The sequence below is a fragment of the Hippopotamus amphibius genome, chromosome 5 (genome assembly GCF_030028045.1).
Source record: "Hippopotamus amphibius kiboko isolate mHipAmp2 chromosome 5, mHipAmp2.hap2, whole genome shotgun sequence".
NCBI lineage: Eukaryota > Metazoa > Chordata > Mammalia > Artiodactyla > Hippopotamidae > Hippopotamus > Hippopotamus amphibius.
Genome location: NC_080190.1, coordinates 66896314 through 67032102, shown reverse-complemented (window position 1 = coordinate 67032102; position 135789 = coordinate 66896314). Strand labels below are relative to the sequence as shown.

General features: G+C 40.3%; 3 protein-coding genes across 8 annotated transcripts in view; all 3 read left to right on the top strand.

The window, feature by feature from the left end:
* The first annotated feature begins 52840 nt into the window (after positions 1-52840).
* On the top strand, positions 52841-68603 carry SRGN (serglycin). Its single transcript, XM_057737612.1, has 3 exons — positions 52841-52975; positions 62402-62549; positions 67711-68603. Exons 1-3 carry the CDS (start codon positions 52900-52902, stop codon positions 67940-67942), a joined length of 456 nt encoding a protein of 151 aa, XP_057593595.1. The 5' UTR covers positions 52841-52899; the 3' UTR covers positions 67943-68603.
* Positions 68604-85349: 16746 nt separating this feature from the next.
* VPS26A (VPS26 retromer complex component A) lies at positions 85350-110610 on the top strand. Of its 5 annotated transcripts, none has more exons than XM_057735673.1 (9): positions 85350-85501; positions 89882-90031; positions 96458-96533; positions 97641-97797; positions 98440-98604; positions 100261-100367; positions 103460-103528; positions 106334-106476; positions 108907-110610. In XM_057735673.1, exons 1-9 carry the CDS (start codon positions 85499-85501, stop codon positions 109018-109020), a joined length of 984 nt encoding a protein of 327 aa, XP_057591656.1. In that variant the 5' UTR covers positions 85350-85498; the 3' UTR covers positions 109021-110610. The 5 variants fall into 5 exon arrangements, with proteins under 5 accessions (XP_057591656.1, XP_057591655.1, XP_057591658.1 ...); XM_057735672.1 differs by having other exon boundaries at positions 103454-103528; XM_057735671.1 differs by lacking the exon at positions 85350-85501 and adding an exon at positions 85630-85851 and having other exon boundaries at positions 103454-103528.
* Positions 110611-114181: 3571 nt separating this feature from the next.
* Positions 114182-135789, top strand: part of SUPV3L1 (Suv3 like RNA helicase) — a 22303-nt gene continuing 695 nt past the window's right edge. The window contains exons 1-15 of one of the 2 annotated variants that reach the window (XM_057736604.1): positions 114182-114506; positions 118223-118300; positions 118690-118797; positions 119929-120043; positions 121205-121373; positions 123198-123309; positions 125483-125560; positions 127225-127316; positions 128638-128818; positions 129352-129445; positions 130205-130424; positions 131682-131762; positions 132116-132292; positions 134791-134939; positions 135592-135789. The exon at positions 135592-135789 is cut by the window's right edge and continues 695 nt beyond it. In XM_057736604.1, coding sequence (XP_057592587.1) covers positions 114233-114506; positions 118223-118300; positions 118690-118797; positions 119929-120043; positions 121205-121373; positions 123198-123309; positions 125483-125560; positions 127225-127316; positions 128638-128818; positions 129352-129445; positions 130205-130424; positions 131682-131762; positions 132116-132292; positions 134791-134939; positions 135592-135789 — 2126 coding nt within the window. In that variant the 5' untranslated portion in view covers positions 114182-114232. Of the gene's footprint in view, positions 114507-118222; positions 118301-118689; positions 118798-119928; positions 120044-121204; positions 121374-123197; positions 123310-125482; positions 125561-127224; positions 127317-128637; positions 128819-129351; positions 129446-130204; positions 130425-131681; positions 131763-132115; positions 132293-134790; positions 134940-135591 lie in introns of those variants that run through there. The other variant, XM_057736605.1, reaches the window with a different exon arrangement.

Genomic DNA, 135789 nt, shown 5'->3' with positions numbered 1-135789 from the left:
GACTTGATATATGATTACACATTAGAGAGGAAGTCACTTTGAGACTGCTTGGTGTGTTTACAGAACTTGGCAGACACCCTCCAGAGCAGCTGATATTAGAGGCTTGGGTGACCTCTGTTCAGCAGAGGTGGCACCAAGCTACCGGAGACAGAATACAAATAGCTTTCAAATATGAGCTCCAAATTCAAGTATTGATGCTAATTAAGCTGCTTCTCATGTGGGGCAACTCTTGTAACAGGATCAGCAGCAGGAATTTGTTTATGTAATTATTTAATGATAGTCAATGATGAATAATTTGGATAATTATACTTAAGGTCATATTTTTAATAGGTTGTGTTAGCATAAGCTGTAGGGCATTGTTTCCTAGGGCCGAGTCCCAGTATCTACCTGCATCAGAGTCATTTCAAGGCACTTAAAATGAGGATTCCCAGGCTCCACCCCAGAACTAATGAGAAACTCAGGGTAGGGACCAGGGATCTACATTTTAGTAGACGCCCATGCGATTATTATGTACATTAAGTGCAAGCAGCTCTGCTGTTAGAATTCAGAGAAGGAAGCTAGAGCATTAGAGCAGCTTCTGTAGGGAAAAGTGTCCTGAACCACAAAGCTACTCTGTGCCTTTGGTTCCCAAGGAGACCCAAGCCTGGGGACAGAGCATTCCCAGCAGCTTTACGCAGCCAAGGAGCTGCAACATTCTCCTAGTTCTTCAAGCACCTCCTCCTGTATGAGGAGAATTCTGCTAGGTGCATGCAAGTAGGGGCCTGAGACTGGTAACCACAACACTAGGTCTTTCAGGGCCCAAGGGAAAGCCTACTAGATGAAAACTAAGGATTCCCTAGTGACCCTGAAGAATGTTCTAGAATGCCTCATGGGAGGAGAGGAAAAAGAGGTTATTCTGCAAGGAACAGACTAGGCAAGCAGCAATTCTTGGGGGATTATGAATGGAAATACTCAAAATTTTGTCCTAGCAGTGTGGTATTAACTACTCTGCATGGAGAGCCAGGACCATCTCTCAGAAACTGAACAGGTTTGGGGTGGAGCAAACACTCAGATTCCCCCACTTTCACATTCCAAGAAAGGCTGTGTTCTGGTGACATCTGGTTAAAATAAAAATTGAGTGCCTGCTTGAGGGAACACAATCGTTTCTCCTATAGCAGAGCGTCTCTTCCCTAGGGAAATCCCCAAATTGCAGAACGGAGACATGTTTGTAACTTGGACCTGCCATTAATATTCTTCCTTTGGAGGGGATGAGAGTCACGTGCCAGGTGGATGAGAGCTTGGAACTTTGCATGAGAAAAACACAACCCTCCCCTCATAGATCTGCAGCTAGGCAGTCCAAGACACCAACAGTGTGCATACAGCCCAATATATCGATGTATGTGCACACGGCATTTGCTGGACTTAGCCATTGGCCACAAGGCCAGGGACTTCTAGGCTGCTCAGCCCAGTGGAAATTTTTCGGTCCTCATTCACTCTTTCCCGACCTCTTGATAGCATGGCATTTGACAGATCGAGGCTCTCTCCACGAAACATCTCTTCCGTCATCCTTCCACAGCACTGTCTTCTCCCACTCTACCTTGCCAGCAACTTTGTGTTTCATTTAAGAGCCTTTAAAAATCACTTAAAATGTGATGATCCTTAGCATTCTGACCCAGTGTCTTAGTCTCTCCAGGATCCCTGGGGCAATGTCATCCATTCTTAAGATATTACCACTGATATGTAGTTCTTGATCTTTTTAGTTCACTTATCCACAAATTAATAGAATTTGTGGACTGTTACACTCACACACACAATTATTGCATTCATTTCCTTTAAAAAAGTTTTTATTGTAAATATTTAAAAAAATTTAAGAAATACCCTTGATTAAAAAACATAGCTTCAAGGATTTTAAAATGAAAAGTAGCAGTCTCTAGTACTGTCTTTCCCTACACCTCCCTGCCCTGCTCCACTGCAGCCACTCCCAGGAGGGAACCCGTTCAACTGTGTTTTGCTGGTTACCTGGTTATGTGGTGATAACATGCTCATGTCACCACTTCTTGATTTATCAGTTTAAAACATTCCTATCACTGGAAAAAGTCAATAGATAAACGATAAAGCTCACTTACAACACCCTACTCCCCTCATCTCTTTCAATATAGCTCAACAATTGAAATTGTTTTTGGTTAAACTATGTGTTATATATAAAATTATCAATTTATATATAAATATTTAGGTATACTTATGTAAGTAACATATTTTATACATGTGTATACTGTTTCATTTCTTTTTCTATTGTTCCATTTCTTGACCATCCACCAAGGATATTGGTGTCCAAACTCTTGCCTTTAACTTTCCTCAACCTTACAAATCACCTACACTTTCATTTATACTTTGGCAGCATGGCTAAATACATATTGTACTATGTATAACTTTACTGTGATAATCAAACCTCTGTATCTTTGTAGAGGGATTCTAAAAACCGATAAGGAATAAGCTGCATTCATATTACGGTGATTATATAAATATCACCCACTGCAGGACTGAGAATATACAATGATTATATTCCTTTCTTGTACACATTTATGTTCTTAGAGTTTCCAACTGCTCCCGCCTCAGTATTTGCCATTATATTCTGGCTGTGAAATTCACCAAAGTCATCTATTTGTCCTGTTCCCCCTCAAAGGCCTCCCTCCCGGAGCCCTCCTCCCTCCTCCGATCTGCACCGATTGCTCTCCAGATCAGATTGTCCACTGCCACCCTGGGACTCCCCTTCCCTGCTCTCTCAGTGTGTAGCCACTCTTTCCTGGAGCCCGTATCTTCCTTTTTCTTGGTTTATTAAGATGGCTAATTTAAGAAGTATAACATGCTTGTCATAACAAGTATATAGATATAAAAATCTCTCCTCATTCTCCTCTTTGCATCCCTGCGGGAATCGAAGTTAACAGCATGGTGGGTGTCCTTCTACACCTTCATCTATGCTCAAATACACATGAACATGTAAACACATACATGGGTTCCTTCTGTTCTTTTTAAAAAAATAGAATTATACTATACATCTTACTCTGCAACTTCTTCCCCCACCCCGATTTAATGATTTATCATAAACCCTTCTCCAGCTCAATACAGATGGATATAACTTTTAAGTAATCTGCTTCTAGTTCCACAGCATGGATATACCTTATTTATTCATCTATTTCCTATGACGAACAGTCAGTTTCTTTTCCGTTTTTACGTCACTGCAAATCAATAAACAGTGTTTGTCAACTACTAAGCCCATGTGCCGCAACTATTGAAGCTCATGTGCCTAGGGCCCGTGCTCCACAACAAGAGAAGCCACGGCAATGAGGAGCCTGCGCACTGCAGTGAAGAGTAGCCCCCCCCTCGCAGCAACTAGAGAAAGCCCGTGTGCAGCAACGAAGACCCAATGCAGCCAATAAATAAATAAAATAAATATATTTATATTAAAAAAGTGTGAGTGAACCCTTACATATTGATACATATTGGTGCTTTTATTTTTGTAAGATGTCTAATACTAGAATTACTGGGTCAAAGGACAAGCATATAATATTTTAATTATCAGAATATAACATACGTAACAAAAAGTGCACCAAAAATGTACAGTTGTCCATAAATGAATTATCACAGACACAACCGTGAGATCAGTACCCAGATCAAGAAATAAAATATTGCCAGCACCTGAGGAACCCACCCCACACACCCTTTGAGTCAACACTCCACTCCCAAGGGTACCCTCTCTCCTGACTGCCTGCGCATTTTTCATTTGAAGATATTACCACACTCTTCTCCCCAAGGGCTGTAGGAATTCCCATTCCCACAAGTAATGCACAAAGGTATCAGTTTCCCCTGTAACATTAGATGTCACTTTTCACAACTTTTTGCTTACCTGATGGGTGAAAATGTTGTCTTGCTGTTGCTGTAACTTGCATTTTTCCTGACTTGACCAGTGAGGATGAGCACTGTGGCACACATTCCTTCATTTACAGATGAGAAAACCGAGGCTCAGAGCAGAGCACTGACATCACCCAAGTTGGTGTAACACCTGCTTCGTTTCCGTGGTTAGCACTGTGTTGTGGGGCTCAGCAAGGAATCACAGATCCCTGCCCCGTTAGTAAAGTTCCCTAAGCGCACCTCATTCAAACTCTAAAGGAAAGCGGGAAAAGCATTTTACTCTGCTGGGCTGGGAGACGAGCATTGTTCTGCTCATACAAACCTTCTGTAGTTCCGTAGACTGGTTTTGATAGGGACAGAGTAAAGTGACAAAGTGGGTGGTTAGTTAATCCCACTAGGGGATTGTAAGTAAAGAAAAAGGTATGTGAGACCCCTGTAAATTAATGATGACTCAAGAAAGCAGGTTTGCTTAACCACGAAACCATGCAACAGAAGCATGAGACATGCCCCAAAACAGTAAGACAATGGTGGAATGAGACCCACATCCTGCTTACTCAGTGGGCTCAGTATGTTAATGATTCCTAGGATATGCTCCTCTGTGAACACTAAAAACAAAAATATAATGAAAAGGTGACATTATACTGAAACTTGAGATGATTTACCATTTACCATTTTTAGTATGTTACCACCTTTTTGCTCATTTCCATTGAGCCATGACAGTCCTGGCTTGACCACGTAGGGACAAGAATACTCCCCCGCCCAACATAGAGCAGGAACTGATGATGAAAGTGTGACATCTACCCAAAAATAGGAAGGTGGTCTTCTCCCCCTCCCCACTTTTCCTTTGATTATAAAATTGCCACCCACTAAGTCCTCAGGGTGTGGTGCTCCCTTGCAAGCCCGCTTGTAAGCCTCATAAGTGTCCTATTCTAATAAATCACTTCTTATCTATCACTTTGCCTCTCGCTGAATTCTTTCTATGCTGAGACAGAACTGGAGTTCCCCAGAACACCCCGCCCCACAAGACGCATTTCTGAGGTTTCATCTTGGGGGCACTGAGGGAGGGAGCCCTGCTAAACGCTCAGGGATGGCTGGCCTGTGGAGGTAGGCGAGTCATGCAACTGGGTTGAGAAAACAATCACACGTGCAACACATCTCTACTGAGGGCCTGAAGGCCACAGGGCAAAGTGGAAAGATCTGTGGACCGAAAGTCAGGAGGCTTTGGGGGGCATTGCTTGCCCTCTCAGAGCCCATTTTCTCCTAAGAAGAAGGGCTTAGAGATGCTAAGTGTACCAGATATCCAGCCTGGAAAGGGGGCAGCCCTCTAGGACCAACAATGCAGGACCAATGGGACAAACCATCGTCCTTGCACATCTGAAACTTCACAGCTTTAGACAGGAGTGTCCACACCCAAGTGAGGGTGTGTGCTGAGGATGAAGGTCACCTAGAGGAAGTGGGATGAGAGCTGATCCCTGAAGGAGGGGATGGGGTGGGGGGCTGCAATGGCAGAAGGGAGGGTGTGGCACCACTTGTGGGGGGAGAGCTGGGAAGGAGGGGTGGGTCAGGAGAGGAAAGGGAGAGGAGTAACCCCAGCTGAAGAAGCTGCTGAAAGAAGGACCCATGGAGACATGAAGCTGGAAAGATAGGCTGAGGCTGGCTGGGCAGCCCACGGAGGTCCTGAATTCCCGGTGAGGAGTGTGGGCTTGGCCTGCGGGCATGTGGATCCAATGGCTGTGCTTTCACAGGGCAGTGTTAGGAGGTAACGGGTAGAACACAGGGTTTTTCGTTTTCTAAACTAAACTGTAACAAATTACCACACTTGGTGGCTGCTGTAAGGAACTACCAAAAACTTGGTGGTTTAAAGTGACACAAATCTTTCATCTTACAGTTCTATAGATTAAAAGTCTGACGTGGGTCTCACAGGGCTAAAACTAAGGTGCTGGCAGGGCTGCCTTCCTTCCTGGAGACTCGAGAGGAGAACCTGCTTCCTTACCTTTCCCATCTTCTGTATTCCTTGGCTTGTGGCCCCTCAGTCCATCTTCAAAGCCAGCAAAGGCGAACCGAGTGCTTCTCACACCACATCACTCTAACCTTTCCTTCTGCCGCTGGCTTCCATTTTTAAAGATGCTTGTGATTACATGGGTCCCACCTGGATAACCCAGGCCCCTCCCTATTCTAAGATCATTTGATTAGCAACATTCATTCCATCTGCAACCTTAATGTCCCTTTGCCATGTAAGGTAACAGGTTCCAGGGATTAGGATGATTAGGACAGGGACATATTTGGGGGGCCTTTATTCTGCCTACCACATGGGGGGTGGGGGGGTTAGTTAGTTGGAACTCCTCGCAAGCAAACAACAAGAACAAAAAACAAAAAACAAAAAAAAAAAAAAAAAAAAAAAGGAGAAGGAGAGGGAGAGGGAGGAGAAGAAGGAGAAGAAAAGAACTACATTGGCTTAAATAACTGAGGCCTCAGTATTTTTCTTCACTTCTTGGATCTACTTTCCTCTCTGTTGGTTTTCAGGCATCTCCTCCTATGAATGGCCCCCTGAATCACCAGGCTTACATCCTACCGCCTTAGCAACATTAAAGACGAGTCCCCTCTCCCAGTGCTTCAGCATAACCCAGGATGATGAGTATTGACTCTGATTCACCCAACTTCCCTCCAAGGCTGTCCCTGGACCAACTACGCTGGCCTGGGACACAACTGTCATTGGCCAGACATGAGTTTCAGATGCACCCTTGAAGCTGAAACAGGGGAAGCCCCGCCAAACCACATGGACAGAGACTTGGGGATGGGTGGTTCCTTCGAGGAAAAGTGGAAGACTTCTACCCAAAAAGCGTAGTAGTGGTCATCATTGCACAACAATATGAACTGCACTTCATGCCACAAAACTGTACACTTAAAAATGATTTACAGGGTACTTAGCCATGAAAAAGGACAAAATAATGCCATTTGTAGCAACATGGATGGACCTAGAGATTGTCATAATGAGTGAGGTAACTCAGAGAAAGACAAATATATGACATCACTTATATGTGGAATCTAAAAAAAGGCTACAAATGAACTTATCTACAAAACAGGAATAGAGATACAGATGTAGAAAATAAATTTATGGTTACTGGGGGTAAGGGGAGGAGGGATAAGTTGAAAGATTTGGATTGACATATACATACTACTATGTATAAAATAGATAACTAATAAGAACCTACCATTATAGCACAGGGAACTCTACTCAATACTCTGTAATGGCCTATATGGGAAAAGAATCCAAAAAAGAGTGGGTACACATATACGCATGAGGGTGAGTTAAAAATTAACCACACTGTGGTTATATTGAAACTTCTATAAATTCTATAGCCAGAGTGTGGATTATTTTTGACTCACCCCTGTATAACTGATCCACTTTGCTGTACACCTGAAACTAACACAATATTGTAAATCAACTATACCCCAATAAAAATGATAAAAAAACCAAAAAGATTTACAGGGAATCCCCTGGCGGTGAGTGATTAGGACTCAGTACTCTCACTGTTGAGGGCCCGGGTTAGAGCCCTGGTCAGGGAACTAAGCTTCGACAAGCCGTGTGGCCAGCCAAAAGTTTAAAAAAAAAGATTTACAATGGTAAATTTTATATCATGTATATTTTACCACACACACACAAAATCAATCTAGGCTACAGATTTTGGACTTTTGTTGGACATGTTAGAAAAGACGATCTTTGTTTTTCCACAGAGATCTCTAGGTGGCTGTGAGCCTAGCTTGGAACTGCTAGGGCCATCGTGTCATTATGTGGGGACAGAACCTTGGCTGCGAGCAGAGCCTGAAGGTGCAGTCAGATTCCTGATGATGATGGTGGCACCGGGACCCAGGTGTGCCTGAAGCCCTGCCCTGCCCTGTAAATTACCTCTTATGCTTAGATCAATCCAATCTGAGTCTCTGTCACTGGTAGTTAAGAGTACGGACTTAAAAAAACACAACACAACAAAATTCCTCATGCCCTGCTGGTGGAAGAAGATAGCAACTGTCAAAAATCACCCACCTTATTGGGGTTTTACCTGCGTGTTCCCTCCAAGCTTGTCTGTTCACAGGGCCCATTTTGAGTGAAAAGATGTGATATTGTTACATAATGAAGCTCACGTGAAGCAAACTCCCTGAATAGTGATTCACTTTAATAGAAAATGTAAATTGGGAGTTATTTCCTTAAAAACAGTGGTCCTCAAACATATGGACACCAAGTGGGGAAAGCGGGGGGTGGGGTGGGGGCGTGGGGGGTGTTGGGATGGGATGAATTGGGAAGTTGGGATTGCCATATGTACATTACTAATAGGAAAAAAAAATCAAATTGTACACTTTAAACATATGCCGTTTATTGTATGCCAGCTGTGTCTCAATAGAAGTTCTTAAAAAAAAACAAAAACCGGGCTTCCTAGGTGGCGCAGTGGTTAAGAATCCGCCTGCCAATGCAGAGGTCACGGGTTCGATCCCAGCTCCAGGAAGATCCCACATGCCGCGGAGCAACTAAGCCCGTGTGCCAAAAAAAAACAAAACCAAAAAGCAGTCGTTCTCAAAGTGTGGTCACTGCAGCGGCAGCAGCAACTGGAAACTTGTTGGAAATTTGAACTCCCAGGCCGCACCCGCCCCAGATCTGCTGAATCAGGAACTCTGGGGTGGGGCTGGCTAGGAGTTCATTAGCCCTCCAGGTGACTCTGCTGCAAGCTCAGGTTTGAGAACCACTGTCTCCAAGTGTTCATTGTTTTGTTGCTCTCCTAAGCATTTTAAACATGATTCACTTCAAACAAATAGACTTAACTGTGGATTTTCAGGGGATACCAATTACTGCGTAAAGTGATATGCAATACACATGGGAACACATTGTCAAAGTATTTACCTTAAATTGTTTAAGTAAAAGATATAACTAAAATATATAACTATAATTTAAAAATAAAAAGAAGAAGAACAGGGAACCTGGGTAGTAAACACAAGGGAAATCTATAAACAGCAGCTGCCAGAGAAGGTGGCTCAAGGGCAGGCAGCCTGGAGGCCAGAAAACATCTGAAGGTTCTTTAAAAATTCAGATGTAACCTGTTGAGGAAGTGGAAAGGAAGACAGTAAGAAAAGCTTTAAATCAACGGTTCTCAAACTTTGTGGTCTTAGGACCACTTTACATTTTTAAAAATGATTGGCTTTTGTTACTGTGGGTTATATCCATTGATGATTACCATAATAGAAATTAAAACCAAGAAAAATCTAAATAACAATAATAAACCCATTTTGTGTTAACTTAGTTAACATTTTATGACTGATAGTTATATATTCCAATAACTGAATCACTTTGCTGTGAAACACACAATATTGTAAATCAACTATACTTCAAAACAAAAATTATTATATATTCCAACATGAAAAAAACTAGTGAGAATGGAGCCATTGTTTTACATGTTTTCAGACCTCTTTGATGTCCAGCTTATGAGAAAGACAGCTTGCTGGATTCTCATATCTGTCTCTGCATTCAATCTATTGTGATACCATGTATCACATCTTCTGAAACTCTGCTATACCTTTATAAGTGAATGAGAGTAAAAAAGGTACAATGGAGTTTCAGAAGATGTGATACCTTTGTAAGCGAATGGGACACCCACCTTTTAAGTTGGGACCATTGAACTAGGCTCCAGATCTGGACAAACAAGAGTCAGTGAGAGGTCTTGGCTGTGCTCTGGACCTCTTGGTGTCCCTCCACACTTAGCCGCTCATTTACATAGGTTACTTTGCCCCTGAGCTGTCTTACTTCATATTGTAGGAAGGAGGGAAGTTGTGTTTTCATGTGATTCTTGAAGTTGGGATTTATAGTAGAAGATCGTTGACACTCTAGTCTTTCTGTGAGTCCTCCAGAAGAATAAAGAGGAAGGGCCGGATACACTCCCACATCTCTCCTCCATCTGCGTCTGCCCCTGATGTAAGTGTGCAGGGGGTGCAGGCATGGGGGCCCTCCATCTCCACCCTCACCTTGGCTTGGTGCTCTCCTCTCCAGGATACGCATGCAGGCCACCGTCTTGGAGGCAGCAGATGTGCATCCCCATAATTTTTCCATCAAGCCTGGAATGGACATTTTTAAGGTCTGTACAATTTTTAAAAAGTCATTCTTTCTTCATTTTAAATTTTATTTCAGGCGTCTTAGGGCAGTGTCAATGGCTGAAAACGACTGGATAATGGAAATCTGAGAACCTATCTAGATTTTAGATTTTAATTCTTAGGAAAATATCTCTCTTTTACACATGCGTTTGCTATAAGCTGTGTGTTTTCAGGCTTAACTTTGTCATGCAAGATGAACTCTTTGCTGAGGGCCTCCTGGAGATCCTTTCTTGGATGGATGTATCTGATGGTGTGATCCCTCCTCTAAGGTGACAAGGGACTCAGAGACAGGTCACTGGAGCTTGCCCTCCTGGGGATGAAACCTGGTCTTTCTTCAGCTAGTGCATTGGCATCACTGCCCTCAGGATGGAGCTCAAAAGTGACCCTGAATGGACTAAATACCTTCCCAAGACATCTAGACTGGTGTTTGACCAAACAACTGGGCACTGTAGCCTAGCCAAGCCCAGCCAAGTCTGTTCAGGGTCAGGCCATCTAGAGATATGCAGCTGACACCTGTGGCTTCTGTGTTCCCAGAAGGAATGGGTCATGAAAATGTGTCCCTGCTCCAAGATGCTCTCTGACCTGGCAGAATGCATGTATCTGGTTGGAAAGGTGGCTTGGCAGCCACTGCCACTCACATCAAAGGCCTGGACACCCCCCCCCCCCCCCCGCCACCCGCCCCACCATACTCCACTCCCAGGGGTTCCACCCAGACCTGACTACACTCACCACGTGCCACACACTATGCAAAGCGCTCATGTGTGCAACTTGTCTGACCCTCGCAACACTTTTATGAAGGAGATGTCATCACTGAGGCGCAAGTCACAATCCAGTAAGTGCCTGAGATGGTTCATTTTATCCGTCAGCTTGGCTAGGCTACGCTGCCCAGTTGTTTGGTCAAACACCAGTCTAGATGTGTTCGGAAAGGTATGTTTTAGATGCTATCTTAGTCTGTTCAGCATGCTGTAACAGTACCATAGATATGGCTGCTTATAAGCAACAGAAATTTATTTTTCACCCTTCTGGAGGCTGGGAGCCGGATATCAGGGTGTCAGCATGGTTGAGTTCTGCTGAGAATCCTCTTCCAGGTTGCAGATGGCTATCTTCTTCCTGTGTTCTCACAGGATGGAAGGAGAGTGAGCTAGCTCTCTGGCCTCCTTTTCTTTCTTTCTTTCTTTTTTTCCATTTGCAATTTTTTTATTGAATAAGTCTGCATATAATTTTCTATATTAAAACATTACTTATATTTATTTTCCTATAGACTCTCTGTTCATACCTTTTGTCACTTTTTCTATTTGGCTGTTAATCTTTTACTTATTTACATATTCTTTCATTATTAATTCATTTATTATTAGTATCCTGAATTATTAAATAAAAAAGCCTACATCATATCTATTATTATATCTGTTTTTCCCACCTTTTTAAAAATTTATTTATCTGTTATTTTTTTTAGGGTATACCAAGTTCAATCATCTGTTTTTGTTTTTGTTTTTTTACCCCCCAGGTATGATTTATTTTTACTATTTTTTTTTTTTTGAGGTACACCAAGTTCAATCATCTCCCACTTTTTTTTTTAACTTTGTATGTGCTATTTTTTTTCCTGCAGTATTTTTTTTTAATTAAGTCAAATTTGTTGGTTCTGTCTTTTTAGCATCTCAATTTTCTGCCTTGCTTAGCAGAGTTCCCCCTTGAAGAAGGCCTTCCTGAGATTATCAGAAATCATCCAGTATTTCCTTCTAGTACTTTCATGTTTCCATGTTCTGTGGTTAAGTCTTGACTGCTTGGAATCTATGTTAGTGTTCACCCAGCTGTCCTGGCATTGTTTACCAAATTCAGCAAAGGTCAGCGGGAACACATGGGGGATCCTGGAAGGAGGAGGGCCGAGCCAGGCTGGGAGAGAAGAGCAGGGCGGCCACTGGGCTGGGCAGGGCTAGCGGGCCAGAGGTCCCCATGGGCTGCTCACTCATTCCCTTCATGCTCATTGCGGGCCTGCTATGTGCTCAGCACTGTCACAGACACTGGGGAGATAGCAGCCAGAAAGCAAACAAAAAAGCATGTCGTATACAGCTTAAAGTTGGGTCATGATAAATAAAAAGACAGGTCAGGGATGTGGTGACAGGGATGCTGTGGCCGGGCAGCCAGGGAGGGCAGCGTCTGAGCAGAGTCTGGAAGGAAGAGCGAGCTGGGGGAGACCAGGCACGGATGGGGATGGCACACACCAAGGCCCTGCGGTGCGCCTGCACCAGGGCTGCTGGGGGAGAAGGGAAGCTGGTTCCAGAGCCCAGAGACAGATGTGAGTGAGCTGGGGGCTGTGTGTGTAAGGCTGCCAAGAGGTTTGTCAGGGCCCATCCATGGCCCCCGCAGACACCCACCAAGGAGAGGAAAGGACCCCCAAGGTAGGGCTTTGTCTCTTCAGACCCCCAGGGCAGGGGTGTTCCCCACAGACCCCCAGGGTTGGTTGTGACCACCTCATGTCCCCAGGGTAGGCTGTGACCCCCTCAGGCCCCCAGGGTTGGCTGTGACCCCTCAGACCCCCAGGGCACAGCCCCTTGGCCTGCCTCTTCTTTTAAGGGCACTAATCCCATTCATGAGGCCTCCACCGTCATGATCTAATTACCTCCCCAAGGCCTACTTCCTAATACTATCACACTGGGATTAGGGTTCAACATATGCATTTGGGTCGGGGGTGGGGGGTGGGAGTGGGGGGATGGGGCGGTCGGACACGATCAGTCCATTTCAGATGAGATTAACATTTAAGTCAAAAGACTCTGAACAGAGCAGACTGCCTCCCAACAAGAGAAGCCACTGCAATAAGAAGCCTGTGCACCACAATGAAGAGTAGCCCCTGCTCTCTGCAACTAGAGAAAGCCCGCACACAGCAATGAAGACCTAATGTAGCCAAAAATTAAATAAATAAATCTTTAAAAACAAAACAAAACATTAACTCCTGTGAGAATTTCCAGCCCACCTGCCTTTCCTGCAGATTTTGGACTCACCCCTGCAAATCAATCAATCAATCAATCAATCAATCTCTCTCTCTCTCTCTCTCTCTCTCTGTATACATCCCTTGGGAGAATCCTGACTAACACAGAGCCTGAGATGGGATCTGAACCTGGTTTGGACTCCAAAGCCCTGGAGTTTAATCACTACCCCATTCTGCCTGTCAACTATTTTTTTTTTTTTTTTGGCAGTACCGTGGCATGTGGGTTGTTAGCTCCCCGACCAGGGATCAAACCGGGGTCTTTGGCAGTGAGAGTGTGGAGTCCTAACCATGGGACTGCCAGGGAATTCCCCTTCAACTATTGACAGCTCTTACTGACTGGCTGGAAGAGTAATCCAGGGCCCCACTGGCTAGGAATATAAAGCGCTAGGAATATAAAGTCCAGAGACTCTCATGGCTTTGCCTGGTGAAGGGGACCCTGAGGGGTGAACCCCATGCCTTACCAATTCCACGTTAGCACCGGCTTTCCCTGCTAGCAGAAATTATTGTCCCAGCCATTCAAGCATGAACTGCCTGCTTAGGCCCCTTGATGCTTCTTCTTTACTTTGGATGCAGACTTGTTTGTTTGTTTATTTGTTTGTTTGTTTTTGGCTGTGCTGTGAGGCTTGCAGGATCTTAGTTCCTTGACCAGGGATCGAACCCATGCCCCCTGCAGTGGAAGTGTGGCATCCTAACCACTGATTCACCAGGGAAGTCCCCCAGACCTGTTCCCTGCAACAGGCACATGAAAAGATGCTCATTGTCACTAATTATTAGAGAAATGCAAATCAAAACCACAATGATGTACTACCACCTCACACCAGTCAGAATGGCCATCATCAAAAAGTCTACAAATAATACTGGGGTGAGTCAAAAATTATCCGCACTCTGGCTGTAGAATTTATGTTAATTAACTTTCAGAAAAGACAAATACATCATTTTTCAACATAAGCTCCTTGCTTTTCAATACACTTTGTCCATCTGTCAACAAGCTTTCATATTCCCTCATTAAATTTAGGCTGAGCTACGAGCTATGAATGCACTGCTGTTTTCACTTCTTCATCAGAAGTGAAACTTCATCCTTGTAGGGCTGCTTTTAGGAGACCAAGCAGGTAAAAGTCTGATGGAACAAGATCAGGACTATAGGGAGGATACTTTAACACCTCAAAATAAAGTTTTTGCAGTGTTGACAGTGTGGGCAGAAGTGTGTGGACGTGCACACCCTTAGACCACAGAAAATGAATCACTGCACGCTGCTCTTCTTTTGTGCAAATCACAAGTGGGGCATCCATTTTTGCTCGCACCGCAGTTACAAATGAACTGATGTATCATGTTCACACCTGCACAGCAGTGACTAGGGAGACAGTAGTCCTGAACAGAAAGCGCTGATAAGACAGTGCTTTACAGGCCAACAGAAATTATAATATAACTGGAGTGTGGATAATTTTTGACTCACCCTTGTAAATGCTGGAGAGGGTGTGGAGAAAAGGGAACCCTCCTATACTGTTGGTGGGGATGTAAATTGTGGGAGCCACTACGGAAAACAGTATGAAGATTCCTTAAAAAACTAAAAATAGAGCTACCATATGATCCAGCAATCCCATTCCTGGGCATATATCCAGAAAAGATGAAAACTCTAATTTGAAAAGATACATGCACCCCAATGTTCACAGCAGCACTATTTACAATAGCCAAGACATGGAAACAACCCAGGTGCCCATCAACAGACTATTGGTTTAAGAAGATGTGGTAGGGACTTCCTAGGTGGTGCAGTGGTTGGGAATCTGCCTGCCAATGCAGGGGGCATGGGTTCAAGCTCTGCTCTGGGAAGATTCCACATGCTGTGGAGCAACTAAGCCCATGTGCCACAACTACTGAGCCTGCGCTCTAGAGCCCATGAGCCACAACTATTGAGCCTGTGTGCCACAACTATTGAAGCCCATGTGTCTAGAGCCCATGCTCTTCAAGAAGAAAAGCCACTGCAATGAGGAACCCACACACCACAGTGCAGAGTAACCCCCATTCTCAGCAACTAGAGAAAGCCCATGTGCAGCTACAAAGACCCAATGCAGCCAATAAATAAATTAAATAAATTTATTTTTAAAAAAAGATGTGCTATGTTTATATAATGGAATATTACTAAGCCATAAAAATGAAATATTGCCATTTGCAACAACATGTTTGGACCTAGAGAATATCATACTAAATGAAGCAAGTCAGACAGAGAAAGACAAATATTATATGGTATCACTTATATATGGAATCTAAAAAGTAATACAAATGAATCTGTGTATAAAACAGAAACAAAGCTTTTGAGAAAATTCAACACCCACTTATGACAAAAACTCTCCAGAAGGTGGGCATAGAGGGAAACTACCTCAACATAATAAAGGCCATATATGACAAACCCACAGCAAACATTATTCTCAATGGTGAAAAACTGAAAGCAGTCCCTCTAAGATCAGGAACAAGACAAGGATGTCCATTCTCGCCACTACTATTCATCATAGTTTTAGAATCCTTGCCACAGTGATCAGGGAAGAAAAAGAAATAAAATGAATCCAAATTGGAAAAGAAGTAAAACTGTCACTTTTCGCAGATGACATGATACTATATGTAGAAAATCCTAAAGATGCCACCAGAAAACTATTTGAGCTAATCAATGAATTTGGTAAAGTTGCAGGATACAAAATTAACACACAGAAATCTCTTGCATTTCTATACACTAACAATGAAAGATCAGAAAGAGAAATTAAGGAAACAATCCCATTCACCATTGCAACAAAAAGAATAAAATACCTAGGAATAAACCTAACTAAGGAGGTAAAAGACCTATACTCAGAAAACTATAAGACACTGATGAAAGAAATCAAAGACGACACAAACAGATGGAGGGACATACCATGTTCTTGGATTGGAAGAATCAACATTGTGAAAATGACTATACTACCCAAAGCAATTTACAGATTCAACACAATCCCTATCAAATTACCAATGGCATTTTTCACAGAACTAGAACAAGAAATTTTACGATTTGTACGGAAACGCAAAAGACCCTGAGTTGCCAAAGCAATCTTGAGAAGGAAAGACGGAGTTGGTGGAATCAGGCTTCCTGACTTCAGGCTATACTACAAGGCCACAGTGATCAAGACAGTATGGTACTGGCACAAAAACAGAAATATAGATCAATGGAAGAGGTTAGAAAGCCCAGAGATAAACTACAGTCAACTAATCTATGACAAAGGAGGCAAGGATATACAATGGAGAAAAGGCAGCCTCTTCAATAAGTGATGCTGGGAAAACTGGACAGCTATATGTAAAAGAGTGAAATTAGAACACTCCCTAACACCATACACAAAAAAAGACTCCAAATGGATTAAAGACCTAAATGTAAGGCCAGACACTACAAAACTCCTAGAGGAAAACATAGGAAGAACACTCTTTGACATAAATAACAGCGAGATCTTTTTTGATCCACCCCCTAGAGTAATGGAAATAAAAACAAAAATAAATAAGTGGGACCTAATGAAACTTCAAAGCTTCTGCACAGCAAAGGAAACTATAAGCAAGATGAAAAGACATCTCTCAGAATGGGAGAAAATATTTGCAAACAAATCAACAGACAAAGGATTAATCTCCAAAATATATAAAGTTTATCCAGTTCAATATCAAAAAAACAAACAACCCAATCAAAAAATGGGCAGAAGACCTAAATAGGCATTTCTCCAAAGAAGACATACAGATGGCCAAGAGGCACAGGAAAACCTGCTCAACATCACTAATTATTAGAGAAATGCAAATCAAAACTACAATGAGGTATCACCTCACACCGGTGAGAATGGACATCATCAGAAAATCTACAAACAGTAAATGCTGGAGAGGGTGTGGAGAAGAGGGAATGCTCTTGCACTGTTGGTGGGAATGTAAATTGATACAGCCACTATGGAGAACAGTATGGAGGTTCCTTGAAAAACTAAAAATAGAACTACCATATGACCCAGCAATCCCACTCCTGGGCATATACCCAGAGAACACCATAATTCAAAAAGACGCTTGCACTCAAGTGTTCGTTGCAGCACTATTTACAATAGCCAGGTCATGGAAGCAACCTAAATGTCCATCAACAGATGAATGGATAAAAAAGATATGGTACATATATACAATGGAATATTACTTAGCTGTAAAAAGCAATGAAACTGGGACATTTGTAGAGACATGGATGGACCTAGAGACTGTCATACAGAGTGAAGTGTGTCAGAAAGAGGAAAACAAATATCGTATATTAACACATAAATGCGGAATATAGAAAAATGGTACAGATCAACCGGTTTGCAAGGCAGAAATGGAGACACAGATGTAGAGAACAAATGTATGGACATTAAACGGGGAAAGCGGGGAGGGTTGGTGGGGAATGAATTGGGAGATTGGGATACCAAATTGTACACTCTAAATAAATGCAGTTTATTGTATGTTAACTGTATGTCAATAAAAGTTCTTAAAAAACAAAACAAAACAAAAAACCCAAAAAAACAGAAACAGACTCACAGACATAGAAAACAAACTTATGGTTACCAAAGGGGATAGGGAGGGAGGGGGACGGATAAATTAGGAGTTTGGAATTAGCAGATACAAAATACTATACATAAAATAGATATGCAACAGGACTTACTGTATAACACAGGGAACTATATTCAATATCTTGTAATAACCTATAGTGGAAAATAATCTGAAAAAAAATATTTAACCAAATCACTTTGCTGTACACCAGAAGCTAACATGACATTGTAAATCAACTATACTTCAATGAAATAAAAAGATATTGGCATTTTTTAGAGCAGGCTGGCTAAAAGTGATGTCTTTAACCATTAACTCTACAGACTCTATATGAAGACTCACTATGGTACCTTCACTTTCTGGTCCTCATGTGTGATTTTATAGATGTGGTGCCTATGAGTCCACGTGTTGGCATCATGCAGACCCGGGTTTGGGTCCCAGTCATACCATTTGCCAGCTGTGTAATCTTGGCTTCAAGACCTAATATCTCTCAGCTTCCCTTTCTTCATCCATAATACTGAGGAAAATAACAGTTCTGTACTTACCTGGTGGGCCTGTTGGGGAATTTAGGGAGATGATAGATACTATAGTGCCTTGCATAAGTGCAAAATTTTTTAAATAAATATTTTATTTAATATTTATTTAATAAATAAAAGCTTCCATAATATTATTTTCATCATTGTTACTCATCTCCTTATATACGTACATATATTCTTTTTTCTCAAATTACATCATTTGCTAACTTTTAATTATTTCAGACAGATTTCATTTTTATGAAAAAATGGCAAATTCTATTGAATAATGCAATCAATAAACAATTGAATAGCTTTATAAAAAGCTTTAGATCTTTTTTTTTAATTGGAGTATTGTTGTTTTACGATGTTGTGTTAGCTTCTACTGTACAGTGAAGTGAAGTTCCCTGTGCTATACAGCAGGTTCTCATTAGTTATCTATTTTATAAATATTAGTGTATATATGTCAATCCCAATCTCCCAATTCATCCCACTGCCCCGCTTTCCCCTCTCGGTGTCCATATGTTTGTTCTCTATATCTGTGTCTCTATTTCTGCCTTGCAAACCATTTCACCTGTACCATTTTTCTAGATTCCACATATACGCATTAATACATATTTGTTTTTCTCTTTCTGACTTACTTCACTCTGTATTTATATATATATTCTCGATTCTTCAAGAACCATTTTTCCCCCTTCTTTTCCCTTCTCTTACCCTCCATGTTATTCTAAATAGGACTTTAGGCAAATTTTAACAGGTTGATGAGAAAAATAGGTGGAAAAATGAATATGTGAACATAAAATGGAACCAGTCAAGAGACTACAGAAATGGACATCCTCACTTTTGTGGTTCACAGGATTGACTCTGAGTTTCCTAGCAACCAATGAGAAAAGGGAAAATAGATCAATTAAATAGTTCAACACTGTGTCCATGAAATAAGCTAATGACTCAGGAAAAATCACTCTGGGCAGGATTTTTTCCTTCTCAATATACTTCCTCCTTGACTTGGTGGTTCATTTTGCTTAAGGGAAGCCCATTTATGGAAAAGTGTCTGAATATGACACAGGTTCTAACCCTTAGTAGAGGCCCACCCCTGACTGTGTTCAGCTGATCTGATACAGAAGACCTACTTCCTGGCCCAGAGAACTAATCTTGCAATAGGCCTGTGTTTCTGAAACCAAAAGCATCACATGCAGATAATAAACAAGATGTGTGCACATTGCGGTTAGGTTGTTTTGTAGCAAACCCTGTTTCCTCTCTTTTGCAACTTCAGGTTCAATGAAACTCAACCTAAACATGAGTTATGGAGACCCTGTTCTCAGACTGATATAATTTATGTCTGGGCCCTAAGTTAATTTGAATTTCCTCTCCCACCCTTGGAGGGCTTATCTAACTCAACAATCGGTAAAGATTTATTGAGTACTTCTTTTGTGCAAGGCCTCTGCACTGGGAATGCAGGCTTCCCGTAAAGAGGTCTAGGAGGAAGTACAGGTAATCAAGGCTTTGGGAGCTCAGAAGAGGCAGTCTGCAAACTCAGGGAACTGGAGAGGCCTGGAAACTTCTCCGAGAAGGTGGGGCTAGAGGGATGAGAAGGGGCATGGAGGAAAAGAGGGCACAGGTGATGATGACGACTCAGGCTAGGCTGGTCCAGTGGTGTTTGGCCACCAGGAGGAGCCTCCCCTATATGGAGTAGAGGTCCATGAAGGTGGAAAGGGGAAGAGAGTGTGGATGTCAGGCTGTTCTGTGAGACCAAGCCTGCTGGAACTACTCTCTGGCCCCCTCCCCCATCATCCACCCGCAGAGGGGAGAGGGAAATACATACTTGTTCCTCATGGCACACCCCCACCCCCCACAGGGGATCTTTGGGAGTAATCTAATATGGGACTTTCTGAAACAATTTGTTACTTGGGGGTTTATGGACTTTTAAAAGTACATGGTCTCACAGCCACATGTAAATCAGTGAAGTTAGAACACACCATCTCACCAGATACAAAAATGGACTCAAAACGGCTTAAAGACTTAAACATAAGATATGACATCATAAAACTCCTAGAAGAGAGCATAGGCAAAACACTCTCTGACATAAATCATTACAATGTTTTCTTAGGTCAATCTCCCAAAGCAATAGAAATAAAACCAAAAATAAACAAATGGGATCTAATTAAACTTACAAGCTTTTGCACAGCAAAGGAAACTATAAACAAAACAAAAAGACAACCTACAGAATGGGAGAAAATATTTGCAAAGAATAATTTCCAAAATATATAAACAGCTCCTACAATTCAACAACAAAAAACAACCCAATTGAAAAATGGACAGAAGACCTAAATAGACATTTCTCCAAAGAAGAAATACAAATGGCCAACAGGCACATGAAAAGATGCTCAACATCACTAATCATTAGAGAAATGCAAATCAAAACTATAATAAGGTACTACCTCACACTGGTCAGAATGGCCATCATTAAAAAGTCTACAAATAATAAATGCTGGAGAGGATGCAGAGAAAAGGGAACCCTCCTACACTGTTGGTGGGAATATAAATTGGTGCAGCCACTATAGAGAACATCATGGAGGTCCCTCAGAAAACTAAAAATAGAATTACCATGTGATCCAGCAATCCCACTCCTGGGCATATAATCTGACAAATCTATAATTCAGAAAGATACATGCACCCCTATGTTCATAGCAGCACTATCCACAATAGCCAAGACATGGAAACAACCTAAATGCCCATTGACAGATGAATGGATAAAGAAGCTATGATACATACATGCAGTAGAATACTACTCAGGCATAAAAAAGAATGAAATAAGGCCATTTGCAGCAACATGGATGCAATTAGAGATTGTCATACTAAGTGAAGTAAGTCAGAAAGAGGAAATCAAATACCATATGATATCACTAATATGTGGAATCTAAAATATGACACAAATGAACCTATCTACAAAACAGAAACAGAATCAGGGACATAGAGAACAGACTGGTTCTCTATGGTTGCTAAGGGGGAGGTGGTTGGGGGAGGCGTGGAGTGGGAGGTTGGGGTTAGCGGATGTAAGCTTTTATATATAGAATGGATAAACAACAAAGTCCTACTGTATAGCACAGAGAACTATATGATAAACCATAATGGAAAAGAGTATTTTTAAAAAGAATGTATATATGTGTATAACTGAATCACTTTTCTCTACAGCAGAAATTAGCACAACATTGTAAATCAACTATACTTCAATTTAAAAAAAAAGTACATGGTCTCAAAGGGAAAAAAAAACCTTGTCTCTGAGTGTGGCTGAGGGTCAACATTAACATTTCTATTGATGGAACCTGCGGGATCCTAGCCACTGGCTTTGTGGGAAATCTGTAGTGTTGCTTGGGATCATGTCAAGACTGTGAAATTGGCCACAGGAGTATGGTTTTTCCATTAGGGGAGGGGATGGAAATAACTATGATTATCTTTATTTTGGCATCTTGGGAGGACATCAAGGAAGTATCTTGACCCTCAATGTGCCGGTGTCTGAAACGTGGTTCTTATCCAAGACACTAGACCACATTTTTGAAAAAAGGTTCCCAGTTAGATGGGGTGGCCGGGGAGTGCTGGGCTCAGGAGGCTACATCTGTAGAGCTCTTACAGTGGCTTATGATTTAATCTCATATTATCTCTACTCTGCACGTAAGGAAATGGAGACTCAGAGATATTAAAACAAAACTTGCCCAAAGAAAGTAGCAGAAGTTCAGCTTCAAAATTCAGGCCACTGCAAAGCCCAGCTCTCGCTCTGCTACCTTTTTTAGGAAAAAGAAACAAATCCGAAAGCAAGCACAAGTGGAATCACTGGGAGAACTCTAACAGTGGAGAATTCCTGGGCCCTTTGCCGAGAGATTCAGGTGTGATGAGTTTGGGGCCCAGGCATCTACATTTTCAACACCCCCCCCAGGTGATTCTGATGACCAGAGCGATTTTACCCTCACTGTAGGGTCTACCCTGGGTGGAGGGTGAAGGGTCTCTACTGGGAGCCTCCCTCCAAGCGGCAGGGTGGAGACTCACGGATGATGGGCTCATGGTGAGGAAGATGGGGCAAGAGCAAAAAAAGAGGAAGCTGTTCTTTCCGTGCAAACTTGTGTGAGAAGGAAGATGAGTGCAGAAGAATGTGTCACACTTGCAGCTGTGGAAACGGCTGCTCACCGACTTCAGCTCCCACCTTCAACCCCTCCCCACTGCCGGTGTCACACCAAGAATCTGAGTTACCCTCCAGGGCTGGGGGCAGAGACGGAGAGGGGAGGGGAAAGAACACAGTCCCCATGCGTGGCTTCTAGACCACACTGTGTTCCCTGAGTAAGGCCCCCCCTCTACTCTGTCCACAGACTCCTGTGCTGCAAAATGAAGGTGCTCAACTTGGTCCTCAGCCTATAAATCTGTAACCACTAAGGGGTTCTTAACCTTTTGGGGGAGCCAGGCTCCTTTGAAAATCTAACAAAACTATCTCCTGAGAAAAAAGCACATGTACTCAAATTTTGGCTAGCAATTTCAGGGAAATTAACGGACTTCCCAAAGGTCATTCATGAAGCCCTGCGAGTCCATGGGCCCCCTGTTAAGCCCTGCCAGTCTGTATGGAAGCCTCTATAACTGTGTTGTATGGTGCAGCAACCTCAAGGCACACACGGCCACTGAGCGCTTGAAATGTGGCTGGTATGAATTGAGCAGGGCTGTGAGTGCAAAGTGCACACTGGATTTTGAAGACTTTGTATGAAAAAAGAATGAAAATGTCTCAATAATTTTTATATTGAGTATATATTAAGTGAGAAGTTGGATATTAGGGGTTAAATAAAGAATGTTATTAACATTAATTTTGCCTGTTTCTTTTTATGTTTTAAAAATGTGGCTAGAACATTTGAAATGACATCCGTGACTCACATGTGTCTATAGGCCAGTGCTGCCCTGTGATGCCATCGTGTTGGCAGGGACTCCCCACCCTTTTTGCTCAGTCAGCATGAGCCCTTCACATCACATGCTTGCTCCACTGCAACCCATCACTTCCTCCTTCTGGAAAATGCAGTTACGAGAATGGGCAGGGAAATCTTTACAAGCACAAGCTGTAAGTCATGTCTTCCCAACTAGATAGAAAGGTACTTGAGGGCAGAGGCATGCCTAATCCTTCTGGGTTCCTCCAGGGAGGGGAACCTAGCAGATGGAGTGATCTATCTTTGGCCACTGAAGAGACCAGAGTTCCAGGTAACATTGATGTTACTTCCTAGGGCTGCCCTGAAAAAGCACCGCAAACCAACTGGCTTAAAATAGAAATGTATTCTTCCACAGTCTTAGAGACCAGAAGTCAGATATCAGAGGTCGGCAGGGTCATGTTCTCTTTGAAGGCTCTAGGGGAGGATCCTTCTTTCCCTTTTAGCTTCTGGTGGTGGCCAGCAACCCTTGGCTTGTAGATCTGTCACTTCAGTCTCTTCCACTGTGGTCCTGTGGCCTTCTCTCTCTGTCTTACATCTTCTTCTTCCATGTCCAAATTGTCCTTTTCTCATAAGGACAATTGGATTCTCCAGTATGACCTCATCTTAATTAATTACATCTGCAAAGACCCGATTTTCAAGCAAGGTCACTTTCTGAGGTTCTGGTGGACATAAATTTTGGGGAGACACTATTCAACCCAGTACAATTGGTGAGTATCTTTTGTGGGAAAGGTATTTCCAAAGAATCTGGTTAGTGATCAGATATTTTTCTCCAGCATCTTCTAATCTTAAGAAAGGGCAGATCACAGACAAAACTATAATTCAAAAAGATACATGCACCCCTATGCTCGTAGCAGCATGATTTACAATAGCCAAGACATGGAAACAACCTAAATGTTCATTGACAGATGGATGGATAAAGATGTAATATATATACAGTGGAATATTACTCAGACATCAAAAAGAATGAAATAATGCCATTTGCAGTAATATGAATGGACCTAGAGATTATCATACTAAGTGAAGTAAAACAGAGAAAGACAAATAGCATATAATATCATATATTAAAAATCTAAACTATAGGACTTCCTGGTGGCACAGTGGTTAAGAATCCACCTGCCAATGCAGGTGACAAGTGTTTGATCCCTGCTCTGGGAAGATCCCACATGCCTCAGAGCAACTAAGCCTGTACACCACAACTACTAAGCCTGTGCTCTAGAGCCCACGAGCCACAACTATTGAGCCCAAGTGCCACAGCTACTGAAAATTGTACACCTAGAGCCAGTGCTCCACAACAAGAGAAGCCACCACAATCAGAAGCCTACACATTGCAATGAAGAGTAGCCCCTCTAGCCACAACTAGAGAAAGCCCGCATGCAGCAACTAAGACCCAATACAGCCAACAAGTAAATAAATAAAATAAAAAAAAAAATAAATAAAATCTAAAATATGACACAAATCAATATATCTATAAAACAAAAACAAACTCACAAATATTAACAGGCTTGTGGTTGTCAAGAAGGAGTAGGGGTAGGGGAGGGAAAGATTGGGAGTTTGGGATTAGCAGAGGCAAACTATTATATACAGGGTGAATAAACAACAAGGTCCTACTGTATAGCACTGGCAACTATATTCAATACCCTGTGACAAACCACAATGGAAAAGAATATACATATATATGTAAAACGGGGTCACTTTGCTGTACAGAAGAAATTAACACAACATTGTAAATCAACTATACTTCAATAAAATTAAAAAAATTTTTTTTTAAAAAGGGCAGAACAGAGTTCTTAGCATGTGGCAGGCACTGGTCTAGACTCTAGGGACACAGTGATGAATATGACACAGTCTTTGCCCCATGGAACCCACTTTCTAGTGATGGACACAAACAATGAATACATTGGTACACAACATCATGTCAGGTTGTGGTAAGCAGGGTAGGGGGACAGAGAACAGGGTGGTAGAAGTGCTGGGCTTTTTCTGATAGGATGGGCTGGGCAGGGAAGAGCACTCTGAGGGGACATTTGAGAGAAGAACTGAAGTGACAGTTAGTCACAGAAGTACCTAGGGGTAGAGGTTCAGGGCAGAACAAGTGCAAAGCCCCTGAAACAGGACTATGCTTGATGAGTTCAAGGAACACAGGGAGAGCACAGGTGATGTGGGTTGCCCACGAAGGTGCCAGGGCCAGGGTGGAGCAGTGAGAAGGCCTGGGCTGGGGGCTGGGCATCTGGACCCTCTGTCCAGAGCTGCTAGACTTGGGTGGGGCTGACAGTGGGGAGGGGCCTTCCAAGACCTCTGGCTTCAGGGTTTCACTTCCTCCAGCCCCACTTCCCCTATTGTTTGGCTGGGGTGGAGACTGGTTATCCGTGGCTTTCACTGAATCAGTGCAATGCCTTTGTCATATTGTTTTTTCCAGACAATAAGAACGGAATTGGGTCTTTTCTTTGCTACTTGCTCTTGAAGCTCAAGGTCCTAAAACTCCTTCTTCTATTTCTTCCTTTCTTTCCCCAGGGACTGGCCTGAGACTTTTCATTCTGGGTCTCCATGGTTTGAGGCTGGCTTCTGCTTTTCTCTGGAAGGAGGCAAGTAGTCCCCAGGCTCCTGCACAGGCGGGCTTTCCCCTGCCTCACTCCTCCACCTCCTCTGAATCTTCCCTCAGGTGCCATCTTCTCAGGTGAGCCCCTTGAATTATTTAAGAAGAGTGGGGCTTCCTAGGTGGCACAGTGGTTAAGAATCCGCCTGCCAATGCAGGGGACACGGGTTCGATCCCTGCTCCAGGAAGATCCCACATGCCACAGAGCAACTAAGCCCATGCGCCACAACTATTGAGCCTGCGCTTTAGAGCTCATGAGCCACAACTATTGAGCCCATGTGCTGCAACTACTGAAGCCCACGTGCTTAGAGCTCGTGCTCCCCAACAAGAGAAGCCACGGCAATGAGGAGCCCACCCACCACCACGAAGAGCAGTCCCCGTTCACTGCAACTAGAGATAGCCCCTGTGCAGCAACGAAGACCCAACATAGCCAATAAATAAATAAATAAATTTATATTAAAAAAAAAAGAATAAGGCCTACTTCAAGAGATACCAAGTGAAATTTAGAAGACAGTGAGAGGGCAAAACTGACTACTATGCTTGGAAATGATTGGTAATCCAAGATAAAAAAAAGTACAACACATCCAAATACAGAATGATAGTTCAGGTAACCAGCAGAGACATCATTTGTCAGATTGCTTGTGCCCGCATAGAAGGAGATATGATAGTTCATGCAGCTGAGGCTGTCGTTTCTGCCACATCAGCCTGCTGGGGGTGGGGGGGGGCAACCCGGGCAGCGAGGAAATGAGACGAGCTTGGACTGGAGGAGAGCAATTGTTCCCTGAGCCTCCGATAGTGCACATTGACCACTGGCTCCTTGCTGCTTCTCACCACTCCTTCTTGCTCCTATTACTAGTGTAATAATCAGCCAGAGGGAGGAGAGGGGACACCCATCGATTTAGAGCCCTTCTTCAATCCAGCAGACACAGGGCATCCAAGCCTGAGCCAGACATAGTCCCTGCCCCCGGGAACTCACAGTCTGGCGAGGGAGTCAGAGAAAAGAACTCAGAGTAGGAAGAGATTAAAACCTTATAACCAACAAGGACCTACTGTATAGCACAAGGGACTCTAGTCAATATTCTGTAATAACCTATATGGGAAAAGAATCTGAAAAAGAATGAATAAATGTCTATGTATAACTGATTCACTATACTGTACACCTGAAACTAACACAACTTTGTTAATCAACTATACTCCAATAAAAACAACAACAACAACAGAACCATACAAAGGTTTGGAGGCAAGGCTGGTATAGCTGTGTAGAACAAATCAGAAACAATTAAGTGGTGCTTCCTGGACTGTTGGTGGGTTGCTCAAGTGGGGCCAAGGCTGTTTAGTGGAAATGAAAAGCAGAGGTGCAAGCAAGAGCTGGAAAGAGGGGTCTGGGCCCACTTCCTGGGCAGCTCCGTTCATGCTGAGAAGACACCATGTCCAGGCAGCCTGGATGCAAAAGCCTTTGGCCTACTTTCCATTCAGATTTTGGTGAGGGTGAACACTGGGTCACCATGGTTTGATTCTTGTTAAAACCCTGGACCTTCCCTCTGCTTGAGGAGGAAGGACATGGATGAGAAGAAGCTAGACTGTTGGACTGCCCAGCTCACAGTAGTGTCCCTGGGACCCACCCCCCACCCTGTGGACATGCACACTGTGGACAGTACGCACACCGGTGACCCGCCGGTGGGAGGTTGCAGTTTCACCATGGGGGAACTTGGCTTCTTGGCTCTGCAGTCAACAAGGCTTTGTTAAACAAAAAGAATAGTTGTGGGTGGCAGGCAGCCTGGAGGGGGATCAGAGAGCTCTGGGCAGATGTCTGAGCTGGGAGTGGGTCACTGAGATAAGAGCCTGTATAAAATCTTGCCAAATGGCAAGGCCAGGAAATGGCCCCCAGGGGGCCCAGAGTCAGAGAACAGGGCCCTCAGACATGACTTTCATCCTCACAGGGTCAGGGAATTATTTCAGCCCCTGGTGAAAGTTAAGCACCCTTCTCCGTAGGAGAATGCAGGTGCACCATGTAAATCTGCATCGCACTCAAAGTTCTCAACCAAAGAGTGCAAACCCCATGTTCGCAGGAGGAAGACATAAAGCCAGAGGTGTGGAATGAATTCCCCATGGCCCATCACACAGCTGGTGGCAGAGCCAGGACCCCAGGTCTGATGCCCTTTCCCCATTCTACACTGTCTCCGTTGGAGGGGAACTAGGATGGAGGGCAGGCCACACTTCCAGTTCCACACCATACTCAGGAAACTGCTTGGTAGGAATACACACAGGATACCATGGACACCAAAGGTAGCAGAGGACTTTAGTTCTCCCAGTTCTCACCCTCCCTCCGAATTCTTGATTTCACTGTGAAAGACCAATAGGTCTTCTCCCTGAGGCATAATATGGAGATGTCATGAAAAGTCCTCTAGCCTCTTCTGTATTCAACACCTTCCTCCTCAAGCAGAGAAAGTTTTCAGAATTTTAACAAGAACCAAACCACGGTGACCCCACAGTGTCTTCTTTGCTGAAACCTGGAAGGGAAGTGGGCCAAAGGCTTCTTGCCTGCGCTGCCTGGAAGTGGTGCCTTCTCAACATGAGCTGAGCAGCGCAGGACAGACCCCCCCTCTCCCACACACCCTTGGCAATGGTGGAGGGGCTGCTTGTGACAAAAGGAACCTGCTGGAAATAAGTAGAGGATCACTCTCACCCTCTCAACTCCTTCTACCTACAGACAAGGAGGAAAGGGTTGGGAATGTGCTTCTAGCGAGCTAATCCCTCCCAGAGTGGGGGCTGATCCCCAAAGGGCTCAAGAGTGGGCTACAGGTATCTGGGGTTCAAGAGAGCTATGCCCAGAGGCCCTGGATTTTCTGAGTCAGTGTTCATTTCAGATTTGCTGTTTCCTTTCAGCTGTGTGTCCTGGTTATTGATTCAGAAAACACGTCATTGTGAAGGGGCCTGGGCAAAGCCCCGGCCTGTCTGCCATGGGCAGGACTCAGTGGTATCTGTAGGAGTGGGTGGATTTGGGAGTTCTGTCCCCAGTGTTCACTCTCTGGGTCTGATTGGTTTCTGTTTAATATCGGTTCAGCGTGGACCAGTTCATTCCTCTTCTCTGTTTTCTCTCTTCCTTCTCTCTCTTTTCTTCTGTATTGCCTAATTTTAGCCACCACCAAAGGGAAGTCAACTCTCTCTTCCTGCCTCCAAACAATCAATTTTTTATTTCATGGTCAAATTTGACCAATTTGGGGCAAAATATAGACTGATTAGTGAAGAATCTATCTTAGAGAATACTTGAAAAGGGGAATTTAGATAAGAATGGTTTATAATTGCCATGTCTCTTGACTAATCTGGAGTCTTAGGAGAGTTTATTCTCTTTAAGTTTTCTCAAATCATTAAAAACCCCACCCTGACCACCCCCAACTCTGTATCTCATTTGCACAATTTATTTGCTCTATCTCAGGAGTTTACTAAGCGAAGGTAAATTTCAGGTCCACCCCTGCCAAAACAAGTAAGATTTCTCTGAATCCAGAATTCTATTTGGGGGCTCCTTCTGTGCAAAATTCTCCTGGTCTGTAAGTGTCTTTGAATGCAGGACAGACATGAAGCAGAAGCTGCCGCGGCCTCTTTTCAGCACCCCAGGAAGCTCAGGTGCCGTAATGAGACTTGAAGGGACGATAATCCTCCCCCACGTAGCTGCTGCTTCTCGGAATTGCCACAGAAGAAAACTGGAAAGCCACTTTAAAAAAATATATATGTATACACACACACACACACACACACACACACACACACACACATGCGACTTTTATTTTTGGATTCTTGCTCAGTGCAACAGAAAAATCCTGTGACCACTTTTGATACAAATAAGTAGCTCATCCTTAGCAAAGCCCACGTGAAGGGAAGATACTTTCCAAAGGCAAACATGATATTATTCCTCCCATGCTTCTGAAAATTAAATATGGGACATGCACAGTCAACGTGTGGTCACCTTTGCAAGACACCATTGAGCTGGAGGACTTTTTAATGTCCTCTGTCATAACTCTTAAGTAATGCTTTAAAGTCAATCCAGGAAACATCCTGGGAACAGAGTACAATTTAGGAGTTTTTGTATTTCTTGGACTGGTGGCTTGATGATGAGGCATGGCAGTTTGGGAATTACACATTTTCTTCTCACATGCATTTCTTAATAATTCACTGGATACAGTTAAATGAATACTTTTTGTTCCTGTTAGCACATCAAAAAAATAGTAAAAGAAGCATCTCTGACGTTAGGAGAGGAAGAAGGCCCAAACAGCAAATTCTGTTCCATTCAACCCAAAGTACGCGATAGTGATCAGAGGACATCTCTGAGAGCTCATTTTCCTTTTGACCCTGTGTACTTCCTGTGTTCAGCTGCCTCCGCTGGGCGTGCTGCCCCTGCTAGGCTCCAGCTCCTTTGCAGCACTGCTGTGATGAGATTGGTGGCAAGCATGGGCTACCAGTGTCTTCCTGGCACAAGCAAGGCACTTCTGTAGCTCACTACAGATCCACCATGGCTCTGGGAGGCTGCTGCCCCATCTGCATTTCACAGATGAGAAGAGGAGGCTCAGCCACCCGCCTAGGGCAGGCGGCTCTTGGTGGAGGATCAGAGCTTAGGATTCAGGTCTGTCTGACTCTAGAGCCTGTGATTCTGCAGCCCTACCACCCACACTATGACTTGGCCTCCATTTCTCACACAAATTTTTTTTTAGCAGTACAGAGGTGAGAAAGTCTGGCTTCAAGATGCCCACAATCTGGTTAAGGAGAAAAGATAAATAGGTAAAAAGCATTTCTTTCTCTGTACTACAAGGAACCTGGCATTCAGGGATTCTAATTGGGGCACCAAACCAGTTGAGTTGAGCTGAGCTGACTGCGAGACCCTGGAACAGAGCCCTGTGGGAATTCTGCTTAATTCTGGCCAGAGCTCTGTGTCTGGGGGCAATGGTAGGGAAATGCAGTGGGAAACAGAGCAAGATGGAGGGACTAGAATTTGTACTCCTGAATGATGAGCAAAGTGTAGACAGTATAATAGCAACCTCAAAAGCTAGTATTTACTTGAGGTTTACTAGGGCCAGGTTTTAAATGCTTTATAAGTTTCAATGCATTCAATCCACCGTACACCCTTCAGAGCAGGTACTATTATGCTGTCCATTTTCCATATGAGAAGGGGAGACGTGGGGATAGGAAACTTGCCCAATCCCCCCCGCCCCGCGCCCCCCAGCTAGTATGTACGGAGCAGGGATTTGAACCTGGGATGGCTGGCTCCAAGTCCAAGCTCTTCCTCACTACACAAAGAACAGGATAAGGACTTCCCTGGTGGTGCAGTGGTTAAGGATCCGCCGACCAATCTAGGGGACACGGATTCGATCCCTGGTCCCAGAAGATCCCACATGCCGTGGAACAACTAAGCCCGTGTGCCACAACTACCGAGCCTGTACTCTAGAGCCTGAGAGCCACAACTACTGAGCCCATGTGCTGCCACTACTGAAGGCTGCTCGTCTAGAGCCCGTGGTCTGCAACAAGAGAAGCCACCGCAATGTGAAGCTTGTGCACCGCAACAGAGTCACCCCTGCTTGCCGCAACTAGAGACAGCCCGTGCACAGCAACGAAGACCCAACACAGCCAAAAAGATAAATAAATTAAAAAAAAAAAAAAAGAACAGGATAAGTTAAGGCATACCCTCTCATAGACTTCACTATTACGCTTGCCAAAGCTGTAATTACTTGCTGTTTTCCCCACTAGACTATGTCTCTGAGAAAGCAGGGATTATGTCTGTCTTGCTCTCAGAGGTAATTTCAGCGCCTAGACTCGTGACTGGCACATAGAAGGAACTCAAAAGTTTTAAAGAATGAATGAAATGCATCGGAGAGAGGATTCCTTTTCATGAGCAGCCTCTATCCCCTGGGTCTGCCATTCAACAGCTGAGGCATATGAGCGAATCACCTCGCTCCCTCCTCACCTGTTTCCTCAACAGCAAAGTGAGGATGACGACAAAGGTGAAACTTCAGACCACAGTCTGGCAGCTCCTCGAAAAGTTCAGCACAGAGTTACCATGTGACATAGCAATCCTAGTCCTGGGTATATGCCCAAGAGAACTGAAAGTACAGCTATGTCCACACAAAAATGTGTTCGTGAATATTCATAGCAGCATTACCATAATAGCCAAAAAGCAGGAACAACTCAGATGTCCAACATCAGATGGATAAATGAGGTATATCCCTGCAATGGAATATCATTCTGCCTCAAAAGAGAAAGAAGTACTGATAACATGCTGCAACATGGGTAAATTTCAAAAAAATGATTCTAAGAAGCCAGTCACAGAAAGCCACGTATTGTATGATTCCACTTACATGAATGTCTAGAATAGACAAATCCATAGAGGCAGAAAGTAGATTAGTGGTTGACAGGGGCTGGGTGGAAGGAGGACTGGGGAGTAACTGCTAATGGGTACAGGGTTTCTTTTTGGACGGATGCAAATGTTCTGGAATCAGATAGTGGTAAAGATACTAAAAAACTACTGAATTTTAAAGGGTGACTCTTACGGTATATGAATTGTATCTCAAAAAATAATGGAAGTGAGGGCTTCCTAGGTGGCGCAGTGGTTAAGAATCCGCCTGCCAATGCAGGGGACATGGGTTCCATCCCTGCTCCAGGAAGATCCCATATGCTGAGGAGCAACTAAGCCCATGAGCCACAACTATTGAGCCTGCGCTTTAGAGCCTGTGAGCCACAACTATTGAGCCCATGTGCTGCAACTACTGAAGCCCACGTACCTAGAGCCCGTGCTCTGCAACAAGAGAAGCCACGGCAATGAGGAGCCCATGAACCACAATGAAGAGCAGGTCCCACTCACCGCAACTAAAGAAAGCCAGTGCACAGCAAAAAAAGACCCAACACAGCCAATAAAATAAATAAATAAATTTATTTAAAAAAAGAAAGAAAATCTTAAAAAAAAATAATGGAAGTGAAAACAATATACTAAGTTCTGCATAAATTTAGGTGGACTACTTATATACGTTTTGTAGGAACTTGGAGGTCTGAGCATAAATCTCAAAAATTAATTTTTGTTGGCTTTTTTGTTTTTGCCTTTGATCTAGTTCAGGTGTTGATATTAAACAGGAAGGCAAGAAGGAGAGAGGAAAGGTGCAGGTTTTAGACTGGGTTCCGTAGGCCTAATATATGGGGGATGATGAGAAGGGCACTTGGGGGCTTCCTTGGTGGCACAGTGGTTAAGAATCCGCCTGCCAATTCAGGGCACATGGGTTCAATCCCTGCTCCAGGAATATCCCACATGCCGAGGAGCAACTAAGCCCGTGCACCCACAACTACTAAGCCTGAGCTCTAGAGCCTGTGTGCCACAGCTACTGAAGTCTGTGCGTCTAGAGCCCGTGCTCCGCAACAAGAGAAGCCACCATGATGAGAACCCCTTGCACCACAATGAAGAGTAGCCCCTGCTCGCCACAACTAGAGAAAGCCCGTGTGCAGCAAAGACCCAACACAGCCAAATAAATAAAAAAAAAAAAAAAAAAAAAAAAAGCAGTTGGGCTGGGGACCAGTCAGTTCTAGACTTGCTCAGCCTAAGATTTCAGAATTCTTGCTCCCCTTTGCCTCCACCTTCTCTACCACCATCCTTTTACAGGACACTGTAATCTTGTGTTTGAACTACTGCAATTGCCTCTTAATTGCTTCACTTACTCCAGAAATATTTACTGAACACTTACTAGGTTTGTTGTTTTTTGGGTTTTGTTTTTGTTTTTTTTTGCCACACTGAGCAGCTGTGCGGCCTTAGGATCTTAGTTCCCTGACCAGGAATTGAACCCAGGTCCTTGGCAGTGAAAGCGCGAGTCCTAACCACTGCTCCACCAAGGAATTCCCCTGAATATCTACTAGTGTCAGCACTGTTCAGGTACTGGGGATTAGCAGTGAACAAAACATACAAAAATCCCTGCCCTAAAGTAGCCGACATTCAAATGAATATGCAAATTGTTTGACGTGTTAGAAAGTGGTAAATACTCTGGAGATAAATAAAGCAAAGGATGGAGATGGGGAGTGGTGGGTTGAGGAGTTACAACTTTAAATTTGGAGGTGGAGAAAGCCTCATTGAGAGGACATCATTTGAGCCAAGATTGACAAAGAGGGAGTGAGCCATGTGGCTACCTGGGGGAAAAGTGACTAGGCAGAGGGAAGAGCCAGTGTGAAGGACTCGGGTAGGAGTACCCCGGAGTGGTCCTGTTTCTAGAAAAGCAAGGAGGGCAGCAGTGTGGCTGGGGAAGGGAAGGAAGCAATGAGGTCAAAGAGATAAGGGGAGGCGGAGCCACTAGGGTCTGAAAGGCCTCCATTCTTTCCTCTCTGCAAAATTTTCCAGTGGCTTCTAGCTCCTAGTCTATAAGCCTCTCATACCCCGGTGCCTCCCACTCTCCCTCTCACTGCTTTGCCAAGTTCTTTCCCACCTCAGGATCTTTTCCCTTGCTGTTCCCTCTGCCTGGAAAGCCCTTCCCCCCATCTTCTCCTGGCAGGCTTGTTCTTATCATTCAGGTCTAGTCTCAAATGTCACTTTTTCTGTGGACCCCATGCAAAGTACTCCCGCCTCCTTTATCCCATTACTGGTTTTATTCTCTTTTTGCTTTCTGACAACCTAAAATGATCTGGCTTGTTTTACACATGGGTGGTCTGGCTGCTTCTCCAGAAAGGACACGCATGAGGTCAGGGACCTCTTCTAACCCCTGAACAATACCTTGGTATCCCTGGAGCCTTCCTCAGTAGCTATTTATTGAATGGGTGAGAGATTTGATAACCTCATCCTCCTGGGAATTCCTCTGATTAAAGGGGTGGTTTCTGGGGTCACCATAGCCCCTAAGCTTTGCTGAGGGGCTTGTTACTGTCCTATCCAGACAGGCGTTCTCCTAGGGGAAGACCGATTGTACCTTGGGCTGGGGCCAGCATTCTTTCCCCGTATCTCTCCTAAGAACAGGGCTTTCCGTCTTCTATTCATTCTCAAGTACTTCCAAAGTCGCTCATGCTTTCCTCCTCTCAATCTCATTTTAGCTGGCCTGCTCTCTAAGAACTCAGGAGGCTTCTGAAATCACTGATCTCTGAGATTTGGGAGGGCCTCAGAGACCATCTGGCCAAGGGAGTCTAGAGAATTCATGTTACAGATGGGGAAGCTGAGGCCTATGGTAGGGAAAGAATATGTCCAGGAGAACTGGTGGGAGAGCTCAGGTAGAAAACATCAGACTAGGAGGTCTAAGTCTATGGATTCATTAAAACCCCTAAATTGCATGAATAATTTCATGGTTACAGTCATTTTTCTGCAAAGAGTGTTCATTGTCTTGAGGGGTTGCTGTAGTGGCCTTAGGAGTTAAGAACACTTTGAAGACCACAGACTCCTTTGAGAAAATTATAACTGGACTCCTTGGGCTGTCATGTTACCTTTCCCCTAAGTACATAGCAGTGCCAGCTCAGAGTTGATGCCCCCGAACCATCTATTGAATGAGTGAGTAAGTGAGTGAATTGATAGGAGTGAATAGATTAATGGATTGATACGTGAGACCACATTCTCCATTTAATTCCAGTGCTCATTTTACCGAGTCACAAATGCAAGAAGTTAATCTGAGCCCAAAAAGGACTGAGGAACTTGGATGCCTGTCCCTCCAGGATTCTCTCTGGGCTGGCTGCATGTCTATGCTTTCAGGGCTGGGCAGACCTTGAGAAGCATTCTCTGACCCTCTGTTGGACCGAACTGTCAGCTGACCTGAAGATGGTCCTCTTGTATGCAAAAGACTCAAGTTCTCCGTATCTGACTTTGCCAGACATCTAGAAACACAACCTCTTGCTAAGTAAGCTTCAGCCCTTGGTGGTGCAGCTTGGGCAGGTACAAAGACAGGGACAGGAGCCAGAGAGAGGTGAGTGGCTCCAGGTCCACACTTTTCTGCCTTTTCTGGGCATGAACTAGTGATTCTCCTGGGGATGGTTTGGTTTGGGACATAATAAGGTTCAGTAAAAAAAAAAAATCACCAGGCAGATCTTTGTATGTTAGACTTCAGTCACATTGGCCCAGATATACCCAGACCAAGGGTCTGGGATCATCTGAGAAAGGAAGAATTGGACCCCAGGCTGGGAAGGCTGAGAGGTGTAGAGTGGGGGTGGGGGTGGGGGGTGGGGGGCAGGGGGCCGCTGACTTGGAGATTTTACTGTCACTGCCCTGATTCTGAGGACAGCTTGACAATGACTTTCATTGGGATCTCTGAAAGCTTTGTGCAGCTGCTGTTCTGGGACTAACAGCAGCTATTGGGAAAGAGCACCAGCCTTGGAGTCTGGAGGCTTGGATCTCAACTTGGCTGCTTAGAAGCTGAAAAAGTCTGGTCTTTGAAGATAGATCTGGGTTTAAACCCTGGCTCTCTCTTTGCCTGGCGTATGACGGGCAAGTTGCTTCATTTTCTGAGCCTCAGTTTCCTCATCTGTAAGAGGAGGACCCTGGTGCATTTTGACCCCCACCCCCTTGTAAGCTCCTTCCCCAGTGCTTGGGGACATGCTTAGGAAGAGGGAATGTCGCACGGTCCATCGAATTGCCCTAGGGCAGCGGGTGCCCTCGACTGCTCCTGGATCAGGCAGGGTCCTTTCCCTTTGTTTAATCTTGAGGCTCCTGCCTTGCAAGGGGCCAAGGGAAGTGACAAGCTTACTTCGAGGAACCTCCATTCCCCTCCTTCCTCATTTTCTTCCCCTTTCCCAATTGTCCTCCACAGTATTATAATAATTATTATTATTTTTTGGCTGCATCACACAGCTTGTGGGATCTTAGTTCCCCCATGAGGGACTGAACCCGTGCCCCATGAGGTGCAAGGGTGGTGTCCTGACCACTGTACCACCAGGGAATTCCCCCCACAGCACTATTTGAGGACACTTCTTTTACCAAATCTTTCTAGACATGGAAAGTGAGAAGGAGTTCTGTGCCAGTCACTCCTTTTAATAACTTCTCCAGACTCTTTGGTGACCCCAGGGAACAAACGTAACAATTTGGGGGTACAGAGCAAGCTGGTGGCAGAGCAGGAAGCAGCTCCACTTCTCATGCTTGGATTCCATAAATGCAGTTGGGGATTGATGATTGAGCAAATTAGCGATTACCAGGCAGCCACAGAACTCCCTTCTCACCTACACTCCTGAGGCTGGGTGCAGGCCTGGAGTGAGGGGGGTTGCAGTAGAGGTGGAATGATATACCAGAGGACGTTTCTCATACCCCACTTACTTCAGAGAAAGCTTTTGGGGTATTTTAAAACTCCCAGATGATCTCAATGTAAGGCAAAATTTGAGAACAAGAGGCTAGAGTAAAGGAGCTAACAAACCCACTTAATCGACATAAACAATGGGTAATATACAGAGGCGGTGAGCGGGGACAACAGTGGATCAAGGAGCCAAGGAACCTGGCCCAAATCCCACTTCTCCTCTGGGACACTGCAGCCTTGGCCAAGGCACATGCCCCCTCCTGGAGAGGCTCAGCTCCCAACTGGCACGAGGAGGGGCCTGGGCACAAACCTTGGCTGATATCAGAATCACTGGGGAGCTTATGAAAAAAAACAATACAGGCTCCTAGGGCCTAATTTAGAAGGTCTGAGCCTGGCTCTGGAATTCTGTTTATTTCCCCCCCAAATTCCTTAGGTAATTCCAATGTGCAGCCAAGTTTGGGAACCACTAGCTTTAACTAGCGTGCACCAGAATTACTGGAAGGCACTACTTAAATACCAGTTTTGGGGTCTACCCACCCAAGTTTCTGATTCTGTAGATTTGGATTAGGTCCCCAGAATTCACAGGTTTTCCGTGAAATTTTAACAGGTTCCCAATTTATGCTGAATTTGCTAGTCTGAACTACACTTGGCCTGTACCAGACAAGGAGAGTCAACCTTGGTAGAATCACCTTGGAGCTCTTACAACTCTCAATGCAGAGGCTGCACCAATTAAATCCATCTCTGGGCTGGGACCAGACATCAGGATTTTCCTTCCCACAATGCATTATGAAAATGTTCAAATATACTGTAAAATTGAAAGAATTTACAGTGAACAGCCATATACTCACCACCTAGACTCCGCCTGGCCACCTGACTGCTTCCTTAATCACGCATCTACTCGTCTACCCATTCTCCAAACCCGAGGGTTTCCTAAATCTCCAGTTAGCCAATTTCAGCTGAGTTTGAGAACCAAGTGCTAGTTATTTCTGGGCTCTTCTTCTGTAAGTCTCTTTCCAGCTATTGTCTGCAGAATCTCTGCCAAGAAAATAGACATGCATTATTTAGCACCCACTAGGTACCTTTGGGGACCCCAGACTCTCGAACTGAGTCTGGTGGGAGATTTCGTATTCAGAAATGTTTTAAAGCCAGAGAAATCCAGGCCAAGGAACCTAGTGTACTTAGTATGTGGCCCTCTACTGGTGGAGAGGGTCCCTCTGTTGTCCCATCACCAGGACCTGACTGGATCTGGATATAACTTGCCTTGGATCCCCTATCTAGTAAAGACTGGGAGGGGATGAAGCTTCCAGAGAGGGCTCCTTAGTCACTGATTCCAGGGTACTGACCAAGCTGTCATTGTGAGATCTATGCCTGCCCCCAAGCTCAAGGCTTTGTGGGGTCAAGTAAACTCCCTTCACATGTGTGATAAGTGCTCTGCCAAATCCCCCGAGGTTTACTAAATACTGGAGATAGCCTTTCCGGCCAGCCCTGGAGGGGAAAATGATAAAGAGTTTCTGCTGTGCGGAAGCTTCTAGAAGGGCAGTAGCTGACCCGTAACCATTCCTCCTCCCACACCACTGGCCACACAACTGATCTTGTGGGGCTTCAGAGTCTAGAGGAAGAGGGCAAACCCGCAAGTACATAAACTTGCACCAGGCTGCCTGAGGCCTGGAGTTTCCAGCCTGTTGACTGTGTACCTTTGGTTTTTCTTCTACATCAGTTTCTGGCAGTTGGGTTAGGGTGGGGAACAGAGCCTGGGGTCTTATGGGAGAGACAGTCTTGGTGGGGTAGAGTAAGTGAATGTGTATTCTTTTATTTATAAAAAAATAGTGGAGGGATTCCCTGGCAGTCCCAGTGGTTAGGACTCCATACTTCCACTGCAGGGGGCCTGGGTTCGATCTCTGGTCAGGGAACTAACTAAGATCCAGCAAGCCGCACAGCATGGCCGGAAACAAAACAAAACAAAACAGTGGAAAAGTCAATTAACGAGGAAATCCAAGCCATGGTTCTTCTAGGGCTCCTTTCCCTGCCTCTGTTTGGAGTGAGAAGTAGAGAGGAGACAGAAAGGTCCAGAGAGAGGCCAGCCCATGCAGTAGCTCCATTATGCCAGATACAAGCCTAAACTCTTTCTTCCCCTGGGTGGGTGAGGAGTCTGGGATTTCCTAGCTGGCTAATAGCATTAGGGAATTCCTTCTGAAATAAAGGTGGGTTTTCCCTCAGTTGCCAATGAAGTCAGGAGGCTTACTATTTAGAAATACAACTTTATGTGGAGGTAGTTTCAGCTCTGCTGGTGACTGAAACTTGGGAGCTGGGACTTCCTCAAACATTTACTTCAGTCATTTTGAAAATGTAGAATTCTTTTGGGCCCTTTAGACCTGAATCCCTTTTGCTGGGAGTTTTTAGAATGATTCACCTGGTATGTCTTCCAAGTCTTTACATTTTGCTGAAATGGTTTGCTGGTGTTCCTTGGGACTTTATGGGCCAATGGGACCTTGAGCTCTGGGAGGACTGTAGCTGGTGGCCCATGGGCCCCAATACTCTCATCAGAGAACCTGGGTGGAGGACGTGCTCCACAGGCAGTGCTGAGTCCTTGAACACTGCACTGTTTTCCACAGTTCCAAGAGGAAAAAAAAAAATGAAGTCCAACAACAGGGGAATAGTTTGTAATTCTGGCACAGGAACCAGGGTAGAACAGCATGTAGATTTTTGAAAGGGCTAATTATGAAGACTAGGCAGGAATATATAAAAATATAAATGGTGGAAAAATATTATCCGGTAATTATGTTGTGATTGCTTCTGCTCTAAAACATGATGTGTATGTCATAGGAACTGAAAGGAAAGACAAATGGAAATAGTTGTGCTAAGACAGTGAGATTACGGGCATTGACTTTTCAAGGTTTTCCTTAAATTTTAAATGTTGCACCATCATTATAACATAAGAACCACACCTCTGTGGGAGTGTTCCATGGTAGGCGTAAGTAGGAGGTGGGGGGCCAAAGTCTTTTGCTTGTCCTGGCTAGATGGACCTCCTCCAGGCAGGGTGCTTGTTGTTCATGCCTCACCCTCATAGCCCCACACCTCACGTACGCGAAGCAGGTGCTTAATAAATACTTGCGGAACTAACGGCTCAGTGGGCAGCTGATTCCAAAGGTTTGGGTCTTTTTTGAAGGTACCCAGAGGTATTTTGATTGGAGGAGGAAAAGACCTGGGGAGAGAATCACATTTGATTCACATACCACCAATCAAAGGAAGTACTGTGACCTCTTGTCTCGATTGCATGTAAGTTGGTTCTTTTCAGTTAAAGTGGTTTAGTAAATGTATAACCAAATAATTTAATTTTTTTTAACTTTAAGCTTTTTTGTGTATGAAGAAAATCACAAAAAGGAGGGAAAAACCCTTTGCGCACATGGGAGCTCAATCCGGGTTCAGAGAACAGCAAGGTGAAAAAGGCCAGCCCTCAGGGAAGAGCAGCTGACTGACTGACTTCTCCTTTTGGCCCAGAACTGCGGGTCGACCTCCCCCTTGCTCCAAGTGTGGGCCTCTGTGAAGCTGGGAGGCGGGCATTTGCTGCCATCTTTCCCTTCCTGAGGTCCTGGTGTGTAGGTCCATGACTCTGCCAGCCTCGTGGGGGCCTTCGTGTCAGCACATGGAGGAGGACTTGGCTTGGGGACAAGGAATAAGTAAGGTGTTTTTGGTTTGGCTTGGCATTTGCTAACTGGTAAAGGTCCTGCCTCTGAATAATCCCTCACTAACCACCCCTTGACTGAAATACCACCATTAATTCATCCTTGAGGGTAGGGTTTTAAAGGCTCCTGCTCAGGCACAGGTCTGGAAATGGAGCCTCCCTCAGCCATTTCTCCAATGGAAAAAGTACCACTAGGTGACTCAACACTGGGGGAAATTAACCAGTGAATCAAGTTGGTGGATATTGTATCTGTGAGCTATTCTTGATGTGCCCGCAGCAAGGGAGGCCCAGAGCAAGTCTATCTTTTGCAGAGTCTACCTGGACTACTAATATTAATTAATATATCCAACTAGTTGGTCACTCAACTAGCAAGACCCTGTAAGAGTGGCATACAACACAGTAAAATGACTGACTTCTTACGCATTGCTTTCTAAGCAGTGCACTAAACCCTCTGCACACGATATTCTCAATCTTCCCAACAACCCTATGAGGTAGTTAATATCACTACTTTATAGGAACAAAAACCAAGGCTCAGAGAGGCGAGGTGCCCAGTATCACGCAGCTGAATACAGTAATGCTAATTAGTAGCTAACAGCAATCAAGCACTTGCTACTAGACAGCTTCCTGCTTCAACTCAATTCCCATGACATCCTTGAGAGGAGGTAGTATTGCCTCATTTTTAACAAGTATGGAAACAGGAGTTCAGAAAGGTTAAAGGCTCCCAAAGGCATTCAGCTAGCAGATGTCAGAGCATGGATGGGAACCCAGGGAGCTCGGTGCAGCTGTGTTCTTAACTCCCTTGCTGTGTACTGTAAGTGTTGGATCCAGCTGTGTCTGGTCCACAAAAATATCCTGAGAGCCTGCTCTGTGCCAGGCACAGATGGCTACCCATATCAGACCCAGTCCCTGCCCTCACCAGCTTCCATGCTGGTGTCATTGCATCTGGACGGTGTGGAGACAGGCCAGGGTGGGGAAAGTGTTGGGACAGCCAGGAGTGGGACATCCAGAGGACACTGGGCCCAAGCAGAGAGGGGCCCTGCCTCCCATCTCCCCCTGCCTGCAGAAGCCAATCAGGTGTGACCTTAATCTCATGCTTTGTAGCTGCCCTGAGATAATAATTATCCTCTTTGGGGGGCTGAAGCAAGAGATTGGGGGGTCTCTAGGGCCTGCTTATCTCCGGGACTTGGACCTCTGTGGGGTCTTGCCTCACACGCCCATCGTTAGATCCTCACTTTCTCTGCTCACATACACACTGCAGAATAGATGCTGCAGATGGATCTATCAGAGAACCTCCTTCTAAGGAGATTTTGAGGCCAGGATTAAGAAGCCTTAAATCAAAATTTCTGCTAGGGAGAAATTGTGCTTGACTAGGTGGCTCTGCCTTGGTAAGGACTGGAGGGGTGTGACATGATCTGATTTGTGTTGTAACAAGCTGGCTCTGGCCGCTGGGTGGTAATAGGATAGTGGGGCTTGTCTGGACTCTCTCCCCTCTGGGGTCAGCCCTCTGGGAGCCACCTCAGCCTGGGCTCTGGAAGCCTGCCCTGTACTGGAGACGTCCCCTCTGTTCTATACCTCTGGACCTCAGCAGATCAAATTCTGTCCTCAGCTTCCTCACCAGTACAATCCTCAGTGGACTGCGACAGGATTAGATGTGTCAATATGTGAAAAGTGCTTAGAGCAATGCCTGCTCACCTTTTACATGTAGTGATGATTACTGTAATGACATGTGGCCTCAGGAACAGAGAGGGACAGGAGCCTCAGTCCATGCCGGCCCCTTTCCTTTATCAGCCAGCCTTGAGCTAGTCAGGCCAACTTGGCAGAGTTGTGTAAAGATCAGATCTCACACCCACACCCTGCCTGGCACATAGGAGGCACCTCCTCACCCAAGATTTAAAAAAAATGGGTTTAAGATTTCTCAGGAAGGTTTTGCACCTGCTGTTTTTCCTTCTGGAGTTCCCAATTGTACCCCCTCTCGCTGCCACCAATCCCCAAGCTTCCCACGCTCCAGTTCCCAGACCTAGTGTGTCTCCTTGTAGCTTCTGTCTCCATTAAGACTTCCTGCTGGTCCCTATTGCCGTTCTCCACCTCTATTTTTAAGGATTACTAACTTCACCACACCCATGCGGTATCTTTGGAGGTTGGTGAAATTATCACCCCATTTAAAAGGCAGAAAAACTGAGGCACAAGTGGTTAAACAACTTGCCTGGCATCACAGCTAGGATGTGTCAGGTTTAAACCCAAGCAGTCTCAGTCTAAGCCTCAACCACTCCATTTTCTTGCCACTGTATGACCCTAATGTTTAGAATCCAGAAGAATTGGGAAAAGGAGCATCATCTTTGTCCTATGAATGTTTATTTGCTTTTTTTTAATCAAAAAATTTTTTTATTCTAGAGTTGGATGTCTCAAATTTCCCCTGGTTATATTCTGTTGGTGTTTCATCACCTTCTAAGGAAGGTATTCTCTAAATCTCATTGAACACTCTTGTACTCAGAAATTGGCACATTTTCTCTTGTTCTGTCACCTGTAGAGATGGAAAACTGCCTATCAGCATGTTTCTTCTCATGCTTGAAAACAGTCTTATGATGTTTCAAAATCTCTCTGAGCAAGAGCGACGTGGCCCCTTTCCACTGGGCTGGTTTCCTGTCCCTGGCCCCGAGAAAAGTGTGTGGAGTTTACAGGCTCTCTCCTTCCACTAGTTACGTGCTGGACTATCTGGGTCACACCTACAGTGCACACGGGGTCCTCAGAGTTTTGTTTTAGCTTAATTTGTTATTTTCATATTCCAGAACATTCAGACAGGAAATAAAAGTGGAAAGAAGTAGTGAAAAAAAAGTTATCCTTAAGACTTCCTCTCCTGACATTTTTATACAGATTAGAATTTACTTTGAACTCAAGGGCCTGCCTATGTGCTGGGCACTGCTCAAGAGGACCTGTGGCAGGGACACAGTCCTCACCCTGAGCTGGAGCAGCTTTGAGCAATTTCCCTTTCACCCAGTATTTACTGAGCATCTGCCGTGACCAGGGGTTCCTCTGCACACTTGGGGTACGTCAGCGAACCAAGATCCCTGTCCCCACGGAGCTTACATTCTAGTGGCGAAGGCAGACAATTAGTTGATAAATGCTATAGAAAAAAGAAAAGGGAAGGGGTTTGGGAGCAGGGTGTGGGTGAAGAGGCTGCAGTACAGTATTAGATGGGAGTCAGGGCCTCCTAAGAAGGTCAGATTTTGAGTCAAGACTTGAAAAAGGGAGTATGAGGGTATATGGGAATCCAGCATTTCAAGGGAGTGGAAATAGCTAAAGCCTCAAAGAAAAAATCCAACACAAACATCAGGAAGGGGCCGACCGAAAGATAAGGAATCTGAGAACAGGCCAAGGGAAGGGAAGAAGGAGGCCCTGCATGCCTATGCTAATTGAGCTGTGGCTGCCCTGCTGCGTGGAATGATTTACCTGACCCAGGGGACCAGGCTCTGCCCAAACCTCTGGGCCAAGGGAAATTAGCCCCGTGATCCAGGCTCTTTCACAACTGGGCCATGGTCTTGAGTAAATCTCATACTCCCTGGGCCTCAGAGACCACGTATGTCAAAGAAGACAGGCAACATCTGGCCAATCCCTGGTCTCCTGCCCGCCAGTCCCCTGAGTGCATGTATAATAATGAGTAATAACAATAATAGTTGTTGTAATAACAATGAAAATAATAATAATAAAGTTACAAATAAGATGGCAATTGCACCATCTTTCCGGGGTGAATAAGAGAATTATTCTTATTTTTGAGATTCTTAAAATCAAAAGCAAAACCATCTAACTTTTGTGGTTTCCGAGGAAAAGAAGGGCAAGAGTATGGCCTTCAGTCAGGAAAAAAAATGAGGTGAAAGAGGCAAAAGGTTTCCTCTTACCAGTATTTAACCGTCATCCCTTTGTGGGAACTGGGCCCTGAGGCCCTCTGGGCGGCTTCCTAAGAATATTTCCTTAGTTGAGCTTCAGAACATCCGCAAGCAGCCAACTGTCAGTTTGGGAAGGTTTGGAAAGTATTATGTAAGGTGAAAAAACGGTTTTTGACAAATTGAAAAAAGATAAAACCTGGCAAAGTTTCCTAGCCTTTAGGCTGCAGGGTCCAGAAATGCAAGACTGCGTTCTCACAATCTACTGAATTGCTTAGAGGGGTTTCAGATCACCATATTACCAGACACTTGGTTTTACCCAAACTCCAGGATTCAGGGCCCTGTGGGTAGGGATTTTCCCTACCGATGACAGACAGAAGTGTTTGGTTTTTTAGTGCCAGGACAGAGTTGGGGTGGGCCCGCTGGGGAAACAGGACTAACAAAGAAAAGTGCCCCCAGAAAGTAAAACTGGAAAGGAGAGCTTATGTGAGGAGTCACAGAACAGGTACAATTCAGGGTCTGATGTCCAGTTGCCACCTGTGTGTATATCTCTCTGTGCCTCAGTTTCCTCATCTATATAATAGGTGTAAAAATTATGCCTGGTGCACAAGGCAGTTATGATGATCAAGTGAATTAACACAATGAAGTCTTTAGAACTGTACATATGTCCTAATGAAAAAGCCAACAGTGGATGCTTTTTCTTTGGGTCACTTGGGTTCTTCCTAACTAACGTCTGAGTATTTTTCATTGAGAGCTCCTATTTAGGGACACTTTTGGTGCAAGCACACTTGCAGGCCATGCATCTCTCTCTCTCTTTTTTTAAATTTTTTGTTACAGAAATATTTTATTTTTTTATTGAAGCATAATTGATTTACAGTGTTGTGTTAATTACTGCTATACAGCAGTGATTCAGTTTTATATGTATATAAATATGTTTATATATATATATATATATATATATATATATATATATATACGTTCTTTTGTTTTAAATATTCCTTTCCATTATGGTTTATCATAGTATATTGAATGTAGTTCTCTGTGCCTCTCTTCTCTCTCACCAATGTTTTTCTTTTTTTAAAAAATTTTGTTTATTTATTTATTGGCTGCATTGGGTCTTCACTGTTACACGGGCTTTCTCTAGTTGCAGCTAGTGGGGGCTACTCTTTGTTGTGGTGCCCGGGCTTGTCTTTGCAGTGGCTTCTCTTGTTGCAGAGCACAGGCTCTAGGCACCCTGGCTTCAGTAGTTGCAGCATGTGGGCTCAATAGTTGTGGCTCTCGGGCTCTAGAGAGAGCAGGCTCAGTAGTTGTTGCGCACGGGCTTAGCTGCTCTGCGGCATGTGGGATCTTCCTAGAGCAGGGATCAAACCAGTGTCCCCTGCATTGGCAGGCAGATTCTTAACCACTGTGCTGCCAGGGAAGTCCCCTAACCAATATTTTTCTTAATCTTAAAGGAGGCTCTAAAAAAAAAACAAAGCCTCTATTTTCTAAGCCAACACTGTCCAATAGAAATATAATACAAGCCACATGCACTGGTTGAGAATCCACCTGCTAATGCAGGGGACACAGGTTTGATCCCTGCCCCAGGAAGATACCACATGCCATGGAGCAACTAAGCCCATGGCCACAACTATTGAGCCTGTGCTCTAGAGCCTGTGAGCCACAATTATTGAGCTCATGTGCTGCAACTACTGAAGCCCACGCATGGGCTGCACCTAGAGCCTGTGCTTTGCAACAAGAGAAGCCACGCAATGAGGAGCCCGTGCACCACAATGAAGAGTAGCGCCCGCTCGCCGCAACGAGAGAAAGCCTGTGTGCAGCAACGAAGACCCAACACAGCCAATAAATGAATAAATAAGTAAATAAATTAATTAATTAATTAAAAAAAAAAAAGCAAGCCACAAATACAGGCCATCATATATGATTTCAAATTTTCTGGTAGCCCCATTTAAAAAAGTAAAATGAATCAGGTGAAATTAATTTTAATAATACACTTTAACCTACTATATCTAAAATATTATTTCAATATATAATAAATATAGAAATTATTAATGAAATTTTATATATTTTTTCTTGCTATATCTTTGGAATCCAATGTATATTTTACAAATACAGCACATCTCAATTTAGACTAGTCACATTTCAAACACTTAATAGCCACATGTGGCTACCATCATGGACAGTACAGTTCTAAATGACAGGAGGATGGTTCTTGGTAGTGAGCTTGGGTGGGCTAGCCATTCTGGGCCCTGACTCTCTCCCAATCACTACTATGATAGCCAGAAAGGCTTCTGGGAAGGGGGTCTTCTGGTCATATGGAACAAGGAGGTTCTTGATGCAAATCCTACAAGTCCAGCAGTGTGGTTTTGAACTGAGATCTATTGAGCAAGCTCTTGCTTGCCCTTAACAGTCTTTTCCTCCCTCCCCACTAACACCATCCTCCACCTCCACTTGTCTTGAGGATTAAAATAAAAAATAAGTTTATTAATGGTTGGTTATCATCCTCTATTGAAATGTAAATATTGGCATAATACCTTCATTGAGTATCACCTAAGACTAAGGTAGTTGAGATAGAGATGAGGATGGAAAGTAGAATGTCTTTTTGGGTTCTGTTTGGAAGCTCTGGGAAGTAGCATCACAGGAAAGCCAGCAGTGATAGGAAAGCCTTGCAAAGCTAATTCTGCAGGGTCTTGGCCTTTAATGAGTCCTTCCAGCATGAGTCACTTAGCTCTAATGGGAACCTCATTAACCAAAGGCAGCAGCTATGAGAGTGAGAGAAGACACTAACATTCTGAGCACCTTGGGTTCATATTTTTCTAGGTGAATGAATCAATATAAAAACTATATCAGGAGTCCCTTAAAGTAGGAATTTTGCTAACTTGTTCTCCTCATTCATTCTTAGCAGCCCAGAAGAAGGAGGAACCACCTCTTCTCCCCCCTGGGGAAGTGCTCTTTGATTCCAATCAAGGAGATTTCAATTTGGTCTTTAAAGTAATATGTGCCTTGGGAAAGGCCGGCTTGATTTCCCTCTTCATTTCTGCCTCTTCCCATTCTTTTGTATTACGGTGAGTTTGCACATCTTTCCTCCAATCCATTACTGTAAGTTTGTTTGAAGGGTGTCTCATTTTGCTATTTCCAAGTTCTTAGAAAGAGTGAAAGCAACGTCACTTCCACCCCCGTGAGCTACTAGTATTATCTCTGTGGATATTCCAAAATCCAAAAAGAAACTCTATTCTTGTGTCACCTGTGATGAGATTGGACTACCTACCTAACCCACAAATGTTCTTTCCCTTCAGCCTTCCTGACTGCTACTTTTCCCCAGTCTATAGTATTCCCAGATACATTGCCTTGAGGAAAATTACTTTTATCAGGCGGTTCCTGAGCTCTCCATTAAAAGTTTTTTTTTTAACTTTTGTCAACAATCAAAATATTTTAATTTTTTCCTTGATTACTAATATGATACATAATTTTATGCTACAAAATTTGGCATAGTTCAGAAAGAATAAAGAAGAAACATTTGTCATCCTACTGTCTAGAAAACACCACTCACTGTTAACTTTTTGATAAACAACAATTATTTGAGCCCATTATATTCTATACCAGTCAAAACTATATCCCTGGAATACTCTAGGTGTGAAGACAAGACTAGCACATACAACAAAATAAAAGTATTCAATTCAGATTTCACTCATTTATCCATTTATTCATTGCCTTTTGGGAATGTACAAAAACATGATAACCTCATTTAGAAATTTAGTACGTTTAGGGATGTCATCAAATAAAAGTCATCAAATGTAGAATATATCATTGAGGTCAGAAGAGCAACTGATTCCAGCAGTGGATTCTGTCTCTTTGGATGGAGAGTAGGCAGTATCTTTTCATTCTTTAGTGGGGGTTAAAAGTTAAGATTTCCCATGAGAAAAATTTTTACTACCTCAATGTAATAACTGTGACCAAATAGTGAAGCTTCTAAAAAACATTTACCTAAGAGATTTTGTTCATTTTTCATGTCTGTTACCAAGGTGCCCCCACCCAGAAAATAAAGAGCCTAGAGTCTGGCAAAAAATAAGAACCAAGTACAGTTTAGTAATTTAACTGGTAAATGTGGTCAGCCTCAGAGGATTGAAATCAACAGGCCGTTGAAGATCTGGTTGATGTTCTGTGGTTACAAATTAAAGGACAAGAACTTTTCTCTTCGTTAGTAACCAATAACCTTAAATATAATTGCAGGTAAGTGAGTGGAATTTCAGTATGTGTGTGTTTTAGGGAGTAGCAGTGAGGTTGGGTTGTGAAGCCTAGGAAATACTGTCACTGAGTATGGGAACTTGGATAGTTTGCTAGTCTGCAGATGGAGCTCAGAGCCTTCAGGTGGTGAATTGATGGGTGGGTTATGGAATTGACTGGAATCAACAACCTAGTTAGTTTTGGGGACACTCGTGGGGCCAGGTAGTGCCACAGGGTAAGGTGTAAAATAAAAGCCATAAGAGGAGATGAGCGGGATCCCAGTGTGCAATCAAGAGGTGTGTGCTACTTTGAATTACCAAAGGCAGGACATGGCAGTGGTAATCTCTGGATGGAAGGTGATAGGGATTTGTACTTTCCTTTAAGTCCCCTTTTGCCATTCCTCAACTGCCTACTTTTCCATAGTAAGCATTTATTAACTTTTAATAAGAAAATATAATTTAATAAAGATATAAAAAATAATTTAGAATAGTTTTGATAGATAGTATGTCTTGGGAAAAAGAAAAGACTTAAGAAGTCAAATAAGAACCTCTTTTCTTGACTCATTTTCGGAGGGTCTTATTCCCCCTAACCATGTGTCCACTCCCAGTCCCTCATATCCAAAATATTTCCAAAGAGATTTGTTTCCAGTGTTTTTGATCCCTGTGAAAATATTTCCAAGAAAAGTAACACATCCCTCTGTTCCCAGTTATTTATATCAATAATATTCAGCAAGTTCCATTGCAACTTTTGGTTCTTCAAAGCCCTATAAGTTTGGAATCAGAATATCACATTCTACTAGGCTCTCGTTAGTATTTGAGAAGTCCTTTATGCCTCTTTTAAAAAATAGAATTTATTTTTTAGAGCAGCTTTAGGGTCACAGCAAAGTTTGAGCAGAAGGTACAGATATTTCCTACATACCCCTCCCCCTTGTTTTCCTTCTTATCAAATTGTAGACCCAAACTATGGGGGCGCCCCTTCCCTCCCCCATCCCCAGTCTAAGATTAAAACACTCAAGTTCCCAAACTTTTACATACTTGGCAACACCTGGGGCAGCTTCTGGAGTAGGACTGTGGAAACCTTCAACAAAGGGGCACCTTCTCCTGGGAAATTGGATATGTGGCTACAGTGACAAGAAGGGTGGATCAAGGAAAAGAGCTGCTAGGGATGCCTGTAAGCCTGTGCCCTCTCCCAGGGCACTCATCCTGTGGGTACCTATCCACTGATACTTAGCAAGAGGTCTAAGAACACAATGGTAGCTGCTCCTGTTGTACCAGAAGCATCAAGGTACTTTTCTGTCTTAGACACAGTCTCCCTGTGCACTAAAGAGAGGGAGAGTAGGAATGAGAGTAAAACCAAAAGAATGGGAAACTCAAAGGATGCCTGAGATCTGAGAATGAAGAAGTGGCTTTTTAAAGAAAAGAATTTTTTTTTCCCGAAAAGTCCTCTTTTTAGTCAGGCGATGTTTTCTTATTTACACGGACCCCAAATAAGATAAAGACACCTTTTTAAAAGGTTGATTTTTTAAAGAAGTGTTTTATTATGGAAATTCCAAAAAATATATTAACAGGGAGACTAGCATAATGACCCCCTGGTTTTCCCATCGCTCAGCTTCAGCAGTTATCCACTCACTGCTATACTTCTCTCAACCCCCACCCCTCCTCAAACTGGATTATTTAGAAGCAAATCATTCTATCATTTTATCATTCTAAGCAGGAATATTTCAGCATGTACCTCTAAAAACCAAAAAAGACTAAAAGGAAGACTTCTGATGATTACAAATCTTAATCTTGTTTATTCCTCTTTCTTTCTCTGTCACTGGACTCTGAAGTAGGAAACCTGAGTTCTAGACTTGGTTTTGCTACTCACCAGCTCTGTGACCAGCTGCAAGTCCTGTAACCTTTCTGGGCTTGTTCTTTTTCCACCTGAGTGGGTGAGGTAGATGATTTCTAAGATCTCTTCCAATTCTAGAAATCAAAAATTATTGGAAAAGTCATTCTTTTAGGCTCTAGAGACATACTATAGATTTAGTACAGGATCTATTTCCTGGGTTGTGTGTGTGTGCAGTGCCCAGTTCAGAGTCAAGACCTTCTCAGTGAAGAGCCAAGAAAGTCCCAGAGGCTGCTGAGTGGCAGAATCTTTAACTTGGAGCTTTAAAAAAGAACTGAGCCCTGGAGCCATCCCTTGGAGCAGTTTTGTGTTGCCCTCAGTGTCTCCTTTGACAACCTCAACTTTTCTTAACAAGTGCTCTGCTGAGTCGTGATGCTGGGAAGATTCAAGTGCTCCAAACAGATCCCCCTTTTCCAAGGACCACCCTGATACCAATAGCTAGTAAAAGTCAGTGTTTACATTGCTTTGGGGGTGGGGGTGGGGGTGTAGTTACACTTTTAGACAACAAGGAACTGATTTCTGTCCTGTTCCAGGATGACTGTTAAGGCTTAAGTATACCCATTTTACAGGCAAATCAACTGAGTGTGAAGTAAAGTGGGTGCATTTAAGGTTGCCTGGTGAATGAAAGATTAAGTCTGGAATGGAATTTGTCTTTTAAAATTACAGAAAACTTATTGTAGAGGTTGAGGTTTAGGGATACGTCTTGCCCCTCCACAGCTTGAAGAGGACTAGGGAAATGAAGCTGGAGGAAGACTATTCAGAAAAAGAAACTTGGTTGTCAGTGCAGCGGAAGCAGAGCAAATGCTTATGAATGCTGCAAGTGTGTTTTAAAAAATCACCACGACCCAGAGAATTAAAAAAATAAAGTACTCAAATGGAAAAAGCCTCCAAAATTACCATTTTAAAGCACAAGCTCCAATCAGATCTGATGTGTTGCAGGGGACTTGTTGAAGCTATTGACAGGGATTATTGTTTTGGTGCCAGGGTTTTAAACTGGCAGATAGGATTAAGAGGGACCAAAGATGAGGGTTGTTATTTCAAGCTGAAACCAGTATTCCATGGTGGGGAACTCACTGGGTTTGTGAGTTTGGGGGTTGGTTACTGCACTCAGAGGAGTCCCTGAACACACTTCCAGCTGGTTCTGAGGAGGGTCAAAATGTGCATTCTTTGCAGCCTTTGTAGACTTACACCACAGCTACTCAGCGATTAGATCCCGAGGCCTGTCCTTAGCAGGAAATGGTAAAGGAATCAGCAGGAAGCCGAGAACAAGGGAAGGGAAACTCCTCCCTCCTGTCAAAGGACAGGCCAGAGTGAGGATGAAAATGGAAAGTGGGCATTGCAGGGTTAGACATGTTGAAATGGAGAGAGGTTGAATCTTGACTGGAAGTAAGGGAAAAGTACATGCCCTAAGGGCAAGGGCGTGTGATAAACTGTTGTGTTTATTATGTGACTTTAATAAGGATCCTGTACCTTGTGTTCCTCAGTCAGCACACAATCCCCAGGACATGGGGAAAATGCTATTCCTTTATTTTGTTTTTTTTGTGTTTTCTGAGGTCCAGCAGTCCAGTGACAGGACAACCTCCCCTTGTTTCTGATTTCTGGCTTATTCAAGGCCAGAGGACCCTAAAGTCAAGTTGAAAAGTTTTACCAGGAGAAAAAAATGAAAATATTTCTTAGGAAGTGATAAGAAGTACTTGGTGTGAAGGAGCAGAGGACTGCAAACTCACTTTTCTGTTTTACCCAGTTCTTTGTAACCAAAAATCCTCACTAGATTCTTGAGGCAGAGGGAGAGCCAGTGATCCAATGGGAGAAACTGAGTCCAATAAGAAGAAATCGGTTACCTGAACTCCGACAACACTTTCTTGTAGAACTCAGCTTTGAAGCTCACTTCTTGAGCTTGGCTCAGTGAGTTACGCTACTCCTGATGAAAAAGAAAACTAAGAATACTTTATGTTGAAGGGTGTCAGTGATGAAAAGGCAGCATCTATCTCCCTTATCTCATCAACTGTGCAGTGAGCTCTTAATGTTTGCAATCTTGTATTTAGATTGTTACCCGAAGAAAGAAAAAAAAAAGTGTCCTGAATGCTGATTCTACTGTTTCAGTTGGAAAATTTTTTTAACAGGCAAGTGGCAAAAAACAAAACTTTTGAAAAAGCAGACCTGGGGAGAGTCCACTGCAGTTTCATAATGGGTATGAATAGTTATTTTTCTGCCTTTTTTTTTTTTCTTCTAAATCTTTCTGGGGTTAGATGTGGATCTCTATTTGTTCAGGAAACTGTGACGTGTGTTCTGGGCAGGGTCTGAGGTTTTGGAACCTTTTCTAAAAGGGACAGAGAGCACCCTGCTATACTTCCCTGTCGTGCGGTTGGCGTGCAGGCGGTGCAGCTGAAGCGAGCTAGTCACCATGCAGGTGCTTCTCCAGTGCAGTAGGCTCGTCCTGGCTCTCGCCTTCATCCTGATTTTGGGTTCTTCAGTTCAAGGTAAGACCCAGGAATCTTGTTCCCCTGTAATCTCCCTTATAAGCCCCAGGGTCCACACAAGTGATTATATTTGCTGTAAGATACAGAATGTATTATACTGTGGGAAAGTAGGCCAAAAAAAATAAAAAAATAAAAAATAAAGGACTTGGAGTAGCTGAACTTCTTAGTGTGATGTTTGTTAAGTTTTGTACGAAAAAAAAGTCAAACTCTGAGGCAGGCACAGCCTTATAAGTTTCCGAAAATGATTGAAATGTACTATCTTGTTGTCAGATGAAAATGGTTTGTAAATTTTTAAAAGCTTAAGAAAGGAATTAGGAAATGACCTACCCCTAAGTGTTTTACATCAATCCAAAGTTTTAACATAATATGGTGGTGTCATAATTATTGTGACACTTGGAAATACTATTTTTAAAATCAGAGTAAATTTGCGTGTATTTTTCTCCTTTTTCAAACTTGGTTCTTAGTGAAAATTCAATTATGTTTAGGCCATAGTTAATGAAAACACTCCCAGATTTTAAAGAGAGGCCAAAGAATTTTAGTAATTGTGTTGCTGCTCAGAGAAACATCACATTTGGAAATTTCTTGTTAGGTCTATCATTCAGGGTAGTTTAGTCAGAATGAAACAAAACCTTTAATGACTAAGAAAATGAAAATGATCAGTTTGTAAGAAAAATACAATTTTTTCTCCTTTGGTAAATAAGGGATCATGTCTGAATAAGGCAGAAAGTCATGGACTGATAAGTAGATGGGAGAATTTATAGTAGAAAACCACTAAGTTCCTCCAGATCGTAAAGGAAATATTGAGTCATAGTGATGCACATATTCTGGATTTGTTTCTTCGAAATTACTTCTAGTTGTCTTTGTTTTTACTTCTGGTGGAAATGAAATTGTACACATGATCTCAGATACATTCATTATGTATTGGAAATTTATAAAATAACTTTCTTCTTGTTATGCAATTATTGAAGAAAAAACAGCAAATAATGTTGCGGAAACTTTTCCATTAATCTATTTACTTTTTAAAGTATAAAACATTGTTGATTGTAAGGAACAGGGTTTACTTGGGTCTTTTAGGGAAAACCTGCAGCTTGATAAAATGATTCTCTAATGTGTTCTGACAAGATCCAGGCAGTCAGGTCCATGTTTGTAGCACAGACTTGAGTTACCTGTTGGTGCTGGGTCAACCCTGACCAGAGCTCTGTAAGTCTTTACATCTTCAAAATTTCCCAGAAATGTCACATTCCCCACTAAGATTCAATAGGGAAAACTAAAATTAAAACAAAAGCATTCTTTATATAATAGGTATTCTTCAGAAAGTAGTGAAGAAATCATTATAAAATTTTATAAAGTACTAGTATTTATGTCATCATTGGGTAAGTTGGGAAAAGAACCAAAAAAGAGAGAATGAATGGACTGAAAAACTAGGGAGTTTCCAAAGGAGAAGTGCAGTTGGTACTGGAATCAAGGGTTAGTGTTCACATCTGAATAAGGGAAATAGATGTCCACCCACGACTCGTGTATTAGTGACATCAGCTCAAGGCTGCAAAGAGGTCACTATTTCATCATACTTCCATGTGATGCCAGATATGATTCAGTAACATTCTTTCTCCACTTAAAAAAATTTTTTTCTCTTAATCCATTGATTTGACCAAAGTGATCAAATCCACTAGGCTTTTGGCTTGCTTTTACTGAAATAAAACATGTTAGATTACTGTATTAGTTTGCTAGGCTGCCATAACAAAGTACCACAGACTGGGTGGCTTAAACAGCAGGAATTTCTTTCCTCACAGTTCTAGAGGCTATAAGTCCAAGATCAAGGTGTAAGCAGGATGAGTTTCATTCTGAAACTTCTCTCCTCAGCTTGTAGATAGCCGTCTTGTCTCTGTCTTCACATGGTCCTTTGTGTTTCTATGTCCCAATCCCCTCTTCTTATAAAAACACCAGCCATACTGGATTAGGGCTCATCCGTATGACCTCATTATATCTTTTTTTAAAATTAATTAATTTATTTATTTTATTGGTTGTGTTGGGTCTTTTTTGCTGTGTGCCAGCTTTCTTTTTAGTTGCGGTGAGTGGGGGCTACTCTTCACTGTGGTGTGCGGACTTTTCATTGCCATGGCTTCTCTTGTTGTGGAGTTCAGGCTCTAGGCGCGTGGACTTCAGTAGTTGCAGCAGATGGGCTCAATAGCTGTGGCTCATGGGCTCTAAAGCGCAGGCTCAGTAGTTGTGGCGCACGGGCTTAGTTGCTCCGCGGCATGTGGGATCTTCCTGGACCAGGGATCAAACCCGTGTCCCCTGCATTGGCAGGTGGATTCTCAACCACTGCGCCACCTAGGACGCCCAACCTCATTATATCTTATCTCTTTTAAGGCTCTATCTCCAAATACAGTCCCATTCTGAGGTACAGGGGGTTAGAACCTCAACACATTGAGTTGGAGGGACACAATTCAGTCCATATCAGTGACTATAAGTGAAGCTGCAGTAAAGACATGCTATAAAAGCACGTTTACATATTTTAGAGATTAATCCTTTGTTGATTCGTTTGCAAATATTTTCTCCCATCCTGAGGGTTGTCTTTTCGCCTTGCTTATAGTTTCCTTTGCTGTGCAGAAGCTTTGAAGTTTCATTAGGCTCCACTTATTTATTTTTGTTTTTATTTCCATTACTCTAGGGGGTGGATGTGCACTGCTGTTTGATTGTAAAGCAATTTCACATCCATTTTCTGGTAAATGATCATCACATTCCCTGTGAGGAAGAATTAACACCAATTTATAGAGGAGAAAACTGGATCCTACATTCATTATCTCATTTGCTATTTACCTCAACTTCTTGCAAAAAATTTACAAGACCTGCCCAAGGCCCATTACAACTAATTAATGGCAGAGCTGGTCATCTGATTTCAAGTTCAGAGTTAACTTTCTACTGCAATTTAGCTGTATTCTAGGTGGATTAGAGATTTTCTTTCTTTAAAACAAACAACCTTGCTTTGACTATAGCCTCTGCTACAAAAACCACTAAATCGAGGAATAGAGTGGGAGAAATTGAAAGTAAACTTGGAACTTTTTATAGCTTCTCAAACCAAGCAAGGGTGGGGGAAATTTATTCATCTCGTGGAATTCATCGCCCAGTAGGAAGCAGCTCCAACTTAGAGAGTGATGTCTATTTGAATGCCACAAAACAATGAATCAAAACGGTCCCCCCCCAACATGGCAGTTTCTGCTTAAATTTTTCTAACACACCTGTAGCAAAGTCTCCATTAAGAATAAGAAATTAGTTAAAAGAAAAAAGAATAGGAAATTAGTAAATTCTGTTGATGCTGGGGGAAAATTGATACTACAATATAAAAAGATACTGAGATATTACTGGGCTAAATTATTTCCTCTGATAATGTTTATCCATTGAAAGTATTTTGCTAAAGCAGGATTTGTGACTCTGTGTATTTGTGAAAGAAAGACAAAGTCAGAGATAGAGAGAGAAAGGGCAGGGGTGGGCAGTGAGGAAAGTGATTCTAAATAAAAAATATTCATCTCCCTTGAATCCACCACAAAAATTAACCAGGAGATCTGTAAGTGGGGCCTCTTAGGAAGATATTTTTTCTGTCCACGAGCATACTCTTTTATTTTTTAAATTACAGTAATCATAAGATTTCTCTCAAGCAAGATAGAATCAAACTAGTCCCACACACTGGGGGCTGGAACTGTTGAATTTTCACATCCTGCCAACACCCTTGAATAAATATGTCAGAAACTTGGTATCTGTAACCATGTTCTTTATTTGAAAGCAGACTTAAAATCCCCAGTCTGTGTTGATCGTTTTACAATGTATAGCAATACAAGATCACTATGTTATGCCCCTGAAACTAACATAGTGTTTTAGGTGAATCATACTTTAAAAAAAACTCACCTCATATTTTATTTATATGAAAAGTCCAACTTGGTTAAAAATATAGAGACAAAAAATAGATTGACTAGTGGTTACTTGGGGATGAGAAGCATAAGATACAGGAGATGGAGAGCTATAGGATAGGGGATTTCTCTGTGATGACAAAACTGTTCTAAATTTGTGGTGACAGTTGCCCTTACCTATGAATATGCTAAAACCCACTGAATTTTACATATTAGAAGAGCGATTGTGTGCTATGTTAAATACATACCAATAAAACTTTTTTAAATTAAAAAGATAAAGTCACCAGTCCCAAATTAGATAAACATTTTTTAGGGAGAGGTAGACTTCTAACTTTGATTTCTTTATAAATTTTGGGACAGCTTTATTGAGATACAGTTTATATACTATACAATTCACGCATTTAATGTGTACATCAATTTTTTTAGTATATTCACAGATATGTGCAACCATCACCATAGTCAATTTTAGAACATTTTCATCACCCCAAAAAAGAAACCCTTCTTTATAAATTTTAAAAGCTGAGATTCTAAACACTAGGGGGAATTTGTATTTTAGAAGTTTTCTAATTTACCAAAGTTGTTTTTTACACCAGTGAAAAGATGCAATCTTTCACTTAGATGCTTCCTCATTAAACTAGCAGTTTTACTTCTCTGTTTAACTTCCTATCTATGCAAGCACTAACTCAGTTTGATATCCAGTCATCAGCGGCAGGAGAGGAGAATGTCTAGACCTGCTCTATCCAAAATGGTAGCCACAGGCCTTTTGTGGCTACTAAGCACTTGAAATGTGGTGAGTCCAAATTGAGACATAGTGTAAGTGCAAAATACACACCAGATTTGAAATCTTAGTATGAAAAAAAGTGTAAAATATCCATTAATAACATATTGATTAAGTGACAATATTTGAATATATTAGCTTAAGTAAAACGTTTTCAAATTACTGTCACTTGTTTTTTACTTTTTAAAATATGGTTGCAACACTGAAAATTCCGCATGTGTACAAGACAGTTCCTTTTGTTTCTATTGGACCTCGCTGGTCTAGGTGGCATAGGGTGTGAAGACATCGCCCTCTGCTGGAGCAGATGTTGAATTTTTACCTGACTTAACATGAGGAGGCTTCTAGGTAACAATTTATTAGGTGCCAAACTTGGGCTTCTTCAGGAAAGAATCAGAGAAGGAGAAAGAGCTAAAATATATTAAACACCTACCATGTGCAAATGCTTGTGCTAGACGTCTCACATATTTTTATCTCGTTTAAACAGGAACTCTTTGGAACATTATTATTCCCATTTGAAAGATGAGAAATTGAGAAACAGAGAGGTGCTAAATAGTGGAACAGGGATTTAAATCTGGTCTCTCTACAAGCTGTTCACTATCAGAGATAGGTCAATAGATCATTGTCATCGTCCTCATCAGAGAAACTAGCATTTAAGGACCTCTGATGGGACTTCCCTTGTGGTTCAGTGGATAAGATGCTGTGCTCCCAGTGCAGGGGGCCCAGGTTTGATCCCTGGTCAGGAAACTAGATCCCGCATGCATGCCGCAAGTAAGAGTGTGAATGATGCAACTAAGAAGTCCGCATGCAGCAACAAAGTCCATATGCTGCAACTAAAGATCCGGCATGCCACAACGAAGATCCTGCTTGCTGCAAATAAAACCAGTGCAGTCAAAATAAACAAACAAACATTTTTAAAAAAGAAAAGAAAAAGGAGATATTAATTAAAAAAAAATAAAATAAAGAGCTCTGACTATGGTGCTAGGTACTATTCTAAGAACCTAACATTTATATCTCATTATTAGATCTATTACTGTCCTCATTGTATGGATGAGGAAATTGAGATACAGGGAGGTTAAGCTTACACAGATAGTAAGGGGCAGACATTGTGATGTCATCTTACTACCTTACCTCCAGCCTCCAAGCAGTGACAGAGCTAACCCATTCTGCATGACTAGCGTCCCAGACCAGAAATTGTAAGCTATATGCAGGAACTGTGGGCAAGATTGTGATAGAACAGTAGTTCTAAAAGAAAGAATGAATGAAAGTAAGAAAGAAAGAAGGAAAACAATGGGAGAACATTTACTTTCTACATTGAAGTCTTTGTTTTGTTTATATTTTTAGAAGAATATTGTTTATTACAGCAATTTAGAAAATAAAGTGAGAAAAAAAATCACCAGAGTCTACCACTATAGTTATTTCTATGTATTTCCTCCCATCCTGCTCCCTCCCCATACCTACTTATGTAGTTTTATTAACAACTATTATGCATAGAGTGGTATTCAGCTTTTTTTTAAACTCATTTTTGAATATAGATTTTGCTGACACTACACAGTCTTTTCCATAACTACTACTTTGTTCCCATTTGGTTAACATTCTCTCATATGAATGCCTCATAATTAATCTGAGTATTTTTTCTTGTTTTGATTTAGTTATTTCCTGTTTCCCTATTTTAAATCATACTAAGGTGAACAGCATCATGAATTCTTTATATATTTCCCTCCTCTCTCTCTCTCTGTATATATAAAATGCATATCTTAATGATGTAATAACTTAGCAATGCTGTATTTATAAAATTAATCAGAAATATTAGCTAGGGCAAAGTTGAGCGCAAATAGACATAACAGAGATTCATGAGGAAAGAGGACATTTTGCAAAAGTTCTGTGGCTCTGCAATTTTTTAAGAACAAAGTTCTGGGCCATCCCATTGAGATGTAAAGTGAATTTGACCTCAGTAGAGGCTCTACTTTTCAACTTCTGATAGTTGAGAACAGGACACAATTTGTACATACTCTCCTAGAAATACAGATACACAGAGGGAAAAAAAGCAAAACCGCAAAATTTATGGCCTTTGGGAGGGTTGGGTAATGAGATTAGGAGTAACTTTTTTTTTCTTTTGTTTGCTACATTTTTCAAAATTTTCTACAATGAACACACATTACTTTTCTAACATGAATGTTATTATAAATTACAATAAAAGCAGTCTAGATGTAAGAAATATCTAAATACACTCTCCATTTCTAGAAGAGAGTATAATAAAAGGTAGAGAGCCCTCTAGACCCTGAGTTAAAGTCAGGAAACCCTTGACAAGTTGCTGTATGAGTCCATTTACATAAAATTCTGGAAAATGCAAACTAATTTATAATGACAGAAAGCAGATTGATGGTTGAGGGGGGTTGGGGAGAGTCAGGAAGAGGGAGAAAGAAGGGCAGGATAACAAAGGGGTATGAGGAAACTCTGGGGGATGTCAGATATGTTCATACCCTTGATTGTGGTGATGGTTGCATGGTATATCCTATTTGCTGAAACATTAAATTGTACACTTTAAACATGCACAGCTTATTGAATGTAAAGTCCACTTTAATAAAGCTGTTAAAAATAAAAATAATTAATTTAGAATAGATAATACATACATATGGCTCAAAAATCTAAAGGTTCAAAAGGATATGCAGTGAAAAGTCAGTGCTCTTCCTTCCATTGTCTTCCAGCCACCAATTCCCTCCACAAAGATGATCAATTTGTTGTGTATCTTTTCAGAGGTGTTCTGTGCATGTAAGCATACGTGTAAATGTATTCTGAAAAATCACAAACACACACAAATGGTAACAAAAAATTCATAGTGTTCTTTACTTTTTTTAACTTAATAATATACCTTGGAGGGAATTCCCTGGTGGTCCAGTGGTTAGGACTCCATGCTTTCACTGACAAGGGCGCGTTCAAACCCCTGGTTGGGGAACTGAGTTCTTGTGAGCTGCTGCATAGCACTGCCAGAATATATACACACATACACACGCCTTGGAGATTATTCTATATCAGTACCCAGAGAACTGCCTCATTCTTTCAATAGTTGTATAGTATTGTAGGCTGCAGCTTAATTCATTAACATTTAATTTTCCAATCTTTGCTACCGCAAAAGATACTGCTGGGATGCTCTACAACACTGTTTTTCATCTTGTTTTGTTTTCTTAAATAGTTGTTGTCATTTGCATCTCAATCTGTACAGAACAATAATGTGCTGGGCTTTAAAACTGTTGCAGGAAGGGGGACCCCTTCCAGGGCCCAAGAGTGGGCTCTTGTCTAACACTCAGAAATGAATTGTTCAAGGAGATATGTGCTGACAAAGCAGGAGATTTATTGGGAAGGGGCGCCCAGGTGGAGAGCAGCGGGATAAGGGAACTCAGGAGAACGGCCCTGCCATGTGGCTCTCAGTCTAACTAATGGAGTTAGTTTCCAGGTTGTCTCTGGCCAATCATTCTGACTCAGGGTCCTTCCTGGTGGTGTGCACATCTTTCAACCAAGATGGATTCCAGAGAGAAGGATTCTGGGAGGTTGGTAGAACATAAAGACTGGCACCTCCTCTCTCATTTTGACCTTTCCCAAATTCTTCCCATTGGTGGTAGCTTGTCAGTTCTGTGTTCCTTACCAGGACCTCCTGTTGTAAGATAGCTCATGCAAATGGTTACTCTCATGCCTGGCCAGGGTGGGACAGTTTTAGTCAGTGCTTCCCCTAATAAGACTACCTTTCCTGCTTTTCAAGAATTTTAGATGTGCCCCTTCAGTTAGGTAATTATTAGTTGCACTTGTGTGAATCAAATATGTACTTGAGGTGGGGAGGAGATGAACCTTTGGAAGGGTGGTGAAGTATTTCTCACCACCAGGCTTCCATCCTTGCTAGACTGAGGAATGAAGAGCTTATTTCATGAATTAATAAGGGATCTCCTATATAACCTCTTAACACAAGATATGGAGCCTTTTGTATAAAAATTAAAAGAGGCTATGACAGACTAGCTTTTGTAAATGGAGGAGCCTCGACTTTTGAAATCTCTGACTAGATGTGATGGTAAAGAAAGAGACCAAGTTTTTATCTACTTTTCATTCCCAAAATAGCATGTGGCCCTAATGAACTAGGGGCTCTGTAATATCTCGCGTACCACTTGGTACGTTCTTTAACTTTTCTGAACATAATTTGACTCATTTCTATCAGAATACGCAGGATTTGGGGTCAGATATAGGTTTGAATCCTGGGTCCTCTACTTAATATCTGTGCAGCCTCAGTTTTCCTTTGTATAAAATAGAAATAATAGTACAAAGATAATAATAGTTAATATTATCAAGTATTTACTGTATACCTGGCACTATGTTAAGATCTTTATATGCATTTTCTCAGTTAATTTTTGTGACCAGCTTATGAAAAAGAGACACTCTTAGTATCTCGGTTTTCTGGTGGGAGCTTGGGGAAGTGAAGGTTTCACAGCTCACCAGTAGCAGAGCTGGGACTTCACTCCAGGCAGCTAATTGCCAAAGCCTATTCTAATCTTAAACTCTATGCTACTTTACAGGGGTGTTGTGAGAAGGACAAATGGTGTGTGTGAGGGCTGGCAAATAGTGGGTGCTCCTGTTATATTAATGATCCACACCTTACCTACCAAATTTAGAATCTATTTAATTAAAATTTTCTTAGGAACAGAGTGATTAGAAGCTGTGTAAAAGATACTTATTGACCACGTGGGTTTCTTGTTTGGGCAGGTTCTCCTGTGCAGAGAGCCAGATACAAGTGGGTGCGCTGCAATCCTGACAGCAATTCTGCAAACTGCATTGATGAAAAGGGACCAGAGTTCGATCTACTTCAAGGTGAATCCAACAGAATCCTACCTCCAAGGACTGACCCTTTTTTGTAAGTGGACTTCCTTGATTTTACTTTCACCAGCCTCTGTTGAGATCTTGGCATGGAGGTGGGAGGGCTGCCTAGAGTGTTTTTCTTCAGGCTCTTGCTGGTTTTCACTGCATTGTACAGGGTAAAACTGTACTGTATTTACTGGTATATAAGATGCACAAGAATACATGATTCACCTATACTTTTGCAAGGTCTTTTTCTTGTGGCAGAAACAAAAATTGAATACTTTTCACCAATAGGTATAGAAAATGATTGAAAATTATTTTATTAATGTAAATAGAGCACATTATATATTAAAATCCAATAGGAATCTATCACCTGAATGGGTAAACAAAATGTGGTATATCCCTAAAGTAGAATATTATTTGGCCATAAGAAAGAAGGAAGTACTGATAAATGCTACAACATGGATGAATCCTGAAAACATTATGCAAAGTCAAGGAAACCAGACACAAAAAGCCACATATTGTCTGATTCTATTTATGTGAAATGTCCAGAATAGGCAAATCCATAGCGACAGAAAATAGAGTAGTGGTTGCCAGGGGCTGTGGGGGAGGGAGGAATGAGTGACTGCTATTAGGTTCAGGATTTTTTAGGGGTGATAAAAATGTTCTGTTTAGATAGTAGTGATTAAAAAAAAAGAAGAAATTAGGGAAAGGAAGAGTAAATGGCCAAGACTCATAAAAAGAAAGCCAAAACTCTTCTTGCTCAAATAAAAGCCGCCTTATACTTACAAAAAAGATCCAATAGGAAATTATAAGTAACAAAAAATTGAATTGTGTTAGAACCCATTATTTCAATGAATATCAAAGTTATATGTAGCAAAGATATATCATGAAAAGAATTATCATAAAAGTTTTAATCTTCAGGCTTAAATAGAAAATCACTCTCCTGAAAGCCATGTAAATGATCATGCCCAAACAAGGTAAGCCTATCATCACTTTGGGGTTCCTGGTAATCCCCTTTATCAGTGAAGTTATATCATCACCATCCTCAAAATACAACTCTGCAACCCTATGCTTTTGTTTTAAGTCTACAGCATGAAGTTTGAACCTGATATTACAGCATCCTCCATTATTTTAAGTCATGGATTTCAATAGTAATTCATTTAAATCTAAAATATTAGAGGAACAACCCAAGTCCTCCAAAACAAATATTTTACACTATTTCTTCCCTCCTCAAATCTCTATGATCTTCTACACTTTTTGACATAAATTGTAGCAATGTCTTTTTGGATCTATGTCCTAAGGCAAAGGAAACAAAAGCAGAAATAAACAAATGGGATCTAAATAAACAAAAGCTTTTTGCACAGCAAGGTAAAACATCGACGAAACAAAAGGACAACCCACTGAATGGGAGAAAATATTTGCAAATGATATGACAAATAAGGGGGTTAATATCTAAAGTATATAAACAGCTTATATATAACTCCACATCAAAAAAACAAACATCCCAATTAAAAACTGGGCAGAAGATCTAAATAGACATGTTTCCAAAGAAGACATACAGAGAGACAACAGGCACATGAAAAGATGCTCAGCATCGCTAATCACCAGAGAAATGCAAATAAAAACCACAGTGACTATCACCTCACATCTGTCAGAATGGCTGTCATCAAAAAGATCACAAATAACAAATGTTGTGGAGGATACAGAGAAAAGGGAACACTTGTATATTGTTAATGGGAATATAAATTGGTGCAACCACTGTAGAAAACAGTATGGAGGTTCCTCAGAAAACTAAAAATAGAGTTACCATACGATCCTGCAATTGCACTCCTGGGTATATATCCATAGGAAATGAAAACAATAATTCGAAATGATATATGTACCGCAATGTTCATAGCAGCATTATGTACAATAGCCAAGATATGGAAGCAACCTAAGTGTCCATCAACAGATGAATAGATAAAGAAGATGTGATACACACACACACACTGCCCCCCACTGGACTACTACTCAGCCGTAAAAAAAAGAATGAAATTTTGCCATTTACAACAACATGGATGGACTTGGAGGGTATTATGCTTAGTGAAATAAGTCAGAGAAAGGCAAATACTGTATGATATCACTTATATGTGAAATCTAAAAAATAAAACAAACTTGTGAATATAGTAAAAAAGAGATAGATGTACAGACATAGAGAACAAATCAGCGGTTATCAGTGGGGAGAGGGAAGGGGGAGGGGCAAAACCAGGCAGGGTATAAACTACTATGAATAAAATAAATAATCTACAAGGATGTATTGTACAACACAGGGAATATAGCCAATAGTATATAATAACTATAAATGGAATATAACCTTTAAAATTGTGATCACTATGTTGTACACCTGAAATATATATAATATTGTAAACCAACTATATCTCAATTTTAAAAAATAACTAAAAAAAAAATCTCTATGATCATCCCTTTCCTCACTAGTAACTTTCCTTCTTGCTCTGATACTCCTGTCAATATGGATGCACAGCCCCTGCTTCTGTGTCCATCTTCGACACTTTTGTTGTCAGATCCATTTCTTCTCCTTCCCTTTCCCTCCTCTGTATTGGGTGGGGTGGTGAGGGCTGATCCCTATGGTCTGCATTTCTCAGGCTCCCAGATCTGTGGCTGAGTTTGGCCAGTGGGATGCCTGGAAGGGAGACTGGTCAGTGTGGGTGGCAGGGAGAGACAAGGATGTTTCTTCTCATTCCTGCCTTGGGTGGCACCTCTGGCAGGGCTGTGCCTCATTCATGGCTTCAGCTTCCACCAGATGCTCTTGGTCTTTGGGCTCAGGTAGTACCGCCTCCTCCACTGTCCCTCCAGCCCAGGGAAGGAAATATTTTCTTGCTATTGCTCATCTCTGGGTTTCCTCATTATTCTCTATTTGGCTTTGCTTCTCTTCCATTTCATGTGCAAGCAATTCCCTGTCTTAAATATTTAGATAAGTTTCCTGATTGGACTCTGACTGTGGCAGCTTCTAAGGCCACCCCTCCTTGTGCTGGGCATCTTATCCCCATGCACCTTCTCCAGGACTTTAATTCTGCAGTTAACCCTCTGAACCCAGCATCTTCTTCTCATCAGTATGCAGACATTCCCTAGTAGCTCCTATATTTAGGTATAACCCCCTCTTTGACTCTGCTTCCTCTCCAGCTGTTGCCCCATTCTCTGCTCCTCTTCACAGTAACACTTCCTGATAGGGCTGCTGATGTTTACTATCTCCCCTCTCCTCAACCCCTTTGGTTCTACCTTCCACCCACAGTGCTTGATGGAAGCACTTACTTTTTTTTTTAATTTGGTTTTTTTTTTTTAATTGAACCTGGGTCCTCAGCAGTGAAAGTGTGGAGTCCTAACCACTGGACCACCAGGAAATTCCCAATTTAAATTCTTCTTTATTTTCCTCCACATTGGCAAAAGTTCCAAGGGAGCTTAAAGTTTTCTAAACATTTTAACTATCCTTCTTTCCCAACCCCACTTCTGAATTTACAAAGCAAAGGAGAGCAGGAATCCCAATTTTTAATGGTTCCCCATCTCTTCATGCTATTTGATCCAAAAACTATATACAAGTCTGTAGCAGTCATAGTTATTGTACATGTTCAGGAGGGAGGGAGGTAAGAAGGGATAGGGAGAATGGTGATCCAAAAGAATAAAAACAGATACCAAATAGGTCACAGTTACTTCTGGTTGACACATCTCTGGTTACCTCTCTATGTTAGCTTACTTGACTTCTCTGTCCTTTTCTTTTCTTTTTTTTTTTCCGGCCGTGCTGCACAGCTTGTGGGATCTTAGTTTCCCAACTAGGGATCGAACCTGCACCCTTGGCACTGAAACGCAGAGTCATAACCACTGGACTGCCAGGGAATTCCCACTTGACTTCTCAATTGCCTTCAAAAACAATTGACCGCCCTTCCTTTGAAATACTTTTTTCTCTGGGTTTCCACGGCCCCACCTTATCTTGAGTTTCCTTCTACTTCCCCGGCTGTTCCTTCTCCTGTGATCAATATTTAACATGTTGGTGTGGCCCTAGCTCTGTCCTGGGCTGCTTTTTTATCTGCATGCTTTCTTTGGGTGACTTCATCCTGTTTCATGGCTTTAAATACTGCACATCTGTGTGTGGGGGTGGGGGGGGGAGAGGGGTGGGGGAGAGGGGTAGGGTGGAGAGGGAGAGAGAGAAAAACTACCAAATCTCTGTTTCCAGCTCTGATTCCTCTTCCCTGACCCCACTGCCTAAACTAGCCAGCAGGTCACCCTCGATTACATTACTCCATTTCGTTTCTCTGCATAGCATTTAGCCCCACCTAATATTTTCCTGATTTACTTATTGTTTCTGTTTGTCTTCCCCCTCTAAGTTATAAACTTCTTGAGCAGGGAGCTCATTTATTAGTCCCCATTCTATCCCAGGCACTCAGAACAGGGATCAGATATTCAATGATATTTATTGAATGCATGTATGAAGGAAGCTCTAATCTGTTGTATGGCCTGTGGTTTATTGTTTTCATGGAGAAAATGACCCATAGGCTGTGAAACTCAACTTTTGTTTCTGATACTTTGTTGCCTTGTTCTGCCACTGATGGGTGGCATCATTGCTCTGGTCCTTTGATGCTGAGTGGGCTTCTAACTACCACACTGAACCCAGTTGAATGAATGCACTAATTTGGGGAAAGGAAATTGAATGTTAACATGCTGGCAAATATAATGCTTGACTTGTTACAAGGAATTTCTTAAGAGTGAGCTTTGTTGAAGCACTGAGAAGTTATTAGAAGTTTTGTAGAATTTTTAAATTAGGAAAAATATCATCTATCTAGGCTAACTTACTTGCTTGTCCTTTCTTCAGTGGGAGAAAGTGTAAAAATGGAGTCTTTTCTTTAAAAAATAGATGATCCCTTAAGTAAATTCCAAATATAGGATTGCTATGTTAGTGATAAGAAAATTAGCATTCTTATATGCATCTGCAATGAGTAGATGTGGAATTGATAAAGGCAATGAGTTAGATATGATAACTATATGTAAATATGTGGAAAGGTCTGACTTTTTTTTTAAAGCATTAAATAGCTGGGAAACTTTTAACTTCTAATTTGAGCAACTGAGTGGCTACATTTACTTTCTTGGCTTAAAAATTTATTATGATTATCTTTTTATGTCTCAAATTTTAATGTTTTTTTCTCCATTTTTCTGTCTTACTTCAGAATGACAAAATCCAGGAGCTTGAATGATGTCTTCCCTCTTTCTGAGGACTTTTCAGGATCAGGCTCTGAAAGTGGCTCCGGAAGTGGCTTCCTAAATGAAATCGAACAGGAATACCAACCAGTAGAAGAAAACGATGCTTTTTATTACAACTTTAGGTCTCTGAAGAGAAATTTGCCCTCAGACAACCAGGACTTGGGTCAGGATGGACCAATAGAGGATTTTACTATATAAAAGAGAGGGTTTCCCACCTTGACGCCAGGCAATATATTTTGTGTACCATAGTTAAATGATTAATTTGAGGACATAAAGGTTTATAGAAAATTTAAAACATCTGAAAAGGAAGTTTAAGTTTTATTATCTTTTTTTTCTCATGAATTCTTAAAGCCTCCTTTATCTATCCTAATGGCCTGGAAAATACTGCATTTCTTTTGTGTCATATGCAACAACATCACTATAAAGTTAACCAGACTCCCCATATCTATAAAATTGCTTTAAAGAATAAATTATACTGTTTTAAAAAAATTTAGTTTGAGAAACAAATTGACAAGTACTATTTCACATCTAAGTCTTCAGGAAGCTGGCTGCAATTATGAAGTCTAGATATGCCTCTTTTCTGTGTGAAAAAAACATAGAAGAAACATACAGTGAATGTACAGAGTGGGTATTTGACATGTTTTACAGTGTGAAGTTAACTGCTCTAGTATTATCATTGGATGTGTTTGCAGAGCTAGTGGAGATCATTTGCTTAGAAGTGTGATTGCTGTCAATTAGAAGCTTAACACCCAAATTAAAGCACAATTGTGCTCTCAATACCTCATACTGCTTTACCTTTTTTTCCTGGATATCTATGTATTTTCAAACATTACTCTATTAAAGCAGAAGTATAATCAAAGAGTTAAGCTGTCTGGGCTCTCTTGTGCATGAAGTAATTATTTTGTTCAAATGTTTCTAGATTCTCATCAACAAACTATCTGTAAAGTTATTTTACAGTGAGACCAAATTTTGTAACTAGAATCAAATCCTATCATTTAGCAGATGAAGAAAACAATCATGCTACAGAAAGAGGGTTATTCGTGTCCAAACACTTCCTCTTCTTAAAGGCTATACTGTGCCCATCTCTGTTCCCCTTAGTTCTGGAAAGCCTGTCAGCATCATTGTCATAAATCCTGTTCTGCACCATCTAGATTCTCTCTTCAGAACTGAGGACATATTCAAATTAACCTCTGTGAAAGAGAGACACCTTGTCCAAGGCTGCACCTCTTCCCACAGCAGCCTGTGCCCAATGCCTGGGGGACGTAGGCATATGGGTGCCAAACCCCTCCCCTCAACTTGGAACAATTCAGTAGGGCAATCACAGATTCAGAGCTCCCAGAGGAGTCAGCTGAGGCTTTGTTGGGAATGTTTTGCAGCTCAGTTTCTTCCTTTACTTAGTCTTGCTTCCTTCCATTCCCCGCTGAGAGAGCTCCCTTAGAGACTTTCTGTGCACTAGTTTTCATCTCAGAGTTTGCTCTATGGAGCATCCAATCTGCAAAAGTTGGTGTCAGGATGGGTAGAAAGCAGATGCTAAAATGGAATTTTGGAGCTGGATCACCTACTGGCTGGCTGTCAATGAGGACCCCATCCCTAGCTATAGGTGCAGAACAAGCAAAAGAGAGCATTGCAATTGTTCAAATTTTCACTGATGATGAACTGGGATGGTGTACCAGTGGAAGGAAATCCACGAGGGTATGGTATATGAGGCATCTGAGAAATATGGGGAAGTAGTAATTATAGAGACAATGGCGTTAGATGGCTCTTGCTGGAGGCAATTCATGAAAGACCAAGGATGATTAATTAAAGACTAAATGTGAGGGACTTCCTTGGTGGTGCGGTGGTTAACAATCCGCCTGCCAATGCAGGGGACATGGGTTTGATCCGTTGTCTGGGAAGATCCCACATGCCACAGAGCAACTAAGCCTGTGCACCACAACTACTGAGCCTGTGCTCTAGAGCCCACGTGCCACAACTACTGAAGCCTGTGCACCTAGAGCCCGTGCTCTGCAACAAGAGAAGTCACCGCACTGAGAAGCCCGTGCACTGCAATGAAGAGTAGCCCCTGCTCGCCACAACTAGAGACAGCCTGCTGCAGCAACAAAGACCCAATGCAGCCAAAAAAAAAAAAGACTAAATGTGAAAACCAATGGGCCTCCTCACCAGCATATTAAGAAACTCTCTTCTGCAGTGGAAGAGCAGGAATAGCTGAGGCCCAGGCCCAGGATGTAATCAGAAGAATAGCAGAGTTCAAAAATGTTAAGTTGCCAACCTAACCAAGTCTGTTATGCAACATCAGGGCCCTGATTGGGAAAATACTGGACCCTCAGAAATGAGGACATCTGGGTAGAAATGTCCTCATTTGAATTCCCTCTGAATCTATAGAAGAGGCCCACTCCTTAAGAATTAATGCTTTCTTCTGGCTTGAAGATGATGAAGAGGCCTCTGCCCTTTAAGACTACACGCACGCTCCCTCAAGGTCTGTCCTGACTCCCCGCGTAGCCACCAGATACATAACTAAAGTTACAATACAAACCAACAGGAAAGTGTTGGGCCTGCTAAGGAGGAAAGGTGAAGGTTTCTGCAGAGCTTAACTGTCATGCACCTCAGAAGCCAAGAGAGTGTCTGTGTGATTTAACTCTAAGAGTGCTAGATCAAGGGATGGAGGAAAAACATAAAGTTGGATAAGGAAGTGTTTATCAACACGAAAGTGTTAGAGGAACCACTGACCAAAACCACCTGCCCGGGCCAGGCATGAGAGTAATCACTTGCATGAGTTATCTTACAAAAGGAGGCCCTGGTAAGGAAGATGGAAACTGACAAGCTACCATGAACCAGAAGAATTCGGGAAAGGTCAAAAGGAGAGAGGAGATGCCAGTCCATATGTCCCAGAATACTTTTCATTGGAACCCACCTTGGCTGAGTGATGTGCACACTACCATGACGCACCCTGAGTCAGAATGATTGGCTAGAGACAGCCTGGAAGCTAACCCATTACCCCTGAGACTATGAGCCGTGTGGCAGAGAGGTTCTCCTGGGTCCCCTTACCCTGCTGCTCTCCGCTTTCCCAATAAATCTCTTGCTTTGTCAGCACGTGTGTTTCCTCTGACAATTCATTTCTGAGTGTTAGACAAGAGCCCACTCTCGGGCCCTGGAAGGGGTTCCCCATTCCTGCAACAGAAGTACTCTTCTGGAACAAAGGTTTTATCACCCTGGCAAGAACTCCAGGAGAAGGTGTTGATATGCTTCTGGAATGGCTCTTAGAAGCTTGGAGAAAGTGACAGTTTCTCTTAAGTAGAAATGCTAGAATTACTGTGGCAGGCAGTGGAAAAGGGGTCAAAAGGTTTATGGAAGTTAGCATGCTAGACTGGACAGTTTGTGTAAGCTCTAAAAACCTACCAAGTGACTTTGTTCTGTAGGAAGGCCAAAGCAATGAAGAATATGCTGATAAGAGGGACAGCATCTCTGAGCTATCAGTGGTAGCTCTCCTCTAAAAGGGAGAGTTGATGGTAGAATGTTGTTCAGAACTGGGCTCACAAATAGCAATGGGAATGATGGGGATCCAAAATAATAGAGGCCAGGTGGAGGCATTCAGCCATCAGAAGCCAGATGGTACAATTATCATAATGAGCAAGGTCAGGCTAGAATGCAGGGAAGCCTGATGGGGTATGGAGTGGCATCTTCAGAGGTAAGATAGTTGTTAACGGTTCTGCCCCCAATTCCATTGTGTTTTGGAGGGGGATGGGGTTGGGGGTGTAGGGGTGAGGAATTTCCCCTCACCAGTTGGGTGTCCTACAATTCAACTCAGTTCTGACAGTATCTACCTGGAGTTAGCATCAGATTCCACAGGTGAAAGGCTCAGTCCCACAAGGCTTCCCTCCACTTCAGAAGCCAATTGCAAACCTGTTTCTGACCAACTGGCTGTAAATTGGAGCTTCCAATGACCACCTCCTCAGGTTCAGTTAATTTGCTAGAGAAACATTTTACTTACTTGGTCACGAATTTATTATAAAAGGGTACGACTCCAGCTAGATGAAGAGATACACAAGGTGAGGTCCTGAACAAAGGAGTGGAGTTTGGGGCCTGGCATGATGGCACATGGAAGGTTCTGGCTCCCCAACCTGGCAGCTTTCTGAACCCTGTCCCTTGGGGGGTTTTTTTTTGAAGGCTTCATTACATAGGTATGATTGATTAAATCACTAGCCACTGGTAATTGAACTTAGTCTCTAGCCCCTCTCCCATTGCCCTTCCCCAGAGGTCAGGGGGTGGGACTGAAAATTGCAACCCTTTAACCAAACAGTTGGCTTCCTTGCGCCAGTTAGACCTGGGACCCACTAACTAAAAAAGAGGTTAGGTGCTTTGGAATAAGACCCTGCAACACCATGGCAAGTATATACAGCACTGATTCCTCTAATGCTTACCCAAGGGGACTGATGGCCATTAACTCAGGTACCATATCCTGGGAAAAGGAGAGTATTCAAACATTTCAAGGCCAGTCAGTTACAGGGCCTAATTAACTTTGATACATGAAGATCCAAAACATCATCATGGTCTCCCTGTTAGTGGGGCATTGGGTGATCAGGTATTAAATGGAATCTTGACTCAGCTCACAGTGGTCATTTGTCCAGTCCCCAAATTGTAATTAGAATGGATATAATTGGTAGCACAACCCTACACTGGTTTCTTGACCTCTGCGATAGGAGCTATTGTAATGGGGAAGACCAAGTAGAGATTTCTAAAGCTACCCGCCCCCATCTGCCAACAAATCAAAAACATTTCATCATGTGGGGAATGTCAGAGATTAGTAGTACCTTCAAACACCTGGAGAATGCAGGGATACTAGTCCCCAATGTATCTCCATTTAATTCATCAGTCTGGATCTTGCAAAAACCCGATGGATTCTGTAGGGTGACAGCAGACTATCACAAATTCAACGAAGTAGTAGTTCTAATTGCAGCAGCTGTGCTAGATATAGCACTTTTGCTAGAGTAGAATTACACAGCTACAAGTATGTGGTAGGCTGGCATTGAGTTGGCAAATGCTTTCTCTTCCATCCCTGTCAAAAAGGAGAATCAGAAACAGGTTATATTCTCTTGGAATGGATAAGAGTATAAATTTAGTCTATTCTTGGAGCTATGTTAAATTTTCTACCCTCTGCCACAATATAATCTAAAGACACTTGGACTGGCTGGACATCTCACAGAATATCACAGTGGTCTACTGTATTGCTGGATCATGAGCCTGTATCCAGACCCCCATGTCGTGTGCCACTGATGCCCTGACATCTCTCCCTCAGTTCATATCTATGACCATATGGAGGGGGCAGGGAGTGTTCTTCGTGACTGACAAAGTAGGAGTGAGATCAAGCTGGTTTCACAGGTGGACTGGCCTGTTACATAGGTTCATGTCAAAAATGGATGGCAGCTGCACTGCAGTGTCAATCAGGAGTAGCCTTGAAAATAGTTGTGAGAGGAAATCCTCTCAATGAGCAGAGCTTCAGGTGGTGTACCTGGTCATTTACCATGTGTAGAAAGAGAAGTAGCCCAAGGTTAGGATATATACAGTTTCATGGGTAGTAGTGGTAAATGTTTGGTAAGTTGATAAGGGGCCTAAATTAGAAAAGATTGGAAGATTGGGGACTAAGAAGTCTGGGGTAAAGGCACATGAATGGACCAATGAGAGAAGATGCAAAGTGTGAAAATCTTTGTGTCAAATGCCTGTGCTAATCAGAAAGCATCCAGTACAGAAGAGCCACTAACAACCAGGTAGATTAAATGACTTGGGCACGTATCAATCAGCCTACGTCATAGGCTACACTAATGATAGCACAGTGAACGAATGGAGGAGTAGCCATAATGGCAGAGAGGGAAGCTATACATGGGTTCCCCTGACCAAGGCGACTTTAGCTACTGATGTTGCCAAATGTCCCATATGCTTGCAACAAAGCTCACTGCTGTGCTGCTGATATGGCACTATTCTTCAAGGAGACTTCAGTGGCAGGTTGACTATATTAGGCCCCTTCCATTCTGGATGGGCCAGAGATTTGTTCTAAAAGGAATAGACATGTATTCTAGGTATGTATTTATCTTTCCTACCCACCGGGCCTCCAGCAGCAGCAATATCTAAAGGCTTACAAAATATTTGATCCACCAACATGATTTCGTATATAACACTGCATTAGACCAAAAGACCCATTTTACAGCAAGGGGATTCAGCAGTGGCACATGACAATGGGATCCACTAGTCCTATCCACTGGTGCCCCTAGATGCCACAAACATGATAGAATGATGAAAGGGTCTATTGAAGGCACAGCTGAAGTACCAGCTTGGATATGATATACCCGAGGTTTGCACGCCAACTGCCAGGATGCAGTATACATGCTAAATCAATAATCTTTATATTGTGCTGCATCCTTAATATGTAGAGAACAGATGCTTCTAGGAACCAAGGAGTGGAAGTAGGATAGGATACACTTAACATCAAGACTACTTGGGGAATTTGTGCTTCCTATCCCTGCAACTATGTTTTGCAGATTTAGTTGTTATGGTACCCTTGGGGAAATGTTTCCACCAGGGGACGCAGTAAGAATCCTGTTGAACTTTAAGCTATGACTGTCCTCATTCAGGCACATTAAGTTCTTGGTGCCAAGGGATGAACAGTCAATAAGAAATAATCATCTAGGTGGGGGTAATGGACCTGATCATCAGGAGGAGAGAGGGCTGCTGCTACACAGTGGGGATGGGAAGGACTATCTTTGAAATCAAGGTGACCGGACTTCCTAGGTGGTGCAGTGGTTAAGAATCTGCCTGCCAATGCAGGGGACATGGGTTTGAAACCTGCTCCAGGAAGATCCCACATGCAGCGAAGTAGCTAAGACCGTGTGCCACAACTATTGAGCCTGTGCTTTAGAGCCCATGTGCCACAACTACTGAAGCCCACGCACCTAGAGCCCATGCTCTGCAACAAGAGAAGCCACGGCAATGAGGAGCCAACGCACTACAACGAAGAGTAGCCCATAGTCCCCACTTGCCGCAACTAGACAAAGCCTGTGTGCAGCAACGAAGACCCAACACAGCCAATAAATAAATAAATAAATTTATTAAAAAAAAAAAAAGAAAGAAAAGAAATCCAGATGACCTACTGAGGCTTCTCTTAGCACTTCCTTACCCAGTTTTGATGGTAAATGGATAAATTTAGCAGTTAGGCCTGAGAAGTGCATGGTAACCATGGGCTCAGATCCTCACGGTTGAAGATCTGGGAAAATCCTCCAACTAAGCCATCTAGATCAGTAGTGGTGCCAGTTAAGGATGAGAAAAAACTACACTGATAACAAACGAGGAATTTGATGAGTAGCAATTATATCTTGCTACCAGCTGCAACAGAAGAAGCTGCAGTTCATTCCACTTACCCTCCTCTCATAAGTTTTCCCTAAGAAAAGAACCCTCCGGTGTCCTGAAAAAGCTGCTTCCATAATTTATATGAAGCAAATGGATCTAAGAGGCATAAGGGTGGACTGTTATGGATGCTGTGCTATACTGTGTTGCCCTGATTCCCCTTTAGAACTGGAAGACTTATTCCTCCAGCTACTGGGAAGGTTGGCTGATAGCTACAAGTTCTTAGATGAAGCCACATCATCCAAAGGCATGCTCCCTTCCCAGGATAGCTCACAGCCAAAGACTTATCTATGTGGGGGTATAAAGGTTCAGACCTCATGCTCCACTTGGGACAACTCTGAAGGGACAACTGCTTTAGAACTCTCTACGACGTCATATGAAGCTTTACTGTGATTCCATTGCAGCTCCGTATATTCCTGTCTAATCTTGCTTCCTTCCAGTCCTCCACAGGCATTGATCCTAAGGATGTTGCCCTGAAATCTGTCTAGAGGTGCGGATTCCTGATCTCTGGAAGAAAAGAATTTTTCCTGGGATGAATAACGAGCCACTGCTCAGGTTTAAGTAGCAGAGTAAAGTTTATTAAGGAGAGAAAGTACAATAGCTTCTGGCACAGACACCAGGAGGGGGTGGAGAGACCCACGATGGAGTTGTACATGTGTCTTATATAACCTAAAAATAGAGGAGTTAATTATAACCCCCACCTAGTTTGATGGAATTACCTCTAACTACAGGAATTTACAGCAGCAATGGACTGATTACTAAAAACAATGACTTTAGCCTGAGAATTAAGGATTGATCATTCCCCGGAAGGGTCATGATATTCATCAGCATTTAGGAATTTCTTAATTCAGTGATCTGTGACGTTCCAAGTAATCATTGCCCTAGCTTCCAATTAAGATTACAAAGGGCGTTGTAAGAATCAATTTTAAAGAAAGAAGGAGCTTTAAATCACATTCTCAAGTTTTTCTGCCCTTCCCCTAGTGGGTCAGGCCCTGAAGCTCTCAAGGACACTCTCTGGGTTTCCTCTATGGGTTTGCTTCTTATAGGAATTACCTTTATAGCATTTAACTTCTGGTGATAGTTGTTAAATTATACCCTGATCTTTCCATTAATAAATCTATCTGTGATTATTTAACAGGAATTTTGTGAGTTTTTATGCCCAGTAGGATGTTACTGTCAAGAGATTTATTTTTTGGGTCCCCAAAAATATACAGCAGAAAAAATAAGGCATGTTTGAGAAAAATATACATACTGTTTTGCATTTTCTAGTTAAGTGACAAGTTTTACACATTTGAAGAAGGGGTAGATAGTCTAAGTTGATTCTTATCAAAAGATGACACTTTTATTAAGAAAGAGGGCTTCCTAGGTGGCACAGTGGTTGGAATCTGCCTGCCAATGCAGGGGACACGGGTTTGATCCCTGCTCCAGGAAGATCCCACATGCCACAGAGCAGCTAAGCCCATGGGCCACAACTACTGAGCCTGCGCTTTAGAGCCCGTGAGCCACAACTATTGAGCCCACATGCTGCAACTACTGAAGCCCATGCGCCTAGAGCCCGTGCTCCACAACAAGAGAAGCCACAGCAATGAGGAGCCCGCACACCACAGTGAAGAGTAGCCCCCACTCACCGCAACTAAAAAGAAAGCCTGCGCACAGCAAAAAAGACCTAACACAGCCAATAAAATAAATAAATAAATAAATAAAATAAATTAATTAATTAAAGAAAAAAGAAAGATCTTAAACTTGCCACAAAGAAAATGTAGAATATTTCTATTTTTAGAGAGGTAATTAGACTAATAGTACGAGCTTTAGAATTTCAAAGTCCTGGCTTAAATACCAACTTCATTCTTTATTAGCTTTGTAACTTAAGGCAAGTTACTTAATTTTGCTAATATTATCTAGGGAGGACAATGTTGTGAAGGGGTTAATTGTGTGGCCTCTGAAGCGAGATCTTCTGGGTTTAAAGCTGTCACTAACTAGGTAACATCAGATGAGTTAACTCATTTACCTCTCTGTACCTCAGGTTCCTCCTCTTTAAAATGAAGATGATGATAGTGACTACCTTATAGGTTTGTTGAGATTAAATAAATTAATGTATGTAAAGTGCTTAGAACAATGTCATTGAGTGATGAATAAAGTTACACGCTGTTATCATTATCTGTGCTATAGGTTAACAATATCTGCCCATAGAGTTGTGGTGAAGATTATATGAGGCAATGTATGTGCCATGATTAGCTCAAAGCCCCTAAAAAATTGTAATCATGAGTATGTGTTATAGCTGTTACATAAGATTAAAGATTCCTGGCATAGCCAGGAAGATACAAAGAGAAACAGACACACCAGACAGCCTTTGTGCTTGAGCTTAGAGTCTAACAGGGATCAAGTGAGAGTGAATGCGATATGTCAGTCTTCCCTGGCACAAAGGAAGGTAGATAGATAAAAACAAATATTCTCAGGCACACAGGGGAAGTAGTATGTAATCCATGTTCTTTCTTATTCTTACTTTTACCTTTTGGGTTCTATTTATCTATCAATCATTTGCCATAATTATAGAGTTTGAGGGAAGGGGAGGGGTTGGGCTTCTTCCAATTTGTACTTTTTGTACCTCTCTAATTTCCAGTCATTTTTCTCATATTATACAATCGATAAAAACCTACTAAAGACCAAGACACCAAGAATAAATAGTTAAGACTACTCACAACGTAGTTGGGGAAACAAATAAATAACTGTAATGCATTATATTATAGATTTTTTTCAAACTTATAATAGTTATAAACAAAATGCTAAGGTAGCAAAGAGAAGGGAATGATTGATTTTGCAGAAGCTTTTTGTCTCCATTCCCTCAGCATGCAGTCTGTTTTACCACTCAAGTCACTGCTTACAATATTAATATGATTGATTTTTCAGAATTCTATTTGTCCTCTTAAGTTTATACTAAACCAGGGTTTCTCAGCCTTGTCACTATTGATATTTTGGACAGGATATTTCTTTGTTGTAGGGGGCTGTCCTGTGCATTGTATGTAAGATACTTACATTTCTGATCTTAGTAGTACTCCCCCAGACTTGACAATCAAAAGTGTCTCCCCATTGCCAAATGCCCATTGGGGAGAAATATCCCCCCCTCTTGAGAACCACTGCACTAAATCAATGATTATTTATGGACTAAAGTCTTATTAGTTATGTTCCCACCTTATAACAGAATAGTAATGATTTATCATTTATCATTGGTACATAGGAACCTGAAACTTTGCTATCATGATCATTCAGCTACTTGATAAGTGATTTGATATAAAGGAAATTACATCAGTGATTTAAGCACAAATCTACATTTTTAGATGTTTATATGTTTTGTTTCTTTATCTTCACAAGGACAATATGCTATTAAAATGGGACTGTCAGAGAATAAGAAAGAGCTCTTGGAAATTAAAAATATAATAGCATCTGTTGGTTATTGTTGTGTGATAAATTACCTCAAAATTTAGTGACTTAAAACAAGAGTAAATATGTATTATTTCAAATAGAGTTGCCATATGATACGTCAATCCCATTCCTGGACATATACCCAGAAAAAACTATAATTTGAAAAGATACATGCACCCCTATATTCATAGCAGCGCTATTCACAATAGCCAAGACATGGAAACAACCTAAATGTCCATCAACAGATGAATGCATAAAGAAGATATAGTGTGTATATGTACACACACACACACACACACACATACACACACAATGGAATACTACTCAGCCATAAAAAAGAATGAGATAATGCCCTTTGCAGCAACATGGATGGACCTAGAGATTATCATACTATGTGAAGTAAGTCAGACAGAGAAAGACAAATATCATATGATATCACATGTAGAAGCTAAAATGTGACACAAATTAATTTATCTGTGAAACAAAAATAGACTTATAGATATAGAGAACAGGCTTGTGATTGCCAAGGGGGGAGGTGGTGTGGGAAAGAGATGGGCTGAGAGTTTGGGATTAGCAGATGCAAATTATTATGTATAAAATGGGTAAACAACAAGGTCCTACAGTATAGCACAGGGAGCTATATTTAATATCCCGTAATAAACCATAATGGAAAAGAATATGAAAAAGAATATATATGCATAACTAAATCACTTTGCTGTATAGCAGAAATTAACACAGCCTGTAAATTAACTATATGTCAATAAAATAAATTTAAAAAATAACATATTATTTCTTAGTTTCTATGGATTAGAAATTGGGAAGTGGATTACCTAGGTGGTTCTGGTTGTGGGGGTGCCCTCATAAGATTGCAGTTAGGATGTTAACTGGGGCTGCAGTCATCTGAAGATTTGACTGAGGTGGAAAGGTCACCTTTCCAAGATGGATCAAACACGTGGCCGGCAAATTAGTCCTAGCTATTTACACGAGGCCTCAGTTCTAACTATGTGGGCCTCTCCATTGGGATACATGACATGGCTGCTGACTTCTCTCAGAGTGACTGATCCAAAAAAGAGCAAGTCAGAAGCAACCTTAGAAGTCATACACCATCACTTCCACCTTACTCTGTTGGTCATACAGTCCAAACTTGATAGAATTTCAGAAGAGACTACATAGAGATATGGATCATTGGGGGCCATCTTAGAAGCTATTTACCATAATACAGTAATAAAAAAAAAGTTCTAAGAGTTGGAACATAAAATCAGGGAAAATCACCTAAAATGAGAACCAAAAGACAAATAGATGAAAAATAGGAAAGAAAAAGTAAGAAAATGACTAAATCAAACAGGAAGCCCAATATGACTAATAGAAGATTCAGGAAAAGAGGAGAGAAAAAAGAAGAAATTATCAAAGAAATTTAACAGGGTTGCAAGTTATAAAGTCAACATAGGAAATCAGACTCTCTTTCTCTCTCTCTCTCTCTCACACACACACACCCAGAAGCACTGAACAATTGGAAAATGGAATTTTAAAATTCCATTTACAGACTTTCCCTGTTGGTGCAGTGATTAGGAATCCACCTGCCAATGCAGGGGACATGGGTTTGAGCCCAGGTCCAAGAAGATCCCACATGCCTCGGAGCAACTACGCCCGTGTGCCACAACTACTGAGCCTGTGCTCTAGAGTCTGCGAGCCACAACTACTGAGCCCATGTGCCACAACTATTGAAGCCCACCCACCTAGAGGCCGTGCTCTGAAACAAGAGAAGCCACCGCAATGAGAAGCCTGTGTACTGCAACGAAGAGTAGCCACAACTTGTCGCAACTAGAGAAAGCCTGTATGCAGCAACGAACACCCAACACGGCCAATAAATAAATAAATAAAGTTTATAAAAAAATAAATAAAATTCCATTTACAATATTATAAAAATATAAATGCTTAGCAATGAATTTAACAAAAGATGTGTAAGATTTCTACACTGAAAATTACAAAGCATTTCTGAGAGAAATTAGACTTTAATAAATAGAGAAATATACCATGTTCATGGATTGCAAAACTTAATATTGTTAAGATGTCAATTTTCCTCAAACAGATCTCCTCAAATAGAGCTCAATCAATTCCAATAAAAACCACAGCAGCTTAAAAAAAAGTGGATTAACCATTCAAAAATTTATATGGAAATACAAAAAACTCAGAACAACCAAAATGTTCTTGAAAGAGAACTAATTTGGAGTAACTATATTTCCTTACTTTCAAGGCTTACTATAAATCTATAATAATCATGACAATGAGGTTTGCATAAAGATAGACAAACAGATCAATGAGACAGAATTAAAAGTCCAGAAATAAAAATCCATAATTATATAGTCAATAGATTTTTGACAAAGAGCACCAAAGCAATTTAATGGGGAAAGGAAATTATTTTCAACAAGTGGTGCTGGAACCATGTGGACAAAAATAAGCCCTCAAATCTTATCTCACACTATTTGCAAAATTTAATTCAAGTTGGATCACATACCTAAATGTAAAAGCCAAAATTCTCAGGTCATCCAAAAACATTATTAAGAAAATAGGGACTTCCCTGATGGCACAGTGGTTAAGAATCTGCCTGCCAACGCAGGGGACACTGTTCAATCCCTGGTCCAGGAAGATCCCACATTGCCATGGAGCCAGTGTACCACAACTACTGAGCCTGTGCTCTAGAGCCCTCAGGCCACAACTACTGAAGCCCATATACCTAGAGCCCATGCTCCACAAGAAAGAGCAGGCCCCACTCCCACAGCTAAAGAAAGCCCATGCACAGCAATGAAGACCCAATGCAAGCAAAAAAAAAAAAAAAAAAGAAAAAGAAAAAGAAAGAAAATAAACACCGAAGCTACAGACTGGAAGAAAATATTTGCAATTAATATATCTGATACAGGACTTGTATCCAAAATATTTAATAAACTCAGTAATAAGACAAACATCCTAATGAAAAATGGAAAAATATTTTTTTCCACTTTTTCCTTTTTATTGAAGTACAACCGACTTACAGTATTATATTAGTTTCACATGAAGAACATAGTGACTTGATATTTTTATATATTTTATTTATACACTATAATGCTGACCTGAGCATCAGTAATAATAAACTTTAAAACACATATAAAGGGGGCTTCCTAGGTGGCGCAGTGGTTGAGAATCTGCCTGCCAATGCAGGGGACACGGGTTTGATCCCTGCTCCAGGAAGATCCCACATGCCACGGAGCAACTAAGCCCGTGCGCCGCAACTAAAAAAAAAACCAAAAAAAAAAAAAAAACAAAAACAAAACAAAAAAACACATATAAAGATTTTGTCCCACTCTACTAAACAGGAATTTTACAGGTACACAAAAAAGCACATTTAACCATAGTATAGGGCTAATCCACAGATCACTGTTTTCACAGAAATTTCTGATTTATAAACTTGGTTTTGTTTTGTTTTTTTTACCTTAAGTTCTCTTAAAAATTAATTAATTATTTATTTTTGACTGTGTCTAGTCTTAGTTGCAGGATGTGGATCTTCCACTGTGGCTCGTGGGCTCTTCATTGCAGCATGTGGGCTTCTCTCTAGTGTGGCATATGTGTTTTCTCTCTCTAGTTGAGGTTCTCAGGCTCAATAGTTGAGGTGTGCACAGGCTTAGTTGCCCTGAACCATGTGGGATCTTAGTTCCCCGACCAGGGATCAAACCCACGTCCCCTGCCTTGCAGGACAGATTATTTACCACTGGACCACCAGGGAAGTTTCTGGTTTAGAATTTTTTTTTGTTTTCCTTCCTTCTACTTTCTTAGAGTTTAATTTGCTTTTGTGTGTGTGGTAAAAAAACAACAAAAAACACAACATAAAATATACCATTTTAACCACTTTTAAGTGTACAGTTCAGTAATGTTAACTATTTTCACAGTGTTGTAAAACAGACCTCCAGATCTTTTTCATTTTGCGAATCTGAAACTCTATATCCAATAAACAGCAAGTCCCCTTTCTCCTCCCCTCAACCTCTAGTAACCGCCATCCTACTTTCTGTTTTATGAATTTGACTACTTTAGGTATCTCATATAAGTAGAATCATACAGTATTTGTATTTTTGTGACTGGTTTATTTCTTTTTTTCTTTTTGGCTGTGCCATGAGGCATGCAGGATCTTAGTTCCCTAACCAGGGATTGAACCTGTACCCCCTGCAGTGGAAGCTCAGAGTCCTAACTACTGGACAGTCAGGGAAGTCCTATGGTTGGTTTATTTCACCTAGCATAACATCCTCAACTTTCATCTTTATTGTAGCACATGACAGGATTTTCCTCCTTTTAAAGCATGATTAATACTCATCCATCCATGAACATTTGGGTTACTTCTATCTCTTGGTTATTATGAATGGACAGGAATGTTCATATGTGCTGTGAACATGAGTATGCAAATATCTCTTTGAGACCCTACTCTCAATTCTTTTGGCTATACACCCAGAGCTGGGATTGCTGAATCATATGGTAGTCCCATTCTTACCTTTCTGAAGAAACTCCATACTGTTTTCCATAGGGTCTGTACCATTTTGCAATCCCACCAACAGTGCACCAGGGTTCTGATTTCTCCACATCTTCACCTACACTTATTCTCTTTTTTTCAAATATTAACCATCCCAATGAGTGTGAGATGATATCTTGTGGTTTTGATATGCATTTTCCTGATGATTAGTGATGTTGCGTATCTTTTCATATGCTTGTTGGACATTAGTATATCATATTTGGGGAAATGTTTAGTCAAGTCCTTTGCCCACTGTTTCATCAGTTTATTTGATTTTTTTGCTACTGGGCTGTAGGAGTTCTTTAGATATTCTGGATATTTTATCACATATATGAGTTGCAAATATTTTCTCCATTCCATAGGCTGCCTTTTCACTCTGCTGTGTCCTTTGATACACAAAAGTCATCCCCAGCCCCCCACCCCCACCCCACCCCGCCCCAAGCCAGGCAGCAGGTGGGATCTTAGTTCCCTCACCTGTGCCCCCTGCAGTGGAAGTTTTTAAGTTTGATGTAGTCCCATTTGTCTATCTTTGCTTTTGTTGCCCCTGCTTTTGGTGTCATAAACAAGAAATCATTGCCAAGTCCAATGTCCTTAAGATTTTCCGCTATGTTTTCTCCTAGCAGTTTTATAGTTGTAGGTCTTATGTTTAGGTCCTTAATCCATTTTGAGTTAATTTATATATATATATATAAACAGTCCAGCTTCATTCTTTTGCAGGTGCATACCCAGTTTTCCCAACACCATTTGTTGAAGAGACTGTCCTTTCCCCATTGAGTCATCACTGCACCTTTGTCAAAGATCATTTGACCATATATGTGAGGGCTTTTTATTTTTTAAATAGACTTCATTTTTCAGAGCAGTTTTAGGTTCACAGCAAGTACAGAATTCCCATGTATCCCCTGCTCCCTCCAGGAGCTAAATATGCTTTTAGCTTCCTGATGGGAACTTAGATTGCAGATTTTAAGACTTCTTTTCAAATATATGCACTTCAAGCTACAAATCTCCCTCTAAACAGTACTCACTGCATCGCATAAATTCTACTATGTTGTATTTTCATTATCTTTTAGTTCAAACTATATTAAAATTCCCACTGAAGTCTCCTTTGACATAAAGGTTTAGAATTATGTTGCTCACCTTCCAAATATTTGTGGATTTTCTGGCTTTTTGTTATTTCTAGTTTAATTCTGTTGTGGTTAGAGACCAAACTCTAATTTCAAGCCTCTTAAATTCGAGACTCGCTTTCTGGCCCTGCCCCACACACCTGATGTTGTTTTTGTTACGGTGGGAAAACCGGTGGGTTCAGGCTGTCATTTATTTTTTCTGCTTTGGTTATGTATAGCGTGCACTGCGGTGGTTCAACACTAAGTTTTGAAATCTTGAAACAGTATTCCATTCAGGGGCACGTCCTCTAGGTTTACACTACAGTGATTAGGATGCAGTTAAAGACAGAGTACTTCTGAGCAGCAGCATCGCACAGTTTAGGAACTCTTTCCACCCCTCACAGAATGGCAGGGCGGTACAATCGATCTGCGGGTTGTGGACAGTTCAGCTATCCGCATACTTTACGAGGAGACGAATGTAGTACCCTAACTTTCTAACTTTCTTTTCTTTCTTTCTTTCTTTCTTTCTTTTCTTTTCTTTTTCTTTCTTTCTTTCTTTCTTTTCTTTCTTTCTTTCTTTCTTTTCTTTTTCTTTCTTTCTTTCCTTTCTTTCTTTCTTTCTCTCTATTTTTCTCTTCCTTCCTTCCTTTTTCCTCGGAGGTGACAGAGCTAACAAGTTCTCAAAACTCAGACGCTCTCTGAGGGAAAGGAAGGCACTTGTGTAGAGTTCGAGAATGGCGGTAGAATGCCTCATCCCCGAATTGAGAGAGCATGTCTCTTGCGAGGCCTAACGAAGCAGGGCCTCGGGTAACAGCTCCCCTTCAATTCCGCGGCCCACTAACCCATCGGCAGAGAGCGCCTCCCGCCCGAACCATTTCTTTCCTCCTTTCTCCTTACCCAGCTGCTCAAACTTCCACTGGGAAGAGAAACTCGGTGTGGCCAAAAAGCCCGTCAGCAAAGCGCACTTCAGGTGACGAACCGGAGGGACCTGGGGAGGGTCCATGGGAGCCTACTTCTGCCCTGGCCCCTCCCACTTGACGCTGTCCCAGTGATCCGCCCCCTCTGCCGTGGGGTGGAGCACGAGGCCCCGCCTCCAAACGGCCTCCCCTAGGAGGGCCAGGCTGGCCAGTAGGGCGGGGCGAGAGCCCTGGAGGGGGCCTGTGCGGAGGAAGGGAAGGGAAGGGAGGGGTCACGTGCGGCCGGCAGCCTGAAGTCACGTGACGGGGCGCCTGGGCGGAGGGAGCCGGGGCTGGGAGTTCTCCTGAGGGAAGAAGAGTGAAGTGGGGGGGACGCGCGGCGGCGGCGCTGACGATGGTGAGTGCGCCGCGGCCCGCGCGCTCGCCTGCAGCCCTCGTCCCGAAGCGCGTGGCGGGACGGCCAACGGCGGGCCCGATGTCGCGGGAGGGGCTGTAGGGAGCGGCAGGAGGGGGCGGGCGGGCAGGGCGGGGAGCCGGGTTAGGCCTGTCTGGCCGCCGCGGGGTCGGCGACGAGCGGGCTGCGCCGCCTCTTCCCGGTCTCGGCGAGGCCCGAGCACCTGCGGGAGGCGGCGCGTTCTCCTGGCCATGTCGGAGCCTCCGCCCCCGTTCCTCGATGCGCTGTGGGGGCCCTGGCTGGGTACTCGGACCCCGCCCCTGCGGGGGCCCGCCGCCGCCTCCGCTTCCAAGGTAGCCAGCTCCTCTGCTCCTCCTGGACAGCCTCGCTTCCTTTAGGGTGGGGTGACCCAAGAGCCCCTCAGTTCCAGACTCGGGGGAACTTGGTCACTCTCTTCCAGTGTCGATCAGGAGCTTGATAAACTCAGTGATTTTTTTTTTTTTTAACCTGCATATGGTGACATTCTGCGATTTCCTGACCCCAGTTCAGTCTTGATGTTGACACTTGTAGAATGGGAGAGAAAAGGACGTTGGAGAGGAGGACGTTTTTAATTCAAAAGACAGTAGTTTCGTGCCCGCCGATTTAAGCGTTGACTCTCATTTCCTTAACCAAGCCATTGTGGAAACTTACCGCTTTAGAATGATGAAATGGCCTAGGGAGCAGAGGAGGGAGGGAAATCTGACTACTCTCACCACACTTAGTGGGAAGCACAAGCGTGGGCACGGTGGTGTTTAGCTTTGTGTGTGTTTGCGATCTTCTCTAGATTGGATCTCGTTTGGCTCATTTTATGGCAATATTCATTTACTCGGTTCACTTTGCATGCTTATGTTGAGCGCCTGCTGTGTGCTCTCCTTAATAGTACCTGCTTTCCCAAAGCTCACCCAGTTCCGTAAATTGCTTGAGACTTTTGGCTTATAGACCAAGCTAGGTTTATTGAAAAAAAAAATTACTTTGAATAAATACACTTTAAAGTCAGAAGTCGAGTTGTCTTAATTTAAAAAAGAGTGAGGACAGACATGTTCATTCCTAAACTTGGAGCCTTTTTGTCTTTTTTCAACAAATAATTACAATATCAGGTGCTCCCAGGGGCCCTGAGCAAGACTGTAACAGTCCTTGCTCTCTTGTAGCTTGCAGTCCAGAGGGAGATAAACATTTATTTGTGTAATTCTTTGTTTAACGTGGAAACAAATAATTACAGTTGTGATAGAAGGAAGTATTGGGGGACCTTCCCTAGTCAGGGAGTTAGAGAAGCCTTCTTTAATTGAATATAATTGAAAGAAAACTTACATTTAAAATGATTACTTATAGTGAGCTTTTGAATTATGTTTAAGAGCAATTTTTATTTTCAAGTTAGTCGTGAAACAAACCCAATTATAAAGCTTTATAACTCTGAAATGGGCACAAGTGTAATAATATACGTATGAAAATATGCTGTTTCATTGCTCCTGTATGCACTAAGTGAATAAATTTTAAGAACCTCTCTTCTGCCTCACCTTGAGTTGCATTTCCTTATATGCACTGGATGTAGTGAAATTTCTTCATTGAGGGCTGAAACGTTTGTATTTTTAACATATCCACATGTAATTTTGCTAGATGGTAATGCTCAATGTTGGGTTTACAAATGAGGTGAAAAATCTTAAATTAACCTAAATTCAGTGATACGAAGTTTAGGCTACGATTAGAAAACTGTGAAAACAATTGCTTTAATACTTAAATAGTCATATATATTGCCCTCTAGTTATTTAAAGGGCTGCGTAAGCATTTGAACCTGTATATTGTCTGGTATTGCTCCTGAAAATACCATATTTTGAATGCTCCCTTGAAGATATCTTTTCTAAAAGAACTTGGTAGTCTTTTTCTTAAAAGATTTCAAAACTGCCTTCTGTAATTTCAGCAGAAGTCTATGTTAATGTATCCTAACCCTCTTTACAGCTTTGATTCCTTTTCCTTCTAGTCTTCATCATCCTGACAATTCTGTATATTTTTCCTTTTTATATATCAGAAGTATTATAATTTGTGAATAATTTTAAGAAGATATTAATTTTGTGACTTTTTGTTTGAAATGATAGAAGATACACATTTTGAAATAAAAACTTTATATATATATATTTCCTTTTTGGCTGTGCCACGTGGCTAGTGGGATCTTAGTTCCCTGACCAGGGACCACTGGCAGTGAAATCCCTTTTTTTTTTTCCCCCAGAAATAAAACTTTCAACTCTTTCTAGAAGGAAAACGACAAACTTTTTTCTCAGATATTTTTCTCTCTGTTATCTACTTTTTAAATGTGAGACATCTACAATTTTCTGGAGGCTTTTACTAAGACTAGTTCATTTTTTATGTGTCCTGGTGTAAAAAACTGGTTGTTAACCCAGTGCTAAATTCTCATGGCGTCATTAACTTAACCTTGTTAAAGTGCTGTAGTTTATCATTCAGCCTTTTGTTTTTCTGCATATGCTACACTAGGCTTTTTTAATTCCTTCTGATCTTTCCTAATCTTAATGTTTTGATTGTGTTGAAAAGTAAGTCCATTTAAAATTTTTAGTTGTGAAATACTTCATGCATGCAGAAGATAATAGAGGATAACATAGATTTTACATATTTTTAATGCTTAAGACTTTAATTTTTACAGTGTCAAAATAAGACTTATTGTTTACAGTTTCTAATTGTGATTAGTTAATTGTGAAGTTTTATGTGATTTTTAAGTCAGTTTTATACCATTTTAATTAGTGGCAATTTTGATTTCATTATTGTATTTTTGACTACTTGATCTTTTAATACCAACTTTCAAATCCCAGTTCAGCTGCATGTGTTAAGTATATGTATGTGGGAAAAAGTTACCATAATATTTCTTTTCATTTGTAAAACAATTTTTATAGTTTTCAAATCTCATTTTTCCTGGAACCAGCTGTAGGAAATATTAAGAGAGAATGAGAAAATTAAATTTTATTTTCATGCTTTCTATTTTATAACTCAAATTTTGAGACTGTCATAGTCTACCCTTCCATAATTGCTCCTCCCACATCAGCCGCCGGCCCCCCCCCCCCCCCCCCGCCGTGACATAGTTGATAATTAGTAAATATAAGCTGATTGATTTCCAGCTGCTATACATTCTCATATTTGTAGCTCTTAGGAGAATGTATACCATTCTGAGCAAGTTTTGAATTTAAAACTTGGGGTATGAAAGCTAGCTAGGAAGGGACAGTGCACGTGCCCTATCATTGATGTTTTTCGTTCTAAGTTCAGATTAGTTTTCTAATTAAAATTGTTGTAATATTGCCAGAAAAGATTAAAACATCTTGTCAAAAGGAATATTTGCTGTTTATGTCTTTGGAGTATGTCATAAGTACTAATCTGGCAGTTCTTTGAGTTGACTTTTTGAAATTATAATCCTTTTCTCAGTAAAGGATTAATAAGAACAAATAAGCAGGAATTGCCTGGTGGCCCAGTGGTTAGGACTACGAGCTTTCACTGCTGAGGGCCTGAGATCCCACAAGCTGCGTGGCACTGCAAAACAAAAACAAAAAACCCTAAACAAAGAAACAAGCTCAGAATTTAGGAAAACACTGTCTCCTTTGATTGTAGCTATCACCCTATTACCCGCATAACCTTAGCAGAGTCATTAGCTTGTTTGCTGTTACCCTGCCTCCTGAGGACAGAACTGAGTCTTAAGGCAAGTTCCTTGCTCTAGACTTTGCTGTGCACCAATGCTAACTTCCTGGGGGAGGACTAGTCTTACCTAACATGCCAAGTTTCAGCTCATTTCTTTTGTGTATTCACAACATTTACAGGAATTTAATTAGTATTCTCCATTAGAGCCAGTTTTATTCCAAGGGCTTACACAATGTAACACATCCTGTTCAGACCTATATAGCAGTAGATTTTACCATAAGTAGTACATTGTAATAATTCATGAGTAATTGGGATTGTATGAGTTTCATTATAGCAATATAATGAAAGAACCTCACAGACATATAACTAAAGGTAACCTTTCAAATCCAGATATTAGGATGAATTTTTTAGATTTTTGATATATGTTAGTATTTGATTATTTATAGTGGTTGCCTGTGGAAATGATTGAAATTATAGCGTGTATTATTGTGGTAGAAAATATATAAATTTATCCTCAGCAAAATTTTGTGTACAGTACAGCATTAACTATCTGCATACTGTATGAAATTTGTTTAGTTTTGGTGTAGTATTTGTTGTAAGTTCTTAGTTCCTTGTGAATTCATAGATTAACTGTAAGTCATAGGTAATTAAGTTTGAATTTAAAAATGTAGTAACTGATAAAACATAATTACGAACATTTTCCTTTTATTTCAGAGTTTTCTTGGAGGATTTTTTGGTCCCATTTGTGAGATCGATGTTGTCCTTAATGATGGGGAAACCAGGAAAATGGCAGAAATGAAAACTGAAGATGGCAAAGTAGAAAAACACTATCTTTTCTATGATGGAGAATCTGTTTCAGGGAAGGTAAATATTTTGTTTGGAGAATTACCTAGTTGTAGAATATTAGAATTAGTCATGAAAGTGGCTTGTGCTATATCTAAATTTGAATGATTTTATTAGAGATGGAAAATTTTTTTCAGAAGGTCAGCTAAATCCTTGGTTCAGTAGAACATTTGCAGGAAAGATTCTTAAACTGGAAGGTTTACAGGGGCAGTGTCTGAATTAAACTGTGTGTAAAATTTTGTGTGTTTGTGACTACGTGCATCATTTTAACTTCAGAGTTTCTACAGTGGGGCTGTGATCCACTCAGAGTTTGTTTCTCCTTTATCATAAAGTTGAGTTATGGAGATTGGAGATAATTCTCTAGTATACCTTTCTAAAAGTTTCTTTCTCTTTATTTATTTGTTTATTTGTTTATTTATTGGCTGTGTTGGGTGTTCATTGCTGCGGGTGGGCTTTCTCTAGTTGAGGAGAGCAGGGGGCTACTCTTCCTTGTGGTGTGCAGGCTTCTCAATGCGGTGGCTTCTCTTGTTGCGGAGCATGGGGTCTAGGTGCGTGGGCTTCAGTAGTTGTGGAACGTGGGCTCAGAAGTTGTGGCTCGCGGACTCCGGAGCACAGGCTCAGTAGCTGTGGCGCATGGGCTTAGTTGCTCTGCGGCATGTGGGATCTTCCTGGACCAGGGCTTGAACCTGTGTCCCCTGCATTGGCAGGCAGATTCTTAACCACTGCGCCACCAGGGAAGTCCTCTTTCTCTTTCTTTATAGCTTATCTGTCTGTACTACTGTCATTGTGTCTGTTGATCTCATTTCTTTTCTTTTTTTTTTTTTTTATTATTTTTTTGGGGGTACACCAAGTTCAGTCATCTTTTTTTATATACATATTCCCGTATTCCCTCCCTTCCTTGACTCCCCCCCCTCGAGTCCCCCCCACCCTCCCCGCCCCAGTCCTCTAAGGCATCTTCCATCCTCGAGTTGGACTCCCTTTGTTATACAACAACTTCCCACTGACTATCTATTTTACAGTTGGTAGTATATACATGTCTGTGCTACTCTCTTGCTTCGTCTCAGCTTCCCCTTCGATCTCATTTCTTGATACTCTGTAGAGGACTTAAGTACTTGGAATGTGTCCATGCATGGTCACATATATTTATGATACCTTCTGTTGTTTAACTTTTCCCCCTTTTCCTTACCAAGTGATGTATAAGATTATTCTTACATCTTATGGAATATGATTACTACTCATTCGTTTGTGATACTGAAGAATGGTAATATCCTAGATAAAATCAAATCATAAAACATTTGAAATAATTTTTCTAAATATGTAATATTAAAAAATGTTAAGAGTTTCTCTCCCCTGCTTGTTAAGGTCATACATACACGTGGTAGACAGTTTGGGAAATAAAATAATTATCTATAGTCCCATCATAGGGAAATAATTCAGTGTTAAAATTTGAATGTTTCCTCCTAGTCTCTCTGCATTAATGTTTATGTATATGTAATATATTAAGAAAACCTTTTCCCTATAATTGGATATTTAAGTAATTTCTATTGTATTTTTCAGACTGCTTGTAGTATATCACCATATCTTTAGTAATATAGACATTTATGTACATAAATATAAATGCCTTTCTCCAGATTTTCTTATAAATGTTTTTCTCCAGATTTCTGTAGAATAAGATTATTTCCTTAGAATGAATTCCTGGAAGTGAGTTGCTGGAGCAGAAGACATGAATATTTGAAGGGTGTCCATACATATTAACCTGGAGAATTTGCATCAAATCACATGTTCACTTAATGCCTTGTTTCACTCAGAGTAGTACTGAATATGATCACCTTTTAATCTTTGCTATTTCTATAGGCAAAAATGATATTATTCTTTGATAGCATTTCTTTGATTATTAGATAGGTTGAACTTAGGTTTATTAGCCATTTTACTGCATGGTCTGTTCTGGTCCTTTACCAGTTTACTTACTGATGTTTTAATGTTATATCTGAAATAAATTTTTGGTTTTTTTACTTTATTCTTCCTTTAAAATAATGGGGAGAAAGAGAAGAGACCTGAAAGAGAGCAGACAAAATCATTAAAAGGATGGAACATGTCAAATGAGTAAAGGAAATAGTGTTGGTTCTGTGAGAAACTGCGAAACTGTTTTCCAAAGTAGCACTACCATTTTGTATTACCACCAACAATGAATGAGAGTTCCTGTTGCACCACATCCTAGCTAGCATTTGATGATGTCAGTGTTCTAGATTTTGCCCATTCTAATCGTTTTGTAGTGGTATCTCATTGTTTTAATTTGCAGTTCCCTAATAATATGATGTTGAACATCTTTTCATATGTTTATTTTCAAATGTATATCTTCTTTGGTGAGGTGCCTGTTCAAATCTTTTGCCTAATTTTCATTCGGGTTGTTTGTTTTCTTTTTGTTAAGTTTTAAGAGTTCTTTATGTATTTTGGGAAACAGCCCTTTCTCAGATGTGGCTTTTGCATATGTTTTCTGCCACTCTATGCCTTGTCTTCTTATCTTCTCATTTTCTTGTGACATGTTAATTTCCATTTCCCTGACATCTAATGAAGTTGAGCAACTGTTCATGTATTTATTGGCTATTTGATATCCTTTATGAAGGGCCTGTTCAAGGTTTTGGATTTTGGTGGGGTTTTTTGGCTCATTTTTATACTCAGTTGACTTTTTTTTCTTATCGATGTGTAGGATTTTTTTTTTTTGGTATGTCCTTGATAAGTGTCTTTTATGCTTCTCAATGTAGAGTCCTTTGTGTATCTGTTATCAATACCTTTCTGGCTGGATTTTTCACTATCTTGATAGTGTCTTTGGGATGAATAGGAGTTCTTAATTTAAATACTCTACAAATATTATGTTTCTTTTTTGTGAGTGCTTTTTGTATCCTATTTAAGACGTTGCTTACCGTATGGGCATGAAGATATTCTCTTGTTTGTCCTATAAGTTAAAAAAATTTTACGTTTCACATTTAGATTCTCAGTTTTTTGGAATTGATTTTGTCTTTGTGACATAGGAGTCAAGGCTACTTGTTTGTTTGTTTGTTTCCCCATATGGATATCTAATTAACCCAGGACATTTATTGAAAGAGCCATCCTTTCCTCCACTGCACTGCAGCATCACCTTTGTCATTAACCAGAGGCTGTGTGAGTTTATTTCAGCCTCTCTGTTTTGTTCCATTGGTTTATTTGTGATATATACTTTCATTTCTTTTTTTAAAAAAATAGCTTCATTGAGTTATAGTTTACATACCATAAAATTCACCCTACTAAAATGTACAGTTCAGAGGTTTTTATTACATTTGCAGAGTTGTACAACTGTCACCACTATCTCATTCCATAATGTTTCATCACCCCAGAAGAAACGCCATACCATTACCAATCACTCCCTTGGTGCCATAAACTGAATGTTTGTGTCCTCATAAGGTTCATGTGTTGAAACCTAATCCCCAGTGTGATGTATTTACAGGTGGGGGGAGCGGGGCTTTGGGGGATGATTCGGTGGTGAGGGCAGAGCCCTCATGGATGGGATTAGTGTCCTCAGAGAAATCCCATGTGCACCTTCTCACTTGTGAGGATATAGTGAAAAGACAGCTTTCTGTGAAGCAGAAGGCAAGCTTTCAGCAGACACCAAATCTCCTGGCGCTTTGATCTTGAACTTCACAGCCTCCACAAGTGTGAGCAGTAAATTTATGTTGTTTTTAAGCCACCTTGTCTAAGGTATTTTGTTATAGCAGCCTGAATGGACTAGGCATCCATTAATCTACAAATGTGCTTTCTTTCTCTATGGATTTGCCTATTCTGGACATTTCATATAAATGGAATCATAAAATATGTGGCCTTTTGTGTTTGGCTCTTTTCACTTAGCATTATGTCTTTAAGGTTTATTCCTTTTTAAAAAAATTTTGGTAAAAATATATATAATAAAATTTGCATTTTAACCATTTTTATGTGTATAATTCAGTAGCAATAATCACATTCACAGTGTTGTGCAGTCATCACCACTATTTTAAAAATTTGTTCGTCACCCCAAATGGAAACTTTGTACCCATTAGGCAATAACTACTCTTTTCCCTTTTCTCCCAGTCTATGGATACCTCTAGTCTACTTTTTTTTCCTATAAATTTGCCTGTTCTGGGCCTGTTCTATTTCATATAAGTGGTCATATAAGATTTGTCTTTTTGTGTCTGCCTCAGTTCATGTAGCATAATGTTTTCAAGGTTCATTCACGTTGTAGCATGTATCAAAACACCATTCTTTTTTATAGCCGAATAATATTTCAGTGTATATCTGTGTAGTATATGGATGTACCACATTTCTTCATCCATTCATCAGTTGAGGACATTTCAGTTGAGGATATTTGTGTTCTATTTGTTGACTATTGTGAATATTCCTGTAGATCTGTGTATAAGTTTTTGTGTGACTCTGTGTTTTCATTTCTTTGGGGTGCATACTTAGGAATGAAATTGCTGGGTCATATGTTAACTCTGTGTTTAACTTTTAGGGGAACTGCCAGACTTTTCCAAAGCAGCTACACCATTTTATATTCTCTCCAGCAATGTATGAGGGTTCCAGTTTTTTCACATTCTTGGCAATACTTATTATTTTCTGTATTTTTTATTGCCATGTTAGTGGGTGAGAAGTGGTCATAATGGTTTTGATTTGCATTTCCCCTAATGACAGATAATATTGATCATCTTTTCATGTGCTTGTTGCTATTTGTATATCTTCTTTGGAGAAAAGTCTGTTCATATCCTTTGGCCATTTTTAATTGGGTTATTTTCTTTTGATTGTTGAGTTGTAAGAGTTCTTTATATATTCTAGATACAAGTCCTTTGTCAGTTATGTTTTGCAAATATTTTCTCTGTTTCTGTGAGTTGTCTTTTCACTTTCTTGGTGGTGTCTTGAAGCACTAAAGTCTTCTATTTGATGACATCCAATTTATCTTTTTTAAAATTTCATTTCTCGTGCTTTTGGTGTCATCTGAGAAACAGTTGCCTATACAAAATAATAAAGATTCACACCTATGTTTTCTTCTAAGAGTTTTGTAACTGTAGCTCTTATATTTAGGTGTTTGATCCATTTTGAGTTAATATTTGTATGATATGCTGTAGGGATCCAATTTAATTCTTTTGTATGTTGAGATTGAGTTGTTCCAGCACTATTTGTTGAAAAAGATATCCTTTCCTCTCTTAATTGTTTTAGGACTCCTGTAGCGTATACTTTTTAAAGTTAAACTTAATTGCTGTCTGTCAAAAAAAAAAGCTACAGAGAAGGAAACAAAATTACCCATAAGCATACATTCCAGAAGTAACTCCTGTTAAGAGTTTTTCTTTCCTGTAGTTTAAAAAATATAATTGACATTATACTTGTATACAATTTGACCATGCTTCCTTCATGTAACATATCATGCACATCTTCCGACATCCACATCGTTAAAAATTCTTTCACCTTGTTATTTTTATACTTTAATTATACGCCATCATATGATATACTACAATTTAATTATTCTTTTTTTGAGATACTAATTTGGAAGGCAGGTAACTAACTCATCCTGGTTACAGCTATGGAAGATATAGAAGCATGAATATTTTAATTATATAGTTTACAAACAGAAGTAATTGAACCTCTTTTTTTTTTTTTGGTCCTTGATTTCTGTTATCTTTTGAGAAGCGTTTGGAAGAAAAGCTTTTAAGAGTCACGTTACTAATATTTTTTGTAGTATAGAATAAACCTGGAAGTATGCTTTTTGTATGTTAGCTAATCCTTAAATGTTTGGAATTTTGTTTTTAATATATGTGTACTTTATAGATATTTTGTCCAATTAAAATGTATAAAATTAAGGTTTCCATATGACAGATATGAATTTAGGGATTTTAGATTATATATTTAATTTCAAAATCATGTAAGATGAATCATACTCAAAATTTAAATCATTAGACATTCTGTTTTTAGGGTGAGTAGCAGACTCAGGGCAATAAGCATTGCTTTTAAGATCAGGAATTATAACAATATATTGTTGGCTATAAGAAGCTGAAAGTGATCTTTTAGATCAGTTCTTGGAATTAGTGATAACCTTACATTAAAATGCTACTGTAGAATTGTTTAACTATTTGACCGGAAAACCTATTTGAATTGTTGAAAGTTTTCCCTTTTATTGATTCTTTATAGTTCTCTAGCTCTAAAGGAGGATTCTTTCCTAACAAAGCAGATGCTTTAAGTGTACCTATGAGTAATAGGTTCATTAGTGATTGTATATGAGTAGGTTTTACCGCCTCTGGTGCTATAAGGTCATTATGATTTAGGTATGTGGTGGTGTCTCAGAATTCGGAAATGAATATCTGAAATATTTATATATTGTATTCATCTGGAAGGAATCTGCTAGTAGGCCCACAAAGGATTTTTAACATCTTTTACAATTTCATGTTTTGGCAGGTAAACCTAGCCTTTAAGCAACCTGGAAAGAGGCTAGAGCACCAAGGAATTAGAATTGAATTTGTAGGTCAAATTGGTGAGTTTTAAAATAGTATTACATTTTTTTTCTTTGATAACTGAGTTTGAAGAGAGTTTGATTTGGCACTTAGCTTTATAAGGAAAGAAGGAATTGATTTTGCATAATAAAAGAGGATTTGTTTTATAAACATTAAATCATGTTTCTTTTAATTGTGTTAAATGATATTTGACTCATCCTGCCTTTATTTGTGATTAATTACTAAAAGTGAAAGGAGTTATATAAGCTACCAGCCTTGAAAAGTAATTCAAGCAAATTAGTTGACTCACTGAAATTTCCACCTGCCTACATTTTTTACCAGCTTTATTCACAATTAGCAGTGTCAACTTCATCCTTCACTTTCTAATTATCCATGCCATTTGTCTTCCTAACTTAGTGTGTACCTGTAGCCAGACTCACCTGTCAATAGAAAATTCTGTGTGAAAAGGAAAAGTGTGATTTCTTCTTGACTTAGGTCAACTTGTGTATGTTCTCATACATGTATTTCAGAGACATTCTTGATTTAGCAGGAGTTAAACTGTATAAATCTTTTGGTACTGCAGATTCAGAAAAGAAAAGAAAATAGATCCTAGCTTTCTAAGTTTTACCTTACATTTTTTTAGAGTAGCAAAATTGGAACGGGTGGATATTTATTTACAGGTCTATTTTGGATGAGGTTATACTTAAGGGGCAAATTATAGTAATTAAATGACAGTTGATTTTAGTCTTTTGCATATTATAATTTTATCAAGGTAATATATTTGCCTAACTAAAGCAAAACAACAAAACATTTTTTGCCTTGAAGGGAGGAAGTTCACATGATTGCTGGAAATGTGTCTGTTAAAACAGCTTCATATTGGGCAAACCCTAACTACATTAAAGGAATGAATTCTTTTTTTATAATAGAAATTTTCATTTTGCTATGCTGCTTGATTTTTTTTTTATGCCTAAGTGGAGTATAATAGTGAGAAGGAAAATGGAATTCAGATCATAGCTCTAGTATTTAAAGTGGAGACAAATCCAACTAATTCTTTTGGTAAAAATTATTTGCTTTGGAAATAGAAGTTTGGGTTTTAATGAGATGGATATTAAATATAATTGGTCTTTTTGCTTTTTAAAATTTCTTAGAACTTTTCAATGACAAGAGTAATACTCACGAATTTGTAAACCTAGTGAAAGAACTAGCCTTACCTGGAGAATTGACTCAGAGCAGAAGTTATGATTTTGAATTTATGCAAGTTGAAAAGCCATATGAATCTTACATTGGTGCCAATGTCCGCTTAAGGTATGTGTATCAGAAACTGTAGACAGAATCAAAACCAGAAAGTAATGACCAATACTGAATGTCTTATTAGAACTAGAACTTCTAAGTATAATTTTGGACTGGAAGACTGAAGATTTTTAAAATTTTGTCAAATATTTTGTTTTTTCCTGGCTAATGCTGATCTGACATAATAAGAGCCTTCTATAGATTTAGAAAATACTATTATGAGAAGTTTTAGTCATATACTTCCCTTGTATGAATTGTTTCTTAGGTACTTCATTTGTCCTGTAGATGGGATTACCCTCTAAATCTATTAGTTTCCCAGCGAATCTCGTTAGTATATGGTTAAGAAGTGATCTAGAAAAAAAAGAAAAAACAAACAAAAAAGAAGTGATCTAGAGAGATGTCCTCAAGTAGGCTTGTTAATAGTACTCCAGATTGCTCTAAAAAGTATGTACACTATTCTTAAAATTGAACTTTGTATTTTTTCCATGGTGGGGGCATTTATTTAAAAATTAAAACTTCTTCATGAAGTAAACAGAGTAAATTGATCCCTAAGGAGTTCCAGCAAGGCGAAAGCAGAGTTGCAATTAATGTTTGCTTATTTAAAACACTGAAATATATCACAGGAGATTTAACTTGTCCTCTCCATTAACTTTGTAGATATTTCCTTAAAGTGACAATTGTAAGAAGACTGACAGACTTGGTAAAAGAATATGATCTTATTGTTCACCAGCTTGCTACCTATCCTGATGTCAACAACTCTATTAAGATGGAAGTGGGCATTGAAGATTGTCTGCACATAGAATTTGAATATAATAAATCAAAGTAAGTACCTTCCACAAACAGATAAATGTTCAGGGAAAATTAAGAAATAAACCTTTTATGTCTTTGTAAGTTGGTCAAAGTAAGGATAGAATCAACATTAGTTTGATGTCAGCAGACCAACAGAATCTCTGAGCTGAAAGAAACTTTAGGAGTTTGGTTTTGTTTCTGACTTAGTGCAGATGCCTTTCCTATTCTATTCCTGGTAAGTCTCTGCTTGGCCATTTTTTATACAGGATCTCACCATCTCAGAAGGCAGCTAATCTTGTATGTCTGTAAAAATTTATCTTATTATCTTGAGATCATTTTAGCTGGTCATCTCTTTAAAAATAAGCAAAAAATGCTCTTTTTTTCTGATTACATGAGCAATACATTTTTGTAATTAAAAAAACTGACAATGTAGAAAAGTCAAAGGAAGTAAAAATACCACATATTTTCACTTTTACCACTTAACCATTATTAATATCCTCTTGTATATCTTTCCATGGGAGGGGGTTATATATGTTTATGTATGTTGTGTTTTTTCAAAAATGGGCTCTTATTTTATTTGTTAATGCCTTTTTAAACTTTATTGTGGAAAATTTCAAACATATACCAAAGTATATATCTAAAAATATTAATAATTTCTTAACATCTTGACATGTCCAGTCAGTGTTCACATTTCCATAATTGACTCATAAATGTTTTTTCCCCAAATGGTTTGTTGAAATCAGTATCCAAAGAAGACTTGTTCAAATCCACTGGATCTAAACACACTATATTTGGTTTTTTGATTCCTAAATCTCTTTTAATTTATAGGTTTTCTCTTTTATTTTTTTCATTAAAGTTTATTTGTTGAAGAAATGGATGTTCACTCTTTTATCCCGCTCCTGTACACTCTCTGTTAACATGATTTTTATTACTTGTCATGTCCCAGTTTATATCACTGAAACTATGATACACTTGCTTGCAGAATCTTAATTATGTTATTGATAAAATTACTAGATTAGGACCTAAAACTTGTCACTGGAAGCCTCCCTTCAGACTAACATAATTGAATTAATCAACTCTTGGAATATTATTTTGTGATCCAAACCTGAGAGAAGGTTGAAAAAAAAAAAAAAAAGAAAAAGAGCCCTCTGGGAATTACAGGAATTCTTAGGTTTGTTACCACATTATTTCAAGGTCCCTGCGAAAAGTCTTTGACTATTAGGTATTACAACAACAAACTCAATCTGTGGAGTCTGTCTTTGTGGCCACATTATTTGTTAACCGCACTATGCTAGCACTTGGAGTAATACTGACACCAAACACATGTTTAGAGTTTTTAATGTTCAAAACATCTTCATACACCAAATAAACATTTTCAGGCATAAAAATCTTAATTTTCCATGCTTGAGTTCTTTGGAAACTAAGTTAACCTCTCAGTAGGGACCAACAATTAATCAGGCTAATTCTTCCCTCTGAGGTGTATTGATGGTTAAGTAAAAGCTTCCTTATTTTTATGGTAAAATGATGAATACTTTTTTGAAAAAAAGGAATATTAAACACACAAATAGTCAGAATGGTATTCTTAAATAGTGATTATTCTACAGATATCTAATAAAGCCTTTCAAGACATATTTCACTCTTTTTTGTTTTGTAAACTGATATTTAGTGACAAATGTTCTTTCCCCAAAGGTATCATTTAAAGGATGTGATTGTTGGAAAAATTTACTTCTTATTAGTAAGAATAAAAATCCAACATATGGAGTTACAACTGATTAAAAAAGAGATCACGGGAATTGGTAAGTTGAAGAATATTTGAATTGAAATTCGTTTTAGTTGACATTTTAAAATCTTAAAATATTGTTTAAACTTAAATCTCCACCTTGGATACTAACTTTGATACTTAATATTGCTGGCAGTGAGTTACTCATTCATGATTTTTAAAAAATTAATTTTTGAATAGATAAATTCACATGGTTCAAAAATAGTGTGAACGATTATACAGTAAAAAGTGTTCTATTTATGTACTCCAGCTACTCATAGGTGATATAAGTTTTAAAATCTTTTAAGTATTTATTCATATACATGCAAGTGCCTCTACATTACACCCTCCTTTTTTTAGTTAAGTGGTTATGTACAATACATACTTTAGAGATCTTTATATATCAGTGTGTAGAACACTTCCTCATCTTTCTTACAGTGTTCCATCTATGGGTGTACTAGCTATTGGTGGACATACAGGTTGTTTCTAGTCTTTTGTTATTATAAACAATGTTTTAGTTAATATTTCATGTATGTGTTGGTTTGTGCAGGATAAAATCTTAGAAGTGGAATTGCTGTTTCCAACGATATATTTGTTTGTAATTTCGATTCATATTGTCAGTTTGTCCTCTTTATGGACTGTACCAGTTAGCCTTGCTACCAGCAATGAATGTAGGAACGTGCCTCTTTTTCCTTGAATTCTCATAAGCACAATGTTATAAAACTTTTAGCTGATCTCATGGGTTGGGGGAAAAAGTTCCCCATTGTGGTTTTAATACATTTTTCTCATTTGAGTGAGGGTGAGCATCTTTTCATGTGTGTAAAAGCCATTTGTATTTCTTTTCTATAAACCGTCTATCCGTATCCTTTGCCCCATCTCTATTGGATAATTAGTCTTTTTCTTTTGATGTGTAGAAACTCCTTATATATAAGGGAAATCAACCCCTTTTTCTGTGTTAAGAGCAGTAAAATTTCCCATTTGTCTTGCTTATGGTGGTTTTTGCCATGTAGGAGTTTTTGATGTTTATGTAAGTCAAAGTTATCAGTTTTTCCTCTTACGGATTCGGGGTTTTGTACCACAGTTAGAAAGGCCTTTTTTACACTGAGGTTCTAAAAATAATTTTCTGTGCTTGAGTCTACTAAAGTAATACATTGTAGTTTAGGAATTTTGTTTAAAGCTTTAATTCATTTGGAATTTGTCCTCATGTAAGAGATCAGCTATGGATCCAACTTTACTTTTCTCCAGATAGCTGACCAGTTGCCCCCAAATTGTTTATTGGTTCATAACTGCTTTTTAATCAAAAAAAATTTTTTTTGGCTATGCCATGCTCTTGCGGGATCTTAGTTCCCTAACCAGGGATGGAACCCATGTCCCCCTTCACATGGAAGCGTGAAGTCCTAACTACTGGACCACCAGGGAATTCCCTAATTTTAATTAGTATATAGATTTAGTTTGTTCCCTTTAACTTTGCTGGTTTTCTGCTAAAAAGAATTTTAGGCGACACTGTTTAAGAGTTTATAATTGGTAGTCATAAACACCCGTAATTTCTTTTTTTAATGTTTATTTTTGGCTGAATCGGGTCTTTATTGCAGCACATGGGATCTTTCGTTGCTCAGCGTGGGCTTCTCTCTAGTTGTGGTGAGCACAGGTTCCAGAGCTCGTGGGCTCTCTAGTTGCGGTGCACAGGCTCAGTAGTTGTAGCACACAGGCTTAGTTGCCCCACAGCATGTGGGAATCTTATTTTCCTGACCAGCGGTTGAACCCATGTCCCCTGCATTGGAAGGCGGATTCTTAACCATTGGATCACCAGGAAAGTCCCCACATCTGTAATTTCTTAATCTCCATTTTCACCTGCTCATAAAAGTTAAAGAGATTTACAGATATTGAAACCAAACTTCAGGTTCCCTTTGTTGTTTAAAAAGAAATTGTTTATTTAAATATTTTTTCTAGTTATAAAAATTACGTTCGGTTCTAGAAATTTTTTTTTTTTAGAAATTTTTAAATAAAAAATAATTTGTGCTCATAATTCAGAACAAACCGTAGCCTTTGCATATTACATATTTTACAACATTGGGATTATTACTATATGTTTTTGGTGTACTTTTTAAACATATCATTGACTATTTAAAAGAACTATGTCAATTAAATATTCATTTTGATGCTTTGTCTGTGTTAAAGTTAACAAGAGAAGACATTTTGGATGTTGCAGAGAAAAGTAGCATGTCAGTGCACTGCTGTGATTGCTAGTTGCTAGCAGATATTAGAAATGATAGAAGGAAGTCTGTGAAGATTATTTCTAAGCTCTATCCAGTTGACCCTTGAATAACATGAGGTTTGAACTGCATGGGTCCACTTATAGCGGATTTTTTCAGTAGTAAATATTACATTACTACGTGATCTGTAATTGGTTGACTCCTCAGATAGGGAGGAACCATGGATAGGGAGGAGTGGAGGATACAGAGTATGGACTATAAATTATATGCGGATTTTCCTTTTTGTACGGTCAAGTGCCCCAGCCCCTGCAGTTTTTCAAGAGTCTACTGAATTACTTTTGGGAAGAAGGGAGTGAAACCTTCAGTTGGGTGCTAAAGTGTAGCTCAAGAAATAGAAAAGAATGACCAGGACTTCCTAGGTGGCGTAGTGGGTAAGAATCCACCTGCCAATGCAGGGGACATGGGTTTGATCCCTGCCCCAGGAAGATACCACATGCCACGGAGCAACTAAGCCCGTGTGCCACAACTATTGAGCCTGCGCTCTAGAGCCCATGAGCTACAACTACTGAGCCCATGTGCTGCAACTGCTGAAGCCCACGCACCTAGAGCCCGTGCTCTGCAATAAAGAGAGGCCACCGCAATGAGAAGCTTGTGCACCACAGTGAAGAGTAGCCCCTGCTCGCCGCAACTAGAGAAAGCCCGTGTGCAGCAACGAAGACCCAACACAGCCAATAAAATAAAGTAAAATAAATAAAAATTAAAAAAAAAAAAAGAAGAGAATGAAAGAATGACCAACATTTTCACAAAAGGGTAAGTAAATTACTAAAATAATAGTCAGAAAATAGGAAGAAGATATAAGTCTGGAAATTATATTCTAGCAGTATTTAAATAAATGTCATTTACATTATTGCACTAGGACCGAGTACCACAACAGAAACAGAAACAATCGCTAAATATGAAATAATGGATGGTGCACCAGTAAAAGGTAATATATACTTTTCATTTACTTCTTTTGTGTTATAGGTAGTGCAGATAGCAGTGTTCATGGCAATTTAGTTTGAAAGTATTTGAAAGTGTGAATATATCTGTGAATTCTTAAAATGATTCTTACAATGATATTTTAAGATCATCTTTGTATAAATACTGAGAAGACTGTCGCAGTACTTTTTAGTTTGAAATAAGGTTTAATTTTTTACTCAGCTTAAATTTAGAATTTAGAAGAGACATTTATGTATATCTCTTCCCTGGTTCTGAATTTATACTATTTTAATTGTCTTCTATTACAATAGTTTCTCTCTGTAAATCTTTTTTACTCATGCTGAACATAAGATGCAGTATAGCTGAGCATTCATTTCTGTGGAATGTTGGAGTTCTTATATAGCTCCCAAGAAAATAAACAGTTCCCTTACTAAATAATTTTCAGTATCTGAGATAATGAAGCCAGTATTCATCATTTTAAATTTATGTCTTTGGCTTTTTCTTACTCTTACAAAAATTACTATTTATTGAGTGCCCACTACAGATGAGGCATTGTATTCTCAGGCGCTCTAAAGTTCCCTACCACACTTTGAGTTAAGTAGTGGTAGCCCTTATTTTATACATGAAACTGAGGTGCAGAGGTTAAAAACTTGTTAAAGCTGGTATAGTGTAGGGGAGGCAGAACTTTACGCATCTTAGATTTTCAGCTGGAATTCTTTAACAAAAAGATAAGAGAAAAACAGTTTATTAATGCATGTGGTACACATCACACAGGAGAAACCTCAACAAGAAAGTAACTCAAAGCAGTGACTTAGAATTTCAGCTTGTATAGCATTATAAGCATTATATAGCATTCAAAAGAACAATAAATTTGGAAAGAAATGACTGAGCAGAGGAAAGCAGTTTCGGCTTCCAAGGGTTGCAAACTATGGGAAGGTAAACATGTGAGAGGAAACTAATGGAGTAGGCTTGTTTGCAGATTCCTCTGGTGCCATCCATGGGCTGAAAAGAGGCTGTCTCCAGTAAAAGAATTTATATCCTGCCTTTAGGCAGAACAGGGCATTCTTTTCTGCTTTTGCTGCTGCTTAATTGCCTTCAGCTCAAAATAATTTTTTATGTCAAAGAGGCATATTTTTTGGTGACATATTCTGGTTTCCTTTGATAGCTAATCATTGCAGAGTTGAAGTTTGAGCCCAGGCCTTTCTGACTCCAGGACTCGTGTGTGTGTGTGTGTGTGTGTGTGTGTGTGTGTGTGTGTGTGTACTCTTGTGTTATGCAATATAACTTTGTAAAATTACAGCAGCCACAAATTTTTATGTAAAGTGATGGGTTGTATATCTTTAAGGAAACAGATATACATAAGAAAAGTATTACATAAAAAGGATTCAAAACAGAATATGCAAATAATTACTCTTAGGAAAAGAGAAGCCATGAGAATCTGAATAGCAATCTTTCTGGTAATGAAGGAATGTCATCATTCTGAACATGTTTGTTGCTTTGGGTGAATAAATATTGCCATATATACATTACTAATAAAAAAATATCAAATTGTACACTTTAAATATATGCAGTTTATTATATGTCAATTATATCTCAAAAGTTTTTTTAAAAAAAGAATTTGTACACGTGATTAGAAATTATGATAAACTTCATGAAAGTGGAAAATAACTAAAGTTCTAAAACAGAACTTATCTGCTGGCAACTGTTTTAAGCTTTTTACGAGGGTGAGTCAAAAATTATCCGCACTCTGGTTATATTAAAACTTCTGTTGGCCGCACTGTCTTATCAGTACTTTCTGTTCAAGGCTACTATCTCCTCAGTCACTGCTGTGCAGTTGTAAACGTGTTACATCAGTTCATTTGTAACTATGGTGTGAGCAAAAATGGATGCCCCACTTGTGATTTTCACGAAAGAAGAGCAGCGTACAAGGATTCGTTTTCTGTGGTCTAAGGGTGTACCTGGTGCTGGTATTTACTGAAGACTTTGTGTGCAATATGGAGAAAGTGTTTTGTTATGAAGAAGTGTGTATGAATGGAGAGATAAGTTCAAGGAAGGTCGCACAGCTGTTAGCCATCAAGAAGGAGCCGGATTCACTTCTGATGAAAAAGTGAAGACAGAGTTGCATTCCTTGCTTGCAGCTCAGCCTAAAACATTTTTAATGAGGGAATATGAAAGCTTGGTGACAGATGGACAAAGGGTATTGAAAAGCAAGGAGATTATGTTGGAAAATGATGTATTTGTCTTTTCTAAACGTTAATTAAATTCTACAGCCAGAGTGCGGATAATTTTTGACTCACCCTCATACATACATTAGTCCATATAGTCCTTACAAATTCTTTATAAGATGGATATTATTGGTGTTCCTCATTTTACAGATGAGGAACTTGAAACAGATGGTTAAGTGACTTGGCTGGAGTTGGGATTCGAATCTAGGCATTTTGGCTCTAGACCAGTGGTTCTCATTTAGGGGTAGTTTTGCTCCCCACTCCCCAGGGGACATTTGGCAATGCCTGGAGACATTTTTGGTTGTCATATTTGGGGACTGCTACTGGCATTTTGTGGGTAGAGGCCAGGAATGCTGCTGAACTTCATACAGTGCATAGGACTTTATCCACGGCAGAGAATTATTGGGCCTAAAATGTCTATAGTGTCAAGGCAGAGAAACCCTTGTCTAAAGCTTTTGTTATGCTGCTGTCTTATGAGGAACTGAAGCATTAGTATCTTCTCTATAAAGCATACTTTTAGGTGTTATGTAACTATTGAATATATTTAATCATACTTTAGAATTAAATGGAAATTGCTTTTCTTTCAGGTGAATCAATTCCAATAAGACTTTTTTTAGCGGGGTATGACCCAACTCCAACAATGAGAGATGTGAACAAAAAATTCTCAGTAAGGTACTTTTTGAATCTAGTCCTTGTTGATGAGGAAGACAGAAGGTACTTCAAGCAGCAGGTATGGTGCCACCCAGTTGGTGTTTTGTTCTGTGGCAGTTCTAAAAACACCTGGAAAGCACTCACTTTTCTAAGCTTTATTGTACTGAGCAAGTGGGGGTTTCTAAGTAAGTGAAAACACTGAAAGTATGATATAGAAGTAGGGATGAATGGAACTATGTTGTGATCAGTCTCTTCCTAGTCATTCTGCAGGACTCCAGACTGGGCTATAATTTGGCAGGCTTTTTTTTTTTTTTTTTTAATGTTATTTTTTGGCTGCATTGTGTGGCATGTGGGATCTTAGTTCCCTGACCAAGGATCAAACCCATGCCCCCTGCAGTGGAAGCACGGAGTCTTAACCACTGGACTGTCAGGGAGGTCCCTGGCAGGGCTTTTATTTTTCTCATGAAACTTTTGTTTTTTATATAAACAGTACCTATTATTTGTTTAAAAAAAAAGGGGGGGCAATAAAAAACAGAATGAAGTAAAAGTCAACAAAAATTCCACCACCATTGTGATTAGTTTTCTAGACAAATTTGTGTATGTTTTTAGATCATATATGCATATTGTTCTTTAATCCGCTTTTTCACTCAATAGTGTCTTTTTTTAATAAATTTATTTTTATTTATTTATTTAATTTATTTATTGGCTGTGTTGGGTCTTCGTTGCTGCACACAGGCTTTCTCTAGTTGTTGCGAGCGGGGGCTACTCTTCGTTGTGGTGCGTAGGCTCTTCACTGTAGTGGTTTCTCTTGTTGTGGAGCATGGGCCCTAGGTGCCCTTCAATTGTTGCAGCACATGGGCTCAGTAGTTGTGGCTCACAGGCTCTAGAGCACAGGCTCAATAGTTGTGGTGCACGGGCTTATTTGCTCCGTGGCATGTGGAATCTTCCCAGGGCAGGGCTCGAACCTGTGTCCCCTGCATTGGCAGGCAGATTCTTTACCACTGCACCACCTAGGAAGTCCCTCAATAGTGTCTTGAATAGCTTTCCTTTATCAACAGATAAAGATTTCCTTTATCACTTTTAATGACTGCATCAACTTGATGGATTTGGGGATTTCCATTTTTCCTAATTAAACAATCCTTCGAGATGACCCAAATCTAATACTTTTTTTTTTTGGCCAAGAGGCATGTGGGGATTGAACCTGCGCCCCTTACATTGGAAGCGTGGAGTCTTAGCCACTGGACTGCCAGGGAAGGCCTTAATACTTTTTAAATATAAGATGTTTATTATAAAACTTGTTCTCATTTGAAAATCAATTAAAAGCCTTTGGTGAATTTTGAGTAAAGATTGTGATTAGAATGGTCTTCTGAATTCTGAATCAGATTAATAAATATTTGAATGTCAGTTGAGTGTTCAAAACTAAATCAAATTATTCTGTGCTGAGTACTGTGAAGAATAGAAAAGCTACCTTTTAAAACATGGTTTTTCCTCAAGGTCCTCATGTTGCTGATATGTGTGGAAAGAGAGAAATTATATAATTAACAGAAAACTTAACAGTTTGACAGTAATTTGGAAGAGAGAAAACTAACTGCTAATGCTGCCGTAATGCTATATAATTAAACATAGGTGATGTGTAACTTCAAATTAGATTATATGAAATTTACAATTTCTGAGTCAATTGCATATTGTGGCCCTATTGAGTAAGTATATGCTTCCCATGGGCATTCGTTTGGATGTTTAAATTCTGCTAAGTTGGTTAAAAAACAAACAGCCTGCCGTGACTTTATGAAGCAAGTAATTTTAAGAATTTAGAAGAGAAGAGATTTCAGGATGGATTGGCTAGGGTAAGACTTAGAGAGGCAGAGGAATAGGGATTTGAAGAATATAAAGGGGAAGATGGAGGGAAAGTTTAATTTGAAGTGTGTTGGGAGGCAGAGAGTAACCCAGTTTGTCTGGCAGGGTGCCAGGGTCTAGGCTGGGAAGAGAGTGATGTTGATAAATTAGATAAAGGTTATGGAGGGCTTGAATACTGGGTTGGAGATTTATCCTGGAGGAACTGAGAACTATTGAAGAGTCATCCAAGCAAAGTTTTAGACTAATCTGAAAGTGATAGGAAGGATAGATTAGAAAGGGATCTCAGGCAAGGGAGGGAGAGCCATCTACCCGGAAACTATTTTAGTATCTAAGGTTGAAGTGACAAGGGCTTGAATTTGAATAAAGGCAGTGGAACAACAAACCAAAGACAGATTTCAGGAATTCTTTAAAGCAGTAATAGCTAGAGCTTTGTGCCAGATTGGATTCATGGTGGTGGCATGCAGGGGTGTTGGCGGAAGGGCGGGAGGCCCAAGATTAGAATTGGAAGAAAGTGGGTCAATAAGGAAAGAGGAAGGCTTTTGTAGGGAAGAAGTTAGTTTTGTTATGGTTAAAATTGAAGTGGCATTATTTCTTTGGTGAAAATTTAAGGAATAATATGACGACATTAATTTGTTGTCTTGCATTTGTCTTCTAGGAGATCATTTTGTGGAGAAAAGCTCCTGAAAAACTGAGGAAACAGAGAACAAACTTTCACCAGCGATTTGAATCGCCAGAATCACAGGCATCTGCTGAGCAGCCTGAAATGTGAACTGAATAGGAGAAAAAAAAAACTAAAAAGCTCCCTTATCCGTTGAGATTTTAAGTTCGGCAGGTTAAAGATGGTTGCAGCGTGCAGGGTGGGGAAGAGGCCAAAACTCCATTTATGATAGTCTTCCTTTATCTTACAGTGCTGAATTTATTTTATGACATAACTAAATGTTCTTCATGTATATACTTTTAAAAAAGTGCTTTCTTTGAAACACTGGAACTTTCTTAAACTGCCGTTTTTTTTTTAAACTACACACTTTGATTTGATGATAAGTACTCAGATATACATCAGCATAAACATTAAAGATTTTCATGTTGAGTAGGTTGGTATTTGTAATTTTGCTTTCTTTCTGCATAATGTTGATTACAGATTCTTTTCTTCTTTTTCATGCTAATGATTACCTCTTATTCTCTACATGCAAAAATTAAACATTTTGTGTTCAAATAAAATTAGAAAACCTGAGGGGCCCTTACATCCTACAAAGATTTAAAACATGGCATCTCAATATTTTCGAAAACTGCATTTATGTGTTTCATATGTGTTTGAGAAATGCATATGAGTGTTTCGCTGTAGGTGCCTCTGAGTCTACCATTCAGTGGCTTCCTGAATTTCGTTCTCTTCAATGTTTTCTGTGGTATGAATATTAAAATTTTTTCCCTAAGAGATTATGTGGCATGTCATTGCAGCTTTTGGGGGGGCGTACCGTATTAAGTAACTGTTGTGCTACTGCTATCCAACAGGTACCACTGTATGTTTTCTGCAATGTGGAGTTGAATCTATGTTGGCATTTTAGTTTGTTAAAACTATATAATTTTTCCATAAATACTTTGAATTTTTTTTTTTGATTTAAGGAATCTTTTTAGCACATATATGCAAATATAATTTTCTTGCATATATTCTCTTCCCTTTCCAGGGGAAAATTTGAGAATGGGGACTCAGGAGAACTGGTGAAGTATGTAGTTAATCCAGATCTGGACATTTTCATGTTTGTTAAATTGGAAACTTGACTAGTTCAAACTCAAATTTAAACTTCATCCACTCTGTTTAAATTTTTTTAACATTAAATTCAAGTATTGTTCAAAGCATCTAAAAGAGAAGGTTGCTGTCATCTGTCTTTATGCTACGCATGGGGTCTGATCACAAATACACTAAATGTGGGGTGTAGGAACTAAAACGAAGCCTGTTGTGTGAAACTACTTTCACTTATGGTTCATTGGTTTTTGTACCAATATTTTTTTTATACACTTCAGTGCAAGTCTTGTCAGTTAACCTTACTTTATGAGTAAGCTAAGTAACCCAAATTACATTTCTTTAAGCCTGTTTTACTACTATGGCCCTTTGAAAAATGGTCAGTAACCAACTTCTTAACTGTGCTGGAGCATCTGTTTTAAATGTGGATATCCGTGAATGGCAATGTTTTCCTTCATGTAAGTGCCTGTTCAGAGTTTCAAAATTTTAAAATGCCAGATATTTTCATGGTCACTTGCATGTAGTAATCTGGAAAATATTCAAAGAAAAACTGAAAACCAGTTGTATTTAACCAGCCTCAAATTGTGCAACCATGATGTATAATAAAGAATTTGAAACAGATACTGAGCTTGCTATTTGAATGATTAAAGTATTTATATTCTCAAATCTCTTCTCATTGTTGTATTTATCTTTGAAGACAGGTTTGCTCAATAGTTTAGGAAGCTATAATTGTGATGATTAGAAGCTTTTATAAATATTCAATTTTATCTACATGCTTTTACATAGGTGGCTTAAAATACTGTCATAAATAGGATGCTTATTCACTTTGCTTGAAACTTTGTTGCATAACCAATTGAAAAAAATAAAAATTTGAACTATTTGGCAAACTGTAAAATGTTGGCCAGTTATTTAGAATTGAACTGAAAAAGAAATTTGTGTCTTTAATAAAGAGTATAATATCTAATCCAGTGGTTCTCAACCCGGGCTGCACATTCAAATCACTTTAGGAGTTTTAAAAAATAATCATGCCAGGTCCTATCCAGGCCAATAAAACCAGAATTTCAGAGGCCTGGACATCAACATTTAAAAGCTACCCAGTATTGAGAACCACTGTTCAAACCATTTAATTAGTTATTTCTCTCACTGCTGAAGAAATTTTCATTGTTTTGAGTTGGTGGGGAGGAAAAACTTTCCCCTACCCTCTTTTGTGTTTGAGAGCCTGCTAATTAAACTGACAAATTAGCATAAGACAAGACAATTCTAATTGAGTTAGAGGAAGTTCACAAAAATGTGACTTAAAGGGGTGGTTTGCATTTGGGGCTTATGTATCATCTTGCTACAAATGGCTTAATAGAGGGAGTTGTGGGGAGAAAGAGCACTAATGGAAAAGCAGATGACTTTTAGGAAAGATAAAAGGGTCCTTAGGAAAATACATGGTAGATATGATAGTTCTGTAACCAAAGTCTGCCGATTTCTCACTGTCTCTGGTGATAAGTTAATCTTCCCTGGTTTCTCCCAGTGAGGGGATTTATGGCAACGGAGGCTCTGCTTTTAGGCAGACAGAGGATTTCAGGAACTCAAATGCCTTCTACTAAAAATTTTATGCCCCAGTGGCATATTCTGGACCTCCTTTAGTGTGGATCGAATAGTTGGAATACCCAATTCTAATTATCATGTGAGTCAGTAAAGTCTTAAGTTGTTTTTATATTCAGCTGAATCTGTTGAACACATATAAAGGCACTCTCCAGAGGATTTATACTAGCCTGGATTGAAGTGTAACACATTTTACAGTTTCAAATCTGATAAAGGCATAGGAAAATGTGCACCCTTAAATATAACATCCTTTTTTAGGCTTGGGGTCTTCTATGAGCATAATTCTTATGTCACTCCCCTATTTAAAATCTTTTAGTGACTCGATTCCAGGAAAAGTCCAAATTCCCTATTACAAAACACCTTCCGCTCCAGCTATGCCAGATTTCTCTGAGAATACTTGCCCTTCTGCCCACACTTAACTTCTTGTGAGACTCTCCAGGCCATTCTTGTCTGACACTGTCTCCATCTCTAAGGCAAAGAGATGTCCCTTTGTTGTGCTGCAGAGGCATGCTGTGCACACCTCCAGGACTGTTTACCACACTTTTAGAAGACTTTTTCATTGTATGGACTTAACAAGCCTCTTGAGGGCTCAGCCTGTTTGGTTTCAGTATACTCGTGCTTATCACATAATGCACATTCAATATCTGAATAAATGGATGAAGCTTATTTTCCTAGTGATTATAAAATTAAAGGTGTCCTCCTTTAGAAAAATATATGTCTAAATGTAATAAAATTACAGATAAGAACTGTTATTCAATTTAGTATTAGAATAAAGGAAAAAGACTATGCTATCTAGGAGTCTTATGAGGCCCTGGAGAGAAAGCAAGGCAGAGCAGAGCAGGACCATGTGGACACTATAAATTCTACAAAGGCATTTGATAGTTGCTCCCTCCCTAGGTTTGGGGAAACTGGACCAGATAATCTCTGAGACCCCTTCCTGCTCTATTATTCCATGATTCTAAAGAATAAACTATTTGGTATCTAGATCATGATAACCTTACAGTAGAAAAATACTAGAAATGTCAAGTTACAGAATTTGTAAGCAAGATGTGACAGGGAGAAATCTACTAGAGTGTGTTTTTGTGAAACCTTATAAACCAGGTTTTGTTAATAGCAATAAGGCTAAGAAGAGAGAACTTGCTTATTTTATTCCCTACCGCCAGAGATATCTTTACTTCTCCCATTTCCTTTCCCTGTCCCCCATTTATATCTGCATTTATTCATACATTAAGCATTTTCCTGAGTATTTCCTTAATGCCATTTTATTGGCCCTACCCTGAAGGAACTATAACCCAGAGCAGTGGTTCTCAAAGTGTGGTCCCCAGACCAGCGGGGTCAACATCACCTGAAAACATGTTACAAATTGGAACTCTTGGGCTCCACCCCATATCTTCTGAATCAAACTCCAGGAGTAGGGCCCCAACAATTTTAACAAGCTTTCCAGATGATTCTGATGCACCCTGAAGTTTGAGTACTACTACTCTAGAGACACAATTATGATACAATTTTAGTGCTGTGACAGTTGTACTAGGTACCCAATGTGTTCAAAGGTGTGGAGGTAAGAAACTGGCCTGTAGTTTTGGCACAAATAGTTCTTTGAGTTCTCATTAGCCTAAGAGCAATAAATATTTTCATTACTTAACGTTAACCGTTCGTAAGACCAAAACCAGATCAGAAACTCTTTGAGGGCAAGGGTCCATCTACTTGAATCCGTGATGTTTAAAAAGTATTCGGTGAATCAAAGGCATATAGCAAATTCTTACTGAAATCTTATTTGACACACAATATTACATACTACATGCCATGTTCCTTCAAGTTGCAAGACCTTAATGTTTTAAGTATAACAAGAAAGATATGGAACATCCAATGGCGTATCTTGAATTTAATATGTTGCAACCTCATATGAAACAGTATCCAACTAATGCAAAAGAAACCAAACTTTGGCCCGGGTACAGAGATACATTTTTGCTACTCGGTTGGGACATATCAGCTGCTAGGAAGATGTACACACACGGCTCATATTAAAGTCTAAGTACTGACACACACGTCATACAATGGGTTTACCTAAGAACTTGTAGAACAGAACCCCTTAGCAACGGTCTTGAAAGGCAGATCAAGGTATGTGCTATTACGCTATTCTATCAGGAAACGAAAGTTAATAATCCAAGGAATTTGGGGGAAATACTCTTCAAACTTTCGAGTCGGCAAGCCACGCGGGCGCCACAACCCAGGGAGCTGTGTGCCCACCAGCCGCACGCACTCCGCTCGCCGCACTGCCCACGTGCTTCTGAACACTTACCCGCAGGGCAGCTTGCGTCACGTGACACACCTCGCAGGCCCCGCCTCTCATCTGTGACATCCCGAGGGTGCCTGATTACATTTTTTAAGGAAAGCTGGCTCCAACCTCCCATAAAAGAGAGAGGGAACAAGGACTTACAGAACTTATCTTTCCTGATTTTTCACTTCTGCGTTTTTCCTCCCCTTTACGAGCACTCTTCCGGCACTACTGTCTCCTTACTGATCGGGCGTCTTCCTAGGCAGCTGCCTTGCTCTGGGTCTTTGCGGGCTGTAGGCGCGGGCGGTCGCGTCACTGCCCGCCGCCGCGTCCCCAGGCTGCTGCAGCCGGCCGCCCTCCGGGCCCGCGGTCTCCATGTCCTTCCCGCGGTGTGCCCTGTTGTGGGGTCGGCTCCCCGCGGGGCCGCAGGCTGGCCGCCGGGCAGCCGTCTGCCCTGCCCTCCGCGCCCACAGCAGGCCTTTTCCTGGGGCTCTGGGGCGCGTTCCTGCCGTTGCCTGCGCCTCTTCCTCTGCTTCAGGAGGCTCCAAAGCCCCGAACACGTCCTTGTTCGTGCCGCTGACTGTGAAACCTCAGGGCCCCAGCGCGGACGGCGACGTCGGGGCCGAGCTAACCCGCCCGCTGGACAAGAGTGAGTGCAGGAGCTGGAGAGGGCGGCGGGGGTGCTGTTGCAGGGTCCCCTTCCCCCTGGAGACCCGAGGTACCTCCGAGCGTTGTCATCTTGCCCGTTAGTGTCTGCCTCCCTTTCTGGTGTGTGAGCCCTTCAAGGCTTGAGACTGTGTCTGAGTGATCCTTCGATGTGCTCCCCAGAACTGCTCTCCTGCCTTCTACTGTTCTCTTGTGAGTGGTTTAAGCCCTCTTGTGATGGGACGATTCACCTTTTTTGAACCGTTAGGTGGTCAGCTAATTTTCTAGCCTACTCTTTCTTCTTCCCCGCATCTCAAAACTATTGCTCCGAGAAGGGACAAGGGAGGGGGGCAGTAAAAAGCCAGAGGAAGACTTCTTTCGGGATTTTTTTTGGCATTGACTGGGTACCTACGCAAACCAGACACTGTGTTAGGCTGTACGGTGGTTGCCAAGAGGAACCAGACTCAGATCCAGACCTTTTTGCTCCAGAGGCTTACGGTGTCAGAAGCTTACAGTGTCGTGGGGAGGAAGGACGTATGGATGACCAGCTGCACTACAGGGTAAAACATGATAAGGGTGTGCTCACCAAAGGTGGTAGGTACCTCCTCATCCAGGGCTCCAGAGAGAAAGGAATTGCTTAGCATCAGCAGCTGGCAAGATCTCATCCCATTGCTCCCCTGCAAAAAAATTGTTTAACGTTTTTCCATTGTTCCCAGTTTTAAAAGGTCCTCAATCCCTGCCTGATCTGGCCTGGGTACCTCTTGGAGAAGCGTTGTTGCAAACTCTGGTTCGCTACAACAAAGATCCAACACAGGCAATAAATAAATAAATAAATAAATAAATAAATAAAATTTTTTAAAAAAAGAAATGGGCTTCTAGTTAATTACTGATAAACACAGTGGAACGTGAATTAAAACATTTTAGCAAAATGCATAATTCGTGAGGTTTAAGCAGTCCCAAGTGTTAGTAGTAGCTACTTTGCTCTTCACCGAGATGTAAGCAGAGTGAGTAAAGTGGATCATTTTTGTGTAAAGACTCATGTTAAGTACATTTACATTTTAGAAGAGAACCTGTTATTAAATCCCAAGCTCCCATTGTAGGAAGCTGGAAGAAAGCTATTAACTGGTTGAAAGTTGTAGCACTGAGTGATTTCTACTGTGGCTGAAATCCAGAGAGTCTCCTTTAATCACCGTAAATTTTAATGAGAAGTAGTTATGACCTGAAATCAGGTCATTCTGTCAAGAACAGTGAGACAGTTAAAGCTTAATTTTTATGAAAAACAAAACTATGTTTCCATATACTCCTGTAGTATATTAAAGTTTTTTCAGTGCTATTTCCATTGTGTTAATGTTTTTGCAGTTATGTGTGTTTTTTTTAAATAAATTTATTTATTTATTTATTGGCTGCACTGGGTCTTTGTTGCTGCACATGGGCTTTCCCTAGTTGTGGCGAGCGGAGGCTACTCTTCGTTGTGGTGCTCAGGGCTCCTCATTGCGGAGTACAGGCTCCGTAGTTGTGGCTCACAGGCTTAGTTACTCCTCGGCACGTGGGATCTTCCTGGAGCAGGGATCAAACCTGTGTCCCCTGCATTGGCAGGTGGATTCTTAAGCACTGCGCCATGTAGGAAGTCCCTGCAGTTATCTTTTAAATTTTAGATAAAGTATTGATACAGAGAAACTTCACTTTTAGTATGTGGGTAATATTCATTCTTTAAAACAGCTGTAAAATATCATTTACATATCATAAAATTTATCCATTTAAAGTATGTAATTAAATGGTGTGTTTGCAGGGTTGTACAGCTATCACCATAATCTAATTTTAGAACATTTTCATCCCCCCCCCAAAAAATCTGGTACCCAGAAGCAGTGACTCCTCATTCCCCTAGCCCCCACTCCCCTCTGCCCAGCCCATGGCAATCACTGATCCACATTCTCTTTCTGTTTGGGCATTTCATGTAAATAGTATCATAACACTATGTGGCCCTTCCAGGCTAGTTTCTTTCACTTAGCATGAGAAACCTCATATTTTTGAAGCATTTTAAATTGAGTGACGTATCATAATTCTTGTATAACACTGGAGTGTTAGGTATAGAAAATAGATTCATTCTAATAAATGTGATGTCTTTGGTTTGTATTGAGTTTATAGGTCAGCAGAATTTCCCCAGGCAATTGCATGTGCCTTTTTTGTTACTGATTTTTTCCACTATTGTAAAGAAACTGTTGCACCCCCTGGGTACAAAGTAACAGAAAGCCAGAACTATCAGGAGAGCTGCCTGTGATAGGAGGTGGGCATACCTAATGGCTAAGCTAGTGATTTTGAAATTCCCTCGCTCTGCAAAACAAAGTTTTGTTAGTGAGATGCTTTATTCAGGCTTAATTTCTTCAGTGAGTATTGTGTGTGTATTGTGGCTGCATGAAAATGTGGTTGGTACTGTTGTGGGAGGTAAAAATACAGGTCACATGGCCTTTCTGTGTTTCATGAGCAAAGGCTGTATCAGTTTTGGCCTGCCTTCCCGGAAATGTAGAGTGCATGGCTGGATTAGTAAACTGTTTATCTCTACAGAATAATGCAGTAGTATTTTAACATGTGCAATGTTAGTACAATCTCAGCTTGATTAATTTAAAAATATTTTCACCTGTAAAATTAGTGACTCATAGTGGCATGTATTTCAGCAGGCATCTAATTCAGCCTCCACTATAGCACAGTAATTTCTCCACTCTCACCCTTCAAATACAGTCACCTAAGCCTTGTTTGAGTACTTTCAGTGACGAGGAGCTGGCACTTTTGTGAGGCAACCCGTTTTCCATGTTCTAATTATTAGGAAGTTCTTGTATAAATTCCACTGAAATCAGTTTTCTTCACTTCCCACTGATGTTCGTTATGCCATCGAGAACAAAATACGTGTAATCTGTTCTCCATAAAATCATCTTCAAGCTAAATATCATCCCTGGCTCCTTCAGTCATTCACATAAAAGCATAATGATCTGGCCCTTGCAGTATCTTTCTAGATACTTTTTAGCTGCTCACTATTAGATGTTCAGAATGGTTGTAAGTAAACAAAATAGAACATGGTTATCTAAAAGTGGTCTGGGACTTCCTCGGTGGCACAGTGGTTAAGAATCCGCCTGCCAATGTAGGGGACACGGGTTCAATCCCTGCCCCAGGAAGATCCCACATGCCAAGGAGCAACTAAGCCTGTGCGCCACAACTATTGAGCCTGCGCTCTAGAGCCCGTGAGCCAAAACTATTGAGCCCATGTGCTGCAGCTACTGAAGCCTGTGCACCTAGAGCCGGTGCTCCACAACAAGAGAAGCTACCACAGTGAGGAGCCTGCGCACCACAATGAAGAGTAGCCCCTGCTTGCCACAGCTAGAGAAAACCTGTATGCAGCAACAAACACCCAACACAGCCAATAAATAAAGTAAATAAATTTTTAAAAAGTTAAAAAATAAAAGTGGCCTGATGGAGGTGATGCTAATCCTGTAGCACCTTGCTTAGACTTCTGCAGTATAACAGGAATATTGCATTGTTGGACTTCATACTTTTTCTGAACACTATTAAACCATAAAGTTTGTGATCAACTAAAACCTTCAAGTTCTTGCAACATTCCGTAGACTTGCCTTGCGTGTTATGACTTCACGTTTCTTTTGCTCTTTGGGCATTTCTCTATCTTGAAAACAAATGTTAAACATATGTTAAATTTTTATATCTTTCTTCCAGATGAAGTAAAGAAAGTCTTAGATAAATTTTACAAGAGGAGAGAAATTCAGAAACTGAGTGCTGATTATGGACTTGATGGTAAGGCTGATAACATTTCCATTAGAGACATCTTATTACTGCTTAGATTACAGCTTTGTCATAATTGTGTGGGACCTCATGTGGCCTGGACATAGTACTAATACATAGTTGTAACCTAGAGACTGTCCCTGACATTTGCTTCTGTCGGGGCAGGAGATTGGCAGGATGCAATGAGTGAGCCAGACACATGGCGAGGGAGCTGTGTGTTCAGCTTTCCTTCATGCTGTACTGGAATTTCAGTTTTAGCGCAGATCATAACAAACCAGCTGTACTGCAAGAAAAGAAAAAGACACTTTGATGAGTTAGGTGTGATGTGTATATGTACTTTTTAAAATGAGAAATTAAATGAAAACTAAGTCATACCTATTTTGATTTTGTGTTTCCCACAGCTCGTCTCTTCCACCAAGCTTTCATAAGCTTTAGAAATTATATCATGCAGTCTCATTCCCTGGATGTGGACATTCACATTATTTTGAATGATATTTGCTTCAGTGCAGGCAAGTGTTTAGAGACTAAAATCCTGTTAAGCATACTTTCTATTTTTTTCTTACGTTTATTTCTCTAGTTAGGGCTTATTTGCTTTAGAATAGGCTCTGTTAATATTCTCTGTAAATAATTCAGTGCTTTCATAGGGGGCCTTCTAGGTTCTTTTGCTTTTATAGTGCATCCCTGAGCTGGTTATTAAATCACCCATATGTCTTAGACTGGAGGAAGACTGGGGCCTCAATCTATCATCATCTGCTTAGGGATGATAGTTTATAGTAATATAGTGAAATGAACTCTCACACGAAACAGAATTAATACATAACAGATTCCATCTGTTTCTGCCACTGGGTTGTTTCTCCCTCATATTAGGACAAAGCTCTTGCTATAAAAGAAAAAATGTAGGAACATCATTATTTTGTTCCTATAGGCAGTTTGGCTTTGGTTATATTTTTATGTATGTGACTTAAATTAGACTTTTGCCGTGGGCCAGGCACTGAGATAGAACCTGGACCCAAAGCAGAATAGGACACAGCCCCACCCTCATCAGAGTCACTAAGATGTGGGGACTTCTTGCTGAGGAGTCAGTTCACTTTCATGTTTTGTCTCTTAATGATCTCTGTAGTTTAAAAAACACTTGCACTGCATTTCTCTTCAGTAACCACAGGCCTTCTCTCTAATGTATATTCCCAGGGTTTTTGTGGTTGTTTTTTTTGTTGTTGTTGTTTGTTTGTTTTGGCTGTACCACACTGCTTGCGGAATCCTAGTTCCCCAACCAGGGTTTGAACCCGGGGTCCCCTTGCAGTGAGGTGCCGGGTCTAACCACTGGACTGCCAGGGAGCTCCCCCAAGTTCTTTGTTTTTAACTTAACTTTCATCAATGCTTATCTTTATCTGTTCGCATTGAAGAAGTGGAACATGGTTGACAGCCAGTTTTCTGTTTTCCTAGAAAATGTAAATGAAATAAGGAGGAAAATGTAAGACAAAGCAAGATCTCAGGGAAGGATAGTGCTCCTTGTTGTAGGGTTTGTCTCTTTATTCTGGCAATGTCTCCCTAATTCAGCTCACTAAGAATAAAGTTCTCATCAAGTTCAGTTATGGGTGACACTTAGGTTGCACATGGTAATGCAGTGTTTTATTTTCCAGCTCATGTGGATGATTTATTTCCATTTTTCTTGAGACATGCAAAACAGATATTTCCTGTGTTGGAATGTAAGGATGATCTACGTAAAATCAGTGACCTAAGAATACCACCTAACTGGTTAGTTTCTTTATTTGTGGATTTGAAATTGTCAGTTTCTGATCTTGGGAAATTGGTGATCATTGTATATTTTTATTGTATGCTGGAGGATAAATCATAAGTAGTCTAGATTGTTTTGTTTTCTCTAGAAAAGTAGGCAGTTTGGGCATGCACTTAACTGGTATCTCCCCTTGAATCCTAATCATGTTTGGTTTAAGGTTTTTATGAGGGCAGATCTAGAGTAACCCTTTAGGGTATTGTCCTTACAATTCAGGTGTGGGCTTTTTGGTGTCTCAGCTGAATACACTATTAATCAGCTCTCTCCACCTTCACTGTGGCTGGAACTCCAGCATCTCCTAGCACTTTGCCACCTCTTTGAGACTTTCCACTCACTCAGACTCTTAGCAAGCTGTCCTCTGCTAGGCCCTGCACATGCTCAGGCCAGCCCTTGGCCAAGGACCCAAGGAACCCCCACACAGACTTCAAGGCTACCCCACTGTTACATTCTTTCTTCTCTTTCACATTCTGGCTTTCAAATTCCAGCTGCTTCAGCAGCTTTGAACTTGATCTCTACTGCTCAGCTCAGTGGGACTATTATACTTTTCTTGGGTTCCACGTCCCTGTACCCTACTGGGGTACAGCAGGGCTCATCTCAAGTGTTCCTTTCTTCTGGGGGCTAGTCCTGCACTGCCTCCTGTCCATGTCCCCACGCAGCTGCTGTATATATTTTGTCCAATTTTGTACTTGTTCATGGAGAGAGGGCAAGTCCTCATGGCCAGAAGCAGAAGACTCAATCATTTTATGGTATATACTGAAATTCAGAAGCCTAGGAATATTTACTTATAGGGCACATGTAGTGCTGTGGAAATAATGTGAACATATCTCTGGAGCTGTTAGCGGTTTAAACTTATTTTAAGTAACTCTTGGGGAAAGGGGATTTGTACAAAGACAAGAATATCCAAGACTTTAATTTGCATTTGGAGTTTTCTGTCCTTTAGTTAGTAAATGCCATTCTTGGAAAGCAGTCATTTTAGTGTGGATATGAAACTCATTAATTTAATTTTTCAAAGATGCTATCTTGTGAGTGTTAAGAGGATGTTTCATTGGAATTTTTTTCAGTTAATATCTTTGCTGGGATTTTGAGGTTAATGGAATTAAGCTGTTTACCTACTCACGTTTTAGGTACCCAGAAGCCAGAGCCATACAGCGGAAGATAATATTCCATTCAGGTCCCACAAACAGTGGAAAGACTTATCATGCAATCCGGAAATACTTATCAGCAAAATCTGGAGTATATTGTGGCCCTTTAAAATTATTGGCACATGAGATCTTCGAAAAGAGTAATGCTGCTGTTAGTATATTACCACATATTCTCTCTTTTTCTTGTTAATTTGGGGGAGAGTAGAATGATGGTGGTTGAGAGGGAAGGCATATGTAGTAATTTACTGTTAACAAAAAGTGCTGTATTACATTGCATCTAACAAGCCATCACTTGTAAGATGTACTATTATTTTATGTAAAACTGAGAAAGAAGATGCTGCTGCCAACTGAGTTCTGACATGCCATCCATTGTTAAGAGGCATCCTGGTTTCAGAGATACTAAAATGTGAAAAAAACGTGTATTAGAATGAGTGAAATACATTCATTTGTATATTACAGAATATTTCATATATACAGAGAAATGTAGGGAATAACATTCAAATAACGTGAGTCCACTACCCAACTCCCATCAGATTCTAACATTTTGCCAAACCTGTTTGTTTTTTTTTTTTTAACTTTTTTAAGAAATAAAATATTATTGGAGAATTTCCTAGCAGTCTAGTAGTTAGGACTCCATGCTTTCACTGCTGAGGGCCTGGATTTAGTCCCTGGTCGGGGAGCTAAGATCCTGTAAACTGTGTGGCGCAGCGGCGGGGGGAAGAAAGGAAAGAAAAAAAAGAAAATATCGATATAGATAAAACTCCCTCCGAACCCCTCCTTTGTCTCCTCAGAGTTACCCACTACTCTATTGTGGTATTCAATTTATCTTTTCTTAAGATTAGACCTTTGATGCTATCAACTAGAACTAATGATAAAGACTGAAGCTACCTTTTCAAACCTGAAAAGGACTGAGTGCCCTGTGGTCTGAGGCATCATTTCAGTAAAGGGGCTATTGTTTTATTATGACTACAGTGTGAGATTAACCAGTTTTGGTAGGTAATTTACATTCTCATTTTTTATGTTCTGAATAATTTGTGTAATTTGCATACGTAATGCCTCCTTATTCATAAATACTTAAAGTATTTCCATAGAACAAAGACTTTCTTTTACATAACCTCAGAATATTCATCTAAAGTAGGATATTTAATATTGATAGGATACCGTTATTTAATCCACGGTCCATATTCAAATTTTGCCAGTTGTCCAGTAACACCACCACCACTCCATTTCCCCTTTCCCCCACCCCAGCATTCTGTTCAGGGTCTCCCGCTGTATTTTATTGTCATGTCTCTAGTTTCCATTAATCTGGGACAATTCCTCAGTCTTTCTTTGTCTTTTATAATCTTTACATTTTGAAAGACTATAGGTCAGTTACGTTGTAAACTGTCACTCAGTTTGGATATGTCTGATGTTTCCTCATTAGTTTCAGGCCACTAGGGAGACCAGCTGTTCCAATTTGCCTGGGCTTTCCCAAATGTCCCCAATTTAGCACCAAATGTTCCTCATCCTGGGGACCCCTCAGTCCTGAGCGGACCGGGGTGGTTGGTTACTCAGATACACCATAGCATTGGTGTTGGTCCTTCTCAAAGAAATATATTAGGAGGCCTTTATTTTCTTAAATTTTATTTATAATACTCTTCTTGAACATAGAAGCAATTTCATTTTAATAAACTAAAATAGTACAGAAACTATTGAAATAGTGCAAAGTTAAAAGTGAAACTGCTGCAATTTCTCGTGCTTTTGTTACCCGAGAATTTAGCTGATTTGAGATGCTGCCAAGTTTACATAGGTTATGTAAGAGAGTGGCTTTTATTTTTTATTAAAATTTTTTTTAAAGGATTGGGAATATTTTGTTTCAACTATTAGACAAATAAATTTGATGTAATGGAGAGAATACTCTGTTAAACATCCAAAACTACTTTTTGCTATTGTTTTCAAGGTGGAAATAATTCCAGTTTTCTTTTTGTCGTCCTAGGGTGTGCCCTGTGACTTGGTAACAGGTGAAGAGCGTGTGACAGTAGAGCCAGATGGGAAACAGGCTGCCCATGTTGCTTGCACTGTTGAGATGTGCAGTGTTACAACTCCTTGTATGTGTGCGCCATTTTAAAAACTCTGTGGTTAATCATTTTTTTATTTTAAAATATAGATGAACATGTGGAATGTGTTTTTTTATTGTGAAACAAATTTTAAATTGAGACAAAGGAAAGAATAGTATAGCAAATACCCAGTACTTACCACTACTTAAAAACAGCAAACTTACTATTATGTTTGCTTTTGAATTTTCTTTCCCTTTTTCTCTTAAAAGAACTGAAATGTTAATAAGTATGAATTTTCCTTTGTATTACTCCCCAGTTCAATTCCCCTCCCCTCTTTTGATCCAGTTGCTGTCAAATATTTGGTATATACCTTCCCTGTCTTTTTTCTTTTTCTTTTTCTTTTTTTTTGGTATCACTATTATGTATTACCTATCAATACTGTAGATTGTGTGTTTTAAAATGTTTATATGGTTATCATATTGTATTATTATTCCACAATTTGCTTTTTATTCTACACGTTTTAGATCGTCTTGTTTACATATATATCATATATATCACCTTTATTATTTAAACTGTTATGTAGTATTCCATATTATGACTAAAATTATTCATTCCTCTATTAAAGAATATTTAGGTTGTTAAAAGTTTTTCACTATTACATACAGTACTGCAATGAACTGCTATTTAAGTACTGTAGTTTTGAAAATATTTTAAATGAAAATTAACTTTTTCCTTATTACATAGGCAGTCATTTCTTCGTTATAGAAAATATAAAAATAAATGCAAAGAGAAGAAGAAAAAAAAATCTCCCAGTTCCACCCATCCAGAGTCAAGTGTTAACCCTGTGGTGTATATTTTCTAGACTGTGTTTGTATTATGTATACATATACTTTTGTGTGCATTGTGGGTGTGTATTAAGTAGGGACTATATATTATGTAGTATTTGGTAGCTTGCTTTTTTCATTTTAATAATCTTAACTTTTTGAGTAAATGGATAGTTTTTAAAAAAATCAATTTGTTGTAAAAGTAATACATTGTAAAAATTAAAATAGCACATATAAATCAAAATTCCCTCTTCTGCCCCCTCTTTTCTAATCTTGTTTGTATACACTTAGCTATGCTAAGTAATTTTTTTTTTTTTTTTTTTTTTTTTTGGGCACACGGGCTTAGTTGCTCTACGGCATGTGGGATCTTCCTGGAGCTGGGATTGAACCCATGACCTCTGCATTGGCAGGCGGATTCTTAACCACTACGCCACCTAGGAAGCCCTGCTAAGTAATTTTTAATCTGATGGTTTTTCAATATAAAATTAGCTTTCTTTTGTTTCCCAAATGTCATTGTGGGCATATTAAATTTTTGCTTTTTTTAAAAAAATATGCTCTTCTAAAATCCTTGGTATTTTGGGAAGAGAACTAAAATATAATTTACATGACTTAAAGAGAATAAAATAACGTGGTTGGAAGCATTTTGGCGTTAGAAAATAAAATGAGCCACTTTTTTTTTTTTTTACCATAGTAATGAACTTTAAAACCACTAAGAATGAGCAGGGCTGGAGCTCAGGGAATTACACTTTCTACTCCAGTTCTCCTTCTGACACCCATCTGGGTGCCTCATTTTACTGCAGGGTTATCTACTCCTTGGTCCCAGGAGCTCCTTCAAGTGCTGTGTGGATGTGTTCTTATTAGGCAGATTCTCCAGGCTGCCTCTAAGATTGCAGAATATAGGACAATTGAACCTGTTCAGTTTGGGAGGCAGTGCAGTGGAGATGGTCTGGGATTGAATTTCATGTTTTTAAATCTTACACTTGGGCCAGTGACTTGACTTCTCTGGGTCTCAGTTTATTCTTCTGTAAAATGTAAATGTAGGGGAATTCCCTGGTGGTCCAGTGGTTAGGACTCTGCTTTCACTGCTGACAGCGTGGGTTCAGTCCCTGGTTGGAGAACTAAGATCCTGCAAGCTGCACAGAGCGACCAAAAACATTTCTTAAAAATTAAAAGAATAAAAAAAAAAATAAAAAAGTAAATGTAAGTAATAATGATACTTACCTAATGGGTTTGTTGTGAGGATTAAATGAGTTGTAATTATAAAGTACATAGAACAAGCCTGCCAGAAACGAAGTGCCTGGTAGTAATGATGATGATTATGGTAGTGGTGAAAACTTGAATTTTGGCTTATAATGCTATTGAAGTAGATTGCCTTGCTCATGATAACTTTTTATTTTAAGATGAAGTGGCCGTGATTGATGAAATTCAAATGATTAAAGATCCAGCCAGAGGATGGGCCTGGACCAGAGCACTACTAGGTTGGTGGTCTTAATGCTATAAAACCTGTGCTTTGTGACATCTGCACTGAGATGCATTTATCTGCTTGACATTGCCACATAGAGCCAGCTAGATTTTCTCTTGACATAAATCAAACAGAAAAGTCAGCGAAGTGTGAGTTTTAATTTTTTAATGTTATTTTTTATAATGGAAAGTCCATTTTTTCTATTATAAAATTAGCATAATCATTTAAAGTGTTCAAATCTTGCCATATTTACACAACCACTATTTTTTTATAACATTTAAAATTTTACTTATTTATTTAAATTTATTATTTTATTTATTTTTTGGCTGTGTTGAATCTCTGTTGCTGCGTGCTGGCTTTCTCTAGTTGCAGAGAGTGGGGGCTGCTCTTCGTCACGGTGTGCAGGATTCTCAGTGCGGTGGCTTCTCTTTTGCAGAGCACGGGCTCTGAGGCACATGGGCTTCAGTAGTTGCAGCACACAGGCTCAGTAGTTGTGGCACACGGGCTTAGTGGCTCTGCGGCATGTGGGATCTTCCTGGACCAGGGATCGAACCTGTGTCCCCTGCATTGGCAGGCGGATTCTTAAGCACTGCGCCACCAGGGAAGTCCCTACACAACCACTATTAGCGTTTTGGTGTTTCATGACAGTCTTTTTTTTCTCATGTATATTGGTGTTTTATGAGTATGTAATTTTTATCTTGCTTTTTTTTTCAGTTCTGTGTCATAGACTTTTTTTTCATACCATATATTGATGTTGCATGTTCTCTATCGAGCTGTACTACACAGTCGTTCCTTGGTATTTATGGGATATTGATTCCTGGACCCCTGCATATACCAAAATCTGCAGATGCTCAAATCCCTTACAGTTGGATGGGTTCTGCATCCATGAATTCAGTCAACCATGGATTGAATATTTTCAGTCCGTGGTTGGTTGAATCTGTGGATGTGAAACATGTGGTTGTCAGAGACCGGTTTTGTAATTTGTCCCAGAGAGTCTAATATTTTCCCTTGTTGTTAATGATGCAGTAAAAATCTTTGTAGCCATAGCTTTTAATTTATTTTATTATTTCTTTGGGATAGGCTCCCAGAAGTGGACTTCTTGAGGTCTGTGGAACTTCTTGGGGTCCATGGACGTGAATGTTTCTCCTGCTTGATATTGGAGTGAATTTTTGATCAGCATGTTGTAGGGCAAGTGTTCTCAAATTTAAAAACAAATAGGTAGACTCTTTCTTTAAACAAGGAGTATACACTAAAGTCTGTAATATAAAATAGATGAAAGTGGATATGCTCAGGGGTAAGGAGCTTGGAGTTTCTTCTATCTACCAGCCCCCAACCTCTGAGGCACCTCAGTGATTCCATGGAGCCTAATCTGAAAAAGAGAAGTGTAGGACTAATGTTCAGTATTAACCATCAACATGCAGGTTCTAGTTCAGGTTGGCTTCACTCTCTAGTAGACTCAAAACAATTTAAAAACCTCAAGGTTTATAAAAATGATGGTAATTTTTGCCTACTAGAAGGTTTTTGTTTTGTTTTGAATCATAGAGATAATATTTATGAAAACAGTTGGTAAAGTTGTAAAGCAATAGGAAAGCAAACAAAGTGTTTTCAGTATGTAAAGTATTGCATATTTAATTTTATATCTTTAAAATTTAAAAAAAATCCCAATTTTGCATTTAACAGGACTCTGTGCTGAAGAAATCCATTTGTGTGGAGAATCTGCTGCTATTGACCTGGTTACCGAGCTTATGTACACAACTGGGGAGGATGTGGAGGTACTAGATTATACACTTTGTTCTCAAGGTGGCATAGCAAATAGTCCAGAGTACCCAGGCAGTGGCTTCATAGGCCCCAGGTGATGGCAAAAGCAGAACTTGAAAGATTAGCTTCATTTCCTCGTTGTTGACTAGGTCACACGTAGTTGGTTGAACCTCATGAACTAAAGTTCTGACCGAGTGGCTGTCACACCCCAAGTCTCCAAAAGTACAAGGAGATTCCTTATCTTTTCTTTCTTTCTTTCTTTTTTTTTATAAATTTATTATTTATTTACTTTTTTGGCTGTGTTGGTTCTTTGTTGTTGTGTGTGGGCTTTCTCCAGTTGTGGCAAGCAGGGCCTATTCTTCTTTGCAGTGCACATGCTTCTCAGTGTGGTGGCTTCTCTAGTTGTGGAGCACAGGTTGTAGGCGCTTGGGCATCAATAGTTGTGCGTGGGCTTCAGTAGTTGTGGCACGTGGGCTTAGTGGCTCCGAGGCATGTGCGACCTTCCCAGCCCAGGGGATCAAACCCGTATCCCCTGCATTGGCGGGTGGATTCTTAACCACTGGGCCACCAGGGAAGCCCCCTTATCTTTTCTTGACGAAACCTTTTGGAATTTGAACAGATCCTTTTAGAATTAAATAAATCAGGAATGTTGGAAGTTTCAGGCTCAGCAAGTTTGTGATTTTCAAAGTCTCGATGTCAGATATTGGGGGCTTTGGTATATGTATCTGATTGGTAGAGATAGTTTGTACCCTTTTTCAAATTCCTGGAGTAGGAGGCAACTCAATTCCATTTAATCCTACTTTTCTTTTTCTTTATCAGACTTCTATAGTAAAATGAAGAAATATTTATAAATTGGTCCATTACTTTAGTTTTGTGCTCACCTTTCAGGGAGAGAGAGTGAAATGAGGTGGAAGAAATTCTGGATTCTAGTCTTGGCTTTGCTGTCATTCACTTTGTGTTTTTAGGCAAATCACAGAAGGCTAGAACTGGAAAAATCCTCATCAGACCTGATCTTTTATTAGACTATTTTATTCTTTCATAAAATGGAAATAACAGTTAATAACCCTTCTGAAATTACCAAGTTGCCATGAAAGTCAAATATATATGAAAATCCTTTGAAAATTTAAGAAATGCTCTATAACATTTTATTAATTTAGAAATACTAATGAGAATGGATGGTAACACTTATCAAAATAAATGTTTTTCTGTATTTCGCTTGAAAAAGTTGAAACTTGGCAGTTTTTAGCTACTCTTGATTGCTTTGAGAGTTTTTCACAATTGTTAGAAGAAGTTGAGTTGTATGTTATTTTACAATATCATGTTCTTTTATTGTAGGTTCGAACCTATAAGAGGCTTACCCCCATTTCTGTGCTGGATCATGCACTAGAATCATTAGACAACCTTCGGCCTGGGGACTGCATTGTCTGTTTTAGCAAGAATGATATTTATTCTGTGAGTCGACAGATTGAAATTCGGGGATTGGAATCAGCTGTTATATATGGCAGTCTCCCACCTGGTAATTACTGGCTTTCATCATGACAGGATATGAAAGCTCTTGTTTTTGCCGTTTGTGTTGAGATGTGTATAGAAAATACAGTAAAAGATACTGAATTAAGTTGCTTGCTGTATAACTTGTTATAGGTCATATAAAATAAATATTTTTCTAGTCATCTTTGTGGTGATAGAAGTATTTTAATTATAGCTCTTGTTACTTGCTGTTATTAGACTATTTTAAATGTTGAGCTGATGATTTTCTTACAGAAATGTCATTAAAATATAAACTTGGTAATATTCTTAAAATATTACCAGAAATCTGTTGATAAGTGTCTTCAAAAATGATAAGGAGATTGTGTTGCTCTTTGTGGGACTACTTAAAGAAATGGAAATAAAGGATAAGTGGTTCTTTGAGAATATTAAGAAATACTTTTGAAACAATAGGAGTTTTATCCGTAAAAATGGAGAGTAGGAGGTGAGGGTTTCCAACATATACTTAGTGTAATTAGTAAAAGATTGAGAACACTGATTTAACATAAACTGTTCTTATTTTAGGGACCAAACTTGCTCAAGCAAGGAGGTTTAATGACCCTGATGACCCATGCAAAATCCTGGTGGCTACGGATGCAATTGGCATGGGACTTAATTTGTAAGTAATTTGTTTTTAATAATCATGGATATTCACTGGGTTAGGTGGAAATTTAAAAATTTCTAATTGGCATTAGAATGACCAAACACTTTGATTTAGGAGAATGGGTATTATAGTACAGCTGTGAGATTTATCTTGCTCACACCTGTTGAAGGAATAAAATGAAAATATCATGTAACACTCGGACTTTTGAGTACTGCTCCTTACCACTGCTAACCTAGTATATCACCTCACTTTATTTCAGTGTTTCAGTCAACAAGTGTGTGTGCCTGTTGGGCATTTGGGGCCAGCCATTATCTTTAGGGGTTAACAATATGAAGCCTAAATATTCCTCTCGGGAATGAAAGCAGCTATACCTTTAGGCTTGAAAGAACTATTCAAAGCTGTTAATAGCAGCCAACATTTAAAAGTAGCCTAAGAAGGCTTTTTGTGATTTATTTGTGAAAAAGTTATTTTCTAGAGCCTTACTGAAGTATCATTTACATATTATATGGTTCACACATTTTAAATGTATAATTTGATGATGATGATTTTTAGTAGATGTACACAGTTGTTAAAAAATGCTCTTTAGAAGGAAAAAGAAGAATTACCAAAAAAAAAAGAGAATTACCAACACACCGCTTTACCTTACTTTGTAAACAGTGGGCAATCTTGCAAGTAGGCCTAAACTAGAATTAGAGTGAGCATTTCTGTAGTGAATCAAATGATGGACGGTTTTTCAGACAGCAGTCCATGAGATCATTTTTATTTCTATTTTAGGAGCATAAGAAGAATAATTTTTTACTCCCTTATGAAGCCCAGTATCAATGAAAAGGGAGAGAAAGAAATAGAACCAATCACCACCTCTCAGGCCTTGCAGATTGCTGGCAGAGCTGGTAGATTCAGTTCGAAATTTAAAGAAGGAGAGGTTACAACAATGAATCGAGAAGACCTCAGTTTATTAAAGGAAATTTTGAATAGGCCTGTGGATCCTATAAAGGTAAGGCGTAACACAGTAAGTGCTGCTTCTCTGTGGAAGACAGTCGTTTCTTCCTTCACTCACTTTCCAGACTTTTGCCTCAGACACCTAGAAACAAGTAAGCAAAAGAAAATTTTGTGCCATGAAAATCATGTCAGGGAAACCCTGCTTTATTGCTCTTGAGAGGCCTAATAGAGACCCCTTGGTTAGAGAATGGTATGCAAGTGAAAGATTCAGATTTTACAAATGAAGCCATAATATAACAAGTTTACTAAACCGGATTTTCTTTTAGTTCTTCCTGTAATCTAGCAGTAGGTGGATATAGAGGGACGGTTGCTTCAGGTGGGCACATAGCTATGTCAGCAGACTGAAAATTGCCAGAAACTTGAAAGTGGAAGAAACCTTTGCACGTGGGGCACAAACAGTATTGAGTTGTACAGGTTTGAACCAGTAAGGACAAGGTTAAATTTTGGTTAGTGTAGTTAATGAGGCAGAAGTGTACATATTTTAAACTATTACAATTTAAAGTTTGCCTGGAAAATTCACTTAATAAGGCTCATCTCATTTTTAGTGACCCTAGGTAAAAGGGTATATAAATGAGATGATGCAAGGAAAAATTCCTGGAGAAAAATTGTGGAAAAAATCATTTCTGCAGCTTTTGTTAAGAGTGCAGCTGATAACAGATCTCCCCCATCTTCCTCCTGTGTAGCTCCTTTCTTGTGTTCAGTCTTCCTTCCTCCCATGACTCATCTCTGTCCTCTTTTCCTCTTTCTTTTTCCCATTCCCTTTCTTTCTTTTTTTCTTGCTTATACTTATTGTGGGCAATTCTTAATGTTGTAAATATACAGATAAAGAGATAACTGACCTCTAGTTTAGACATTTTCTCTTTTCTGTATGTATGTCAGTTTCATCGTCCTGGTTAAACTGAGTGGGTTTTCCTTTTTTCGTTTTTGTTCAGTAGAGAGAATTGAGACCCTGGAAAGTATTTGTGGTATTCTATCAGATCATAGATTTTTAGAAATATAACTAAAATATACACAAAAGATTAATTACTTAATGGTATACTTGGTTAGTTTTACTAAATCATCTCATCAGCTTTCACAATTGGCAGTAAATAGCAAAATATGATGCTTTTCTCTATTTTACTCCAGTTCTTGTCCCTTAACTCATTTGGCAAGACCTTAATCTGAATATAGGACTTTATCTTGAAATAACTTAAGAAAACTTATCCTTAAAAATAAAAAAATAAGCTTATGGTTGTTTTCTCTTTTACTAAAGGCAGCTGGTCTTCATCCAACTGCTGAACAGATTGAAATGTTTGCCTACCATCTCCCTGACACAACACTTTCTAATCTCATTGTAAGTAGAAACTCTTAAATCTCTTTTCTAAAGAAGTCAGTATGTCAGACAGTTACTGGTTAACCTCATGGACATGAATGGATAGTCTATTTTTGTGAAATTGCTGTTTATGAATTTATCTGGAAAGTGGAAACTTTCTCTCAAAATCTTTGGAACTTTTGTCCTGAGGAATTTTCTGAGTATTTCAGGTTGGGAAGGCTATGGGGGAAGTCTCTTAGCTTAAGGAGGCAGTGAATTAAGCAGACCTTTCTAGAAGTCTGTTAAAAGATTAAAGTGATTGTCTTTTATAGACTTGAGTACTTTATTTATGCCCTACTCGGTAGTCCAGTAATTTAATATATTTTTCCTCCCAGGATATTTTTGTAGACTTTTCACAAGTTGATGGGCAGTATTTTGTCTGCAATATGGATGATTTTAAGTTTTCTGCAGAGTTGATCCAGCATATTCCATTAAGTCTACGAGTGAGGTATGTTTTCTGCACAGCCCCTATCAACAAGAAGCAGCCTTTTGTCTGTTCTTCATTGTTACAGGTAAGCCTTTATCTTTTTGATATTTTGAGTTGTTTCAGGTTGATGCATTTTCCCCAAACAATATTTTGTTATTCAAAATAAATAAGAGAACACCCTATAACATGAGATACTATATAAGAACTTAAGTAAAAATGACTCTTTTTTTCTTACAGATAATTTTTTTGGGGAAGGAGAATTCTTGCTTTGTATTTGGGCTTATATGGTAGCCTTTTTGAAGAAGCCGAAACAAAAATTTTTAAACACATTTGTTTTGAGGGAAAGAGGTCTTTGCCTAATGATATGCTTCTTCCTTATTAGTGTTGGGTAATATGTTTTGGAAGGGAGATGGCTTTGGGGTCAGTAGTGACAATAGTATTCAGTTTTCTTAACTATCAGGCACCTGGGCCAGGGATGGCGGTCTTGTGTGAATTTGGTGCCAGGGTTCCAGCCCCTTTTCTTTTAACTCATTTGGGTAGGGATACAAATCTCTGACTTCTGAGCACAAGAGTCACCCACACAAGGGGGCCAGGCAAAGGAAATAGAAGCTGAGCTTCCAGTTTCCCTCTGTGTCCTCTTACGTCTCTGGGCCCTTGCTCTCCCTGCTGCCTCTGCTTGGAGTGTCCTCCCCACTAAACCCAAAGGTCTCCTTTTTGAACCTTTTCCTGATTCTTTGTTGTAGTTTCACTGCCATCTTCTTAGTAGATGTTAGCATTCTGCATACTAGCTTGTTCTTATCAAATCTCTTTCTAAGTTTATGTTTTAAATTACTTTAAAATTACTTAAATAATACATAAGTACTTTTTTGTGTGCAAAATTAAAACATTAGAGAAGGTTAAATTGGGCTACCACCCTCAGTCTCAGTCCTCTGACATAACTGCTATTATCAGCTTTGTGTATCCTTGCAGACCTTTTCTGTTACATTTGCCTGCGTACCGGTATGAATAGAAATTCTAGTTTTTGTTGAGTGGGTGTGTATTTCCCATAAATGTTACAATGAATTAGTCTGCAGCTTGCCTTTTTCTTTTTTCCTTAATATATCTGAGAGGTGTTCCATGTCCAGGTGTTTACATAGGAAATATTTTTCTTAGAGCTGGCGTTTGTGAGAGAGCTAACTAGCATAAGGTTGAAGTTTATGGAACAAAGTCTTAAGCTTAAACTGGCCTGGATGGACCTGGAGCCCATGGCCCTGACCCCATTTACACCATCCTTCAAGCAACTATCCTAATAAAGAGGAAGCATGTTACTAAGGAGTAAGGAGTCTGGAACAGTACAGGTTAATAGTTGCTTATGCGTTGTGTTTAGAGATTAAAATGTGAAATCTAGAGATTTTGTTTTTCTTGATCTCCATTATTACTGAACTGTAAAAGAGCTCAGTCCCATTGATGGTCTCTGATGCCCCTTAAGAAGTTGTTTTGAAACTGTGTTCAAACTGGCTGCTGGGTGGGCCTCTCTCCCTCCCTGTGTCTGAGCAGCTCCATACTTAGCTCTTGTATATATTGGGCTTCCACTAATTGTTTGTGGCCAAAAATATTCAAGCCACTGCCTTTATAAGAGAACTGTGTTTGGCATGTCCTGCTTATTTGCAAGTTAGCGTGGTCACATTTCCATTCTTCGTGGCTGTCCTACTTGGCATTTATTAAACCTAGCAGAATGCACCAGATTGAAATTAATAAAATTATAACATTATTTAACCACAATTATTCGAAAACTATCCTGCCTCTCTAAAGTATTGACCTTGCTTAGGTTAAATATTTAGAGATAATTTTCCCTAATAAGAAAATGAACCATTTGAAATCACCTTATCCTTGAAGTTAAAGATTTTAAACTTCTGCTTGAGAGTTCTTGCATGGTTTTATTTCTGTCTCCTGTAGTATATTGTGATGCGTAATAATGCCTAGCATGGTCTGGGAGGCAGCATGGTTTTCAAGGCATATTCTCCAGGAGTGTCTTGTGGTTCAAGAAGGAGGTTATGGTGGTCTTAAGGTATTGATGAGGAAGCTGAAGCACAGTGGTGACTTGGCCAAAACTATACAACTAGTAAAGAGGCGGATTCTCTTTACTAGTTTGATTGACTCACGACCAACCTTGCACGAAGCCACCGCAAAGAGTTTCTTTACAATAAGGGAGCATATTAACAAAATGCAAGCTCATATTTGAGGCTATAGGACTATTACATGAAGGGGTGAGAGTCTTCGGGTACTGTCTGCCTGGAACTTAGAACATTAAATGTTCTTAAAAGTTAACAGACGGTCCCTGGAAAGTTAGTTCATGTACATATTGTTGCTCTGATTTTGGAAAAAGAAGGAAATCATCCTTTTTTTTTTTTTTTAAAGTACCTTTGTAAAGGATTAAATGTTCTTTAAAATATAGAAAAGTATACAGAAAGAGAGAAACCAGCCTGCCTATTGAGATACAGCCACAGTTAACATTTTGTTGTGCTCTCTTTTTTTTTTTTTCTGGTCACAGACTGAAGTGAATTCTGATTCTTTTACCAAATTCTTTTCTTCTATTTCTCTCAGTTTGCCAGGCAGTATAGCAGAAATGAGCCCCTGACCTTCTCATGGTTACGCCGATATATTAAATGGCCATTGCTTCCACCTAAGAATATTAAAGACCTCATGGATCTTGAAGCTGTCCACGATGTCTTGGATCTTTACCTGTGGCTGAGGTACCAGTTTTTTCCTTTATGTGCTCTCATTTTTCTAAGTAATAGGGCGAATCAAAGGTTTTATGGTGGTCTTTTGTACTTTCAAATTAGGCGCATGTTTGCAGGGTGCTCTATTTTATGTTTATTATCCATTAACGCAGTTGAGCCTGGTTTATACCTATTCCAAAAGTGACTTAAGGAGTTCTTATGATTCTAATTAAGATAGGTAGGTGAGAAAGTCCACTAGATCCTTGTGATGCAAATGGTGATCCCTGAACCAAAAACATTGGTTTCAACTGGGAGCTTGTTAAAAATAGACTATCAGACCCACCCCAGGCTTAATCAGATTCCACATTTTAACAAGATCCTGAGGTGATTCATGTATACACCTTAATTTGAGAGGTACTGCTCTAGATCAGTGATTCTCAAAGGAGGGGCATGTCCCACTAGGGGAGCATGTTGGAATCACTTAAGATATGAGCAATGACCAACTCTCATAACAACATATTCCTTAGGTGTGTTGGCAGAAATAAAAGTTGAGCAAAGCCACTGGACACAGTTTGCAAAAACAGAATATTTGAAATTAATCAGTATCAAGATGTAGCTACTTCATTAAGATTAGCCCAGCAACTGCAATAAGAGCTGTTCCTATAATATAATGTCTTTTTTCCAGCTACCGGTTTTTAGATATGTTTCCAGATGCCAGCCTTGTTCGAGATCTCCAGAAACAATTAGATGGTGTTATCCAAGATGGTGTACACAACATCACCAAGCTGATTAAAATTTCAGAGACACATAAACTGCTAAATTTGCAGAAATTGTCAGAGAGCCAGTCCCATTTGTCAGGAACAGTAAAGAGCCAAAGTAGAAG

Bases quoted from the DNA above. Each gene is read 5' to 3' on its own strand.
- VPS26A (XM_057735671.1), top strand. From the start codon at position 85,750: ATGTCGGAGCCTCCGCCCCCGTTCCTCGATGCGCTGTGGGGGCCCTGG. The intron at 85,852-89,881 runs GTAGCCAGCTCC...CTTTTATTTCAG, and splicing joins CCGCCGCCTCCGCTTCCAAG to AGTTTTCTTGGAGGATTTTT. The intron at 97,798-98,439 runs GTATGTGTATCA...TTAACTTTGTAG, and splicing joins GGTGCCAATGTCCGCTTAAG to ATATTTCCTTAAAGTGACAA.
- SRGN (XM_057737612.1), top strand. From the start codon at position 52,900: ATGCAGGTGCTTCTCCAGTGCAGTAGGCTCGTCCTGGCTCTCGCCTTC. The intron at 52,976-62,401 runs GTAAGACCCAGG...TTGTTTGGGCAG, and splicing joins TTTGGGTTCTTCAGTTCAAG to GTTCTCCTGTGCAGAGAGCC. The intron at 62,550-67,710 runs GTAAGTGGACTT...GTCTTACTTCAG, and splicing joins CCAAGGACTGACCCTTTTTT to AATGACAAAATCCAGGAGCT.